Genomic DNA, 101807 nt, shown 5'->3' on the forward strand with positions numbered 1-101807 from the left:
AGCACCTTTCAGACTAAATGAAAGAAAGAAGGTGGAAGCAGGAGCTTGCCTAGACTTTGCTTCTTCAGATGCATTTAAGTCTACTTCCTCAGGTGCACTTCCTAGATTGCAGTCTACTTCCTCAGATGCATTTCCTAGATTTCATCTGAGGAAGTAGACTGAAATCTGGGAAAGCTCATGCTGCCAAATTCTTGTCTCCAAAAGGTGCAACAAGATCTCTCTACATACTGATTCTCTCCAGGAAGAATGCAAAAGGTCCTCCATTTGGAGCAGGACCGAGAAGCATGGATTTATATTTAAATATAAGCGGTTTGAGGGTTTCTTCTGGAACATCCTCCATTTTTTACACTTACATTCCTAGGAGTGTTTTCAGCTTTTATTTGGCCATGTCCTAGACTTTTGGTGCAGTGCCTTGTCCTCCTTTGCAGACTGACTGAGGGACAGCTTTTCCCTGCTCTCCCTCCCAGCTGCTTCCCATAGAAAGAGAACAAGGATGCCTCAAGAGCTCCCAATACAAAATCCAATGTGCATTAAAGAAAAATAAAAGGGTTGTTGTGTGCCTTGCATCGGCACTAGAGAGAGAATCTGGCTTGACACCACTTGAACTGCCATGGCTCAGTGCTATAGAATTCTGGGAATTGTAGTCTGTATTCTGGGGAACCGCTCTTGTTCCCCAACAAACTTCAATCCCCAGAACTCCGTAGCATTGAGCCATGGCAGTTCAAGTGGTGTCAAATCAGATTATTTCTCCAGCCAAAGTCATTTCTGAGTTTGGTGATGCTAAGGGGATCACGGGGGGGGGGGGGGGGTTATGGTGAGATTTGTTCAGAGAGGGTTTACCATTGCCATCCTCTGAGGCTGAGAGTGTGTGACTTGCCCAAGGTCACCCAGTGGGTTTCCATGTCTGAGCCTGGCTTCCAGAGTCATAATCCAACACTCAAACCAATACATCACACTGGCAAATTTGCCTGTTGTAAATTCAGACATGAAGCTGCACTTCATTATAGCCCTGTTTCCCCAAGAATGAAAATAATCATGACAATGATAATGAAAGAAGTTACATAGATCAACATCAACAAGCCAAGTTGTAGCATTTTAAAAAAAAATTAAATGGCACTAATATCAGGTCTTTTGTAAAATCAATTGATCTTGATTGCTCATTGAAAACCAAATGAGGCCCAATATTTTATGTTCCAACTGGGATAGCTCACCACAATATATTGTTAGTAGGTAAATCCATTCCCCTGCAGTGGGGAAAGGAGTGGCAGATGATGGCGTATTATTAGACAATCCCAACATATCACTTCTGTTAGTCCTAGCTACAGGACAGCACTGTTCATATACCAGTGATAGGGAAACCTCAGTCCCCTTTCACTTGCCATGATAAGTAGGGCTGCCTGGAAATGTAGATTAAAACAGCTGGAAGGCCACTCTTAATTTATAAGACCCTTCCTTTCTGCTGTAGCAATGAAGCCAGCATGTACAGAAGATTCTCTTAAGTCTCCATTTTAGTTCTACAAGGATGCTGAAACCCATTTGTGTGGCTTTACGCTATTTTCAAGATTAATGGCCTGTTACAGGAAATTCAAAACCAGAGAGATCACAATGAGGAGCAAGAGGAGGAAAAAGGCTTTTAAACCTGATCCACACACACACACACACACACACAGAAACATCAACATGCAGGCAGCTGCAAATGCAACCACATATAGCCTGCACCACAAGATAGGATCTGTTTGGACAAAGCGACAACACCAAACCTGGCTTTAGCCACTATGTACCATTGGTGGTTGTTGTGTACCTTCAAGTCATTTCCCTCCTCCTTGAACTATGGAGACACTAGAGTGAACCTATCATGGGGTTTTTCCGGGGCGCAGAGTGTATGACTTGCTCATGGTCACCCAGTGGGTTTGGCCTACTGTGAAATCACACTCTGATCTCTATAATTTTAGTCCAACATTCAAAACCACCACACCACACTGGCTGTTGTATACCATTTACTTATATGACTACTGTATGTGTTTGTGTTGATGAACAGTGAGACCTAAGTGGGGTGGTGCTTCCCAGGAGTGTTTTGCTTCTGAGACAGCTTCTGGCACAGGGTAGACAAACTGCAATCCTGGGGCCGTAACTGTGTGCTTTTATGGTATGTTTTTCTGATGGTTTTATGTGCTTCCAGGCTGCCCTATTTCTGGCTGAAAAGAGATAAACTGTCTCTTGCTTAAACCTCCAGGAGCAAGAATACAATTTTTCAAACTATCTTGCACAACCACCCCCATGCTGTTAACTTCTGTCAAGTTGACTTTGACTTATGGCAACCCTATGAAAAACATCCAGGTCATCCTCTCAATAGTCCTTGCTCAGTTCTTGCAGGCCTAGGGCTGTGGCTTCCTTGATTCCATCATTCTATAATGTGGTCTTCTTTTCCTATTGCCTTCCACCTTACCAAGAATTATTGTCTTTTTTTAGCGAGCCATGTCTTCTCACAATATGTCCCAAGTACAACAGTCTTCGTTTAGTCATTTTCATTTCTGGAGAGAACTGAGGCTCCATTATTTGTCTTTTTATCCACCACATTTCAAATGAATCGATTTTCTACCTCTCAGCTTTCTTCATTGTCCAGCTTTCAAAACTATACATAGAAACTGGAAATATGATAGCTAGCACAGACAATCCTAACATTAGTGTTTGGTCATGATTTTTGTTTTCTTAATGTTCAGCTGAAAACCTACCTATGGCTTTCTTCCTTGACTTTCTTCAGTCATTGTTCCAAGTCTTTGCTATTTTCTACTAGTGGTATGGTGTCATCTGCACCATTTAAATTGTTGGTGTTCTTTTGTTGATATCCAGTTTTCACACTTCCTTCCTACTAGTCTAATCCTTCTTTATGTATGATTTAAGCTGTTTAACATAACAAACACACACACCCTCCTCTCCAGCTCTTCCTAAATCTCAGATATTTTTGCATCCCCTACACCTGGCATTTGGTTTGTGTGTTGCTGTGTGCCTTCAAGTCACCCTAAGGCGACACTATCATGGGCTTTTGTCTTGGCACATTTCTTCAGACAGGTTTGCACTGCCATCCTCTGAGGATGAGAGTGTGTGACTTGCCCAAAGTTACCCAATGGGTTTACATGGCTGAGCCAGGATTCAAATCCAGTTCTCCAGTCATAGTCCAATGCTCACTACTATACCGTGGTGGCTCACAAACAACCTGCATTTGGAACATCATGCTACTCATCCCATTAAATTAAAACAGTATTGAATACAAGAATTGTATTCATGATGAATTTCCCTTTATATTGACTGCTGGCTTTATTGTCCATATTGCTAGCTGCGCCTTCCCCTTAATTATCATGATCATCTGTTTTGAAGGCTACATTTAGGTGGCACCTTCTCATGACTGATTTAGTAATGCAATGTTATCCAGACACAATGTAGAAGGGATGTAGGGGAAAAGAGGCAGGAGTTCTAACAGGTTCATGGGATATGTATCTCAGTTCCTACCTTGTTTAATTATGTCATGAGTCTGACCTGCAATAATAATCCTGCTAGCTCCCAATCTGCCATTTGGACTAGCGGCCAGTAATCTGCAAAGGGATCAGCTTTATCCCCATACTACTTGCTGGTGTCACATGTGCCAAAGAAATACGCCTGACACCTGAAACACCCTCTATGTGGCTGCACCCACATATCAGCTACTCCACTTCCTTTCTAGCTGGCTATCTGTGTTAGATCTCTTTCTTGTTTTTTTTTTTTTAATTTAGAGTTGATTTTAAATCTGTTAATGTTGATTTCCTAACAGCCTCTTGTTGAACTGAAGTGCTAGTCTGCTCTGGGTGGAGTGATATGCTGCTTCTGCATACAAAACATGGTAAATGTTAAACAGCTTGTTTATAATAATGTTGGGGCTGGGTCCTGGGATAGTGTAACATTAACACTAACATGACTTCCAAATCCAAGGGACAATGGGAAGGGGAGCCATGTAATTTTTCCCACAAATCAACTTCATGGGGTTACATCCTTCCCATTTCTCTCACCTCTGCCACAAACCCCACCACCACCATTATATGATTTGTTCCAAAAGAACAACTCCTGTCCCATTTTGCCTTCCAGCCAATAGGAAGTCTGTACTTCATAAAAGGCAAACATTTAAAGCAGAAGGCTGCCTATGGCCCTTGGGACCCCAAAGTGTGGCCTGTCAAGCCCTCCTTCCCCAAACCCTCTAAATCCCAATTTTTTAAAAATCATGCTAATGTTTAGGCAATTTCTTTGCACAAAAAAACAGCCAAATGTACCCCCGATCAGGTGCAAATATAGTGGTTTATTCCCCTAATCCCCCCCAACACCTCCCCCCAACAGTCAAATATTAGCCCAATGGCAACTGGAAATGATCACTTCTGGCATGCTGAAATGCAATGGTGTGGCCTGCCAAGGTGGGGGTGGGTGTGAAAAATGTCCCCTGCCCCCTTCACAGTTTCCAGCCCCTGATCTAAAATGCATTTTCAAAATGGTGACCATTCACATTTATTTTCTCAGGGCTTGTTCAAGAACTTCTGCTGTCTGAGGTAAAGGAGAAAAAAAATCAACAACAACAACAACCACCTTTTTATGTTGTTATCTTACTTTGATACTAATGGTGGAGTTGGTTATAATTTCCAAGTGCAATGGCTGGTAGTATGATAGTTTAGGAAAGTCAGCATGCTTGGCACACACAGTGCTGTCTTTCCACACATCATCAATCTACTGCAGCCAGAAAAAGCTAAGCTTCCTCTACTGCTCCCAAGTTATAGAATGGCCTGTTGGAGAAGACCTGCTATATTATTAATCCTGACAGCTTTAAAAAGGCGATCAAAACGAATCTCTTCCGACAGGCCTTCCCAGATTAGCATCTCAGTCGCCTCCCACTGACTACCCTGTCTTGTCCGTTTTAATAATTTTAACTGTATGTTTTATTGTTATTGTTTATTGCTGTGATTTATTGGTTATAGTGGATGGGTGGGTGGGTTTATGGGGCATTGTGTTTTATTGTGTTTTTAATGTTTTTAATATTGTTGTAAGCCACCTCAATCTCATTGGAGAGAGGGGGGGTATAAATAAATTTATTATTTATAATTATTCCCCTCACAACATCTGCTCCCTGGGGTAGCTGCTTCACTCTGCCTAATGGTAGGGCCTACCCAATACATGTCTGAGGCGGGTTACAAACCGCCATAAAAGTACGGCGCTCTGCGCGTACTAGGGTTAGGAAGGGCCGTATTAGGGTTAGGAAGGTTCTTACCTTCTGTTCCTCCCAGTACGTGCGGAGCGCGTACTTTTTCGCGGCGCCCATCCACATGGGCGCCGCCATTTTGACGTACTGGACGCTGTGCGTCCAGACGTGTCGCGGCGGAAGTGACGTTGCGAGGACGCACTCCACCCCTCGCGGCGCCACTTCCGCGTTCCAAAAAGGAGCGGCATTTCGCCGCTCCTTTTTTGCTGCGCGGGGAAGCCTCGCGGTCTGGCAGCTGGGGCTTCCCTACGCAGCAAATGGTGGCGGCGGGAAAACGGCCCCTTGAGGGCCGTTTGTAACCCGCCTGTGTCTTCAAATTGCCCGTCAATTTATGGCAATCCTATATGGTTTACTTAAGCAAGGGGTACTCAGAGGTGTGTTTTGCCAGTACTTTCCTCTGAAATATAGCCTACAGGACCTATTCCCATGCAAGTGCTAAACTAACCAGGGCTGACCCCACTTAGCTTCCAAGACCAGATAAGATCTCCTGCCTTTAGGGTATTTAGGACCTATCCCATACTGCCTTGGAAAAGGGCTTTCTTTTATTTGGCCCTATGAGACAGAAAGGAGGCTTTTCTCTTCCTCTTTTCATGTAGTTTAGTCCTAAGAATACTTGCTGAGTAGTCCTAAGAATGTTTGCTGAGTTCAGTGGAATTCACTAGTAGGTGCAAGTAGGAGTGTAGTTTTAGAGCCCTAAGTGGGCAGAGGGCAGCCTATGTTGGACTATAACTCCCATCAGTCCCAGCCAGTATGGTGAGGAATGCTGGGAGATGCCATCCAGCCACATTAAGAGCAAGGATAGGAATTATGCTTGTTGAACTGTATCTCCCAGCATTCTTCATCATTGGCTGTGCTGGCTAGAGATGATGGCACTTGTAGTCCAGCATCATCTGGAGGGTTACACAATTTCAATCCCTGATCTAGAAGGCTATACTTTTCCAATCCTTGCCTTAGAGAAGAAAGTAGTTGGTTCCCTGTATCTGCTTTTACTGCAGTGTCCTTCAGGGGCTCTGTGTGAGCATCAGTACCACCTACTGGTGAAGAAGAGTGTTGCAGAGCACATCATCCTATCTGCAACATGAGTATTATCAGTATTGTCCCCATTCCATGGATTGCTTTGAGATTTTGTAAAAGCCTCATAGGAACAATGTGCACAATCATATATTTCTACCATGCTGTTGCAATACAAATAAAATTAACATTGATAAAACCTGAGATCATCCTTTTTGACAAAGGACAGAATAACCACTAATAACTATATAATGATGAGATTCACCTTCAGACTGAGCAGCAGTTAAAATGAACTGATACAAAGGAAGTCTGAATAGACAAGCCAATGACTGCACTGCGGAGAAAGCCTTGAACATGCTAAATTTACCTACTGTACATGGAAATGGAATTGCTGCTGTTTTAACCTGAAAGGATATTTAACCTCAAAAGATTGGGGGGATAAACCAGCTCTTGGAAAAGTTACTTTTTTGGAATACAACACTTGAGGATTGTGGGAGCTGTAGTCCACATACATAACTAACCTTCTGATGCATTGGAAATAATGTAATTGTACTATTAGGTATAACCGTAACCATTATCCCAATTAGACATTTCTCAGGAGTTTATCAGACAAGGGAAATTGGAAGTATAATCCAATGGCAATCTGAATGCAATCATGGGGTTTAACGTTATTGCGTGATAGACCACCACACACAAATTCAGGCAATGGGAAGTCAGTCCGAATGCAATCATGGGGTTTCACGTTATTGCGTGATAGACTACCACACGCAAATTCAGGCAATGGCATGCTATTTTCGGGCAATGGGAAGCCAGTTCGAACGCAATTTGAATTCACGTAAATTCGCCCCCCCCTTTCTTTTCATTAGAAATTAAGAGAAATTATTAGAAATTCCTCAGGTGTGATAAAGTCCTCAGCAAGTGTACTCACTGGAGTTACAGTGGATCCATCAATTGAGTGACAGCTAATACCATCTTGGATTCAGATGTCCTTAGCTATCAACACGCTTCTCCAGCTCTTTTCATAGCAATCAATCATCAGCATCACATCCTAGGCAATACTTCCCTGGTTTCACACATGCTCGATAGCACCTTTTTTCTGTTCTTTTTATTATTGTTGTTGTTTCATGGTTGTCGTTCTTGTTCATATGTAAACTGTTTTATAATTTGGACAGTGCAGCATTCTGGCACGGTCCATCTGTTTTTCCTGTGCTTAAGAGTCAAAGGTTGTAAATGGGTATTGTTTCTGCAGCTCCAGGATCCGGATCAAAATGAGGCAAGCAATTCCTAGAAAAAACAGGCACAACAAAACCCAGTAGTAGGTGGGCATTGAGAACCAGGCTCTATAAAGTTCCATTTTAGATCCTTTGGACCTGCCAAGAATAAATAAATAAATTATTATCCAGTGTAATTAGATATCTATTAATCTGATGCCATTTCTCAGTATAGGAAAGCTCAACCCCATTAAACAAAGGTGCAGATATAGCCATTAAAAATTCCCAGTAGTTATAAATGTCAGTTTCCCAATTTTACAGGGCTTTGCAATTATGCTAAAAGGATGGTGAATCTTGTACCCCTGTTTCCAGCACTCCAGGAAGACTTGCTCTGTGCTGAACAAGAGTTCTACTAGTGCAGAACTAAGGCGCAGCACCAAAAGACCTGCCATTCATCTCATAGCAGTTACGGAGGTAGAGGTAGTAAAATCCAAAGAAGTGAATTGCTACCCCATGACAGTGGATCTACCTGCCACTCCTTTTTTGAGACTGTTCTTCTTACCAGTGGGTTGTAAGGTGCAAATGACCAGAGTTTGTGACATAATTTTAAAATTGCAAGAGATGGTGTTGTGGATGGCAAAATGGCATTCACTCACAGGAAAGCATCAGGATCCAGTTCCTCACACTCTTCAGTGACCTCCTCACCACCAAATACTTCACTGGGCTCTTCTGCTATTGTTTTGTTGATGCTGGTTCTGCTCCTAAATTCAGATTCTCTCCTGGAAGGAAAGAGAGTAGGGATCCCTTACGGCTCATTTCACATGCACCCCCAAAATTAAATATAGGTATTGATGGGAGTTTGTAGCTTGTAATGCCTTCTGAAGCAAAGGAAGGAAGTTTCTTTGGGAGCCTGATCTCTAACGCTTGGGTCCCATTTTGGTAACAAACCAGAGAGAGACAATGACTTGCTCCAGGGCTTCAGAAGCTTTCTTCTTTTTACATGGCAAACACATCAGTGTTTCCCAAACAAGAAATGCAGAGTGTCAGTGACTGAGTGGCATCCTCAAACACCTAAGAATGAATCAAACAGGAAGGTTGCCCTGCTAACCTTACCCAGCTATGCAGTGGCTTCTGTTTATATCACAAGCAGTAGTTTTGGGCCTCTGCAGGTTCTGCTGTGATATGTTGGAAGATTTTGCAGTATGCAGAACAAAGTAATTATCAGAGGAACCTTCTTGAGGACATTGAGATTGCCTGTTGGGGAAAAACAGGTAACCAGTTATGCCAGGGAACAAGGAAGAACATTTCCCACAAACCAATGAAGTTGTGATACGTTTATCAATGTATTCCTACCTTCTTGGGATTCCCTCCTCCACCACTTTTGGCTTAGCTGCTTCTCCCTCAGATCCTTGTCCATTTTCAGAGTTGTGAAACTGCTGCAAGAAAAATCAAGGACATCTGTTCGAAAGAAGAACGCTGACAAACAGGTCTGCTATGTTCTATGGCTCAGTAGTATTTCTGTATTTCTATTAACAATGTTCATAGAAGGGATGAGCAAACTGTGGCTCATGGGCCACACATCCAGCCTGCGGGTTTCCAAAAGTGTCAGTAACCACCATTACAGTGAGATCTTTGCTCCCAAACAGCCAATTGCACCCTCCAAACCTCTGAACCCTCAGGCCTCTATTGAAAAGAGGAAGCAACAAGAATTGAAATAAGATATCTTCCCAGTTTGAAAGAAGGCGTTACACAAGGTATAGGTAGGAACATTTGGAAATGTGGTAAAATGCCTAGTAGCATTCCCACAGAGGCTTGAGCGAGCTTGCTATTGGTCATATTTGCCTCATGTCACCCTCAGGCCCAATACTGGGAGCTGGAACACACTGAACATATAGATGGGCAAAAAATAAAAAAAAAACCATCACACTTTGCAGTGACATCTTAGAATGACAACGCCTACAATACTGATAATCCTTAATAAATATGGCTTAATAAACATTTACTTTTCTATCTTCAGGAACACAAAAGAGATGTCAACTTAGATTTGAATAAACTCCTAAATAGAATCAAAACTATGTCACTTGTATAGAAAAAGTGGAATACATGATGGGCACATGGATTATCATTGTATTTTGGGGTTATGAAAACAAGCAAGCTTTTTTTTTTATGGGGGGGCAAAAAAAGAGAAACAACAAAAAACACCTCACAGTAGAAAAAGAAATTCTTTACCATTAGCTGCCTGGGAATAACTGCAATGCTGACACGACGACGAGCTGATCCCTGGAAAGGAGAGGAAGAATTCTGGTTAACCGGCCTATAGCTGCGATGGTGGAGGAGGGTGAAATTGGGAAGCCATGTGGCCGTTTTGGAGATGGTCAGGCCCTTTTCTTAATTATTATTATTTCATTAAAAGAGATCTGTATCCTATTTGCATATGCACCTATAAAGATATGTGTGCAAGAAATGTTCTGGTCAAGCAGACAAAAAACTCTGAAGATGCCAGCCACAGATGCTGGTGAAATGTCAGGAAGAAACTCTTCTAGAACATGGCCACATAGTCTGAAAAAGCCACAAAAAACCATGGATGCTAGCCATGAAAGCCTTCGACTTCACAGAAGAAAAACTATTCTTACTTTCCATTGTTTACGAATCAGTGCAAAGGACATCTAGGTATTGTCAGTTAGATCTTATTTGGTTAATATTAAATCCAACTAATATATTGGACTATCTGCACTGAGATTCTTATGACTTTAGAATTCATTTTAAGCTCCTTCCTGACACAAATTCTGATACTCTGCTGATATAATTGCTCAGCAGCTCAATCCCAACCTCACCTGATTTTGGTAGTTAAGCAGGGTCAGTCTTAGTTGGTACATGGATGGGGAACCAATAGGTAATACCAGGAATCTCCAAGGAGGACTAAAAAAAATCCTGTCTGAAACCCTGGAGAGCTGATGCAAGTCTGATGTTGAGGATACTGAGGTTGATGGACCAAAGGCCTGACTCATCTGTATAAGGCAGCTTCCTTTATTCCTATGTCATAGGGCCAGCATTTTGAACAGGGCAAGAGTTGAAGCTCTCTACCTGCACAAGCCCAGCTGCAGGCAAAGGGCTCTCCTTCCTAAAATCAAGTTCCTGAGCATGCTCTTGGTCAACCACTCTGAGGCTTGACTTAAAGAAAATACTAGGCATCTAAAACAATCAAAACCTTTCCCTATGCAAGACTCCATGTGGCTGATATCACTGGTCCCAGATGTACAATATCAGTTCCTGGGACGGGGGGGGAGGTATGCTACTGAACTAATTCTGCACATGCAGACACTGGAGGAAATCTGTACAGGCAAGGAGTGTGTCAGGGGGCTGTTTGTGTGTTTTATGTTTGTAGTGCTTCATGCAAGGCAGGAAGAGGGACACAAGTTGTCTAGTTAATTATTTAACCTCTTCCTAACTTGGATGAAGCACAGCAGGTTGTATTCTGTTGTGTTTTTTTAAATAAATGCAGCTCACATGTTTACTTTTATTAGATATGTTCTATCATCAAAAACCAAGGCACAGATACATAATTGGGAAATAGTTGTTGTGGTTCAACCTGGGGAGGTTGGTCCCAAATATCTATATGGGAGAATATAGCCAGGCTGCATGATAAGATGAATTACTGGAGTTGTGTTGGGGTTGAGATGAGATGTCCCAGCAGTTCTGATCAGTTTCTTGGCCATCATTTATATTTTGCTAATGGAATTTACATAACAGTTTCTAGCATCACCTTACAACAATTGTGAACTAGTAGCTTCTTTGGTTTAAGAATCAGACACTGAAGACAACACAGGACTTGTTCCTGCTTATGAAATTATTTCACTTTATGCCAAATAAATACCAACAGCCTATAAGGTAATGGTAAAGAATTTCATTTTCTACTATGAGGTGATTTCCCCTTCCAAGGGATGGTGAAGTCAGATGACTGGTTCATATGCTTTCTACTACTGTGTCATAGCTTCAAGACTGCCTCTGTGTTCCATGAAATAGTTAAAAAGCTGGCCATAATCCTTGAACTTCATCTCCTTACCTGCTGAAACATTCGCATTGGAAGATGCTTTGGTCTTTGCTCACCATCATCTATGAAAACAAAGACAGATCCTTAGGAGAAGGCAATAGCCCAAATGTTAAAAGCATGTGCTTTGCATACAACAGGTCATGGGTTCTATCCATGGCATGTCTAAGTATGTTCCTTAAGGCAGTATTTAAATCATATAAGACTATTTTATACACTGGTATGGTTAAGTCAAGGATTTTCAACCACTAGTACAGTATATGGAAAAGAGTAATAATCTACATGTGACATAGGGTTTACACAAGAATTTTCAACTATTAATATTATTAGTATTAAGATGCAATAGCTTAGTGGTTAAGATGCCACTTCTGATGATTGGAAAATCGGAATGTTGGCAGTTCGAGGCCTGGGCTCTGCGTGATGGAGTGACCTCCTATCACTACTCCCAGGTTCTGCCAGCCTAGCAGTTTGAAAGCATACAAATGCAAATAGATAGGTAGTGGGAAGGTAACAGCGTTCAGGGCAGTCATGCTGGCCACATGACTACCAGAGTAGTCCTCGGACAATGCTGGCTCTTCAGCTTAGAAACAGAGATAAGCACCGCTCTCTACAGTCAGTTACAACTAGACATTCATGTCAAGGGACTACCTTTACCTTTACCTTTATTAGTATTATTATATCTATTTATTTATTTTTACTCCCAGCAATATTACTGCAATTTTCATGTCCTTGAAATGTACTGTAAATAAGAATGGCTGATAATGAATATAATTATAAATATTCTTCTTGAGAAATGTGGGGGTTTGTTTCCATCATGAGAGGTTCCTTCATAGAGCTGTTGGTGGGACATAAGGTGTGAAAGGTTAACAACTACTGATCCACATGTTGGGTTGCATATTGGTTTCTTGAATGGAAGGGATGCCCATAATTCTCATTACACTGCCTACAAGTTCAGAAAGCTGCCCCATTGTTAAGATCACTGCTGCAGGCCTAATTCCTGGCCTGCTGTTATGATTTGTAAGGTTTGTGGCATCTCAGATAGATCTTTTTTACTGGTGACTCTTGCCCTGTGGAACTACTTCACAAAACATAAACATCTCTTGTCATGTTTAAGCAGGCTTTTAAAGCTTATTTATTTTGGGTTTTTTTTAAATTGAAACACTGCTATTATATATCCTTTTATACATTTCTTGGGGCACTGGTTCACTTTAGAATAATTTAACATGATGTTACAACAGCCTTAAGATTGTGGCTTGTTCTAAAACTGTTCACCATAGTTTCTCTGCTTTTCAAAGCAGCACAGAACATCTACTTGCCCAACTGCAGATAAAGAGGGCCTTCTGCAACCCACATAAAATGGGGAATGAGAGGCAGAGGTTTATTCACATCTTTAGTTATCAAGAGGACAAAAGGTAATAAATGCTACCACTATTTTGTTTTGCTCTGTTCTAGTTTTTCATTGCCACCTCATAGATTTTCAAAGAAGGATCCTGCCTAAACTACAAGCCATTCAACTCAATTTGTTACTAACAGCGGGTTCTCAAATTGGACTATAGTCATGTTAGCCAACATGTGGCCAATAATGGAAATATTAATCCAATTTGTAAACCACCAAAACATGCAGTGGAAAAACTGGAAACTTATTAAGAAAATATAACTAAATCACATCTTTCTGGCTCATGCCTGCCATACATGCCTAAATGTTTGGAGATATTTGGGACAATGTATGCCCAAGTGGCACATTAAATAATAATAAATAATAAAACTTTTATTTATATACCGCCTTTCCTTCCGACCAAAGCGGTTTACATCGTTAAAACTCTATGATCCAAGTCATAGTACAATATATCAAACAATCCATACAATTCCAAAAATACAATCAGAAATTTTTAAAAAACATATATAACAACAGTCGGGCATTGGATAAAAAACTTCATCCATTAGGGACCAAGTTCTACAAATCAGGAGGGTATGCTTTCCGGAAGAGATAAGTTTTTAGTGCCTTCTTGAAGGTTTCCAATGTCAAGCTCAGACGAATCTCTTCTGGAAGCGCGTTCCAATGAGTTGGAGCCATTGCAGAATAAGCTCTTTGGTGTGTCGCTGCCAATCTTACTTTTGGCCATTCAAGGACATATTTCCTTGTTGTTCTGATGGTGTGGGGCAGATTATATAGGGAGAGACGCTCCCTCAAGTAACTCGGGCCTAAGCCATGTAGGGCTTTATAGGTAACGACCAACACTTTGTATTGTGCCCGGAAGCTAATTGGCAGCCAGTGTAAAGATTTTAGTACAGGTGTTATATGGTTGGTTCTAGAAGTTCCTGCGACCAATCTGGCTGCAGCATTTTGAACCAGTTGAAGCTTCCGAACTTGGTACAAAGGTAGCCCCATGTAGAGTGCATTACAGAAGTCCAAGCAAGACATTATTTATGTATAGAAAGCATGTAAGTTGTATCTGTGGAAGGAGCATGGAAAATATACATCCATCTCTTGCCTCTCCATCCATACTCTTTATGCACTGAGCACAAAGGTCTGAAGAGAGATTGTAACCGTATTCAGCAGATCACAGTTACAGTCTGAATGAGGTCAGACTGTCCCTTTACATCTCCCTGCTCAGTATAAGGCTTAGGTGAACAGCTTAGGTGAATAGAACAGCTGCATTAAAGTGTGAATCATGCCTCACGGAGAGCAGTGATGTAAAACCAGACTGACTAGTTTGTGTAATTGTTGCCTCTGAGTTTTAAGAAGAGTCATAAGAAGTCTTATTTCTGATCTGTTCCTAACCAGCTGTGATGACCTGGTTAATGGGGTGGAAGTGGCAGGATCCTTATGTGAGAGTGATTATGTTGTCCTGGAGTTTGTTATACAGCGAAAAGGGGAAGCCAAACATAGTCAGACACTCATTCTAAACTTTAAGAAAATTGATTTCAATAAACATGCAGGGGTAGCTGTGTTGACCATTTAACAAATACAAACAAAAATCCATCAGTGATACCTTTGTTGGTTATTTCAGTCGGCTTTTTGGATTTTTGATTTCAATAAACCTAGGGAAATGCTTGGTGTGATGCAGTGGTCAAGAATACTAAAGGAGGAAGGAGTTCATGAGGGATGGGAGTTACTTGAAAGAGAGATATGAAAGGCACAATTTGAAACTGATCCAATGAGGAGGAAAAATGGGGTGTGTCTAAAGAAAACTAATGGATGTCTAAAGTATTTTTAACTTAGATAATATATAAAGGGAACATGTACAAGAAATGGAAAAGGGAGGAAATCACCAAAGAGAAATTCAAACAACTAGCCAGCCCATGTAGGGAGATAGCGAGTAAAGCTAAAATGCCGAACAAACTCAGGCTGGCTAGAGAAGTTAAAAGCAATAAAAGGGGGTTATGTCTGTAGGATAAGGAAGAACAATGAAATGGTAGGTCCACTACTTGGAGAAGATGGGGAAATGCAGAGAACAGAAAAGGCAGAACTACTCAACATTTTTTTTGCCTCAGTCTTTTCCCAAAAGGAGAACAGTGCTCAAACTGGAGAAAATGGAGCATATTATGCAGTACAAAATAACTAAAGTGGCAGTACAAGAATACCTGGCTACTCTAAATGAATTTAAGTCTCCAGGGTCAGATGAAATTCATCCAAAGCTATTAAAAGAACTGGAAAAAGTAATCTCAGAACCACTCAATAATCTTTTAAAAGTCTTGGTGAACAGGAGAAGTCTCTCTCTCTCTCTCTCTCTCTCTCTCTCATTGACAGAGTTAACAAGCTTGAGAGATGAAGGGAATGCTGTGAATGTAGCATATTTTGATTTCAGTAAGGCCTCTGACAAGGTCCCCCATGATATTCTTGCAAAAAAAGTATGTAAAATGTAGCCCAGACAGTGCAATTTTTAGGTGGATTTGTTGACCAATGGCTCTTCTTCATCCTGCAAGGAAGTGACTAGCAGAGTGTCACAGGGTTCTGTCTTGGGTCCAGTGCTATTTATCATTTTTATCAACGACTTGGATCATGGAATAGAGAGCATGCGTATGAAAATTGCAGATGACACCAAATTAGGAAGGGGAGCTAATGCCCCAGAGGACAAGATCAGAATTTAACAGATTAGAGAACTGGCCGAAAACCAACAAAATGGTAAAATGTAAGGTACTACATTCAGGAAGAAAAATAAAATGCACAGATGTGGGATGGGTGATATCTGGCTTGTGAAAAGGGATCTAGGAGTATTAATAGGCCACAAGTTTAACATGAGTCACCAGTGTGATGAAATAGCTAAAAAAAAGCAATTCTACATTTCATCAATAGGAATATAGTGTTTAGATAAAGGGCAGGAGGTTGGCCTAGAATTGCTGGATTCCCCATGCACTCTCTTCCAGCTCTATGAAAAGGTCTTTCTTTCTTGGCACTGCTTGACACCCAAAAAAATGATCTGAAATCTCAATTGATGAGGTTGATCAAATTATGAGGAAAAGACTAATTAGAGGACACACCAGTCAGAGTCAGATACTCATTGTCTTTTCTACTCATCACAGTGAAACAGTACAATAACAAAGCAATTTTTACGTCTGACAAAACTATATACAGTATTAAGTTCAATGCAATGTCTTTGAACTCAATAGGCAGGGGTTTGGGGGGGTGGAAAGGAAGGAGTAGCTTGGAAGATAGGGGATGGACTGAGGACAGATCAAGGAGGATAGTGAAGGGATCAGAGAAGGCAGTGGAAAGGGATGTAATCTTTTATTCTTCTGCTGACAAATTGAAAAAAATTACTTCTTGACGATTTTCCTCAAGAGACAGAGGAAAACTCATTAACCTGTTCTCATTATGGCCTGTCCTTATTAATTAACAGCTTTCTTAAGTTTTGCAATTTGCATCTTTAAAGACTTGCAGGATCAGGCTAGTGGCCTCTGATAGTGATCCAAGATCTCAAAATTGGCAGGTCATCTTATTATCCTGTGATAGGCTATAGATGATTTTCAAGTCTTAAGTACCAGTAATCCCAGAACCAAGGCACTTGTAACTATTAAGTAAATGACTAATTGTTACAAGCTTCAGCTGTCAGAGGTCACTTTATTAATCCTCTAAATTAGAGGTGCTAATCAGAGTTTAGAAACCTTGTTTTTGGACTATAACTCCCAGAATTCCCCAGCCAATTTGCCAAATAATTAAGGAATTTGTAGTTCAAATTATTATTGTCAAGGCCTGCCTTTAGTAATCTTTAAGTACTGTATGTGCTTGTTCAGAAGGCCCAATTTAAATAGGGAGAAGAAGCATAAGATGAAAAGAAAGCTTCACAATCAGTTTTTCTTACAGGGCAGGCCATCATGACAAATGAACGTTCCAGTCAGTTAAAAACAAAATTTTACTGGGAAAAGTACAGTAATGCCAATGATTTCAAGGATGCTATTGTGGATTATAAAGCAGCAGAAGGGAAGAGGTGGCTTTGTGCCACTGGAAATATAAAGAACCCTTACTTCTGGGAACACATTTACAATTGAGCTGAATTGATGGACAGCAAACATCCCTGGTGTTGTTTCCAGAGACAATATCATCCAAAACATTTCAAGTATATTTACAGCCTATTGGGATGTGCACAGGTCTTTGTGATGTGTGGCATCAAGTAAACAAAAACAAGGTCCACTGAAACTGTCCACTCCGGCAGTAGGTTTCTTTTTCATTCCCAAGAGCCTCCCTGCCTGTACATCAGTCATTTTATTTTATTTTGTTATACTAGTCTCCCCTCCCAGAAGCAAGTACAACCTTCTGCAAAGGCTGGGCCCACCTCACCCCTGTTTTCTGCCAGTTGTCGGTTGCGGGAGTTCTGTTGGATCAATCTCTTCATCTCCTCCAGCTCTGTGTGCTCCCTCAGGTGGTGCCTTTTCAGGTTCTCTACATGTTGCACCATCACCTCCGTGGCTCTGCTCATACGGGCTTCCTGTGGGATTGACAGGAAAGGATGATTAATACAAAGTAGTGGAGGCACAATAAGGCAGTTCTAGAAAAAATAGTGCATCCTGGAGCTTCTAAAACAGTTCGCCATGCATCCTACCCCCAGACTTTATAATAGAGCTCATGTGTTATTTTCCTAGTTACTGAAATTGGAATTGATTAATGGACACTGCACTGGTATTCCAAGTACTACTTTGCAGTTTGTATCATTTCTAGTGTTTGAAGTACATCTACAGGTTGAGTACTTCTTATCCAAAAATGCACAATCTGAAATGCTAAAAAAATAATCCAAAGCTTTTTGAGCACCAACATGACACCTTGAGGTGATGGTTGTGGCACTCCTGCTTATTCATTCACAATCTAAAAGCAAGTGGCTGGCAGGCTCCCCAGAGATCAGTACTGCATTTTGTTTCCACTGATGCTGGAAAGAGACATGGCTGGAGAAAGACATGAAGGTCTGTGAAATAGCAGGAAGCATGGATTCCCTCCAAGCACTATGCTTAGATGCCTGCCATTTCACAGATCCTTGCATCTCTCTCCAACCTTGCGTTTCTCTGCAGCCTCGCATGGTCTCGTTTCTCTTTCATCTTTCAAATACAGTATGGACTATGCTACTTACATTCCAAAACCCAAAATATTCCAAAATCTAAAAAAATTCAAACCCTGGAACAATTCTGGCCCCGAGCATTTTGGATAAGGAATATTCAGTCTATATTATTATTATTCCATATTACAGACTGGGGACAGGGGAATAAAGCTGAATTGTTTAAGAACATAACAGACATGCTGGATTAGACCAAAGTTTGTTCTAGTCCAACATTCTGTTGGATATGATAGATGCCTATGGGAGGCCTGTAAGCAGGACATGAACATAATATAACCCTACCACAGTGTTCAGACCACTGACACTACCTTTCGGTGGTGGTGGGATTGCATGCTACTGTACAGTTGTACTGATGACAGCAGTGTTGCTGGTAGACAGGCTTTTGCTGACAAGCCAGAATAAATGTGCCGAACAGCTAGTGGGCAACATCAACAGTGAAGGGGTAACACTGGTAGAAAATCTCTCAGAGACAATTGCAGAGGCACCATAGCTAATGCTTGTTAGTACTACACAGAGGGAGTCACAGTAAACACCCTTTTCAAGGTCTTTTACCATGAAACCCCTATAATGCAATAATCTAAAATGAAACAAGAGATAGTGGCAAAAGATGAGACCCCCCCTCCCCCGGTCTGATGGCAATCAATGAGTGACTAGGGTAGAGCAGAGGACGAGTAGCTCTGTGGCTAATGATGGAAATGGACTTCAGATGAAAAGATATTCAGCTGTTGATGTGCTCAGAAGAGGTGAAAAAAGAATCTGAAACTGCACAACACATATTATAGGAACATGTCATGTGAAAACCATGAACAGGGGAAACTAGACATAGTAAAATAAGAAATGAAATGTATAAACATTGCAATACTTGGGTTCAGCTAAAGTGAACAGGAATGTTACATTTTGTGTCAGATAATTACACAGTGTTTTACTCAGTAAATGAAATCTAAGAAGAAATGGGGTGACATTTATAGTGAGGAGAGATGTAGCAAAGCCATCAAGGAAAACCTATCAATATAACCTTAATCCAAGTTTATGCTCCAACTACAGAGACAATAGAAGAAGAAATTGCAAGATTCTATATTGGAGCCCAGGAAGACACTGAAGTAGACAAGATCCTGAAGTATAAAGATATATAATTGAACACTAACATTAGGATTGTCCATACCATCATATTTCCCATTTCTATGCATGATTGTGAAAGCTGGACAGGTGAAAAAAGCTGTTAAGAAGAAAATCAACTCATTTGAAATGTGGTGCTGGACAAAAGTGCTACTGATACTGTGGACTACTAAAAACGCAAATACAGTTGCCCCTCCGTTTTCATAATAAAATAATAATAATAAAATTTATTTGTATCCCGCCCCTCTGAGAGCAATCGGGGTGGCTAACAAGTTAAAAATACAAAACATATCAAATCTCTAGTACCCTCCCCCCCTTAAAAAGGTATTAAATCTAATAGAGAATTAAAACCATACAAGTTAAAATTGACCCAAAGGTCAAACAACATAACAATAATCAATATAACAATAATTGATGGGAGCAGCGGTATCTGAGGCCGGGCTCTCTCTTCTGGAAAGGCCTGCCGGAAGAGATCCATCTTAACAGCCTTTTTAAAGCTGTCTAAGGATGTAAGCAGATGGATCTCATCCGGCAGGCCGTTCCACAGTCTGGGGGCGACGATGGAAAATGCCCTCTGGGAGGTAGCCGAAAGCCTAGATGTTTGTGGCTGAAGTAGGCCTCTCCCAGAGGACCGGAGTGCGCAGGGAGGATTGTAGGGGAGAAGGCAGTCCCGAAGATAGTTTGGACCCAAGCCATTTAGGGCTTTAAAGGTAATAACCAACACCTGGAACTGGGCCCAGAAACTAATAGGCAGCCAGTGGAGGGACTTTAGAACCAGAGTAATATGATCTCTCCTAGATGTTCCGGAAATTACTCTGGCTTCCATATTCTGTACTAGTTGCAGTTTCCGGATCAAGTACGAGGGTAGCCCCATGTAGAGCGCATTACAGAAATCCAGACGTGAGGTTACCAGCACGTGGACAACAGTCTCAAGATCCCTTACTTCCCAGGAAAGGTCACAGCTGGCGTATCAGCCCAAGCTGATAACAAGCACTCTTGACTGTCGCATTTACCTGATTCGACATCAGGAGCGACGAATGAAGGAGCACCCCCAAACTGCGAACGCAGTCCTTGACGGAGAGTGTGACCCCATCCAGCACCGGAGGTTGCAACCTGAATCCTGGTTTCGGGGCCACTACCATGAGCACCTCTGTTTTGTCTGGATTCAGTCTCAATCTGTTTTTCCTCATCCAGCCCATTACTGCCTGAAGACATTCATTGAGAGAGAAGATGCTATGAGAATTTGAGGCCAACAAACGAGGCATGGAGAAATAGATTTGGGTGTCGTCAGCATACTGATAACACCCAGCTCCATGACTCCAAATGATCTCACCCAGCGGCTTCATATAGATGTTGAACAACACCGGGGACAGGATAGCACCCTGTGGAACTCCAAGGTGAGCTCCCTTTTACTGGAGCAACTGTTCCCAAGCATCACCCTCTGGGATCTGCCCGAGAGGAAAGAATGGAACCACTGCAATGCAATGCTTCCAGTTCCCAATCCCCTCAGGCGATCCAAGAGGATGCCATGATCTATTGTGTCAAAAGCCGCTGAGAGGTCTAAAAGCACCAACAGGGTGCTCAGACACAGATCGTCAGTCAAGGCAACCATGGCAGTCTCAACCCCAAAGCCTGTCCTAAAGTCCACAGTCTCAATTACTCACGGAGGAGCGAGCCCCATTGGTTAGAATGGCGCATGTGCCTGTAGTGCACACGGCCATTCAAGCCAATGGATCTTGAATATATGTGTTTCCATTTTTGCGGGGGGGGGGGGGCTCCTCCAGAATGCATCACCCATGAAAACAGAGGGGCGACTATAAATGGGTTCTAGAGCAAATCAAGCCTGAGCTCTTCTTCGAAGCCAAGATGACTAAGCAGAGATGTTATACTTTGGTCACATCATGAAAAGACATGACTCACTAGAAAATACAATAATGATTGGGAAGATAGAAAAGAGGAAGACTGCATTCTAGATGTCAAGTCTGAAAGACCCAAGCAGGGCTATTATTGATTGGGTGACCCATCACTGCTTCTTATGGTAACAAATTTCATAGTATGACCATGCATTATGTGAACAATTAGCAGGGTGAGAACTGAACTGGAAATTTCCTAATCTCCAGTTCATTCTCTTAGTTGCTGCACTACATTACTCTAATGACAAACATTCAGGATTTCTTTTTATGTTGCTTCAAAACCTCAGCAAAGACCTGATTCTTCTTTCTCTTCTACCGAGAGGCTTAGCTATATTCTCCTGATTGAAAAGACCACTTTCTAAGATCAACTGGTTCTATATACCTTACACCTTTCAGCTAGGATTAGGAGTTCCTACAGAATATGTCAGCATAAACTAGGTGATCTGATTTGTTAACAAGTGCTATACACAAGAGTGGATTAGGATGAAACATACAGTATTTTGGGTAGAAAACTGGCTCTAACAGCTGGCTCTGGAGCTTGATTCTGATTCAGAATAAACCCAAGGAAGGCTGAGCAGCAGCTCTCTCCCTGCATTAGTTTGTAAACAAGATCTTTAAAAGGCAATGCTAAACCAAGTACAGTACTCAAACCTCAATGTACAAAAATAAAACAAAATACATTTTCGCAGTTCACTTGTGCCACAGAAACACTAACATTTCAAAGTATAGCTCATTGAGCCAATGAATAATGCATGTATTCTTATTGTTATGCAAAACCAAATGTAGGTTGAGGCAAAAAGCTGGGCTGTTTTTATCTACCCTAAGTAGATATATGTCCCAGAGATGAGTCTAGTTTGCAGGGAATCTTGAGCACACCACATAACATTGCCTCTTACTATGGTGCTAAGTATACCTGGTGATGGGAGCAATGCCTGTCTAAATTTTCAACATTTCCCAGGAACAATACACGAGAGAAAACTAAAATGGTCATTTGGAGACTTTAGTAGAATCCAATTGGTACATTACACTAGCAGTTCCATCTTATAAAGTTTGAACATAGTCTGGACCAAGTTGTAGTTCAGACTACTTCTTGCCTGACATCCATGAAATTGAGGCATTTCCCTCAGTGTCGACCTTATAAGAATCAAGACAGCTTTTTCACATTTGAAGATGGTTTTAGAGAGGCTGGAAGAGGTGGTAAGAAAGATTTAAGACCACTGAAGGGCATGCTGGACATGATACATAAACCATTCTTCACCCTTTGTGGGACACAGTATTTGTAGATGGGGCTAGATTAGACCAGCTGCAGTCTAGAAGTTGTCCCTGGAAATACTATCAAGAGAAGTCCAGTTTCAAGGTCAGAAACGCACTTCTTACCACTATCCTTTTCAATAATTGGAATTAGTCAGAATTAGCAACAGTGGTGAGAATGCATAGGTATGAAATACCTGAAAAACATTTTACCTCCACTGTTTTCTGATCTTACAATACTGGTACTTACAGTAATATTAAGCAAGTTCCAGAGAAAAACCATATCAGAAGGGCCTGTCAAGTTTCATAATACCCAAGCATAGGCCATGAGATATCAGCCTCAATGGCATATTCTGTGTCATCTTAATAATAATAATAAATAAAAATTTTGATGGAGTAGCTACCATTCAGTTCATGGGAAGGGAACGTCCAGCCCACTGAGATGCCCCAGGGGAAGGAACATCTAGACCACAGATGCAGATGCCCTGCCTGGCCTGCTTGCCTTTATCTCCAATGAGGCTGGGGATATTGCATACTGGAAGGACTTTGCACTGAACAGGAACAGCAGCTCTAGTTTGCAGAATGTCTGAAAGTTGGGCAAATTTATAAGATTTATGCATGACCTTGTCCACTTTGCTGTGGACTCTCTCTATGTACTTAGCCCTGCCTGTTGCTGGAATCCTCCCCATCTGAACTTTAGCCCCAAGTTCACAAAAATGATTTCCCATGCCACTTTACTTCGTTCCCAGACTCTTAAGAGAATTTTTACACAAAAACTCAAGTTTGCTTTACTTTATATCAGTATTCGGTGTTAATGCAAGACCTAGACTGGCAAAACATTTGATTTCTCTTTTATGTTCTTTCCTGCAACAGCATTGAGGCACGACACAAACAACACAAGACCCCAGAACTATTTTTAATTGCCTCTGACAAAACATGAGCCTATCAAAAGAAACTAACTTGATGGACAGCTCCTAATTTCTCTGCTGCAACAGTTGCTCTCTCAATTGCACCTGCCAGGACTGTTAGACTGCTCTTCAGGTGTTCTACCATTTCCTTTGTCCTGCTGTCCAGGCAGGCCTGGTCCAGCTTCTGTGGGGGGAATTAGAACAGAAGCAATCCATTAATTCACATGTGAGTGCATCCTTGCACACACAAACTTATATACTATGATTCTATGACCCATATATGTATTAAAAAAAAAACAATGAAAGGGAAAAAGAAAAAGAAAAGAAAAAGAGAGGGGGAAAAGAGAGAGCACACAGAAAACAAGGATGGGGTAGGCATATATGCTAATAGAAGTTGACTATGAAAGGTGTGTCCTTTCTGGACGCCCCTAACCCTAGTATGCGCTCGGTGCGTACAAAATGGCAGTGTCCGTTCTACACGGGTGCCGCCATCTTGACGTTGCAGACACATAGCATCTGCACATCCCGCAGCAGTAGTGACATTGTGAGTGCGCCATTGGCCACTTGTGGCGCCAATTCCAGGGCGCAAAAAGAAGTAACTTTTTGCGGCTTCTTTTTGTTGCATCCGGGAACCATGTGGTTTGACTGCTGCGGTTCCCGGATGCAGCAACCGGCGGCGCCAGCAGAGCTCCCTTCTTGGGCGCTCTGTAACACGCCTATATTTCCAGAAGCTCATTTTCTTAAAGTTGGTGTTATAAAATACTGTACACATTCATGAGTAGTTAAATCAATGAGATCCTCTGACCATTGAAAAACAAAGGGAGAGTGACTATCTTTCCAGCCCTGGAGTTAAGTCTTTTAGCAACAGTAAGAATACGCAGGGCCTGACTGTGTTGACCATTACTAAAATTCCATGTCTCAAAGAGATAATTTAAAAGAACGCATGTCTCTGCAAATATTATAAATTTTTTCAGTACAAAATGGATATGTTACAGCACATGCAACCAAAAAAAGTGTAACCACTGAATATGTCAAGATTATTTGACAAAAGAAAGCCATTATTGGGTTAATCCCTAGTTGGGTTTCGTCTCCAGGATTAGGTGAACAAATTCCCAGGACTGGATCTACACATTAACCAAACCACACAGCACACCTAGGTGACTGTAGAAACACCTCAGCCTAACTTATTCAATGGCATTTGGGTTGAGTACAAATGTTAATTGAACAAAGGCTCAATTGAAATGAATGGAATAAGATGTGATTTAAGCTCCATTTATTTCAGTAGGAAATAAGTATAACTAGACAGCCAGCATGGTGTAGTGATTTGATTGTGGAACTATGACTCTGGAGATCAGGGTTGAGATTCAACGCTTTGCCATGTAAACCCACTGGGTGACCTTGGGCAAGTCACACACTCTCAGCCCCAGAAAGCCTAAGGTTCTCCTTAGGGTTGCCATAAGTCAGAAATGACTCGATGGCACAAAAAAGAGAGTAAGTATAAATAACAGTCTGGAACCAACCCATTCCCTGCCGCTCCTGAGCCATTTTTAGGTTTTTGCAAATATGCAATGCTAGTTGTGAGCTCTAATTTCCAACCCAGGAATACAACAAAAAATACACATGATGGTCAAAAGAGTCCAGAAATGGTTTCACTGACCTGCAGTGTTGCCTGGCATTCTGCCAACTCCATCTGAATATTCTCCTCAGCTGTGTTCCTTGCCCGCTCTTCTACCTGTACCCGCCGCTTCAGCGTAAACATGTCGCAACGGAAGGCCAGAGCCAAGTGTGCAAAAGCTGCCTGCCAAAGAAAGCAGTGGGTCAAACAAACCATACTGCTGTGGAATCTCATACAGCATTCAGGCACAGCCTTCACCAGCATTATTTAAATATCAGAATAGTGGAGAGGAGTGTTCATGAATTGGGCTATGAGAGATGAAGGGCCATCTGGGGATACACTACTATGTTTTGCTGAGAGGTCTTAGATTTTTGAAGGAAAGGGGGAGTACAAGAGCAGTGTTTTTGTTTTCTCTTACTCTCTTTTTGCAAACTGACTTAATATGTTTCCAGGTTTTGTGAGCCAGCATGGTGTAGTGGCTTGGGCACTACTAGATTATGACTCTGGAGACCAGGGTTTGAATGAAAACTCACTGGATGGCCTTTAGAAAGTCACACACTCTCAACCTTAGGGGAAGGCATTGGCAAAAACTCCTCTGAACAAATCTTGCCAAGAAAACCGTGCGATAGGTTTGCCTTAGGGTCTCCATAAGTCAGAAACAACTTGAAGGCACACAACAAGACCAAAGTCAGGCTGAGAATTTCCATTAGGGTTACAAAAAGGCCTGACTGACTGGCTAAATGAAAGTCAGAAAGGCAGTCTCCTTCAAGCCAGCTGTGAGATTACAGACATTTCTTACAATCGTTGCTGTTGAGCTAATCACAAAAAAAATTATAAGCTTTAGAATGTTTTGTAGAGCAACTCAAAGGGGTGCATCTAACAGGTTATCTCCAACCAAATGAAGAGAGTGGTACTCACCTCCACATCTTGCTCAGTCAAAGCCACCCTGCCAAAGAAGAACATTAAAAAACATGAAGGATAAGACCTTAGAGACTTGGCAAGGTTAAGCAGAAAGGAGGGCCTATGATTTTCAGTTTAAGTAATCTCCTTATTGATTTATGAGAAGTTTAAAAAAATCATACCCTTCAAACATAGTTTTAAGGTGGCTTACAAAAAGAAAAGAAAAGAGGAAAACAATGAAAATGTCAGTGTAATATAATAAGCTATAAGCCATTAAATAATGAAACAGAATGAAACAGCAGAATTAAAACTGCATCTATAAAGCTTGGGGAAAATAATAATCTAGTTGACCGGCATAGAAAGGACAATAAGAAGTCAGCAGCACTGCATAAGTGGCATTGGGACAGAGGCCATCCCCCCTCCCCTTTTCCATAGAATCATAGAATCATAGAATCATAGAGTTGGAAGAGACCACTAGGGCCGTCCAGTCCAACCCCCTGCCATGCAGGAAATCCAAATCAAAGCATCCCTGACAGATGGCCATCCAGCCTCTGTTTAAAGACCTCCAAGGAAGGAGACTCTATCACCCTCCGAGGGAGTGCATTCCACTGTCGAACAGCCCTAACTGTCAGGAAGTTCCTCCTAATGTTCAGGTGGAATCTCTTTTCCTGCAGCTTTCATCCATTGTTCCAGGTCCTGTTCTCTGGAGCAGCAGAAAACAAGCTTACTCCCTCTTCAATATGACATCCCTTCAAATATTTAAACAGGGCGATCATATCACCTCTTAACCTTCTTTTCTCCAGGCTAAACATCCCCAGCTCCCTAAGTCATTCCTCATAGGGCATGGTTTCCAGACCTTTCACCATTTTTGTCGCCCTCCTTTGGACACGCTCCAGTTTCTCAATGTCCTTTCTGAATTGTGGCGCCCAGAACTGGACACAATATTCTAGGTGGGGCCTGACCAGAGCAGAATACAGTGGCACTATTACTTCTCTTGATCTAGACACTATACTTCTATTGATGCAGCCTAAAATAGCATTGGCCTTTTTAGCTGCCGCATCACACTGTTCACTCATGTTCAACTTGTGGTCTACTTGGACTCCTAGATCCCTTTCACACGTAGTTTCATTCAGCCAGGTGTCACCCATCCTATATCTGTGCATTTTATTTTTCCGCCCTAAGTGCAATACCTTACATTTCTCCGTGTTGAATTTCATTTTGTTAGCTTTGGCCCAGCTTTCTAGTCTATTCAGGTCATTTTGAATCTTGATCCTGTCCTCTGGGGTATTAGCTATTCCCCCTAATTTGGTATCATCTGCAAATTTGATAAGTATGCTTCCAATTCTGTCATCCAGGTCATTGATAAAGATGTTGAATAGCACTGGGCCCAGGACAGAGCCCTGTGGGACCCCACTGGTCACTTCTCTCCAGGATGAAAAGGAGCCATTGTTGAGCACCCTTTGGGTTCGGCCGGTCAACCAATTACAGATCCATTTAACAGTTTCTTTGTCTAGCCCACATTTTACAAGCTTGTTTGCAAGAATGTCATGGGGAACTTTGTCAAAGGCCTTACTGAAATCAAGATATACTATATCCACAGCATTCCCTTCATCTACCAAGCTGGTAATTTCATCAAAGAAAGAGATTAGGTTTGTCTGGCATCTTTTGGTTGTGCAGACAATGAGTTATAGCTATGGTGCCAAATAAACTTATTTGCACAAATCAGTCTGGTTTTTTTTCTTTCTGCAGAGGTCATTTCGGTGAAAAAATCAAATGAATAGAAATAGGGACCCAGACTCTTGATGCTCATGGCTGTCTGTCTGCCTGTAGAGAAGGTCCATTGTTAGGGGCATCTTGTTGCATGACTGACCCTTCTGCTGGCAGAAGTTCTAAGTAACGTGATTCAGACAGGGACAGTTCCAAAGTATTTTAGTGACATTATTAGCCCCATGTATACAAGGGGATAGTTCTGCCACTGATTTTGGCAAGATCCCACATACTCCTATAATATTCTTTACATCTCTTGTGAGAGTTGATATAATCTCAGACCTATTTTGTATGTTTTTATTAGCAATTCAACTATTGTATTTTAACTTTGTTTACATATGATATTGGCTTTTTTATGGTTATATGACTAATGCAACTTAATCCCAAGCCTGCTATCATCTCAGTTGTGGCTATTCACTTTCATTTGAACTTTAACACTACTTTATTAAAGTGTTACTAGCAATGGACAGACACACAGATGGTTCATACCTATGTAGGCCCAGCCTTTGCAGAACAGAAAGCTCCATCAGTGCAGAACTCAGTGAGTCCTCAGAGTGATTTGTGTCTAGACAAAGAAAGACAAAATCATCATCACCACCACCATCACTATCAGGAGATAGACCAACATGCCAGAGTCAGACAAGGAAACATAAAAAAAAAAAAAAACCTCTGTTGCTCCTCAAGATTATCCTATTTGGCATGAAAATGAAAAGTTAAAATAGGGCAGTAGTAACCAGATAATGATCCTTTTTTCCTTACTAAAGTAAGTCACAGTCTATGCCATTCCTATTTTGCATTTATTTACTATAAGTATTACATGGTAAAAATTTTTTCACAGTAAATCTAAATATTTATAGATTAAAATTCAACCCTAAAGTCAATGAATAAAAGAAACACAAGCATATGTATTTGTATTAAACTCAACACAAAAGCAATGCTAAATATAAACAGAATTAGCCAACCGAAATATACTTGTTGCAAGCTTTCAAAGCTCCACTGGTTTCTTCATTAAAATGTTACATACCAAACAGGAGAAAAATTGGAGATGTTAGTAAGATGCCTGCATTTTGTTCTTTCTGTCCTTAGTTAAGATGGTATGGGGGAGGGTATCTTTCTTACTTGATGAACAAGCCAGTGGAGCTTCAAAAGCTTGCAACAAGTATATTGTGCATTCTGATTGGCCAATAAAAGTAACAGTATAGTTTTTTGTGGGTTTTTCGGTCAATGTGGCCATGTTCTAGAAGAGTTTATTCCTGATGCTTCACCTGCATCTGTGGCTGGTATCTTCAGAGAATGATGGCATGGAAGAGAGTTGTGTGTGTGTGTGTACACACACACACACACACACAGACAGACACACACAGTGGAGGAGTGATTTCCATGTTAATCTGTGTATTGTTCTGTTGATAGCAAGGCCTATACAAAGAGGATTAGTGTTTGCTTAATTAGTGACCATTGTCTGCTGGAAAAACCTCTGACCCTGGGTGGTTTTCTATTTGCATTTGCTGAGTCCTGATTTTGCTTTTTTTCAGGAATGGTAACCAAATTTTGTTCATTTTAAGGGTTTCTTCTTTCCTGTTGAAATTGTCCAGGTGTTTGTAGATTTCAATGGCTTCCTTGTGCTTTCTGACCTGATAGTTGTTGGCATGGTCCATGGCATGGCAGGTTTATACCACCCTGGGCATAAAATGCTGTTTGAAAACACTGAAATTGTGGACCATGCCAACACTTTTGCTAGCCCTGGTGAGGAGGAGGACACTAAAAAACAATAATCAACCAAGGGAAATCTTATTCAGGACCAAACTACAGGTTTCAGAAATTTCAGAAGACATTGCTCATACACATACTGTATTTCACAAGCTGCAGGATTAGAAAATTACTCATAAAAATATTAAAAACAAGCATCTCTGGAACATGACTTCTTCACCCATTATGTGCACCCAATATCTATGTAGATATTCTGTATTCTTATGGAACAACACTCATCCATACTAATTTGCAGGGGCTTCATTCCGGATCCTGCACAAATCGGAAATATTGTGGATATTCAAGCTCCATTGGTTATAATGGTGGCGCAAGCACCATTTTGTCCCTCCTCACTTGCTGTCCATGAAGGACCAAAAATGCAGACTCCAAGGGAAGGGAGGTACAAGTGTACTCTACATACACATTCCTCATTATGTCTCTCTATAATACAATAGGTAACCAGAGCTGGGTTTTCCTTTTCTATACTAGTTTAGTCATGTTAAATAACCTAAGGCCATGTCTGCTCTGCACATAGAAAAATGAGCATTTCATTGTACATTCAACAGTGCACATTCAATTTGCCACACCCAATCTCTAATGCACATCAGAATGTTTTCGTCTGAACTACGCTGTGTAGAAACTGATGATAACATAGTACTGGGAGGGTGTGTTGTCTTGCTATGTTGTACATCTTTGAAAAGATTGTCCTAGCAAGTACTAAGTATGTAGAGAGATTCTTTCTTCTTTATTTCAGTTAGTATCAAATGTGCTACAAAATCTCTCTTCATACTGTTTCTACAGACTAACATGGCTATATCTTTATATTATTATTATTATTATTATTATTATTATTATTATTATTATTATTAACCTTTATTTATGAAGCGCTGTAAATTTACACAGCGCTGTACATACAATCTTTTTAGTTAGACGGTTCCCTGCCCTCGGGCTTACAATCTAAAAAGACATGACACAGAAGGAGAAGGGAGTGGTGGAGGGAAAGAGTAAGAGGTCCAACAGTTCCTCTCTACCACTAACATGGCTATATCTTTAAATTCTTACTAAGTTGTTGTTAAGTAGTAGTACAATTGCAAAATACAGATTGTTATAGCCCATTTAAAAATAGACTAACATTAAAGAAGGAATAAAGAAAAGTGTTACAATGGTGAGAAACACAGGAAACTAATGGTGTGCCTGCAGCATTATAGTACAGGTTGAGTCTCACTTATTCAAAAGGCTTGGGACCGAAAGCGCTTTGGATTTTGGAGGTTTTCAGATTTTGGAATATTTGCATATACATAATGAGATATCTTGGAGATGGGATTCAGGTCTATACATGAAATTCATTTATGTTTCATATTCACCTTATACACGTAACCTGAAGTTAATTTTATACACAGCACTTTAAATAATTTTGTGCATGAAACAAAAGCAAAGGTGTGTCTCTATCTCAGCCACCAATGTGGACAGTTTTGTATTTTGGCTCTCAAGATAAGGAATACCCAACCTGTAGTCGGATATTACTTTAACTGTCATGATTACATCTGACAGAACAGGCTTGGATCCCTTTCTGGGAGAAAGGTGGCATATAAAAGAAATATATTAAAAACTAGGATTCGCAGTCTCTGTTTTGATCTATTGAGAATTCTGAGGATCCCACTGAACTGCAATTATGTCAGGATTTTGTTGGATGCAGTTTTAATAGAGTGATATGAAACACAAACAACTGTATAGTGCAGATACATAGCAGCCACACATCATGACAACCCAACTCCGTGAGGAAATGGGGTTTACAGTTGGTTGTTTGAGGCCTGTAGCTTTTATCTGGAAATAGCAAACAATGAAGCCCAAGAAATCAGAACTAAAAGGAAAGCAACAAAGATGAAGAAGAGACATGGATGGGAAAACAGATTTATCAAGGTAGGTGGTTGCTGAGGAAGGGTAAAATAAGAACTTTGCAGATCCCATCAAGGATTATGCCCAGTGACCTGCATAGGAGTAAGCCTTGGGGCTAGGAACATGCAAATCCTCTACAGGTGGAGAGAGTGTGAAAGGGAAGTTCAAAGTGGGGAATCAGAAAAGAAAGAAATGAAAAAGAATTAAAATATAAGGAAATGGGTGGGAGAAATTCTGGAAAAAGTAAAAAATTAAAACAAACAAGTTTAAAAAGGGACTAATGAAGAAAATTACTTCTAGGAAAAGAGAGCAAATCATAAAAGCAATGGCAAAGACTCACCAACCTTCATCGCTTTCACCACTGTCTTCAAAATGCACGGTAAGTTCTCTGCTCCCAGTCCTGATCCTCTTTGCTTGCTCTTGGGGACTCCCAGCAGAAGGCTGCAAAAAAAGAACATGATCTTTATAGAACATGAATGAACGTAAATGTGTCTTGTTGCCGGGAAGAGGGTGACATAGGCAGAGGTGTGAGCTGTAGGTAGCTGAATAAGCAGGAAGGAATAACATCCTCCCAGATGGACTGTAGGTTAGCCACATCTCCATTGCTGTTGGAGGGTCGATAATGGGCTGCATTATCGATTTTCAAGAAAAAGAACAGGGGCCTGATCTAGACGGGCCTGAAGTGCACCCTTGTCACGTGCTAGGGGTTGGCCGAGGACGCACCACCCATACATGCCTCACCCCTAGCACGTGACGAGGGTGTCAAAATGGTGGTGCCCTGTACACACAGGTACCGCCATTTTGATGTGACGGACGACTAGCGTCCGCACGTCCCAATGTCATTGTGATGCCGCGAGTGCGGCATTGGCACAGTGTGGCATCACAATGGCACCGCAGAAAGAACCTGCTTTTTGCAGGTTCTTTTTGCTGTGCGAGGGAGCCACGCGCAGCAAAACAAGGGACGGATAGATCGCCCTTTTTGGGTGGTCTGTATCCCGCTTATAAGTTCTTTTCCATAAGTCTTAAGATACTGTAGGATAGAGCCATGGCAATTCATCTCCTTTAATTCTTCAGCGTGGCTATACCCCTAGCCCACCTTACCTTTTCGGTGCCACAAGAACTCCCCCTGCTCTCATCCACCATCCTTTCTAAGTTGTCTTCTGAACTGGCCATTAAGCCTATGAATCAAGTGTAAGGAAAAGAGGAAAATGTTTTACTCAGCTTACATTTCCACCACCCCACATCTTTAACCTCCAACCAGAACAACACAAACCACCACATTACATGTGAAAATGACTTCCCACTTCCTATCTTTTGGCCTATTTCATCAATTTGTTACATTTCCACTTAATTTAAATATTCAAATTACAATACACCTCTACTCCTACATGTAGATTCTTTATAGTTCAAAACCTATTGATATTGTCATTCTTTCTTTTTCTGTTATATATTTAAAAATGCATTCCACTCTTTCACAAACCTGTTTGTTGTTTTTTCTTTAAATAACTAAGGGCCCAAAGCTGTGCTCCAGGCCTTAAGACTGGAGTGTGGCTTTGGCACAGCTTCTGGCCTCTTTAAGATGCGTGTGTCATTTAAACAGCATACCTCCAATGTGACCAGAAGCAGCTGTATTTTGGCCTGTCTGTTAGGGCCCTAATTTAGCCATCTCTGCGAATTCTAATATTTTCACAGTCCAGTTCTGAATTGATGGAGTTTCTGTATTCTTCCATATTCATGCATATAATATTCTCGCTGCCATAATCAAATATTGTAACAATTTGCCATGTAATTTCAATGTATCATCTACTAAGCCTAACAGAAACAGTTCTGGTTTAAAATGCACTTTTATCCTGAGTATCCTTTGTTCTTACAATGAATCTACTTTTAATATATTTTCTTTGCCTTGTTACAAATTCACCTTGCATGATCGTATGTCCCTACTTGTTCTTTATACTTCCAGCATTTATTTTTGGCTTCTTTATGCATCTTTAATAACTTATCTGGCATTAAATGTCATCTAAACATCATTTTATAAACATTTTATTTCAAATTATATGATAGCATAATTTTCAGGCCCTTTGTCCACATTGTTTCCCAACTTTCTACTTGAATATTATGATCAAGATTTTGCACTCATTTAATCATACACTCCTTTATCCCCTCCTCTTCTAATTCTAATTCCAACAACAAATTGTGCATTTTCTGGATCATTGTTCATCATTGTTCATCACTGGTGCATAACTGAGCTTCAAATTCTTCTTTCTAAGTTCAAAGTCATACATTTTATTATCAGTTTTGTATCTTTCAAGCAATTGTCTATATCAGTACCAGTACATGTTTGCTCCCTATGCTATCAGTTCCTCAATAATTTTAAATCTATGTTCGCCATTTTCATAAGTCAGAAGAACTTTATATAACAACCACTTGTCATTCTCCCCTTTGCCAGTGTTATCTGATTTAAATATGGCTTTGTGCATGGATACCCATAATAGCATTTTGGGGCACAACCTGGGTCTGTACTTGTTCCATGTTGTTAAGATAGATCTCCTAATGCAGTCATTATTAAAAACTAAATTTTCTTTTACTTTGTTGTGTCAAAGATAATTGTGCTATCCAGACCTCAAGTTGTGCCTTTCCAAATTCAAAAGTTTATTCTTATCCGGTGTTAGCCAGCCCATTAACCACACCACTGTACATGCTGTAAATTAATTTTTTTAAATCTGGTATGTTGCTACTTTTGAGTTCTCAATCTCCAAAATGGACCAGACTTCTCTCCTTGAAATCAGAAGCCAGTACGAGAATTGGTGCCATCAATGGACTTCAACCAAACATAGTAGAATTAGTTGACAAGCAGGTCTTGATGGTCATTTGTGTTAACTGAACCTCTTCCAGTAACACAAAGAAAAAGAGGTAAATTACAGCAGAAAGAGCAGTGGTGAATTATTGTAGTAGACAAATTACATTGGCCATTGTACAGAGAATTTAGAGTAGCACTGCTTCCTACTTGATGGTGAGCTTGTCATGTGAATACAAGCCAGGGCAGGCAACTCATAGTCCTCCTGCAATCCCTGTTATTTCTCACTTATCTATGCTGGCTTGAGCTGTTGGCAATTGTGGACTTACAACATATGGTGGCCTGCAACTTATTCATCTCTGCTACAGACAAAGCAACTGGGTGGTCTTAAGTCAGTGAAGGCCTCTCTTGCATGTAAGAAGTTAATGTTTGAGATTTGCTAAATTTGAGAAGGTGGCATAGCATCATTGGCCAAGATCAAACCAGAGTGACCAGAGAAATTAGAGTAGGCCCAGTCCACAAATTACTGTCAGGAGGTGGCACCATAAAGTAACAGGAGATATAATAGTAGTAGAGGTTTCCCTGTGAATCTTTCATCTAGTGCAGAGGCTTTTCAAGAGAGCACTGGCTGACAGCAGAAATCTACTGATGTGAAAACCTTCTATGCCCATCAGAAAAATAAAATGGAGAGTAGTGCTGAATGTTCTGGTGGAAACAAAAGTAAATAACCATGCAGAAGGTGTTGCAATTAGGCAATGTATGCAAGATACACAGATCAGACCAGCACATTGGCTTGAGTGTGGTTGTGAAGTGCTATGATGGTAGGCATAGAGGGAATGAGAAACAAAATGAGAAAGATGAAAAAACAGAAAGGGATTGGATAGGTAAGAATGAGTTTGTGTTGTATTTTGCCTGAACAAATAAGATCCTGTGAAGGTCATAGTGATCTGAGAGGTGCTTTTCACAGTTAGTAATTAAGCCATGGAAGAAGAATGCATCCCACTTGGATAACAGGCACAAAGGTCCCCTCCCAGAGGACTGCCTTTCAGAAGTGCAGCTGACACCATCCTGTTGGGTTAAGGATGCAAAACCTTAACAACACCAGACAATTGATAAGCAGTGAAGATCCAGCCAAATCCTAACAGCAGTAGGCTTCTGCCAATCCAAACAAATCACATCAGGCAGCTGCCTCATCAAGATGAGGAATAACCCCTTCCTAGCCTCCAGCTACCATCCCCATGCTGCTCTTGACCTTACCTCTGTCCAGTGAGAGCACAAGTCCATCCAGCTCCCCTGGCTGCTGCATCAGCCTCTCTTTTCTAAAAGGATAAACAACAGGCTAGATTAATGATCACAGAGCTCCAACTACCACAGAGAAGAGCATTATACACAGGCAGAGTTGCACAAATTTCCTCTATCCAACCACCCTCTCACAGTGTTATCATCCCTGCAAAGAGACCCTTGGAACATCTTTCACAAGGATGTGTCTTTAAACAGAAGTTGTTTCATTCTGGACCACCTTCTGCAGCATGATCCATCTCCGTAGGGTGCTGTAGGCATCACTTTCCAGTCACCCTCTTCTCTCCCTCCCTCCCAAGCATCACTTACTCCACAGATGCTGCTGGCATGGATTCAGCAGCCTTACCTCTGCAGCACCACTCCATTCTCCATGCCAGCCCAGGCTGCTGGCAGCCAATGCTGCAGAGTCCTTGCCACAACCTTTCCTTCCCTGGTAAACTGGACAGGGAGAGGCTCCTTGTAAAGGCATTTCCCCCAAAAACTGAGTCACAAACCCACAGCAAGGTCTGCACCCATCACATTTCCACTGCCCTGACAAATGGGCCCTGCAGTCTCCTAGGTAGCTAGCTGTTAAGTAAGTATTTACTAATCCAGGGGAGAAGAAAATAAATTAGAGAAAGAGGGCCATCTGCTGATAATGTGTGGTATTTCAACCTCTTTGGAGTCAGAATAGCAGGAATCAATTGGCAAATGCCTCTGAGTAATATACCTTGTTTATAAAAACTCTATGAAATTAATGTGGTGGCGTAAGTTAACAGGCAATCTGAAGGAACATATACATGCAGGGGCAAAAATGTGGTTGATAGAAAAGAATGGGAGCCATAGAGGAGGATGAGGGCATTGATTCCCCAACTAAGAATTCTATCCCCTCCATTAAATTTTCCTTCATTTCCCAAATTCCTAACATTGCAGAGAGTGGGATAGTGAAAATTGTTCACACCTAGAATTCTTACATTAGCTGTGTTTGTGTTCCTGTGGTAACTGTATCTGTTTCTTTTCTTTGGATATCTGAACTGTATTTCTAAATGCTTAACTGAAAGATTAAGTTATTTCTCTGGAACTCAGAAGCATTTTAGTATCTTTCCGAGTCTGCAAGTTAACTGCCTGAAAATTGTCATCATAATTGTTATCTGAGAACTTTTGTCGTAGCTCTTAAACCCCACTTTTGCTCACTGAGAAAATTAATCTTCAGATTAGCACTCCCTTGGTTCTCTGATATAGTATGTTGCTTTTGTATGCTTGGTTTCAGTTACAGAATGAGGAGGAGGGGAAAAGAAGTTATTTTTTTTTCTCAACAAAGACCAAGAAGTGAGAGTAATTTGTGCATCAATATTATTTTGCTTTTAAAAAAACCCCAGTAGTCCCAGTCCAGTGATGGCAAACCTTTTCTGGTCTGCTTGCCGGGGTTGGGGGCAGGACTTGGGGGTGGGGTGGGATCCTGGAACCAAACCCCTGCAGATACCAAGGGCCCACTGTACTGCTCATGCTTTCTTAACACATATGTTTGGGAGTTGTCCCATAGTAGCTACATTTTGGGAGGGAGTGATTACATGAGTAAAATTGGTAAATTATGTAGAAATATACTTTCCAAGTCAATGAAACTAATAGTCCCATTATGTTCTGTGCTGCTCAGGTCTCCTTTGGAGTGCTGCATTCAATTTTGGGTGCTTCGCTTTAGGAAGGATGTATTTGGAGCAGGTTCAGAGAAAGACAATGAAGATGATAAAAGCCATACAGACAAAAACATATGAGGAAAGGTTGAGGTTGCTGGGAATGTTCATCTTGGTGAAGAGAAAACTGATGGGTGACATGACTGCACTCTTTAAACACCTTAAGGACTGTCATCACAGAAAGGAAAGGGCAGGACCAAGTGTAATTGTTTTAAGTTCAGTAGGCTAGATTTTTACCGAACATTAGAAGGAACTTCCTGACAGTAAGAGTGGTTTTACAATATAACCAATTGGCTATAGAAGTGGAGGCCTCTCCTTGGAGTCTTTTCCAACTCTATGATTCAATGAGTTTGTGTAGCGGTAAAGTGTATAAGTGATGCACTGTGCTGTATTTCTTATCCATTATTATTAATTATGGTTTGAATGTGTTTTTAACTGTTTTAACCATTTTTAAATGATACTATTATTTATTTATTAAAAAAACTAATATAAGATTTTAACTTAATCTTGTTTTAAATTACTGGAAGATATCATAGGTCCCACCCCAGGAGAAAGGTGGGGTATACATTGAATTAATAATAATAACTAGCCCAAAATAACCAGACAAAATGTTCAGGCCTGTGCAGAAAACTGTAATCACATGTAATCTTATTTTGAACTGCTCACCATGATGCCAAATTAGCTGTATGTGTGAAGTTATTCTGTGCAAAAGTTGGCCATATGAATCAGACTGTTACACACAGAGAGAAACACACTCTTTGAGAGGTTTGCAAATACTGCTACTCACCAAGGCTGTGAAATGTCAAACTTAGGTGACAAATATACCAAATGATAAATGCAAATGACAAATAAAAGAATAGCTAGATTATAGACTGAGATGCACTATAAGAACAAATTAATGGAAGTTTTTATACACACAGTGAGAGACATACAGAGATAAACAAAGTATCTGCTGTAGCGTGGTTCAGTATTTTGAGTACTGGACCAGTTTAAATGCCTTACTCAGCCAAGAAAACCCCACTGAGTGACTCTGGCCAGGTCACAATCTATCATCCTCAAAGGAAAGCAAAGGCAAACCCTCTCAGAACAAATTTTACCAAGAAAAACCCATGATAGGTTCATCCTAAGGTTATCATAAGTCAGAAACAACTTGAAGGCACACAACAACAAACAATATCTGAAACTCAGCAAGGCTAGCATATGAGGGAAGATTTAATTTAATATATAATTTTTTTCTTTCATGAAAGAGAGTATTTTCATTTTGCTCTTCCCATATGGTGCATAGTTTAATAATTCATAAAATACAAGGCATAAGAGAGACAAATAGCATATTAATTTTCTTCTTGACCAATGAAGAACAGTGATAATGAAGCAAATTTACTTCCAGATTTGTTATATGTACTCAGCAAGGGGTGCATTCAAATTATACATTCCTTAAGATGTACTGATATGTCCTGAAAAACCCAGCGCCTGTGCTCACAGTGGGGGAGTTGAACACAGTCTTCTCTCAGCCTTGTATTCACAGAAGGAGCAGCCATATAAGAGCAATTACGCACTGCAAATAACCCGTTGTATAAACACACTCATGAAATACATACCTCTGTGTTTCATGAAATATTTCCACTTGTTCGGTTAAAGCAAGCCTCCAGAGTCACTGCAAATACGATTTTCTCTTTGGGTGACTCCATGATACTGCAAACAATCTTATCCACCCAGAGAAGGGAAAGAGCCCACTAGCCACCATGGCTAGTTTACCACTGCCTCATTTCACCTTCAGGCTAATCTTCCTTTCCAGGGTCCCAAGATAGCTTTAAAGAAATAGCAGGTGGAATAGGGAGACTATGGAGAGTTCAGAGCTGCTCCACCACCACCACCAAAACCGTGGGACATTCTTCTCCTCTGAGAGCACCTGTTTATGATGGATCTCTTCTCAGAGCCTGTTCATCATCACTGTAATGCCCAGGAAGCTATTGGGAGCTCTCCATGTGCCTAAGCCTATCCCACAGAAAAAGCACTGATAATCCAGGCCAAGGGCAAAGGACTGAGACAGAGCAGCAACAAGCAGGAAGGGATTGGTTGATTTTAAAAGTCTTTAGCCCTTCTTGACTGAAAGGATCCTGAGCCACATCAGGAACGTACACTTCAAGACCCTTACAAGGCCAGGTGAGAGCAGAATAAGGAAGATGTCAGAAATGTGTTTTTTTCCTCCAGCAGGTGGTTCTTTCCATTCATCTTACAGTACCTTGCTATCTATATCTGAATGGATCTGATCAACATGAGTTCAGAAGAGATAGACCTTTCTTCCTTTTAGGCTACTGAATATGCACTGTATTCATGTTCATATTTTCCACATGTCAGCTGAAACAATGTATTTTCTTCAAAAGATGATCCAGACTTTGTAAGGCACATGCTGAGAGCTTAGGAAGTTAGAAATGGTGATTTATTGTTTATAATAGGGGTGGAAAAAGTGCATACCCTCTAAGCATCCTGATTTGGCAGAGACAGTCCTAATTAATCCTCTATTGTCCCATTTTTTTCAGCTGCTTTTAAAATGTCCCAGTTTTTTTCTCCTCCAGCTTTTCTCAGCTGCTGCAAATTGAGTCCAAAGCGTAAACGTAGTTTGCACTTAATTAATTTAGCAGAAAAAGAGGAGAGGAGGGGCCAGAATCTTGCTCTTCACAATAGACTGAGGCAAAAGCAAACTGCTGCAGCATCTCATAGCTTGTATGTTCTTCCTCATTAATAACCTTTGCCATCTTGACCATACTCGGATATTGTTTGGCCACTCGTATCCCAGTTTTCATCTGTGAAATGTTGCAAGGTATGATGGTGTAATCCTGAGGCCACATGTAGCCTATGAGTCTGTTTTTGCAAGCCTCACCCACTCCAGACTCCTCCTTGCACTGCTCTTTTTCTGCTCCCCAGGTAAATTTCCTCTTCTAGAACTTTTGAAGACCAATAAGTCAACACAGACCGCAGCCTCCACTGCATTGTTTTAACATTTGTAATAATCTGTTTTACAAAACCAGAAATTGATTTTCAGCCATCGCCAGATTTGTTTTGGACAGTTCTTGTGACCTCCACAGGGTCCCAGAGGCAGAAAGCCTCTTGATCAGTGATCCCCAAAGTGGGCAGTATGCCCCCCTAGGGGCAATGAGATGATCTGTGGGGGGCAGCAGTGAGGTGGTGAGGGGAAAAAGGGGCAGCACGAGAGCCTTCAGTCAAAGTATTTTGTGTTTAAAAAACATAAGGGTAACCAGCAGCCTTTAGGACCATGGTGGGGATGATGTTGCATGAAACCTTTTTTCAGGGTTCCTTAAAGCCACCATGAAGCAGGGACGTAGCCAGGATTTTAGGAAGGGGGGGGGGTCCAGACTAAGTGCCACCATTATAATGGGGCTTGGGTGTGGCAGGGCAGCAGCACACATCATTAATTTTTCTAATGGAAGGGGGGTCCAGTATGTCCCTGAACAATGTAATGCTTATGTCAGAGTTATTATTATACAGCGCGCCTGCGCATACGCGGGCGCGCCATACGCAGCCTTGAGTATATGCGCTCAAGTCGCAGGGCATGCACGGGGCGGAAGGGGCGGCGCGTCCCATTCAATTGAATGGGCGTGCACGCCTGTTGCGCCCCGCGCGCTCCCATGCCGCCGCGCATGAGCCCCATTCGTAAGGCAAGGACGGACTGTATATTAAAACGTAAAACTAACTTAGCCTCTCATTGACCAGTTGACAAACCAGTATATTTTATTACACTATAGATTTACACTTTTATTGTAATTGTGAGTACAGTAATAAAAGACTTCAAAAGATTAAAATATAATTCTTCCACTACAAATAATTTTATTTCTATATGCCAATTTGACAACTTTCACTTCTTTTCCTATAATGAAGTTGTGATACATTTAATGTGTTTACCTCTTTTAGTTTGCTGTCAGAACTTATTTTCTTTCTGATCACAAACACATCCATCTTGAACACTCAATATAAAAACTGTTAAACTATTTTAATATCACATCGCTCAGAAAAAACATACGATGTGGTTATGCAACAAACATGGCAGGTCAGCAATAATGCACTGGATATCATTAAAACATAAACAAGACAGTCCAACAGGCCAACAGGCCAAGGGACGAAGAGGGGAAAGATGTATGTCCACAAGTGGAATTCCTGGCTGCAGTGTGTGTTTGTACCATACAGTTCCCAGAATTCCCTAGCACTGAGCCAGCCAGGGCAGTCTCAAAGCAGTCTCAAAGTAGATTATTGCTGCAGGTTGGCTTAATAAAGTTACTGCAAATGTATGGGTTTTGGTATTTGTCATGTAAGACCCACAAGGTAAAATTTGTTGTAGTGGTTTGAGTGTTGGACTATGACTCTGAAGTCTGGAGACCAGGGTTTGATTTCCACCTCAGCCATGAAACCCAGTGTATGACCTTGGGGAGTAAGTCACACTCTCTCAGCTTCAGAGGAAGGCAATGGCACAGCTCTTCTGAACAAATCTTGCCAAGAAAACCCCAGGATAGGTTCATTTTAGGGTTGCCATAAGTTGGAAAGGGCTTGAAGGCACACAACAACAACAACAACCACCCAGATCACAATGCACTGTAATGGAACTATATTCTGTTTTAACTTTAGCAGTGGCAACACTGTGAGCTACTACATTGTAGAAATAATGCAGTTTGACACCACTTTTAACTTCCAGGGCTACTAAAAAAAACAACCCCAAACTCCTGGGATTTGTATTTTTACAAGCATTTTTTTCCTTTCTAAAAGAGTACTGGTGCCTCACAAAACTACAAATCCCAGGATTCCACAGAACTGAGCAACAACACTTAAAGTGGTGTCAAAGGGTATTATATCAACAGTGTAGATTCCCCCATGCTATAGAATTGTGGGCTTTGCAGTTTGGTGAGGGGCATTTGGAAAGCTCAGCCAGAGATAGAGAGATGGGGGAGGTCACTGAACTACAACACCCATAATCCCACAGCACGTTGCCATGGCAATCACTCTACAACAGCCTAGTTGGTTATTACCTATAAAGCCCTAAATGGCTTGGGCCCAGGATTCCTGAAGGACCGCCTCTCCCCGTACATTCCGCCTCGCACCCTCAGAACATCTGGGCAGCAACTCCTGAAGGTGCCTGGGGCTAGGTTGGCTGTCACTGCCAGAAGATCTTTTTCCACAGCTGCCCCAGCCCTTTGGAATACGCTGCCCACGGAGCTCCGCTCATCTTCCACCCTGGCCCAATTTAGGAAGGGTCTTAAAACCTTCCTATTTAATCAGGCATTCCCCGACTAAATATCCTGTGGGCCTCCCTCCTCTCTCGTGGCCGTGAGGACGGGCTAAGGGGCTTTTTATTGTTTTTATGGATTGTTGTTTTATTATGGTTGTTTTTAATCTTGTATATTGTCTGCACTTCGGTGCATTTTGTTAGCCGCCCTGATCGTTTGGAAGGGCGGGGTACAAATAAAAATTTTATTTATTATTTTATTTTAGTATGATAAAGTACTCAAGTTGCAGAGTTGGAGTGGAAGCCAGACTCCTATGGAAACGAAAGGGAAAGAGCTTGCTTTGTCTTTCCCCCCTTTCCCTCTCCGAGCTCCGTGGTTTTAATGGAGAGGAGGAGGGGGGGGAAGAAGGAGCTTGAATGCCCCCAGGCCTGAAGGGGGGGGGACCAGACCCCCCAAACCCCCCTCTAGCTACGTCCTTGCATGAAGTCTCATTGATTGCTTCACCTGCCCATGTGAGCTCATTCTCTCAGCCACATCTTTCGCTAGCAGTGGCAGGAAACTCTTGCAAGGCTTGGGCACAGGGCATCTTTTCCCTGGTTTGGTGCCATTTTGGAACAAACTGACTCACTGGAGCAAGGAGTTAGAGCATGTGACAATGCAGAAGTGGTGGCAAAAATGAGGTTCAAATTTGGGACCACGCTTAAGATTTGTGAGCTTTGTTGGGACTTGGCTGGCAGGTTGGAGCTGTGCTGCTGCTCCGGTTTTCATTCACTGGACAGGCCAAGAGAAGAGGTTGTAGAAGAAACAATATTTATGTGTGTTTGTGGTAAAAGACACATGAAGCTGTGTGGGAAAGACAAGTCTCTGGAGATGGAAGGGGAGTAGTATCTGGGGTTGATTCTTGGAAAGAGTCCTTCCCCTTGAAGCAGCTCCTATAGTTAAAATATCTCCCTTTCCCTGCCTACACCAGTCTCCAGTCCAGAGCATGTGGCCTCTGTTAACCATCGTATACACACTGGCCGTGCCCCTCTTCTCCCCAAGAAAGAAGGATTGAGAGTCTTTCCTCACCAAGTAGAAACTTCTCCCTTTGCACTTGGTCACTTTGTGAGCAGCAGCCATGCAGCTGGCTTAGCAGCAAGCAAGAAGCTTCTTGCCCGTACTGGCCAGCGTGGGTGAGAGGCTTCTGGGTCACTTCTCAGCCAGCTGCTCGGTTGCTGCTCTCAAGGTGACTAGATCCAAAGGGAGCAGTGACCAAGTTTGGTTGTTTTAAATTTGCAGTAGAACAGCAGACTTAATATAAAGAAATAGGTATTGGGGGGCACTAGAGGTGTTACCCAAGATGAAAGGGAGCAGCAGCCCAAAAAGCTTTGGGGACAACTGCTCTAGACACACCACAGTTGCCCATCCCAATCTGAAATAATTCTGTTGCATAATTTTCAAAGTCAGACTTATGTGAAACCATACCATATAAGGTAACAGCAATATCATTTTATCACAAAAAAGGAGGAAAATGAAAGATAAAAACAGTGTATCTTATTACTACCATCTGTTCTTTTGTTTTGAATAAAAGTTATCTTTGTTTCTCCTTTTGCCCTCAATTCTGAAGTATTGTTGTTCTTGGCTAGCAATTCCCCTCTCCCACATGTTGCTCAGCGGACCTCATAGATCAAATTCAGAGAAGCTAAGTATCTTCAAAGATATTTTCCTTTGATTCTATATTGTGCCTTTTGGAGACAAATATTTGATTTTCTTCTCCCTTGAATCTCATTTCAAAGCTCACATGATCTAATGTTAAGCAGAGAAATATGAGATGCTAACAGAGAGACAAAGAGAAAGGAAGAGCGAGAACTCATATAGCTCTTCCTCAGTATACCAGTGGTCACTGGCCTTTGCATTCAACTTTCCCCATCTGTGCATTAAATATAAGAATAAATGACCTACCTTGATAGGGATGTGAGCATTGTCACATGCTGAGAGACAAACGTCTAAGCAAAACCACCGAAGACATTCCCTTCCTTCAAGAGGGTTCTCTGTTCCTATATTAATGAAGGCAGCATTAACAGTCCAAATTGGACAAAGATAGGGACACCAATTTATGCTCTGCCCCAGAACAAAAGTACCATCTCATGAACACTAAGCTGCAACACTGCTCCTCATGCTGCCCCCTTGAAAGATTTTCCTCTTGCCAAACTTGCTGTCTTTGGAATGCACTTTCACTGCTGCTGGAGAAGCCCCTTGTTTATAAACCGGATGACTACCGTCTTGTAAACACTCTGTGCTTGTCTTTCTAGCTGTTAGTGAAGCTGAAATCTGGACAAAAAGTCTTTTCTTGGTTTTGTCATCTCATTTTGGAAAGCGAGTGCCATACTGCAGCTTAGGAAAATAACAGAATACTGTACATTGCAAAGGCTCCGAATACTGACCTAACTGGGTGGGCCCAGGAGGAAGTCAACTATGTGGCCTCCAGAAGATAGATCATTTCAGAAAATCACATCAGCATCAGCCAAGGCATTTAAACTGCAGCAGTCTCCACAGTAACCCCAATCAAGGCTTAAATTGAGTAAATGGTGAAGGCTCAACAGAAGATGGATTTGAATGTCATGGCTGAGCTCTAAAACATGTAAAGCAGGTGGGTGTACACATACATAAACAGACAGAATATCATATACACATACACCACTGGTCATGTGCTGTGGGTGCTTCAGTGTTTAATTGACGTATTCACTGAACAATATTTGATCAGCTAAGTTACTTACAATTAACTAAACAGCTTTGTTGAGAGGTTTCTTTTTTAATTGCAGAATTTATAACAAATGACTACGGAATGTCACTTTTGAAGAGGCACAATCTCTGCCTTCCCATACACTTTTCTCCTTTGCAGCCATACACAGGAAACCTTTTTTAAAATGGTGCCTGCTATCACAATACACACATACACCAGTGGCATCACTAGCAGTGTGGGGAGTGTGGCCTGTACTAGGTGACACCTCAAATGAGGGAAGACACCTGGTTTGGTTCTCCTCCCACTGCAGGGTGAATGCACCCCTCTCATCTTAGTGGTAGTGGCCTCCTCATAAAGAGGTCTCTGGCACTGGGGTAAAGGAGAGGGGCAAGTGCACTCTTTTGGCTACTGCTGTCACACACACACTGATAGCCCCTCCTGCAACAGGTGACACCAGGGTAGGGGTGCCACTGGTGTGCATAATTCTAAAACAGAAGTATGCCTCCCCACTTCAGAAGAATTGTTATTCTTATGCAAATTTATTATTTGCATTGTTATGCAGATAATATACATTTTCCCCAACTCATCACCCTTCAAATGCATTCAGATATAATGGCTTGAAATGACAGGAATTGTAGTTCTCCACATCTAAAGTGTGGTAAGCAGGTTCAGAATATAAATCAATGGAGCAAAGGCCTTCTGTTGTGAATTTGCTTAAAGTCATATCTCACTCAAATTACACTGCATGTAGGCTATCTTGTTCACTGGTATTTCTCTGTTGCCTCAGGCAAGAAAATAGCAAAGGCAGCTTTGATTCCTGACCTATTTTTTTCATCGCACTGAACTACAACCAATATATAGCTACTCTTTCCAAGAAACACTTCCCTTCTGCAGCAGAATCTTGAAAGAAGCTTTGTTGCTTTTGATCAGTCATAAGCTGCTGTGATGGCTGTCTGTGCAGAAGGAGAAGCGGTTGTAAATGGCTAGACAGACGTTTCTTCGTGGGCTCCTTCATCATCTCACATGCTCAAGACAAGTCACATCAAGATGGGAAGGTGGAGCTCTCCAAAACCCCTCCTTAGTCCTGCTTAAAAGGGTTCCCGGGTGAGCTCAGCAAATGGCACTTTGTCCTGGGATTATGTTTTTAGCATGCTAACACTGACCTTATTCACCCTGTTTAAAAGCAGGGCATTTAAGCCTGAAAGGGCCAGCATGGTGTAGTGGTTTGAGCATTGGATTATGACTCTGGAGATCAGGGTTTGAATCTCTATGGCTTGGCCATGGAAGCCCACTGGGTGATCTTGGGCAAGTCACACTCCCTCAGCTTCAGAGGAAGGCAAAGGCAAACCTCATCTGAATAAATCTTGCCAAGAAAATCTCACGATAGGTTTGCCTTTGGGTCACCACAAGTAGGAAACGACCTAAAAGCACACAACATTGAAAGCTGAAATTTTCCACATTGTGAATTAAGTTTAAAAGTGTCTTCCCCTAAATGTTGAAGCTGTTGTACAACGAAGAGCATCTTTTTGTATATGTGAGCTTATTGTCCTATGGTTCACAGCATTTGTTTAAAAGTACTGGAGCACATCTTAAGTGTTACAAAAAAAAAGCTCTGTGTGAAACTGTTACGTCTATCAGTTAATCTCTGGAGAACAGAATATTATCATTAGTTGCACAAAATGAGAGGATGGAAGTCATGGTATGCTTAGTACTGGTATTTGGGGGAGTCAAGTTTGGAATTTAATTCTGATGCAAAAAACCCCCCACTAATGCTTTATCAGTGTCTAATAGAGGTGAAAGCCGTGAGACAATCCTCCAATGCTGTTTTCCCTTTCTTTCTCCCTCCCTCTTAACAACAGTAAAATAAAGACAAGCCTGCCTTGCCATGAAATAGACTTTTGAGGTTTTCCTGCCCAATACTAAATGATATACTGTATAGGATTCTAAACAACCGTGTAATGTAACAGAATTTCTCATTGCTGTAGTCAGAGACTCATGGTAGACATACTAGATTATTATTCTTATTGTTATTTATGTGTTTAATAATACTGAGTTGTTTGCTTTTGCACTATTGTAAAACTAAATACAAATACACTTTGAGTGGTATTATTGTTTGGTGGATTTTTGTTTGATCATACACCTGGGTTAAAGGAATACTTAACTTTCTAATAGAACCTTACAATTACCACTGAGTATATTCTTTGAATGTTTAAGTATACAGTGTAAAAACATCATTTCAAAACAGCCCTAGATGTGAGAATAACAAAAACTGAGGTATTAGCACTGGGTGCTTTTAACCCACAGTGCATGCTTTCAATAATATTTCCTGGTTTAACTGTCCACTATTATGCCTGCAAACACATGTGAAACAGAAAGCTTGGCTTTGCTCCAATAAGGATGGTGAGTTGAAGCCAGACATCTTACTTAGAACGTGCCCATTAATGTTAATGAGACACAACTTAGTCATGACTCAGTCTGGATCCAACACCAAGAGGACATAATAATAATAATAATAATAGTAATAATAATAATAATAATAATAATAATAATAATAATAATAATAATTTCTCATTTCAGCACTAATAGAAAAATTCCTCAAATATATTTTAAAGCACTGTACAGATTAATAGTGAGAAATATTTAGGAGCAACCAAATTCTCAGGAGGATCTCACCTTCTCCGCTGGGAAACAGCATTGCTCCAAAATACAGAACACACACTTTTGTGGTTTTTTAATGCGATAAAAATGCCCTACTGGTCACTGCCTAATTTTGTTTTCCAACAAAAATTAGACCAAAATGTTAATGTCTTTCAACAGTTCAAGAATCTATTGCACATGCTCTGTTTTAGAGCAAGAAAGACTTTGGCGGGATACAGACTGCCCAAAAAGGGTGGCCTCCCGCCGCCCTGGTTTGCTTCGCAAGGAAGCTGCAGCGGACAAACCACGCGGCTCCATTGCAGAACAAAAAGAACCCACTTTTTGCAGGTTCTTTCTGTGGCGTGGTTGTGATGCCTCAAGGCACCAATGGCGCACTTGTGGCGTCACAAAGGCACCAGGACATGTGGACGCTAGGCGTCCATCACATCAAAATGGCGACACACGTATGTACAGGGCGCCGCCATTTTGACGCCGTCATGTGCGAGGGGCGAGTTGCGCCTGGAAGCGCCACCCCTCGCATATGACGGTGCCCTATAGGGCCCGTCTGTACAGCGGCATAAGCTTTCCTGCTACAAGGTGACCATGCAGTTTTGATACTTGCATTGTACCATACAGCAATCCTAACAGATGACAAATTGCAGTGCATTTTCTTCTGTCTGTTCTTGAAATCTAATTTACCAACAGACCTTTTGTCTCTACTAAACTTATTTACTAAGAAGCTGTATCAGTGATTTAACCCAACTGTTCTCTGATGTCAATTATCAAATGCAGCCACATTAGATCACATTTTCCAAGATGGATAGTTTGGGCAATTTCCTTTTAGAATATAGGTGGTTAAAAGATACATTTAAGCCCATTTTTATCTGTAGTCAGTTCTAAAAATACGAGCCGTCATGGAACAGTTAATACCTTCAAATTTCTACACCATGTAGGATATTTTATGTGTGTACATGATAGAACTGCTGAAATGCCTATTGAAGTTTGCTTCATTTTGCATACTGAGTAGTTTTTAAAGGCTCCAAATAGTTGTACTGGTACAACCACATTGTTTTGTAATATGGGAATGTGGACACATGTATACATTTTGATAAAGAAAATGAAAACTGATGTTGAAAACTAGTAGCGTTAACAGATATGTACACCTGAGTGGAGTATCTTGGCCATATGAACCAGGCTCCAGCACAGAAGCCTTATCTTCCCCAAACAAGGGGACATATGATCTTTGATCACCACTCAATTTTGTCCAATACATTCCACCATACACATCCTTTCACTGCAATTTACTGTTAATAGTATCCCTTTAAGATACTTATTAACCCTGGTCGTCATAGTCCTATACTCAAACTTACTACCCCACACTGGCTCCAATGTAGTGTCTAGATCAAGGGAAGTAATAGGGCCACTGATGTTCTGCTTTGGTCAGGCCCCACCTGGAATACCTTGTCCAGTTCTGGGCACAATTCAAAAAGGATGTGGAGAAACAGTAAGGGCTGTTCGACAGTGGAACAAACTCTCTCAGAATGTAGTGGTCTCCTTCCTTGGAGGTCTTTAAGCAGAGGCTGGATGGCCATCTGTCGGGGATGCTTTGATTGAGAGTTCCTGCATGGCAGAATGACTTTAGACTGGATGGCCCTTATGGTCTCTTCCAACTCTTTGATTCTACTGTACGTACAGGCAGGTGACAATGGCGAGAAGATAGTTGGGAGCACCTTGGTAGCACAGAAAGATGCACAAGTAGGTGTCATTCACAGTGGTTGCCTAAGTACAATCCTTAATTAAGCAGCAGCCAATCTTTTCTCAAGTTTAAACAAAATCTCTTGGACTTGGAGGAAAGCTAATCAAATGTTGTAAAATGTGTTCCCAGGGTCATAGCATCTATAGTACAACTATCAGATCCAATATAGTTAACTAATATGCTGTATATTTATGCTAAAAATGTACAGCTGGAGTGGGTATTTTTGGACTGCAACTCCCAGCAGCCCACAGAATTGGGAGTCCATGCTCTAAAGGTTCATACCAGACCCTGGCAGAACTGGGCTGGCTTGACTACAGCAAGCCAGCCAATCACACCTCAGGGAATGCTGTGAAGGTTGGCCTAAAGGTAGAAAATTCAAAACTGAGCATTGTCTCTGACAGAAGGCAGGCAGGGGAAAATGGCATAGATAGGGAAAAGCTGCAACAGGACAGTGCACACCATGGGAAGAACTGAATTGGGTTTTGGGGAGCTGCGAGCAATTAGTTCAGGGGTTAATGAATGTGTGATCCAACTGCGTATTAATAAACTTTCACTTATTCTTTTATAGCTGTGGATGAGTCTGGTCATGCTTACAACAGTGAATCCACTGAACAATACATCAATGGTCTGTAATATCAGTCACTTTGAAGTCCAAATACTTGATCCAGGGAGGGATCTTGAGGGGAAAATGGATAATTCTGTCCAAAGCCCTGGGGAACTACTCCAAGTCACCATAAAAAATACTGAGATATGATAGTCAAACCAATGGTGATCTATTTGCACCCAAAACAAAAAGCTACAAGTATTAACAGTTGTTTGATGGAATCAATGAACTCGAAGTAAATCCTGGATTCAATTAAAGTCCAATACCTTGCTCTTGTTAATGAACTGTATTATGCTGAACAGGCTACTTCCAGATCTGATTAAAGCCCTACCTATGTGCTTTTTCTAGCCCTGGTGACCAACGTCTGTATATCCTTCAGCATTATTATTTCTATTGCTATGTGACAAAGTGTTCCTTGGCAATCCTGGATTATAATTGCATCTGAATGCTGGTACTGGTGATGGGCAAAGGGATCTCACTTTACTGAAATTCCAAGTACTAGAGCTTTATAAATCCAACAGCCACACATTAAGTTAGTCAAAAACAACTGTATTGTTATTAGTACAGGCGCTGGGGTTTCCCCATGGTACTCTTGATGTACAAGGCTCGCACATTTTGCCAGTTTTTCTTCAACAGAGATACCAGGAAATTGATGGCCAGATGGATATTGTAGACCAATTCATCCTCTGTCATCTTCACATGGCCAACTGCTACAGCCAGACACAGCACCTGGAAGAATTGATTAAATTACAACATTCAATTATTCATCTCTCTCAAAGTAATAAAGTTAAGGAAAAGGGGGTGGGGTGCACATCTAAAGCAAACAAGAAAGGCTATTTGATATGCTATATGTCAGACTGAACTGACAATTACATTTTAGGCATGAAGGTGAAGAGGACTGCAGTTTGGTGGAAAAGGATACAAATGGTTTTGTGGTAATCAGAACAAAAAATTCTTTAACACTGAACTGAGCACATTAAGCAGTTTGTCACAGAAATACAGTCAACTTGTACAACATTAAAGACAAGATTAATGGATCTTGAGACAGATTTTTTTTTATCCTCTGCCTTCAGCTTTCCTTCAACCAAGATATCCTTTTTTAATAGGAGAAAGCCATTCTGGTTCTCTATTCCAAAGGATTCAACTCATTTCACACAACTGTATCTTACTCCTCCTCCATAATCCAGATTTGCTATTTGTAGATAGGGTTTAAGAATAAACAATACAAACTATGCAAAAAATAGCATCAACATATGTAGTATTTTTAAAACTACCTTTTTCATTTGAAACTTGATTGTGGATTTGACTTCATCAATCTTTGATACCATGTTCTCATTGTGAGTCAGGAGAGAAGGAAATTTGCCAGCCTTGTTCAGTCCTGGGCCTAAGATTCGAGGAATCTGCTTGATTAGGGACTCGGAGGCCAGGAAAGCATCATATTTTTTGGCTGTTTTAAAGAAAACTCCAAAGATTAATACATAGCACTAAGACCATTAGACTCTCCTTAAAAGCTTACACAACCGAGTACAGGTATTTTCAAATAGCACCTATGAAGACTTTCTAAACACCCAGCCCTACCTCCATCCTCTTTTTTTGTGGAGACTAAAATCCAGTACCAAAACATGCACTCAAGAGCTGGGAGTTGATCTATCCATAGGTGAAAGTACCATGTCTTGGACTGGATTCTGTTCTATAGTTTGTTAAGCCATTCCTGCAAGTTGAAGCAGTAAGCCAGGATGCATCAGTAAACTGTCTTGTCCTCAACAAGCTGGAATTCTTTTGGATTCCAGCATGTCATAACATCTGCATTCAAGCACCATGCTTTTTCTCCTCTGCTTACAAAATAAATTCAAAACAATTCATTAAGGTCAGGTTGAATCTCTCTTATCCAAAATGCTTGGGACAAGAAGTGTTTTGGATTTCAAGATTTTGTGGGTTCTGGAATACTTGCATTTGAATATACATACATAATGAGATCAGAGCCAAGTCTAAACACAAAACTGATTTGTTTCATATATGTTATACACATAGGCTGAACCAAATTTTATATTCTACTCTACTCTCTCTATATATATGGTATGAAAGGTTTGTGTTTACTGAATCATCAGAAAGTAAAGGTGTCACTATCTCAACTATCCATGGAAACTGTTTTGTTTTTGGAGTATTTTGGATTTAAGAATTCCAGATAAGGGAGACCCAACCTGTACGCTAATCAATAAGGTTTTGCCTAGATGAGAGAAAGTACAATCAGTGATTGAGAAATTTTGCTCACCAAGTTTCTTCACCAGCTTCTTGTTCTTATTAAGTTTTTTCAGAGCTTCTATGTCCATATGAGGGATGTCAACTGCTTTGGCTTCATCACAATGCTGCTGATCCCCCAGCACACAGATTGAAAACTTTGGCCGTGGAGCAGACTTGAGCCTGGGAGAGGAAAGAGGACAGTACCAATAAACATTTCACACATCTGACAGAACAACATAAAATGTAAAAGGTATGTTCAGATTCATGGCTGGAAAGCCTTACCACAGCCAGCTGGCAAGTCTTCACCCACCAGCGTTTAAGTCTGGCTTCTTAAAGTGATCGGTGGGATTAGCAGGACTGCCTACCACACCTTCCCTCATGTTTTAAGACCCAGGGTAGGGGTCCGTCCAGTCACACCCACTTTACAGTGGGAGGATCTGAACTACCCGGGCAATTCAGCATTACACCCAGCTGCTATGCAGGTTAGCAACCAACATGCTACCACTTTGTAAAAGATAGGCTGAACTTAAGATCTCTGTAATAAGGAGCAGGGTGCAAGCTGAAGGCTGGGTGGAACAGGAACAAATCCAAACCTGACAGTGCCAGAAAAACGCTTGTCCTTTTGTGGGTCATAGTTTTTCAGACTGATCTGCAACTCCACAGTCTCCAAGAATCTAAAGAAACAGAAAGTTACACAAATTTGGCTTTAAAACAATTTAGTAACACACAAAATATACCTAAGTGCATTTGGGACAAATTAAACAATGTAATCAACACTGCAGGAATAGGTGAGAAGCCTAAATGCCCCTCACATATACAGTTCAAGAATCAAATGATGAATAACCAAGAATCCCAGTTGTCACTGACACCCTGGCAAGACTATGTACCTAAAATGCATTAAAATAAGTAAGAGAGGGATGGGAACAACGTGGGAGCTCAATCCCATATTAGTTAATGGGTGGAGATGTGTGTGCATCTCTGCACCATGGGGAGAGATAAACAGGAATACCTTGGCCACTGTACTTATGCACAATAAAACAGAACTGTACTGACAACTAAAGGGATCTCTTTGATTAATCACAGATTTAATTCCTTGAGGAATTAAATTCCTCACCACTATATTAAGATTTCTCTATTCCCTCCCCATCAAGAGAGAATAGGGCTAGGCTGCTGGAGTATTTCACTAAAGGACTAAAACTTGCTGATTCGAACTTTCTATTCGCATGCTTACAAGCTACCCAATTACTTAACGGTCTGCTCTGCAGACACCACCCCACAAAATGCAGAGGAAAAAGGGAGGCCTCCGACATTCAGGATCTGCTTGTTTATCCTACACTACCAGATTAAGACAAGATGGTGCTGGGAGGCATCTTCTAGCTTTATAACTAACAAAGAACCAGCAGAGCATTGCTACAAAACTACTATCCACTGCCTTAGTAGCAATCTGCATGCATCACTGCCTTGTTTTTTCTCATACTTTGAAGAGGGGTAGGGTAGGGTAGGAATAGTTCCAAGTACTGCATTCCACTCTCTGTCACAGGGACAACACACAATCTGCCATGCTTCCTTACAAGTGATGAGGTAGTACTCTGGCTGTCACCACTAAACTCCACATTCTCCTTAATGGGAAGAAGCAGAACATGCGGCAGCCAACTGTCTAGCCTTAGAGCTCCACTTTTAGGACAAGAAGGGAAACGAACCCTTAGTAGTGCTTTTATTTAATACTTTGCATAGAACTAAGCTGCTACTCTGCATTGATCTCATGAATCAAAGTACTGCTCATTAAGTTCATAGAATTAGGAAGTATGAACTAGAATTAAGGTGATACACTTCTTACTTGCGTGTCTTTGCTTGACTCCCCTGAAGGACTTCCTTCACCGCTTCATACAGCGTGTCACGGGAGACCTTACTGTTATGGGAAAACATAGTATATACATGAGGTATGTTTGTATAGATGTTGTAAGAGGACATGAATATATGCAACACCAAAAAGAAGAGGACACCCTCCCCCCCCCCCCCCCGAAAAATAGTTATCCAGTTTTACTTGCAGCATGGCAAATTTTCTCTGCTGCCAAGGAAGCAATGAGTCAAAGGGAAGAAGGTGCTTGAAAGAAATAGGTTTTCTTTACTACTAGGTTCAATGAGGGCTGCTGTAAGGACAAAGTTTTCAACTCAGGGTTGAAACGGACCCGCATAAAAAGCTGGATTCCAGCAGGCTTGGGGTCATGGCGTACAGATGGCCCACACCCCAAGACACCCAGAAGTTGGCTTCAAGTCGCCCGGCTGCCCATGGGTCAGGTTCTGGGTGCTTTGGCAGCACAACGTTTACACACCGCAGGAGCATCTTAAAACCACCCATGGGCCATGGCAGGCATGAAAAACTGTCCTTTTGGTGGCTCTTTGCTTCTCCTTTTTTTTTTTTGGCCGGCTTCAATACAGATTGGGGCTGCCTAAGGGGTGGCCTGTTTCACCTCTCAGTTTACACTGTCCCAAGAGAAAATAAGATGCCCTGTCCATTTTGATGTGGCAACCCTTACTTATCACTCATTTCTAACTTCTTACCATGGGCTGTGAGAGGAACCCAGCCTCACCAAGTACATGCTTTAAAGGTTTAAAGAACACTAGTCTTGCATACTAAAAAAGCTTCCAGTAAGTTTGAGAATGTTAATGTTAAGCTTTGCTTCAGAACAGCCAGCTTCAAGTTTAATGGGGGTTTATCTGGGTCTGGTTTACAGGTGGTTTGGCCAGGAGTTCTATATGTGCAACTCATATAGAGCAGGCATGTCCTGCAGTATTCAGTAATGTCTGGGTGGATTAGGACTTTATTACCCAGCCTCTACTGTCTTCTTCAAAACCCTAATAGACACACACATTTTGTGCTTTTCAGCAAAGCGCGTGTGTGATAAAACTGGCTATTAAGTAAGGAAAGAGGCTGGCAAGAATAACCATGTTTTCCAAGACAAGCTGTGCAAATTCTACACAGGACTATGCGGTGTGCCTTCAAGTTCATTTGCAACCTATGATGACCCTATTACAAAGTATTTTCTTGGGCTGAGAATGTGTGGATCGCCCAAGTTCACCCAGTAGGTTTCATGATCGAGTGGGGAATCAAACCCTGGTCTCAAGAGCCACAGTCCAAAACTCAAACCACTATGCCACACTGGCTCAGTCTAACCAACCCCTAAAATCAGTGATCCTCAAACTTTGTTCCTGCATGTTTCTGAACTTCATAGAATCATATGAATTGGAAGAGACCCCAAGGGCCATCCAGTCCAACCCCATTCTGCCATGCAGGAAATCCAAATCAAAGCATCTCTGACAGATGGCCATCCAGCCTCTGCTTAAAGGCCTCTAAGGAAGGAGACTCTACTACACTCTGACGGTTGAACAAACTACTGTCAGGAAGTTCCTCCTAATGTTGAGGTGGAATCTCTTTTCCTGGAGCTTGCATCCATTGTTCCGGGTCCTGTTCTCTGGAGCAGCAGAAAACAAGCTTGCTCCCTCCTCAATATGACATCCTTTCAAATATTTAAACAGGGCTATCATAGCATCTCTTAACCTTCTCTTCTCCAGGCTAAACATCCCCAGCTCCCTAAGTCCTTCCTCATAGGGCATGGTTTCCAGGCCCTTCACCATTCTAGTCGCTCTCCTTCCTCCACATCCTTTTAAAATTGTGGTGCCCAGAACTGGACAAGTATTCCTGGTGTGGCCCGACCAGAGCAGAATAGAACGGCACTATTACTCCCTTGACGTAGACACTATATTGGAGCCAGAGTGGGGTACTAAGTTTGAGTGTAGGACGATGACTCTGGAGACCAGGGTTCGAATCCCAGCTCTGCTATGAAGCCCACTGCACTGGGGGACCTTGGGCAACTCGCACTCTCTCAGCCTCAGGGGAAGGCTATGGCATGGCCCCTCTGAGCCAACCTTGCCCAGAAAACCCCATGGTAGGCTGGCCTTAGGGTCGCCATAAGCGGGGAAGGACTCGAAGGCGCACAGTTCTCTCCCAGGGGGCCCACCCTTCCCAATATCCTCCCCGAGAGTCGCCCGCATCCTCCCCGCAGGGACAGGAGCGCTCAGCCAAGGCCAAGCGAGCCTCTGGGCCGAGGATGGCTCTGGATTGCCAGCCCCGGTCGGACACCCACCTCATCTTGCCGCCTCGCCTGAGCGGAAAAAGAAAGGCCTGCTCCCGCTCTCGTCACAAGTAGGCGACCAAGTCTCGCGAGATAGAACGTTCAGTCGCGTCAGAAAGCCGCACCGCCAGGGGGCGGGGCTTAGAGAGAGAGAGAGAGAGAGAGAGAGAGAGAGAGGGGTGCAGTGCAGCGCACTCTGGGTAAATGAGTGCGGAAGTGCTGCTCTGGTCAATGCTTTCTTATTGTTATGTGCCTACAAGTCATTTCAGACTGATGGCGACCCTATAATGGGGTTTTCTTGGCAAGATTTGTTGAGAGAGGGTTTGCCATTGCCTTCCCCTGAGGCTGAGAGAGTGTGAATTGCCCAGGGTCACCCAGTGGGCTTCATAGCAGAGCTGGGAATTGAACCCTGGCCTCCAGAGTCCTAGTCCCAGCATTCAAACCACTGTGCCACACTGGTTCCCAATATGTGTAAAAATGGCCAAGCTGATTTCCTCTTGAGGCTGAGAGAGTGTGACTTGCCCAAAGTGGCTCTACATGGCTGAGCTCGGATTCGAACCTTGGTCTTCACAGTTAGTGATCCAGTACTCAAACCACTAGGCCACGCTGGCACCAATACAAATAATTACGGTGGCCAGATGTCCTCCTCGCCACAAAGGAGGACAAGGCACCATAAAATGTAGGGCATTCAAAAAGTGGAGGACATGACCAAATAAAAGCTGAAAACACTCATGTAAATGTCGATTCTTGCTTCATTGGTCCAAAACATACTGCAGAAATAATCCAGTTTGAGACTGCTTTAACTGCCCTGACTCAGTGCAACAAGGCACCAGAGCTCCCTTATAGTTACAGAGAAGCCTAAATATCTCACAAAACTACAATTCCCAGAATCCCCTAGCATGGAGCCAGTGCAGTTAAAGGGGTCTCAAACTGGGTTATTCCTGCACTGTACTTTGGACCATATAGCAAAGCCTTAGACTGTAGGCAACTCAGTACGCTCTTCACACACACACACACACACACACACACACACACACACACACACAGAGTAGTCAGCATCACCTAACACTTTAAATATGTCCTTTTGATACATTTACTCTGTAGTGAAGAATGTGCAAAAAGGCTAAAGATTCTGGAGGAATGGCATTAAGACTCTGAATTGGAGGATGAATGAGATAAATGCTTGCTGTGCATTCCATATACAAATGGGCTTTTATTTTTCATTTCAATTTTCCATAGCATGATGATCATGATCATTTTATTTTCATTAATAGTCTTTGTATATAGTTGAAGCAAAGTCCCCATTCTGGAGTTGTGCCTGTTTTGTGCAAATGAGATTCCCATCCTTTATTGATCTGTGACCATCTCCACACATATGATATTAGTTGCATCAGTGATTTTCATGCCTTTTGCACTTGTGACCCTCATGTGGATGTTGAGCCCCCCCCCATTCGATGTAGTATATGAATAAAAATACTTTGTTTAGTATGCATTATTTCATTCACACATTCATGTATATTCATGAATACAGAGGAGTACATCAGTGTAGCAGCATTTTGTCTTGAGACTTTATCACACAGCTTTAACAAGTGACTGATCGCTCCAGAACTGTATTCTAATTCAGGCTGCATTTGGATCCTATCACATGTATTTTTGCTGCCGCTGCCATCACTGGACAGGTACAGCCATGTAACTTCTGGATAGAATCTGAGTTCAGCTTTGCAAATCAGCCGACACAGCTCAGATTCTGTCTGGACGTTATATGGGCTGCACCCGCCTGGCAGCATCAGCAGCAAAAATCCAAGTGATGGGATTCAGATGCAGCCCAAATTAGAATTTTGGAGCAGTCAGTCACTTTTTAAAGCTGTGCGATTTCTTGGCACAAACAGAGCTACAATGCTAATCAGTACGTTGGAATCCAACCAGAATGTCTACTTCATCCATTATGTATGTCACCAAAGAATGCTGAAGGAAAACATAGCACATGTCATGTCATCAAATAGACAATAATCTTCTACTAAAGAAGGAGTGTGCTTTGATTATGAGTTCCTGCATGGCAGGTGGTTGGACTGTCTGGCCCTTGTGGTCTCTTGCAACACTATGATATTATGGTTCTATGAAAAAAACCTAATATGATCTAAGTTCTCCATAGACAACAATCTCCTAGTAAAGAAACCTTATCTAATCTGAACCTTCCATAGACAGATGTAGAAATGCCTGTTTCTCACAGGACCAGAATAATGTAATTTTTTTATTGGCATCTACTTCCTTTTAGTTTAATAATAGCATTTTTTCTCTGCTAGTCTAATCTAAAAAGGCTTCTTTGAGAGTTAGCAATTTAATATTAAAGAATAATTTTCTAATGTAATTCTAGCGCTGTCACCATGAATGTGGTATACTGAAGATGATTAAGTCCCTTATCCTTAACCACTACCTCCAGATAGAAGGAACCCTGTTAAAAATATGAACAGCCAGTAACAAATACAGTACTTACATGGCGAAGCAAGGAACAAGAGGTAGTATGCAGACTCTCTCCATGATGCCTGGATAAAAGCCCATATAAATACATGCTGAAATATAAAATGTGAATATGACTGTGCAGTTTCCTCTCTCCACGCACCCCAAATAACAATCTACAGAAGAATACAGTAGGCCCTTGGTATCCACTGGGGTTTGGTTCCAGGATCTTCGGTGGTTATCAAAATCAATGGATGTTCATGTCTCATTATGTACAATTATATAAAATGGCAAAATCAAGGTTTGCTTTGTGGAATTTATAATTTTTAAAAACATTTTTGTGCCGTGGATGTTGAATTTGTGGATAAAGACTCAGTGGATACAGAGGACCAATTGTATTTACTATGGTCAAGCTGACAACACTTTAAAAAATGAACAGTGGCAGAGCAATAGATGCACATTGCAGTTACGTACTTAATGAAAATCCATCTTCTGAATGCAGATTACAGTAAACAAAGGAGGTAAGGAAGACAACACATTTCCTGGACAGGAATGGCCTAGTGAGAAATGTGGATTGATTTTGCATTGCAGGCATCAGAAAGCTTGTCATAGGGTTGCCTGCTCAGCACTATCCAAAGCCCTGAAATTTCAGAACCAAAACCTGAGAGCTAGGGATGAGCCATTGGCCCAGGTGATGTTACAAAAGTCAGGTCCCTGGTGATGTCATTCAACCACAGTTGCACAGAGCATGCTACTTCAAAAAGACCAAGTCTAACAAATGAGGAAAATATATTAAAAAACATTTTTCAAGACAGCATTTTCACCCTAAGCTTCCTCTTCCTCACTTTGAAGAGTGGAGAAGATGGTTCAGGTCCTGAGAATCAGGGCTAGGCTCTGAGATCTGGCAGCAACATACCCACAGAATCCCCCTGCAATGACATGGCCATGGCCATGTTTTGCGCTAATACTGAGCTGTGGATCATTGCAATTTTTTAAAAAAAGTATAGTAAATTTTCTCCAGTAGAAAACCTAGGAGTTGGTGAGGAGAAAGTGGAACAACTATGACAGGATAAGAACATTGGAGTTTATCAGACGCAAGTTTTTGGCAGTTTTACTGGTCCAATATCGTCAAGTTTGCACTGCCAACAATGCGCATTCACACAATAATGTGATGTTCTTTCAGATATCATTCATTTCTATGGGAGCCTGTACATATACATATATATACACATGTGTGTGTGTGTGTGTTTTGCCTTGATGTTAATATAAAGACATGTGTGTGTTATCAGTTACTGTGGATACTGTTATTATGCAGAGATATGTATATTTGTATGTGTATTGGAAATGTGTGTGTGTGTGTATATCTGTCTTGCCTGCCTGTATTTATAAAGAGGTGTGTGTGTGTGTGTGTGTGTGTGTGTGTGTATGTGGGGGGGTCTGTACCTATAGGTACATCTAATCTATGCAAGGGACCCCCAAGGGCTATCCAGTCCAGCCCGTTCTTCTGTCCCGGAGGAATACATAGGATGCTAGAGATGGAAGGGACTCCCAAGGGCCATCTAGTCCAGCCCCTTCTTCTGTCCTGAAGGAATACATAGGATCCTAGAAATGGAAGAGACCCCAAAGGGCCATTCACTCCGGCCCCTTCTTCTGCCCTGAAAGAATACATAGGATCATAGAGATGGAAGGGACCCTAAAGGGTAATCCAGCCCAGCCCCTTCTTCTGTCAAAGCATATATAGGATCCTAGAAATGGAAGGGACCCCAAAGGACCATCCACTCCAGCCCTTTCTTCTGCCCTGAGGGAATAAATAGGACCCTAGAAATGGAAGGGACTCCCGAGGGCCATCCAGTCCAGCACCTTCTTCTGCCCTAAAGGAATAAATAGGATTCCAGAGATGGGAGGGAACCCCAAAGGGCCATCCAGTCTAGCCCCTTCTTCTGTCCTGAAGAAATACATAGGATCCTAGAAATGGAAGGGATCCCAAAGGGCCATTCACTCCGGCCCCTTCTTCTGCCCTGAAGGAATAGATAGTATCCTAGAGATGGAAGGGATCCTAAAGGGTCATCCAGCTCAGCCCCTTCTTCTGTCCTGAAAGCATATGTAGGATCCTAGAAATGGAAGAGACCCCAAAGGGCCATCCACTCCAGCCCCTTCTTCTGCCCTGAAGGAATACATAGGATCCTAGAAATGGAAGGGATGCCAAAGGCCCATCCACTCCAGCCCTTTCTTCTGCCCTGAAGGAATACATAGAATCCTAGAGAGGGAAGGGACCCCAAGGGCCATCCAGTCCAACCCCTTCTTCTGTCCTGAAGGAATGCATAGTATCCTAGATATGGTGGGATTGAGGTCTGTCACAGCACATGTGTCTATATATGTGTTGCATGTACACACAAATACATGCGCTGTCATCTTCATGCGTGCCTTCTCGCATATATATGTATATGCTGTGCATGCATATATAGACCTGTGGGCCCTTTGAGGTACAGTATGTCACGGATACATGCGCTGCCTTAACCATGTACCCACCTATCCAAACATGCTCCAAATATTATAGATCACAAGGTAAGATTGAAGAAAATATTTTATTTACAAATGGGAATATATAAAAATTGGGGATAAAATAAATTACAACCAGCTGCTGTTACATCACAGCTGCTGTGGGGGGAGCACTGTCACACACTCACAGATCGCATCCACCTCCTCAGGAATCTGAGCATCCCCCTGCACCTTTCCTGCCTCTGATGCTGCAGCTGTTGGTACCTGGCAAGCAGCATGGTCATAATTGAAAGGATGAACTGCAGTCCACCCAGTAGCAGGGGGCATCACACAATTCCTGAATAAAGAAAGGGAATCCACGCGAAAGCTAGTACACAGGGAGCTGCAGCTAGCATGCACACTCGCATGCACACACTTAAGGCGAAAACAGGAAACTGGAAGGGGTTTCTCCCCTCGCTCCCCCCGGAAGCACAAAGGTCACAATACAACCAAAACCTCCAAAGAGCATGTGCAAAGATGTTGATGCAAAATGTTCAAACAAAAAGGAAGGCGCTGGTGTAGTAAACAGATCCGCTTTGAATGATTTTGCATCACACAAATCGCCTTGTTTTCGCTGTTATAATGCTCACACCACGCTTCGGGAGAATGACAAAAAAGCAGCCAATGTGATAAAACATCGCGTTATAATGTGAATTCACATTGCTTGCTTCACATCCTCAACGGAACTGAGGGTCCGAAAACTTGCATCTGACAAACTCCATTGATTGGTATGCCAAAACAAAACAAAACAAACAAACAAGCAAAAACATGCAAGATGTACAAAGACACCTATAAAGCTGTCTGGAACAGATGGTACCAGATAATGTTTTAAATTCTATAAATAATGTTTCTGGTTAACTGGAACTGTCATCCAAATTTTAAAGAAAGTGTTTCATTGCCTAGAACATGTTTTCTTAGCTAGCTCGGCTGTCTGGATTGGAGAGCGATATTCTCATACCAGTGGAGGGCTTCATGTGATAGTTTACCAAGCATGGAAATAGTTATGAATTAATTAAACTGTGAAATGTTTTCTACATTTTTCAAGTTACAAAACAAAATTAACAAAGACACTATGTTGTATGGAAATAGCTAAAAAAGCAACCCCAATTGGACATGCTTTCATATCTGTAACAAATAGTATGTGAAACTAGTCAAAGAACATAAACCAAACAAAGAAGATTTTTAAAATAGATAACGAAAAGTTCAGTCAACAGTGTTTTTTAATTAAAATTTTAATTAAACAGTGTTTTAAAAAATTAAATTTTAATTAGTTTTAATTAATATAATTTAATTAAAGTAAATATCTTTCTGTAATGTATCAAATAAATTTGCAGTCCTCCTTTCTGTTTAAAAGCAATTCAGTCAGACTTACAAAGCTTAAATTTGTGCAGCTGTTGGGTTGATGATTGATGATAACTCCAGGGGCTGCTTCTTGTACAATACCAATATGGTCTACCTCCTGAGATTTCACAAGGAGTCATTCTCAAGTGTTGGCCCTGGGTGGTTCTGACCTAGTAGCCCTAACAGACTCCCCCATAAACCACATTCCACTTGGAAACAAAATGAGCATCAGTCTTGGCTGGGGCGTAGTTGTGTTCAGGGTTATTTTTATCAATATTGTTGGCTCCTTCTGCCCCCATATATATCAACATACCTTGCTTGTTTATTTTTAGTACTGTATTGATAAATTGCTTTCCTGCTCAGAAAGGCCTCCAAAGCAATGTACAATCAAATTAATGTTAATATCCAACATAACTTTAAAGTAGATGATCAAAACATTGAAATAGTTTAACATTTTCTATGCCTTGGCTTAGTTATTAATGGAGACTGCAGTCAAAAAATCACAAGACAACTAGGAAGAGTAGCTATGAAAGAACTGAAGTGTGAAGACATATATTATTGAATACCAAAGTTAGGATTGTCCATGCCATTTTATTTCCCATTTCTATGCATGGCTGTGCAAGCTGGACAATGAAGAAAGCTGATAAGAAGACAATCAACTTATTTGAGATTTGGTACTGGAGAAGCGTTCTATGGATACTATGGAATATTAAAAAGATCAATAAGTGGGTCCTAGAGCAAACCAAAGCTGGACTCTCCATGGAAGTCATAATGACTAAACTGAGGTTGTCATACTTTGGCCATATCATGGGAAGACATGACTCCCTAGAAAAGATAATAATGTTTGGTAAGTTAGAAGGCAGTAGAAAAAGAGGAAGACCACATTCCAGACGGATAGATTCAAGCAACAAGGAAGCCATGACCCTGAGACTGCAGGGCTTGAGCAGGGCTGCTGAGGACAGGGTGACTTGGAGGTCTCTCATTTATAGGGTTGCCATAAATTAATCCAATTTGATGACAGTTAACAACAACAACCTACACAACAACAACAACAAAAACCATTATTTTAAACTAAAACCCCTTTTAAAAACCAAAGACCTGAGGGGATGATCAGTCTGGAGTCTCCTTTGAAAATTCAGTGGGGATACAGCCAGTTTGACTTGGGTTGGGGAGATTCCATAGTTAGGTTACTGCTGCAGAAAGAGCCTTAGCACTGAAAGGTTAGGCTGGTGGGGCTAGAGATGTCCCAGAAAAACAAAACAAAACAGAAATCCACCCCACCCTCAGGATTTTCTTTTATTTATTTTTCCTCCTGAAGCACCCCCCCCTTTTTTTTTTTACAAAAATACAAAAATTGAAAATTGAAAAAAGAAATGAAAACTGTACTGTATTATGGATTTTTTCCCTTCTTCTAGAGTGATGAATAAAATGTTTAGCACAAAGTTTATTCCTCCAAATGTATTTCTAAATATTATTTAATAGTAAGATCTTTATTTAAGATGAGATAGTATAGTATTTGATTGTTGCAGTTCATGGTCTTTGTATCCTTTTCTCAGTCCTTTCTATGGGACTGAATGCCATATGTCTATGGAAGACTAGAGGAGACAAGATTATTTTCTGTTTTAATAATCTTAATGGTTTCTGTTGTTTGTATTCTAGATCTGTTGTTGAAGAAGCAGGTTTCTTTAAAAAAAATGTTAAAGATCTGGCTGCCTGAGCATAGGAAGCTTATAATATAGTGAGGAGGAGGCAGCAGATAGACTGTTACACCCTTCAAATGTCCAGATCATGTAGAGATCCCATTGCAGTTCTGTTAGCACCATAAGATGGAAAGGCAATAGTTACTGTCTGGCAAGCAGCCTCAGTACTGAGCTAATTCACCAAGTTTTCTGATATAACTTAGCCCTGCCTTCTGTGTAAATCCATTGGACAACAGCTTCTGAGTTCCTTGTACAAATCTCTCTCCTCATTCAGTGCTGCTGAGCTGTTTCTAAGAAGAGATTGTGAGAAAATCCAATTTAGAAAAACACTCATGAAGAAGACCTGGGAAGAAAAAAGCAACGTGAAAAACCTGCAAAGAAAATTCAAATAGCAGACAAGCATTGGCTGCTTAATACAGTCCTTGCTGCAGAATGAAACTACCGGAAGATTTATTATTCTAAAAGCAGAGCCTTATTCCCATCCAAAAAGGAAAGGCATTGCTTTATGACTCTAGAACTAATTTGGTGGGACAAGAACATTATTTTTAGCCAGTGAAACTATCGTAGCTCTGAATCTCAAACATATGGAGCTTTAAAAAGTGCTTTTTTAAAAAGTGAAAATGTTAAGTTACTTGCATTTATTCCCATCTCCATTGCTGACATTTAAACAGAATGGAAACCTTACCAGGAAGAGACCGGAAACTCTGTAACCATTCTACTGAGGCTGGCTGAAGTAGATTTAAGGATGTCTGGTACTCCGTTTTCTCTTTCTTTTTCAGGTGGTGGTTTTCTTGCAATTTATGAAATAGGTGTAATCCAGGGTTTATTGGAACAAGCGCCTGAAATTCTGAGATCTGCACCAAAAGTATATGGAGCATCATCTGGATCAATCATGGCAGCAGCTGTGGTGTGTGGACTAAGTCTTGGTAAGCAATGCAGATTTGGATTATTTTCGATATATCTATTAATAGACATTTTAGAGTGAAATTTCATGGTTGTGTCTGTTGTAGTGTGGTTGCTTTCACAAATTCAGTTCTCAACATTCATTGTCCTGTCAGTTTAACATGGAGAGGTAATAGTGAGAGGTTACTGTTACATGAGATGGTAATAGTAGCTCAGTTTACAACTGTCATCAAAGATGTTATTAAAATGACAATTCATCACCATATAAATATGAAACATTTTTGGCAGTCCAGTGATGTTAGACAAAAATATATTTACATGTTTCAAAAACAATAGCTTCTATGAGGGAAGAAGAAACAAATTTTCTAGATTTCTACTCAAGAAAAGTCTTCTGATCACTAAGCGTCAAGATATTTTTCTAATAAATTGTTTGCTACTAATTTGACTCAATAAGACCCTTTCTTACTACTATTGTGGTCTTGGTCTCTTATATCAGAGTATTTGCATAGCCAAGTGTTATATGAGTGAGGCAGAATATGATTGTGTAAGTGCTGACTTTGGTGCACTTTAGATTAACCGCACTGATGACAGTGAAAATGACTTCATGCACTAATGATAAAACACTATCCAGCTACATAGTAATCCACACTATTAGTACTTATGTACTGATTTAAAACAAAGGTTGCATGGCAGGTCCCATATGACCTCTCTGCCCATTTTAGTGGTTCCTGCTATACGTCCTGGTCAAACAGAGGTAACACATAGCATAAATTTGTGTTTACTTTCATTGGGAACTGGGTTCCTTAGCACCATTCTTCTTTTTTTAAAAGGTACATGTTATTAATGCACTTTAATGTTTTTTAAATGTGTAAAGCGCAGAGAGTACCCCAGATGGACTTGTGGTTACTTCTACAAATTTCAGCAGTGCACAGCAGCTGTGATGTGTGTGAAATCTCCATTTTTGTCAGTTCTAGAGGGGAGAAATTGGCCCCTGGACCTACAATTTTATGACTCTTGAATTTAATGAAGCTCACACCTGTCCAACTGATCTGTATCAATGGGAAGAGCTGTTATTGTCCTTACAGTTTCTGCTGTTGGGGTTGTTTGGGAACGACCTAGTTTGCCCAGATCAGTAGACAGTGTGCACCCTACTGAGAAGCCTGTCCTCATGATCCCATTTAAATGAACAGCAAAATCCTTCATGGGTTTGAGTGGGAGCAGAATAAGCAAGCCTTTCCCTAAAGGGCTTATTAATAAACACCCATATAAAAATAGCATTAAGTTTTGTAATGAGAGAAAGAAAAAGGAAAATATTACAAGTCACTGAGGATTCATATCAGCAACTGGTGCTTTCAGACAAACAACCCTAGTGCTGTCAATGCTGTTATTTCATCTTTTCCCTTACTTTGAAAGATATTCTTGTGGAAAGAAGAAAGGCAACAAAATTATGCAATATGAATTAAAATGCTGTGCAAAGCAGGCTGTACAAAGAAAATTGTCTGGACTCACCACAGACCTTTTTCTTGCCCTAAACAACACAACTACATATTCATATTCTGTTGGCATTGATAACAGGAAAACAGAGATTGTTTTTATGAACTGTTTGCATATCATCCATCTGATTTCAGTGTCTCTTCAGTGGCATCCTAAATACATTTGCTTCCCCAAAATCCCTTTGAACTCATGGGATTCATCTTTGAATAAATATGCTTGGACTCTTCATGTCAGCATGGGTGGGCTTATAAATGGAAGCTATCTCAACATTATGTACCAGAGTCAACTATCCCATTTGAAAGATCTTCTGTTATGATTTAGGAGTTCAAGGACCTCTTGCTAATTTGGGCTCCAGGCCACAAGAAGTTCAGTGTCTCCTTCGTCTACTGTTTTTAAGATCAATCAGCCAGAATTTCCCTTTCTGGACATGTTTCAGTAATTCATGTTTTGCCAAACTATGACCTTACTTGAACTTGTTGTGCATCCTCCCTTACTTCTACTCAAACATTTATATCAGCCCTAATTCCCAGAGATCCAGTATCTTCAGGACACAATGATATTTCTGACCCATCTAATCTGTCTGTCTGCCTACTTGTCTGCCTGCCCCTTATATCTAGACTAGCCTTAAGGTTCATTGCATGATACTAGACAGAACATGCAAAATGAACTCATTTGGTTATCTTAGGCTTCACTCCAGCAAAGAAATACGTATGTTTATACATGGCAGCTCATTTGATTCAACAATATTAATTGCATGTGTAAACTTATGATACATTTAACTTTAGGTCTCCTTTCCCCACAACAGAGAAGGGAAAATAAGGTAAGATGTTAGACAAATGGTATGGTATTTTCCCCAGTGTAGAGATAGCTAATGGTAATATTTATGATTGTTGACCCATAAAAGGACTGTTGCCTGGGTCTAGTGCTGAAACTGGAACCATTTTTTTGGCCATTTATAGAACAGAAATTAGCTATGGTACCTTGTGAATGAACAATTATTATTTCTAGATACGTTTATCAAAATGGATGCAATACATCATTACTTGTTTTCCCAGAGTAAATTAAGTACTATAATACAATCTAAATAATGTGGATTTTCTTAGACAGCCTGCAGCCAACAATTTTTAATTGTGATTTATCTATTCAGATACTATATTAAATGCAACAGGGCAGTTTAAATGCAGAATTGGAAGCTAGACATGGCCTTTCTGATAAGACTTTTATCCTGCAATACACTCCACCCCACCCCACCCCACCTGCCTCATGAATGGATTTCTTGGCAGAATGGAGGTCAAGATATTGTTGTATTATAACCCTCCCATATTTCCCCAAACATTTTCCATTCTGAATTTTCCATTACAAATGGACACTAGTGATGATGATATTTTGGCTTATGTTGTTGTTGCTGTTGTTGCTGCTGCTGCTGCTGTTGCTGCTGCTGCTGTTGTTGTTGCTGTGAGCCTTCAAGTCATTTCTGACTTATGACGACCCTAAGGCAAACATATGTTAACAGGAGGTTTGCCATTCCCCTCCCCTGAATTTGAGAGCATATGACTTGCTCAGGGTCACCTAGTGGGTTTCATAGCCAATTGGGGAATTGAACCCTGGTCTCCAGAGTCATAAGAGTTTATCACATGGAGGCAAATTGCTTAAATCCTGTGCAGAAACTGGATTTAAAAGTGTGAAACCCCCCCCCCCCCACACAAAAGCGGGTTTTTCAGATGTGTTTGTGTAAAGGAGAAATAATGTGACAATAACCCAAACAGCAAGTCACCAAAACCCACTCCTTTTTACTTTCAAAAGTTCCCAAAAGTAAAAAGGAGCGGGTTTTGGTGACTTTCTGTTTGGGTTATTTTCATGTTATTTCTCTTTCACCCAAACATCATCTGAAAAACAACCCACATTTGCAGTTTTTTTCGACTTTCTGTTTGGATTAACCCTGAACATCATGTGAAAAACAACCAGCAAAAGCAGTTTGTTTTCACTTTAATTCTAGTTTCTGCCTCCATGTGATAAACTCCATAGTCAAACCATTATGCCACACTGGCTTTTATTAAAAGCTAATTCCTATGCCTGAACTGAGGCACCCAGATAATTTTGACATGCTCAGTTGGATCCAGGATGGGAGATGGGGATAATGAGTTATGGAAAGTCTGATGGTGGAAGCATAGATAAAAAAAAAAGATCACTCATCATAAACTGAGTGTAGTGAACTTTGTTCACTCTGTCATTGACAGACTAGCAAGAATTGCCAAGAAAAGGACTGAATGCTAGTTATCAAAGCTAAGCCAAATTAAGCTTTGATTGGGAAGTCATTCCTTTTCCTTGAATTAGCATCAGCCTGGATAACTGAGGTCAACAGGGAGTTATACAGTAGTGTGATGGGAACAAACCAGATAAAGAATCCAGGACCTTATTTGATGCCAAGTGACAAACAACATTCTTTGGATAAGTTAAGTGATTGTGTTTTGATTGACAAGGTTTTCAGTTTTCTGCTGGAATACTAGGGGTATCTATATGATCATTCTTTATTTGTATATTTTATTGGCTTTTACCAATCTGATGTGCTCCTAATATGTTGGACTACAATTTCCAGAATCCCATAGTTAGGGGATGCTGTAAATTGCAGTCTAACATATATGAAGGGCACCAGATCAAGCAAGACTATTCTCCATTCTTTTTTTACTTTACTGGCCAAATATGTATTCCACCCCAATTTGCTGAAGTATTGTTTTTGATTAGGCTCTTCTCCAATGGTTGATCACACTTTACTGAAGCAAAATTGACTAATATATTTTCCTAAGCACCAGTACATTATTACTGATGCATTTTGGTAAGTAAAATTCATGAGTGAGGGGGTTTGGATTAGTAATTTGGGGAGTGTCAGAAAATGTGAAGAACTTCCCTTAGAAATAGGCACATCACAAAATGCTCTGTAAAAAACATATTGGTTGCACTGTTACTGGTTTTATGACTAGTTTCCATTATTGTTAACCTTGATAACCTTGCCCTCTCCATATACCTTCAGGGTGATCTTGTGCCACCCTCTTCTTTTGTTCTTTTCTTGATAAATTAAATATTTTTATAAGCATATGAACCCGTAACTTCTTATTAGGTAGTTCTAACAGTCTTGACTGGCATGCCTTAATGGCTTTTTCTTTTCTTTTTGTTTCCCTATTTCTTGCCAGATGATGTTAAAAAGTGTTTATATGGAGCTGCCAGAGATGCCCGGAGAACCATTCTTGGTCCCCTTGCCCCTGGTTGCAGCGTTGTACGGATCCTGCAGAAGCGGCTGTCCCAAATTCTGCCAGAGAACGCCCACCGGATGGCCACAGGAAGGCTTTATATTTCTCTCACACGTTTAGTAGATGGGCAGAATGTTGTGGTTTCCGAGTATAATTCCAAGGAAGAGCTTATTCAGGTGACAAAGTTCCCCTCTCTTATGTGAAAACTAAATTAAAATACAATGTTAGTTTAATAATATAATTCCTTATGATATAATTTCACAAATAACCGTCAAGGAAGCAAACATCAGCATAGGAGTAAACATTAACTTAAAGGGTATGACAAATGTTAGAATAAAAGAATTCACAGACCTAACTACAGCTTTTGACTAATAGAATACTATGGTGGAGAAAATGAGTAGCCTTATGGATTGTACAGTACTGTATTTGGAAAATACAATGTCAGTAATGAAAAATGCCTTAACTGAAGGACCATTTGGTTTCACAATTTTCAAACAGCCTTTTTAATCAATAGTAAGGAATGATAATGATGACGCTGTACAGACCGCCAAAAAAGGCGGCCTCTCAGCGCCTTTTTTTCCGCTGGAGGGAAGCCGCAGCCGTCAAACCATACAGCTTCCCGCCGGCGGAAAAAGAACCCACAAAAAGTGGGTTCTTTTAGAGCCACAGCGGTGGCGTAATGAGTGCACCACTGGCGCTCTCATTATGTAAGCGTTGCACGGCGCTGTGTGGACACAGCACGGCGCTTATGTAACAATGGCGGCGCCCATGTATACAGGGCACCACCATTGTTATGCTCTCATCACATGCTAGGGTTGCCAGGTGTGTGAGCACTCCGCCCCCAGGCAACCCTAGCACATGACGAGGGCATCCCTAAAGGCCTGTTTGTACCAAGCCGATGATACTCAACATTTATAAGAAGTTAAGATGTTGATTGCAAGAGTGGCAGGTTGGCAGTTCGAGGCCCAAGTGTCACATGAAGGGGTGAGCTTCCATCACTAGTCCCAGCTTCTGCCAACATAGCAGTTCGAAAGCAAGCAAATGCAAGTAGATAAATAGGTACCACTTTGATGGGAAGGTAAACAGTGTCCTGTGCATGCTGGCCCCACGACCACAGAGTTGTCTTTGACAATGCTGACTCTTCAGCTTAGTAATGGAGATGAGTACCATCCCCTACAGTCAGACATGACTTGACAACCTTTAAGTTTATTGTGCAGGACTTGGAGAATGGGAACGGAGTGGAACAGAATGGGGAAAAACTCATATTATCGCATGGGAGAGTGCTGCCGATGCCGTTGGGAGTCCCCAATCCATTCCCCATCCATCCCACAGCAGCCAATTTTGAAGAACTGTTCAGAATCGTTCTTCAAAATTGGCTGCTGTGGGATGGATGGGGAATGAATTGGGGACTCCTGGCGGCATCAGAGACATTTTCCCATGCGATAATATGCATTTTCTCCCCATTCTGTTCCCTTCCCATTCCCTTCCATTCTACTTCCTTCTTGTTCTCCAAGCCCCGTGCAATAAACTTACTTGTCCAAGGGGAATACCTTTACCTTACCTTTTTGAATCTTTAGAATACTTTCCACACTTTATTCTCAACAATATGACAATAACCAAACATAAATATTATTATCTCCATATTACATTCGTAGGGTTAGGTTATAAAGCTAACTTTTGCATTCATAGTTGAGAGACAAGATTTGTATTGTGGGAAGCTCACGGCTAAATGATCCACACAAGGCTCTAGTTGTGGCTCGTGGAAGAGGTATGGAGAGGAACTGCACTCATATTGGGAGAGGAGAGAGCATATCTACTCCAGAGGCTCAGGCAGTTCCACCTGCCAAAACCTCCACAGATCACCTGCCTGTGGTATTGCTACTGTTGCTGTTGTGCGCCTTCAAGTCATTTCTGTGTTATGGCAACCCTAAGGTGAATAATGGGATTTTCTTGGCCCAATTTGTTCAGAGGGGGGGGGGGGGTTGATATTGCCATCCTCTGATGCTGAGAGCATGTGACTTACCCAAGGTCACCCAGTGAATTTTATGGCTAAACTGGGAATGGAACCCTGATCTCCAGAGTCATAGTCCAACACTCAAACCACTATGCTATGCTATGAATGTAAATTTCTCATTTCATCTTTGCACACAAGAATGAAAAATGTGGAAAAAGGTTGGAAACTGTGGGTGGGATACCATGTGGTTGGCCAATGATCTCCTCCCCATCTGCATAGGCCCATTCTTTTCTTAAAAAAAAATTCTGCTGTGAAGTGGCTAATTTTATCTTAGGGAAAAAGTCTCTATACCAACTTGCAGAAGATTTTAAAATTCAATATGTGCCTTAACTTTATCATGCCAAAAACTAACCGTGCCAATCAAATCTTAAATTATGGCCTTTCAGTGCCAAGAATCTCACATCTCTAAGCTATATCCATTCCTTCAGCCATACAAAATAATAGGCCTCGTAATGTAATTTCATATCAGGGATTACCTAGCTGCCACGTCCTTATCATCATACAATGTTTTAAATTTTGTTGTGGGTTTCTTTGCATGCCAGATAAATCTGGAAATTTTCTTCTGCCACTTCACATAAAATATTCCATTTTTTATAGTAGGGATCATTTGAAAAGGAAAGCCTTGGTAAAACATTTGCTTTTATTACTGCAATTTTACCCCAAAGGGATAATTTTAACTTATCCCATTTTTCTAAGTTTCTTTCAAACACTTTCCACACTTTTGCATAATTGCTATGAAATACTAAACTGTTATCCTTTGTGATTGTAACTCCCAAATATTTAATACCCCTTTTTCAACTTTAAAATTTGAAAGAGCAATTAATGCATTATTCTCTTCTGAAATCATATTTTTAGTCAGCAATTTTGTTTTGTTTTTTTAAAACCAGAGCATTTCCTAAATGACTAATTTTTTTCCAGAAGAGTCTTCACTGAGTCCAATGGGTTTTAGGTTATTATCACAAGATCATCCACATGAGCTCTCATCTTATAATGTTCTTTTTTTCTTTTACTTTCACCACATAAATCCAGTCATCTTATCTGATATCTTTCAGTAGGGTCTCCAACAGCAAAATAAATAGTAAATGTGAGAGGGGACAAACCTGTTTAGTCTCCTTTTGTATTTCAATCACCCTTGTTTCATCACAATTAAAAACAAACCAGGGCCTTTTGAACTGAATAAATTGTATTTATTGATTAAATAATGTTTTCACCAAATTTCATTCTCTCCAATATTTGAAATAAAAAATTCCAGGAAATATTATCAAGCACTTTCTCGGCATCAGAAAAATAATATCAAAACAGGTCTTTTGCGATTATGATGTTCCAAGAATTTAATAATGTTAATAACAGTTCTTACAGTCCTTAATTGTCTTTTAGAAAAACAATAACAACAACCATTCAGATTCTCATGGATATTCTGAGAAATATGTTTTCTTAATCTGCTTGCCAAGATAGTAGTAAATTTCAATTCAGGCTGCATCCTGATCTTATCAGAAGGTTTTTGATGTGAAATTTGATGTCCAAATATACCCCGTTTGCATCCCCGCTTCCAAGAGCGCTCTGGCAGCTGCGTAGAGCACTCCTGCAAGTGCAGATGCACCTGGACTGTATTCAGGCGGCAAATTCAGTGGCAAAAACCTTCTGATAAGATCAGGATGCAACTCGAATTGAAATTTAAACCCCGAGAGGTAAGCCAAATTAATAAGCCAAGCAATAAGCTCCTTAATATTTTGTTGAGTTGCTTTTATCAAAAATGTTTTTCTGCTTTTCTTCTAGACTCTGTATTCAAGTCAAGTCACCTTTTTTGATTTCTTTTCTTTTTCAACCGGAAACCGTATTTTATAAATTGTTATCTCATATAAGCTTTGATTTATATAAAAGACAACTCCATTTCTTTTGTTCTTGTTTGCTGACACAAACACTAGGCCCATGTTTCTTATAGCATAAGTTTCATCAGGTATATCTAATCTCATCAGTAGTGTTATCTTGAGTTCCAGTCCACATTGTATGACTGGGGATGAACGTATAGATGATAAAGTTTGAAATAAAGTTTGTATAGAAAGTACTGGCACTGACAATTACATTAGTAACACAAGCAATTCACATGACCATTACTGATAACAAGGACATCTTGTCACCAGGCAAATGAATTAACACAGTATGACCTAAATGTGTTAAATGATCTAATTTGTATTGTCAGTCTCAACTACAGTGGACCCATTGAAACAGTGATAACAGGGACGTAGCCAGGATTTTAGGAAGGGGGGTGGGTCCAGACTAAGTGCCACCGTTATATTGGGGCTTTGGTGCGGTGGCGCAGCAGCACGCACCATTCATTTTTCTAACGGAAGGGGGGTCTGGACCCCAAGAACCCCTCCCCCCCGGCTATGTCCCTGGTGATATTTACTTACGTTGAACAATTGATTCGATGGGTGTACGAAACCCTTTGATAGGGTCACTTTAGGGTTGCCATAAGTCAGAAATGACTTAAAGGCACACAACAACAACAATAACTGTATTAGAAACTAATCATCAGGATGTAGGCCCCATTGTATTAAGATTCCTTTATCTTGTTACAGATTGCAACTTCCTAATTAACTGGAACTTAGCAGTGTCTCTTGCTCTTATTCACCTATTAGGGAAATATAAATCATCCTTAGTCTTTCTGGTATATATTTTAGCTGGATATCTTGTATGCTCCACCATCTGCCAGACAGTCTTATATGGTCTTCCCCTTGCCCTTGCATTATATATGACTGTTTCTGTGTGTCTTGTAGGTATAATTGTAATATAATTCTAAAGGCAGGCCAGAAAGGACATGTGGGATGCTGAGATGAGGTGGTATCAGACCAATTTACCACTAGGATTACAACCCAGATGTAGTAACTTTGTTGACAAATGGACAACCTTAATAAGAATGTAGTTGTCTATTGAGTAGCTGACTGGTGGCACTATAATAAAGGAATTAATGATATTTGGGGAGAGGGAGGAGGAGGAGATATCATCAGGCACAAGAGGCAGTGAACTGAAAAGCAATAAAGGAAAAAGAGAGAGATAGGAAGGGAGACAAAGGCCTGTTACAGACTGCCAAAATAAAGCTGCTTCAGGCCTCTTTGGAGGCATGCTATTTAAATGATGCACGGGTCCTAAGAGTCTGGAGGTTGCACCAAAGCCACACTCCATTCCTAAGCACTGGAGTGCAGCTTTGGTGCAGCTTCCAGATTCTTAGGATGCATGAATCATTTAAACAGCATACGTTCAAAGAGACTCGAAGCAGCTTTATTTTGGCAGTCTGTAACAGGCCTATGGTTCTTTGAATTGTGTATGTGTGGAAGAAAATGACAAAAACTTATTTAGCAAGAGGTACACAGAAATCATGTTTCATATCACCTCTTGCACTGTATCTTACAAAGTAGGGAAAGAACTGCTGCTTGTTTTGGTTGAAAAGTTCAATTAGGTTCAGCAGGACTCCAATCCATAGCAAGGTTGTATTAGAAAGTTCTGTTCTAGATCAACATGTGTATGTGTACATCAAACATGGCCAGGAAAAAGATCTCAGTGGGAAGGAGGGAAGGGAAGAGGAAGATTATAAAGGCTAAATTAACTTAATAGCAAGGCAGAGATTGATGGAAGAGTTTTTGGTCTCATCTGGCTGGCTGGGGAAAAAATGTCCTGGGGAGGGGGCTGAAATGTCTTCTCTCTGGTTTTTGAATACAGCTATTTCTAATCTTCATTTTTATTCCCCCCCCCCCCCCCAGGAAATGGCCTATTTGCTCTTATGTATGTAGAATGGCTCGTGTTAATGTTGTTATTGTCACTGCCAGTGCTTTCTGTATGTTATTTCTCTCCAATCTCCCTTTCTGTATCATCCTCAACTCTGGGTAACATGTTATGCATTTGATGAAGTGGGCTACAATCTGAGAAAGCACTTGTTATTAATTTATCCATCTCACCAGTGCCACAAAACTCTTTGGTGATTTTTCTTCAACAGACTATCACGATAATCTATTTGGATACGTTACATTAAATCAATAATATGGTACAATACTTCTTCTGACCAAATGATGGACTTTATCACATGTGAGAAATTTCTCTTAATTTCGAATGAAAAGAAACTGGGGCCAGAACGCATTCATGTTAATTTGCTAGTTCCACGAATTTACATGAATGTGAATTGCATTTGAACTGGCTTCCCATTTCCTGAAAATAGCATGCCATTGCCCGAATTTACGTGTGGTAGTCTATCACGCAATAACGTTAAACCCCACGATTGCTCTCGGACTGACTTCCCATTGCCTGAAATTGCGTGTGGTAGTCTATCATGCAATAACGTTAAACCCCATGATTGCGTTCAGATTGCCATTGGATTATACTTCCAATTTCCCTTGTCTGATAAACTCCGATGTCTCAGTGCTTCTATGAAACACTCATGCCTCCTCTCTTTTCCTTATCTTTCCTCTTCCCACAGGCATTGATTTGCAGCTGCTTTGTCCCAATCTATGCTGGATTCATCCCTCCCTCCTTCCGAGGTGTGGTGAGTTTACATGAGCAAATAACGAAAAGGAGCTTGGTTTTTCTGTCTTTTCAAGCCAATCTCAGAATCTGCCTTAGTTGAGAACTGCACTTTATTTTCTTAGATTAAGGGACCAGCATAGGTAATCTCAGGTATACTGCAGTTGTTGTGTTTCTGTGCCTACCTATTCTCTCCTACGTGCAAGGATCTGTTCTTCTTTTCCGCAATAAAAGCATAAACAATTGGATCAGTAACATGAAAAATTCAGTATCAAATTTTTTTTTTACAGGCAATCTTGTAGAGACAGAAATGTGCATCTCTGACATATCTAAATCCTTGAGACTAGCTAACTGTAAAACAAAATACATGCCTAAAAGATAAATTTGGAAGAGGATGAAGTACTAGCAGTAATACTTATATTCAAAATGTGTGCCCTTTTAATAATTCTGTTTCATATATATTTCACTTAGTATTATGAAATATTATATTGAAATATTCTTATCACTTTTCTACAGCGGTATGTTGATGGTGGCTTCACTAACTTGCAACCTCGTTCTGACCTAGAGACTGCCATCACAGTGTCTCCATTTACAGGAGAGATTGACATATGTCCTCGAGACTGCCCAGCCATCTTCTACAGCTTGCATATTGTACATGGCAGCATTCAGATCTCCCTAGAGAACTTGTGCAGGATTGGCTATGCTCTGTTCCCACCCAGCTACCGGGTAAGTTGTCCCAGTCATCTGATTACTGTATTCATCAGTTTGCCCAAAAAGACTGGACCAGTAACTTTAGGCAAATTAACTTTCTGGTCTACAGTTCTCAGGATCCCCAAACAACATAGCTAATGGCCAGGTTGTTGCAATGAATAACTTTTCCAAGCACCAGGTGTTAGTCACTCCCCCTTTCCTTCCTTTATTTTAATAAATTCCAAAAAGTGAGTAAAATCAATGAAGGACTTGGAAACATGGCATCAAAGAGAGCATAAAAGAGTAAGATGAGGGCCAACGAGGGTTAGTGGATTAAAGTGTTTATTTTGTTGTTGCTGTGTGCCTTCAAATCATTTCTGATTTATGGTAACCCTAAGTCAAACCTATTATGGGGTATTTTTGGCAAGATTTATTCAGAGGGGTTTGCCTCTGAGGCTGAGAGAGTATGACTTGCACAAGACCACGCAATGGCTGAGTGGGAATTTGAACCCTGGTCTCCAGGATTGTAGCCCAACACTCAACCCACTACACCATGCTGCTTCCAGTATGTATAAAAATTGCCAGACTGATCTCCTTGCTAAGGCCACATATTTCAGATGTACCTTTGTAAGCTGTACTTTAACATTTAACATTCAGTGAGATGTTCATAACTATGGCCTGTTACAAACGGGCACCCTAGGACGGACTCAGTCCGTGCTAGGGTTAGAAAGGGGCGTCTCTTCCAGAAGCCCCTAACCCTAGCACGGACTGAGTCCGTAACAAATGGCAGCAGCCGTTCCACACAGCCGCCGCAATCTTGACGTAACGGACGCTCTGCGTCTGCACGTCGCGCCCCGTAAATGACGCTGCGAGTGCGTGACTAGCGCCTCGCGCCATCTCTTCCAGGGAGCAAGAAGGAGCACAATTTTGGTGCTCCTTCTTGGCAGCGTCTGGGAACCATGCTGTTTGGCTGCTGCGGTTCCTGGACGCTGTAACCGGCGGCAGCGTGAGACGGCCCCTTCTGGGCCATCTGTAACACGCCCATGTTTCTTTCTCAAGTGATTATAATTGTTTAGATCCAGCAGCCAGCTGGACTGGATCCGAATTCCTGGAACAGTATTGATAGCATGTTGGTCCACAATGGATTTCTTGAGAACCATCTTGGAGTTGGCATGAAAATGAATAAGTGATGTACTTAAAGCTGGCTGTTGCCTCCCATGAGAAGCTGAATTATTTGCAGTGGTTTATCCGTGCTAGGGTTAGAATTTTGTTCTCCTTAATCTTCTTACATCAAGAGTTCAAAGATATAGCCATGTTAGTCTGTCGAATCAGTATGCAGAGAGGTCTTATAGTACCTCCGAGACTAACTGAAAGAAAGAAGCTGGTAGCATGAGCTTTTGTAGACTATGGAGTTTATCACACTGGAGCTAACTTCAGCATTAAAGAGAGATTGAAGCACATTTAAAGCTTCCCGCAAATAAAGTGAAAATTGTGAGTAATTGTACTAAAGATTATCACACGCAATTGCACAAATAAGGTGATATCAGAAATGCATTGTCGCTAAAAAAATATACACTTTTTTAAGATAATGTAAAAAACTCAATAAATAGGATTTAAAAAAAATAAATGCATTGTCACTGAAATCCAGAAAGATGTGTGATAATGCTTCTTTGTGATCACTTTAATGGCAAGTTTTGTGCAATGTCGTGTGAAATTGTTTCGTGTAATTATGCGATTTTTCTGGGATATTCACGGGATAAACTCCCAGTCTCCTTTATATGATAAACTCCTCTGTCAAGTGACTGTTTTAATCTTCCCTTGCTGACAAACATCTGGTGTTATGATTGGCTAGCAAACAAAGAAAAGTGAAGGAATGTATGGGATTGACATGTAGGGCTTTCCGCAACCAGTTGCCCTCTAGGGCCCTATTCCCACCAGGCTATAAACTGAATCAAGGATCGGATTATAGGAACATCGTTCCCATTTGAACTCATGTTTGATCCTTGTTTAAAGAAAATCGTTCCCATTTGAATCCATGTTTGATCCTACTTTGATCGATTTCTCTAGCTAAACCCCGAATCAGCGGTGGATAACCTGGGTTATCCTGATTGCACTTTTCCAGAGGGGTTTTTTTTTTTGCAGCTGCCATGTTGGATCCGTGGCAAATTAATGGGAACCAGGGTGTCTGAATCAGGGGAGCAGCAATGTTCAAGGGGCTGTCCCCGGGGGTGTCACTAGCTTTGTTCTCTTTCCTGGCATTCCTGGCACCATTTCCCCCCATTCGAGTAGCCTTTCCCCAGTGGTGTGTAAAACTTTTTTTTTTTAAGAAAAAAGTTAAACTGGGTTTTTTGGAGAGGGAGGGAAAAAGGAAGGAAAGAGGAGAAGGGATATGAAGAAAGGGAGGTTGGCGAAAACTTTTTGTGAGAGGAAAGGAGAGAGAGAGAGAGAGAAAGAAACCCAAACCCTGAACGTGGCTCCTGCATCCAGCCTTGTTTCCTTTTTTGAGATAGAAAAGGGGTGGCTGGCTGCTGCATACTGGGGTAGGTTGAAGAAGAAGGGTCCTCTGCTCGGGAGGAGACCTATGGAGGCCAAGAGCCTCCTCATTCAGGCTCTCATCAGCTTTTTGGGGGCTTATTGGGAAGGAAATGCCTTCCCCCAAATCCTCCTGAGACAGGAATGCTGGACCTGAGGCTCTTGCTCACGAGGAGCGCCATTGGGTTGCAAGTGAGCACCTCTTTCTGCCTTGGAAAACCTCAAGGCTCCCAATTGTAATAAAAGGGCCTAAGCACCCCCCCAAAAAAATTAAAGGGAGGAATGCTAAGAAATACAACTCCCTCTCTCTTTATGTACCTATCCACCCCCTCAACTTTTCTCTCTCTTCAAATTCCCCACAGAGCCATCCTTCTCTCCCTCTCTTTGCAAATAATAATAATAATAATAATAATAATAATAATAATAATAATAAATATTTGAGTGTGTAAAACTATTTTTTTTTAAAAAAAGAAGAAAGTTAAACTAGGTTTTTGGAGAGGGAGGGGAAAAGAAAGGAAAGAAGAGAAGGGATATGGAGAAGGGGAGGCTGGCAAAAACTTTTTGTGAGAGGAAAAGAAAAAGAGAGAGAGGGGAAAAAAAAACCAAAACCCTGAATGTGGCTCCTGCATCCAGCCTTGTTTCCTTTTTTGAGACAGAAAATGGGTGTATGGCTGCTGAGTATTGGGGTGGTGTGAAGAAGAAGGGGGGATTAGACCTCACTGTGACGTCTAATCACCTAAGCGCTTGATTGACAGTTTTTAAAAAGACGGTTCCAGAAAGGCAATGGGAATGGGGAACAAAAAAACCCGTGTCAAAATACAATGGAGAAAGCTCAATGGGAACGAGAACATGGGTCAAGAAAAAAACGAGTCCGTTTGCTCCCTTTTGTAATGGGAACGATGGACCTGATTCGAATATGACTCAGAAACTTGATCTGATCCAGACTCGCAGCAATATACATCGCTTTGTATGCTCAGTAGGAATGGGGCCTAGATGTGTTGTACAACAACTCATAATTCCACAGCCAGCTGTGTTGACTGTATGATTATGAGAATTATAGTCAAAGATGTTTAGATGGCACCAGATTCAGGTAAACTGTCCCATAGCATATTTTAAAGCCACCATGACCAGTGGTAGAGATGGTCTTAATTTTTGGGCAGGCAAGTGCCCTCTCCTAAGTAGCAGGGGAATAAAGGGTATACATAGACCTCAAAAGGGAGTAGGCTAGGTAGGAAACTAATTGGCTTCACCTCTGGTTGCAGGAAATATTGTAACCTGTACTTTTTAACATTTCAAAACCCCATATTTCAAAACTAGAAGTGGACCTCCAGATTCTTCCAGGTTTCGTTTATATGTTTGTTTGTTTTCTTCAATATGGCAGTCTATGTGGCTCCCAGGGCAGTAAATTGGTCCCTAGACACATTGCAGTTCCCCCTATTGAAGCATACAAAGCTGCCTTATGGTGAAGAAGCATCTTACTCCATCTAGCTCAGTATTACCAGCTGCACTGATTAGTAATGGCTCTCTAGATTTTCAGGGTGGAGTCTTTCCCGCCCTTATCTAAAAATATAAAGAATGGAATGTTCTGTGTGCAAAGCTTTATCTCTGCCATTGAGTTATATCCCTCTTTGCTATCTTGCCTTCTACAGCTATAAATTAGCTATGCAATTAAGAGCAGCTTTGGGAAGAGGAATGACGTAGATCAGGCTAAGGGCACTGGTGGAAAGTATTAAGCATCTGTCTTAGAGCTCTGCTTTATAAGAACATAAGAAGAGCTATGCTGGGTCAGACCAAAGGCCTGTCCAGTGGTCAACCAGATGCTTATATGAAGCTACAAGGAGGACATATATGCCCAGGCATACACACATGACTGTATTCTCCAGCAATGTGACAGCTAGTAATGATCATGAGTGGTTCATGATCCAAGTAAGGTGGAAGGAAGCAATAGTAATAGTTTTTACATTTCTATTCCACTTCATACTGAACAAAGTAGTCTCTAAGGAGTTAACAATGTGTAAGCTAATTGCCCCCAACAAGCTGGGTACTCATTTTAGCAACCTACAGAAGGATGTAAGGCTGAGTCATCTCTGGATCCCTGGGATCGAACTCACAACCTTGTGGCTGCAGTACTGGCATTTAACTACTGTGCCATCAGGGCTCCCTGATGTGTCTGGTTCTGACGTTTTGTGGTGAAATGTCCATCTCCTGCTGAGACCCCAGGCTCCTCCATGTCATGATGACCACTTAGAGGCATATAAATTCATCATGATTAATAGTTAGTCAGGATATTTTTAAGAATAGATAGCTTGTTGCAAGTATACATTTCACCACCATGCCATGAGTTAATGCATTTTCACTCACCTTGGTATCCTTGTTTTCATACCCTCCAACTGTTCCCATCTGGCAGGAATAATCCTGATTAGTCTTCTGCCATCCCAGTTTCTCTGCCCTCCTCTTCTTTCCCCCCTAATCACTAACTTGCTTAATTTGCAGCAAACTGAATTCAAAGTGCATTGATTCAGCAGAAGGGAGAGGTGAGAAAGGAGTAGATTCTTGCCCTTCCCACTAGGCGCAGGCAAAAGCAACCTGCTGCAGTAACTCTGAGCTTGTGTGTTCTTCCTCATTAATAACTTTTGCTGTCTTCACCAAACTCTGATGTTGCTTGGTCACACATGTTCCAGTTTTCAGCTGTGAAATGTTGGAGGATATGAGTTTGATAATGGTAGGAAGGGCAGCCAGCAGAATACTAAAACACTACCTTCCAATTATTGGAAATCTTATCCAACTGCTTCACTAGGTTGTGAAATGCCTGTAGGCATTGTTCACCCAGGCATAGCAAACATGTTTTACAGTCATGGGGGCTAGAAACTAGGCTTTGTTAAACAACAACAACAGCAACAACGTTAAAAATAAGATTTGGAACTCTGCCCTAGTACTAATATTGCTCTTTTCAGTCCTGCTACAAAACTGGGCAAACCTGCAGTCCTTGCCAGGATCCATTGTTTCCTTCTGAGTTGAATTGTTCAGCCTTTGTGACACACACACATGCCCACATATGCTGTTTGCTTGTTATGATGACATATGGCATGTCTTTCCACAGATTATGAATGAATTTTATTCACAAGGCTATCGAGATGCCATTTTCTTCTTACATAGAAACAGTAAGTGTTACCTGAACCATAAAGGCCAAAGTGTTCTTTACATCAGCACTTCTTAAATTATCTGATGTGGGACACCTTAAATTTCTGCTCCCCCCCCCCCCCAATGTGCCTGTGACTGGTACCATTATGGCCATTGGCTGCAATTGTTTCCTGAAAATTGTTTAGGGACTAGCATCTGGTGGCTTCTGAACTGGCAGTGTTCCATGGACCACTTTCTTGAATTACATCATCAGTGTCTGTGTGGCTGGGGGATTTGTAGAGTTATTGTTCAAACAAATAACGTCTCCGAGCTCCAATTTCTCTTCATAAAAGATTTGTAAAGCTCTAAAATACACACATCTTACTAACACTGAGTTGGAAAGACCCAAATTCATTGTTTCTCACAGAACAGATGTATATTTTAGAAGTGGTTTCTTTATGAGCTACTACTGGAGTAGTTGGAGGTGTCATGTCTCTTAAGAAGCCATATATATGTCCTTCAAATGCCTCTTGTAAATTTCACATCAGTTACAGCACCTCTCTGATGAATTCTAATCCATTAAGTTATTGTGCTTCATTTTGAGTCAGATTCTTGTTTCAGAATGTGATTAGATTCCAGCTTCTATCATCCTCTCTTCCTTTGGTTTCTGAAAGGGTGGGTAGAAATTAATTCCGAATCTGCTGATACATTGGAAACAAGAGGTCGCTCTTTGGGTGATTTGCAGTAGGCACATGACCCTTGCTGGTGGTTTTAACAGTTCTTGTTAAAAACAAAGTTGTCCACTTGGCCAATGTTGGATTTTATCCATTGCTTTCACTTGACATATACAATTTGGCCTGTGGTATACAAAAGCTCATGGAATAGAAACTCACCCCGTGACTTATGACCTTATCGGTACCTAAAATATTTGTTTTAAGGCAATTGTTTATGAATTTGTTTAATTGTTTCTTTACAGACATTTTTGACATAGGTTATCTTGCCAAGACAGTGACTTTTGAATTTGTTGGTGTGTTCAGTAAAAAAGATTTGTTTCATGCTGGTAAAGAGCCTTCTTGTCAAAATCAAGGGACAAGAGTCATCAACACAACTAATGGGACAGATTCTAAAGACTTTTTATGGCATTCTGTGATTAGTGGACTACACAGAGTTGGCATCAGAGTATTGCAACACCTGCCACTGCATTGTCGAAAAGGTAAGGCGTTCAAGTGTTATGCTGTCCATTTGGAGCCTTATACATGAGAAAAGAAAGCCAAAATGGAGTGGGACAGTAGTGGCTTTCTCCATGCCTCTCTGCGTGCTGTTGTAGCACTTTCTTTCTCGTCCCAAGGGGGACAACTGTAAAAGTGTACCTTTTGTTGAATGGATTTTTCAAGCATGACAAAAGATAAGCTATTATTGCCATCTCCATCAGGAAGTTAATGGAAGTGCTGCTATGGCATGTGGAGAGGCATAGAGAAAGCTGCTACCCTCCCTCTACATTTTGACTTTTTTTTTTTCATGCGATAAGGCTCTTAGTTTTAATGAATCACCTGTGCAGGAAAGCTTGTGAGAGATTGTGTGATGCGGTGCTGGGGGTATCAGTAAAGAAACCTTCCAGAAAGACAACCATGGATACAGTGGGTTGGGAAAAATCTCATGTATGTAGATGAGAAAGCTCTGCTTGCAGAAGATACCTCTGCTTGGGTTTAGGGAATCACTGTTCCACATTCTTCATATCACAGATTACCAGTAGGGTCTGTAGGATTTTCAGAAGGCTTGAAGTAGAAGGGATTGGGAAAATTTCCTTCCACCACATTGCACATATCAAGACTTGGATCCAACCCAGTTAAAATAATATTCTATATAATTCATTGGAGAAGTTGGATCTGGAATGTTCACTGGCTGGTTCTGTTCTTTATGATAATCAGCCAAAGATGGAAGCTGCATCAGAACAATGCTAAAGTGGCAAGGGTTCTATATCATGAATCTGCTTTAAGTGGCCATGAAAGTTTAAGCCATATAAAATGTGCTACTCTTTAAGACACCAGAAGATTTTTGTTAGTTTTGCTGCAATGGACTAACAGACCTCTAGAAAACTGCAAAAGGGAGTAGTTTTAATTTATAAGATCTGCCTTACATTTTCAACTCATACCCTCACAGCCTTCCAGAAAGTCAATAGCAAACCTCCTCTGAATATCTTGCCAAGAAAACCTTAAGATAGGGTCACCAAGAATCAGAGTTGATGTGAAGGCACATGACCACAACAGCATCATACATTTCTGCTCACTTGTGCAAGGAAGCAGCAGAAAGAAAAGTCTGCAGGCAATACTATCTGTTTCTTGAATGGCTGAGTGGAGCCCTCAACAAGGGTCCACAGAGCTAAAACAGTGTGTGAGCGGATGGCTTGAACAATTGCTTGTGCCACAGGAAAGTTGATTTTTTTTCAAGCCACTTTCCACTGCCATCACTGTTGCCTATTTGATTATTTCTTCTCAACTACAATTTTCATGTTGCCGTTTTTGCCTTTGCCTTTTTATGGTGTTGCAGAACTCTGCATAAGGAGGTATTGAATACTTGTGTCTTCAGTGACCCAAAAGGGCACACTCAGGTTATATGATGCTTATGTCACCATAGGATTTGAGCCAATGAGGGAGAGTGAAGCTATTTTAATGGTGTAACAAAGAGTGGCATCTAGTTACTTTCAGAAATTTCCTTTAAGAGCATTTTAAAAAAAAATTGAGAAGAAAGGTTTTATGTGCTTTTCACACTCATAGGTCTCTCTCCCTTGGAAAAGGAACAGAAAATAATGCAGGGCAACAAATAATGCAATGAATTAACATTTGTCAAGGCTGTAACATGTTACAGGAGTGGATTACTTCTCAGACATTGTAACAAATAACAGATGCTGGTTACATTTAGACAGTAAGGACGTTATCACATAGGGTGTGCAGAATCGGGGGAAAGCAGGGGTTTAAACAAACATTATCCCCTGAAAATCTCATAATCACAGTGAAGATTTTCACATGCATCATGATTAAAGAGGACTCATCCTGGCAATAAAAAGGTAATAACCAGCAACAAATAATTCACTGGATTTCCTCATGAATGATTTGTTGCTGGTTATTACCTATTTATTGCCAGAATAAGTACTCTTTAATCGTGATGTCATGTGAAAATCTTCAGCGCGATTGCACGATTTTCACAGAATAATGTCCACTTTTCCCCATGTGATAAAGTCTCAAAAGTTTCTGTGCTCTGTGATTGACAAAGAAAGGGCTCAGAAAATGCGAATATGTCGTCTTACTGGTCAGTAAAACACATAGCTCTGTAATAGCAGCTTCATAAGCATTGCTTGTCTTTTGATGTATTCTGGACACATTTTTGGTCATGTGTAGGAACAGTGTTGAATTAAAGTGGGCCAAGAGCAAAACCTGGTGGATTGTCATGGGTGGAGTTAGCACAGAGTGTTTGGAGCTGTTGGTTTCTGGGAGACAGTAGTAAAATATGGCTGTAAGGTCAACTCTAAATAGACTTTTGCTGCTTTTAGAGTTAGCAAGCCCAAATGGGAATGAGAGGAGCTGGAATGTGGAATTCTTAGTCTTTTCCAAGACTGTAGCTGGAGAAAGATTTTGGTGGGGTTGAGATGTGAATCTGTTGCCTTCAAGAAATGATTAATTTTATTATTATTCCCCCCCCCCCCAACCCTGGATTTTGCTCATAGCTTCTGCTGTCATGAACAATCAGAAAAGGTCTGGATTGCTAAACTCAGTAGCAGGATTCATTCTGCATCATTTAACAAGTCCAACACGAGTGGCATGGTCTTTCTATAAAAGGTAAAAGCATCCTTTTGGAAATTTTTCAGCATCTCATGGCTTCAGCAAGGAGTTAACAACAGCATGGTATTTTGTATTGATGAGGAATGTTACTAGTGCCTGGTTGTTCTTGTGTGCCTTCAAGTAATTTCTGACTTAAGGGAACCCTGAGGCAAACCTCTCTTGGGTTTTCTTGGAAGAATTTGTTCAAAGGGAATTTGTGCTTGCCTTTCTCTGAGGCTGAGAGAGTGTCACTTTCCCAAGATTATCCAGTAGATTTCTGTGGCTTAGCAGGGATTCGAACCCTGGTCTCCTAGTGTCCTAGTCTAAGACTCAGATCACTACACTATGGCCTGGTGCAGAAATAAAATACCTGTAGCCTCACCCTTTAGAAAAATGCCATAGATCAATGGGGAAGCATCCTTAAACTGAATTAGATCCTTGAAACAGTATACTAAAAATCTAACTTTAGACATTAGATATTAAATAAGGCAGTCAGAAATTTTTTAAAGTACGAAGGTTGGAATATTTTGTTTAACCTGCATTTTTAAAGCTGATTGAGTTAACCTGTGCTTTCTTAGTATCCATATGGATATCAATTTTCTTATTCTTTGGATTGCACACTTCTCTAACATAATTCTGTGTTTTAAAAAAAACCTACAAAAATGCATATATTAGGAATTGTTGTATACAATTGTTTTGTGTACAAACTGTATATGTCAGGGGAAACTGCATGCAGAAATGAACAGACTGAACAGACTGATGCAGAAATTAAATGGGATGGACTTTTGGCAAAACATGAGCAAAATATGGACTGGCATAAACTAATTTGTCCATCCCAAGCTACAGAACTGCTTCCTACACTTAGGGATGGACAAATTACCAACTGTCCTATGTGATACCAGTGCTCTATTTGTCTATTTAGCCTGGTATTGTTTATTATGTCCTGCAGCAGCTCTCAAGGCTGTCTTGGCTTTCATATTATCTGTTTTCCCATCTTTTTTTCTTTATCTTTTAAATAGGCAATTTTCAGTTGGTGTAGGATCTGTATCTTCGTCCAGTCTCAGAAGATTGCAATATATTACAATATATTTCTCAGTTTACCCTTGCCTATAAAGTGTGTGATTTTTCTTGTATTTTTTTTTCTTCTAAAGGCTATTGCGGCTGTGGAAGAGGTCATCTGGTCTGGAAAACAATTCTGAAGGTCTCAAAAGTGATTCTTTGTCAAATACAGCCAGGGCAAACTGATAAGAAATCAATATTGTTTCAATCTAAAAACTTTAAAAATATTCAAGAACTGAAGGAACTGAAACTTCTGCAAAGAGCATTCAGCCTTTCTGTCTTCATGAATAAAAGCTGCACTGCTTGCCAAAATTCTATTGGATGATTTCCCATTTCCCCTCCCCGAAGTATTACAAAGCCCATGAATAGTATCTGACATTACAACTGTTTGGCCATGAAAGGGCTCAGAGTCAAGAGTGTGACAACCAATTTTTTACCTTTACATCTGGCTTTAAATCATTCATACTTGAATGGTAGGTATGAAGAAAAAATAGAAATATATGTCTGTTTCTATAGGCAATGGCTATGAACCTATACACTGGAATATAATGTCTAGTGATTTGCTTTACAGATCAAACACCAAAGTAATTGTTGTCATAGCTGGACAATTTATTTTCAAGGTACAGATCACTGAACTCCTGTTTCTCAGATGAGGTTTTGGACCATCAATCAGTTCGACTAGTCCACCGCTGTTGGCAACTCCTAGGAGAAGACAGGTAGCCCCTGGGTAGCTGCCAGCTGCCCTTTTGCAGCTGGAAGAAGACATCATACTCCTAGATGTTCAGTATACTAGTATGTTTTCACTGGAGTCAGATGCTATATGGCTGCCCTAGTTCTCCTGATCACTAATTGGCTTTAGTGATGTGCTCCAGAGTTGAAAATCTTGGTTGCATGGTGGAGGGCTCATTGCACAAGGCAGTACTGATTACTTCTTTGTTCAACAAAGATAAAAACATATACAGGGAGGTAACACCTGTATATGACAACAATAGGATTCCAGAATATGAAGTCACAGAATTATTGTTTTATTACCATTCTGTATAAAAGAGAAACAATTCAGTCTTTCTGAATTCCATGCGTATTTTGAAACATGAAATAGCTCAAAGGTTTAACTTGGATGTCTCCTATAGTAAGGAAAACACAACATTCCTTCCTCAGCAAATTATAGTAGCTCTCTTGCCAGGATGCTTCACTAACAATGCTTTCCATGATAGCTACTATACTAACAGATATTTTGGAAGCTGTTATGCAACTATCTTATAAGCTATACCTTATAACATATATCCACATATTACATTTATCCATATAATATACTGTATAGTCATAGGGTTGCCATGAATCGAGATCACGGATCCTATTGCATGGGGTTAAAACCCTGGCTTACCTTTCCTGAATTCAGTCCTAATTCGGGAGGCAGCCAGATGTTATTGCAAAGAAATCATTGCTGAATCGCTGCTCGGGTCCATCCTTGATGCAGCTTGGGTGTGTAAGTCGCTTCAGTGGCCATTGTTAGCTTCCAACTCTAAAAATGGCCACCAAAGCAGCTTAGAGGACTCGGGCTGCATCCAGGATGGACCTGGGTAGCAATTTGGTGGTGATTTCTTTGTGATAACATCCAGCTGCCTCACGAATTGGAACTGAATTCGAGAAAGGCAAACTGGGGTTTGAACCCCATGCGATAGGGTCCCAACTCAAGGGTAGTTAACAACAACAACAAATAACATATATGCATTTTATAGATGCCTTAGTGTTTTAAAGTTTATAACTAATCTAAGGCTGTAATGCTGTGTAATTTACTTGGAAACAAATAAATTTGGGATTAAGTTTAGCTAATCTGTGGAGTGAAACAGACAGGCAAAATGAAGTGGCTTCCAGCTGTTTTGAAGGTGGGGTGTTTATATGACACATGCCTCCAAAGCAGGTATAAAGCAAAATGAAGCTGCGCTCTGGGGCTAAAAGCCAGAGCAGAATGAAGCCAGTAGTTTCCGGCTTAGCTCAGAAAATGCACATTTTCTCACCTGCATACAAAGAGGTTGACGCCAATGTGAGCTGCAACAAAGCAAAACAATGAAAGTGTGACAACTGGAGTTGTCATTACAACTTACACAAACCAGACAGTCTGACAGGGAGGCATGGGGTGAAGGGGGCATGTATGGGGGGCCTCCATGATTGTGATTTGCCAATGTATCACTTGCACACTGATGCCCTGATGCCCTGTATCAGTGGAGCATCCCACATGCGACTGTGTGGCCAATCAAAGGAGAGTTCATGCAATGGGATGGTACCTGGGCAGACGTGGGGGATACTTGGAGGTCATAGGCAGTGTGTTTGTGTGATGGTATGCATGCATGGTGGGGACACAACAACAACAAAAAAATTACCCAGCAGTGCAGCTTGAGGTCTATCCATGAAGAGTCCTGAGGTCTATCCATGTGTATTCAGCTCACCTTGGGAATGGGCCATGTAGACAGCAGGGGTTCAACCCACTTTTGTAAAAAGCAGAATCAAGCCACTGTTCCCTACCCATCTGCTCTGGCCCTAAGGCTATAATCCTGTGTAACTGACTTGGAAGCAAGCTACAATGAATTTAGTAGGACTAGCTTTCAAGTAAACATTCATAGGATTATGCTGTCAAAGTTGAGGCTTAAGGTCACAACAAATTCAAAGAAATCACATTGATGGTGCAGTCCTATGTCTGTTTATTCATAAAAATTAGTCTCGCTGTGTTCAGTGGAATTTCCTCCCAGGTAAGCATGCATAGCATTGCAGCTTTAGTCTAGCAGATTCATATCTAGTTTTTATAATTAATAAAGTATTACAACCTTGTATTGGTACATATCAATATTTGATAGCAAATGCTGCAGAAAACATGTTAAACTATATCCATATACCCCCAAACTCCCCTTTTGTTTTCTTTTGTTGTCCTTCAAAACAACTCCAGCTATAATATACTTTGTTGTCAGAAGGACTGCTGGTATGTGTGTGTGACTGAGCAAGACAGAGACAGAGACAGAGATTGAGAAAGAGAGATCAAACAACAACCTGTATAGAATATATACAGGTTCTTTGTACTGGTCACTTCACGTTTAAACATTTTCAGCAAGGCATGTAATAAACTTTAGAAAGTCACAGAGTCATAAGAGAGAACTATTTATATGACCAATAATCATACATTACTGCAGGTATTTTGAAGGTTTCCATTAAAAGCAGTGCTTTGCAGTATACAAATAAGGAATTATCGCAAAATATCAATGGTGAATGTATTAATTGATCACAATAATTATTTAGTTACAAATCGTTACAATGTGATACATTGTAAAAATCAGAGTATAAAGGATATAATTAGAGTAAAACTCAGATCTGGAACAGAAAAAGTTTCTCACCTTCTTTGATTTCTAACTTTTGATACCGCAAACCGTTAAGGTTAGAAATCTACATTTGAATTCACTGAGGTAAACATATATGTGTGTGTGTGTGTGTGTGTGTGTGTGTGTGTAAAATTCACAAGAATGGTCACATGTTTGAGTACACCACAGCATCTTTCAAACAGATCAAAATGATAAATCATATGAGAAATATGGAAAACTGAGAACTTGTTTGAATGCAAACATTCAGAGCAAATTTTCATCCCAAAACTTGGTTACAGGACAGATTATTTTCTAAACCAGCCTTCCTAAAACACCTTGGCCACCTAGGAGTCAGTTATTGGAGAAATAGGCTGCTCAGAGCCAGCTGGCAGTTTTCCTTTCCAAAAGGGGCAATGATGATTTTGCCTTCCTCAAGACTGCTACACCTATGGCCTTTTTCTTCCTATTGCCACTGGGGCATCACTGCCCTCAGCAGCACAGTTATGCTAGTAGAGTACACCTACAGGATTCCAGCCTTCCAGCCTTATACCAAAGCTCAAAGAATTTACACAGTCAAGATAAAATGATATTATGCTTTGCATTTTCTTTGTAGACTGATGTGCTCAGAACTGGTTGGGATATGGGGAGGTGTGATGATCTGACCTTCTTCTGGGACTATCATGGCATTGTGCCTCTTGTTACATTCTATTAAAACTGCCCAAGCAGTGTGCTTATGAATAAACATTATTTTGAGATGCTCCAAATCCCCATTGTTTATCATATTGAAACCAGGTCTGTGTGTGTAACCATAAACTTTTCACTATTTGTGGGGAGAGAGACACACTTTGACTAGAATCTTTTTGGCGACATACTTTGACATAACTCCTGGTTAAGCAACATACAGTATGTGCTTTTGGGGTGCTGGATCCTCCTTCCACAACTTCCTAACCCTGGGTATGCAACAGCAGCTAGGACATTCGCTGGTGCAGCTCTGTCCATCTCTTCCCCCCCTTGGCTGCATTTATGTGCCTGGATACCTTGAGCACTTGGGAGAAAGACCAAGGGGGCTTACATTGAGGGTGGAAACTGCTGTTTCCTTCCTGAGTGTGTAAGGGGCTGGAGCTATGAAGCTGTTCATAGGTTCAGGGAGGCACCTGATTGAAATTGCAAAGTCTAGGGACTATCGCACAGCTTCTGGTGCCTGATTTACCTCTTTTGAATTGGGCTCAAATTCAGAAGTTATGCTGATTTTATTGCATGGACATTTTCCTCAAAATTGCTTCTCATTCCCTCCAGTGTTGAATTCAGGCCCCATAAGTTGTTTTGGTGGCCATTTTTTCCAAATTGGAAACTTTGGATTTGGAAAAAATGGCCGCTGAAACATTCATTTCCTCTGAACTATACATGGAATTGGAGCAAATTTTCCACATTATTGGGAATATTGTACTTTTTCTGTACTGCAAATTAATGCCCTATTGGCTGGGGATTGTGAGAGCTGTAGTAAATACATCTGGAGAGCAAGAGTTTGGGGAAGGCTGTGCTAGAATCACTAATTATCAAGTTGTATTGTGATTATTTGTGCAAAACTCAATAAAGGGAGCCTTCTCAAACACCTGCTGGCACAGTCTTTTTACCTATCCCATATTTACCAGGTAGAAATAATGAATGATACATATGATTCCATTAAACTATGCTCATCACAATACTATGATAATGTTTATAAGAGCAGTTTGCTATGGAAACAGAAAGTAGCCTGTGACATTTTATAGATTTCCCATAAGGATAGTGTCTCAGCAGAAATATTTGAAGGGCTCCAGTTTAAATACTTCAGTATTCTTCCTGGCACAGGTAAAAAGATGGTTGTCATATCTAGCATCATTGCCCCTACATTTTAATTCACATCCCTATCCTAAGACAGATATATACACACTGTTTTTATAGAACAAATGAACCAGGATGAATGAATTGGTTGACATCAGATATATATTATACTTGCAGTGTAGGCTAGCTTTCAAATGAAGGATATCTCTGACTTCTATAGACAATAAAGAGTGACACACTAAAAAAAAAAGGAATTAAACCATGGGAAAGCCAAATTAAGACATACTGGGGGCTGTAGGTCTCTGTCATGTTTAAGAGGCCCCAAAGCATTACCAAAAATGTGAATTATGCTAACAGTTATTCAAACCTTGACATTTAGTAAATGGCATTTTGCATTTTTGTTATTTGAGGCCTATGAATGAGTTGTAGTTTACTTAACTGGTGTATAAATCTGGCACTGCAGTAGCTAATGTGTGGGCATGCTACCCATTCTCCTATCTTAAACCTCAGGCTTTCCTAGATATGGCACAGTAACAAGGCTTTCTTGGCTTTGATATTCATAAAGCCAAGACAGTGGGAATAAAACTATGGCATGACTTTGAAAGTGAAAAAAGCAAGATATAGTATCTTGCATTTCATTATGTATGTGTGGGAATTCCATGGAATGAGTATTACTAGCACTTGTCAGGGATTACTACACATGATGTTAATCACATGATTAGCCATCATATTGTGGGATTTTGCAAAATCAGATAGCAGGCATGTGCAGAGGGTGGACTGACTGCTAGCAGAACCACAGCATATGGAGTGGGGGGGATTAAGATCTTTCAATAAGATCTGGGATCTTATTGAAAAATACTGTGCCCACACATGCCAATTAGTGTCAGGGACGGGGTGGGGGGAATGCTCCCTTTGTGCCAGAGACTCCCTCCCAATGCTGATGGCCATATGGAAATATCATCAAGATTGTGGCTGTAGAGGGAGATTTTAAACCTCCCCTCTCCCCAAACACTGTTGTTCTGCTAATTATTATCACCCTGCCTGTCATTTCATTCTTTAAAACCCACTACATGAATTCTGCCCAACAATAGCACTATCTTTTTGCAGTGGTAGGCTTGCTTGCTCCAGTGAGACAAGAGGCTAGGGGCTGATGGCAGAAGTGCTGCTGGTAGGATCTCTCATATCAGAAAGGCATTTGCTGAAGAGTCAAACATAAATATGCCAAATAAGTACTATGCAGCAGCAGTAATTGTGTGTATGAGGGGGTGACATTGACAGAGCATCTCTCACAGACGTCAGTGGCACTATAGCTAATACTTGCTGGTACTGCACATAAGGAGGTCCAGTAAACCCCTTTTGAATGTCTTTTGCCATGAAAACCCTATGATGAGAGAATGCAAAAGATGGGGTAAAGCAGAGGACAACTATGAGTAGCACTGTTGCTAATGATGCAACTGGACTTAAACTGAATGGAGGCTAACATGCTTAGAAGTAAAAGGAAATGGCTGCACTGCAAACACTTTAATGATGGGACACCTCCATGATGATTCTAAGAAGACGATTTTAAGAATTCTAAGAAGATATGGGATGATATTAATAGTGAAAAGAGATGTAGCAAAACCAGTCAAAGGATATAATGCAAGGTCTGCTCATTAAGACTTCAGTGAAAAACCAATTTATACAGCGTGCCCACGTTTTATGTGGGCTCACCATACACAACTTTCGGCATATGCTGAAAGCCGCGCTGGCCCTGGAAGAACTAATGGGGTGTGTGCCCATGGCGGGCGGGCGCCCCTGCACCACTGTGCGCCATGAGCACAAGCCCTATTACTTCCTATGGGGCTTCAGCATACACTGATTTCCCCTTACGCAGACCTTTGAGCCCAGGAACATCACTCCAGCCCAGCTGTTTGAGAGCGAGGCATGCCTGTGAGAGAAGCACCTTTAAAAGCTGGCTCACAGATCTTTGAGCCCAGGATCATCATTCCAGCCCAGCTGTTTGAGGGGAGTTGTGCCTTGCCCCACCCAACATCACCCCAGAGCTTCAAAAGACACCAGAGGACTCAGGTGGAGGCTGATTGTTTTGAATGTTTGACTAATTGATTTTAATTATTTATTTTTTGTTTTGTCATTGTTATATTTGGAGTTTTTGATGTATATGTGAACGGGGAAGGGGAATTATGTGTATTGTGTTGTATTGGAGTTGTATTATATTGTATTGTATTGCATTTCATTAGAGTTGCATTTGCTATTATTATATAATGTTTGTGGAAGTAAAGGGACCATGTTCTCTTCTTGTTATTGTTTTATTGCTGTATAGCATTATTGTATTGTCTTTCTGTTATTTTGCTGCCAGGGGAATGTTGGGAATTGCCATCTAGATGTCATGACTTAATTATTACCATGTTGTGTATTTTAGATTTTGGATTTTGTATCTTTATTAGGCATTATGATATGTTATGTACTTTAGATGATGTTTGTTGTTTTCTTTAATATGTATTTCTGCTTTTTGTATAATTATTTTATTGTTATTATGTATGTTATGCTACAATTGGTGGGGAGGCTATAATTTTTGTATTCGATACCTTTCTTTTTTAATCTGCTTTGATTCCACGAGGAAAAAGCGGAATATAAATAAATATTTTATTATTTATTTATTATTATTAATTGACCAGAAGAACTCTGGTCTGAAACCAGAGACATTGTCAGGGAAGAATGCAAAAAGACATTATCTGCAGTCAAAAAGAAAGAGAAGTCCCAATGGATGACATTTGAAATACTTCGAACAGTTAAGGACAGACAAGAAACAAAAGTAAAAAGTGACAGAAATAGAATCAGAATCCAGAATCCACCTGTTCAATGACTTGTGTGCAGCAATAAGGAGAACAAATATAATAATCTTTGCAGAGAAATAGAAAACGACTACAAAAAAAGAACATGAGGCATTTTGTACAACATCTGAGAAATCAAAGGAAAATTTAAACTAAGCGTGGTGTAGCAATGAATCTCTTTAGGGGAATTTTTAATTAGCTCTGTTAATTACTAGGCTGTGCTACAAGCAACCTTTTGTGGAATCGTTTCTCACTTGTATACCAAGCGAAAAGAGATCAAAGGAATTTCACAGAAGAAGAATTCTCTAAATGAAGTGTTTCTTTTATTAAGGGGAAAATCACACAACAGTCCATGTTCACTCACACATACATACAAGGACTAAAGAAGTCAGGAGTTAACTTTGGAATAGTTGAAGGCTGAACTAACGAAGATACTTACACAAGATGAGGCTTGACTTTGGGTCCAATTATGATGGGGATGGCATGGGACATGGCCGTTCTGGTGAGCGGAAGGAGAACAGATGTATCAGGACCGGTCAGAGTTTATAGTGACAGAGTGTCCCCATGCCTTACAACTAGCCCACTAACAAAGGATTTTGGAGATTTTTTTATAGGCCAAAACTAGCCTGAAGGCAAAGGTGTTTGTTGTACACCTAAGGAAATCAAATCTACATTGTAAAGGATCACTTGGTCTAGCAATGTCTAGGTTGAGAATGAAGTTGTAAATCAGCCTTATCAGGCTTGTCTGGCAGAACATCCTGCCTAAATCACCTATCTTCTTGACTTCGGAGGTGTTAAAGTTTCTCATTTGCAACTCTCAAACCCTTCTGTTTGATGTGCTTATGGGATAGTGTGGATGTGACCACTTGCCACAGAGATCATGGCTGCCCACAGTGCAGAATCCATTTGGGGCTGTAGGGAGAATGTACACACACCAAAGTTCAGAAGATTTCAGCTCTGGGTAACAGTGGGGATACTGTATGACCAGCAGGGAAACACATTACATGACCAAGTGGAAATAAAAAGTGGATGGAAACAATACACTGAAGAACTATATAAAAGAGATTAAAAGATGGCAGTTTAATTCAAGGAAGAACAATTTTAAGATGAACTTCCTATTTTAGAAATAAGAGTCAATGCAGATGACACTGTACTACTAGCAAAAAATAGCAGACTTGGAATAATTACTGGAGAAAATCAAAGAATAAAGTGCAAAAGCAGGTTTGTAAAAATGGTAGTGAAAGCTGAAATGTGAAAAAAACTGATATGAAGAAAATCAACTCAGTGGTGTTGGAGAAGAGTTCAATGGGTACCATGGACTGCTAAAAAGACAGATAAATAGGTCCTAGAGCAAATCAAATTTGAATTCTTTCTAGAAGCCAAGATGACTAAAGTGAGACTTTTGTACATTGGACATATCATAAGAAGCCATGGCGCGTTACAGACTGCCCAAAGGGGCGGCTTATATCCAGACCTCTCCCTGCTGGATCGGGGCCTCAGCTGCCACAGTGGCAGCCTCTGAGGCCCTGATCTGCCACTTTCCAGGCTGCGGGGAAGCGGCAAAAGGCCGCTTCCCCGCAGCCTGGAAAGGGGTGTCCTTGGGGCTTCATGCTCCAAGGACACCCAACGGCGGCGGGGAGGAGGAGAAAGGGGCTGCTTGGCCCCTTTCTGCCCTGCATCACTGGCGCAGCTGTCTAAAGGCTGCGCCAGCGACGCAAATCCTGGAGGGAGCTCCAAAATGGAGCTCTTTCCTGTGCCGCGAAAAGGGCGCCCCAGGCACCCTTGAGTGGTGCAAGGACATCACTTCCGCGCCACCCTGTTTGGAGGCGGCGTGGTGGTAACGTCCTCATGACAGCGTTTCCTAGTGAGTCAGAGGCCCGTTACAGATGGGCGTAAAGTACGTCCCCAGGATGTACTAGGGTTAGGGCGTCCAGAATGGACACCCTTTCCTAACCCTAGTACATCCTGGGGACGTACTTTACGCCCATCTGTAACGGGCCCCTGACTCACTAGGAAAGACAAGAATGTTTGACAAGGTGGAAGGCAATAAGAAAAGAAGATGACTGCATTACAAATGGACAAAAAGGAGGAAGGAAGAGTTAGGGAAAGAAGAATAAATGTGGCAGCCCATTAATGACTTTAACTGCATGTGCTTACATCCTAAAAACCATTGCAATAAGTAAGAGGCATAAAACCCAAATATGTCATGAGTTTGACATAATAAAAATGTAAACCATAGGCGCGTTACAGACCGCCGCTTTGGGGCGGCCTGTAGGCGCTCCTTTCCCCGCTGGATTGGGGCCTCAGCTGCCAGAACGGCAGCCTCTGGAGCCCCAATCCGCTGCTTTCCAGGCCGCAGGGAAGCAGCAAAAGGCCAATTCCCCGCGGCCTGGAAAGGGGTGTCCTTGGGGCTTCATGCCCCAAGGACACCCGGTGTTGGCGGGGAGGAGAAAGGGGACGCTTGGCCCCTTTCTCCCTTACGTCGCTGGCGCAGCCGTCTAAAGACTGTGCCAGTGATGCAAATCGCAGAAGGAGCTCTGTTTTGGAGCTCCTTCGTGCACCACGAAAAGGGCACTCTAGGTGCCCTCGCGTGGCGCAAAGACATCACGTCCGCCCCGCCCCATTTGGAGGTGGTGCAATCATGATGTCATAATGGCAGCCCCCGTGTGGAACGGGCACTACCATTTTGGACACGCCGAGCACATATTAGGGTTGGGGGCATCCGGAAAGGACGCCCCTTTCTAACCCTAGTACGCGCTCCTCGCTTACTAGAATGCCCGTCTGTAACGGGCCTTATTATAATAAAAACATAGCAGAGACATAAAAAGCAGCACATAGTAATTACATTTAAAGTTGTTTGATTACCTTTATTTGTTTTATTTGTTGATTGCCTTAAGTCTCACTTTTGAAGGGAAAATTGCGATACAAATATAACATTGAAGAGAAATGCCATATACAGAAGGACTTCAATTTGGTTCTTACATAGAGAGCTTTCCCCAGCAATGGACTCCAAACAAATACTTCCTTGATTATTATTATTATTATTAAACTTTATTTCTATAGCGGTGTAATTATACACAGCGCTGTACAAAGTCAGTAAAATTAGGAGGAAATAAAAGCCTGCCCAAGGCGTACATTCTAAGATAATAACAATTAAAAGAGGAATAGATAAAATTACCATATAGAAAGGGAAAAAAAACAGATTAAAAACATCAAATATCAAACAAATCACATCACATCAAATATTGTCAGACAGCCAGATAACAATCACAAATTCCCTGAGAACGCTTCCCTAAACAATATGGTTTTCAGCTCAGCTTTAAAGCTGGTTAGGGAAGTGATGAGCCGTGCATGCAGAGGAAGAAGGTTCCAGGAATGAGGGGCAGCTCGACTATCTTGACACATGCATCCTGGGTATGTGGTAAGACATTCCTTCTGGTATTTGTGTCCCAAAGAGAGACTTTAGGGCTTTAAAGGTAAAGACCAGAACACTGAACCTAATCCTCAGAGAATCAATCAAGGGTGCAGTGGATCTACTCTGGGTTTTATTCCAAACTGCAAAGGAGTTATACAAGAGGTTGATGATATTTTATGAGCAAGGTTCAGTATCTTGGATAGCTCTTTTAGTCTGGAATACAACCCAGAGCAGATGCATCATATCCATGAATGGCTTCTGGCCACCACTGGAATAACTGTAATATGGTCCCATTAACTTAGACATGACCAGTGGCTAACCATCTTAGCTGTGTTGAGGCCCTGTACTGGGAGGAAGGTGGGATATCAATAAACAGTATAACAGCAACAACAACAACTGATATTAACACCAGGCCTTAGCAAGCCTTGGGCTGCACTGAGTTGTTTTTCATAGCTTCTAGTCATTTAGTCTAATTGCTTATTGCTAGAGGTCCTCTCATAGCTTTGGTTTTCAAGTGACATTTTCTACACTGTGTAATATTCCTGGGGAAAAGCAATGGAGGGAAGTAATCACAATATCTAGAGGAAGAACAAGGAGGATCTGCAATAAAAACAATGCAGGTTATCTGCATGTTCCAACAGCAATGTTCCTGTTTAAGAGATCATGCTTCCCTGGTCAGCTGCCTTGGATACCACTTTGGAAGAAAGGCCAACAGTTCCCACCTTCTTTGTATTGTTGTTGTTGCTGCTGCAGTGTGCCTTCAAGTTGTTTCCAGTTTATGGCGACCCAAAGGCAAATCTATCATGGGATTTTCTTGGCAAGATTTTGTTCAGAAGAGGTTTGCCATTGCCTCCCCTGTGGGTTTCATGACCAAGCTGGGAATTGAACCCTGGTCTCCAGAGCTGTAGTCCAACACTCAAACCACTACACCACACTGGCTCTTTTCTTTGTAAGGTGACCACAAATCCAAATTTGCTTGATCTGGTGACTCACCAATTGTTTTATAATATGTAAAAAGTTATTCACTGTTTTGTCTTTGTGAAAGTGAAATACGAACAATCTGATGTGAAGAGCAGATGAGTTGCTTCAAGATCAGATCAGCTGCTTCATTAGTGTATAAATATTAAAAATATACAGTTTTTTATTTTAAAAACATACAGGTATAAAAGTGCCATAGCATATTAATGTTTTAAATTGTTTTGGTGTCTATAAAGTCCATTTTGGCAAGGATCACTGTGATAGCTGAGCTTGCAATTTGCTGACAAGTAGGTCGATGCAGGGTTTTGTGGTTGTCAGACATAATCTCAGGGCATTACTGGTTAGCATTAGCCAGCCGCAGTATTTCATTCTTGTAGCAGCCATAGCTGAGAAAGGTGTTTCACAAAGAGACATAGCAGAAAATGGCTGCAGCACAGAAATTGCCTTATTATAAGCTCAGGATACTCAGCGGCCAGAAAGACAAAATTCAAATCATTAAAAAAAATATTTTGAGGCATTAGTCACATGACAGTTCAAAAATTATTGTTCATTTTGTACAAAGAAAACTTTGTGTCATCAGTTGCAAATGGATTTTACCTCCATGCACATTTTCAATTTCTTCCTCACAAAAGTTGTGAACAAATTTCCCACATAGTAAATTCAAATGGTCAATGATTGTTTGCTTAATGCTTGTTTTAATCTCATCTGCTTTGTCTTCAAAGGAAATGAGAAATTCTGTCAAGCATGAAAAAATATTCACTATTTCCTACCAAACCTGAACTGTCCAGAACTTCAATTCTTTATTGAAAGCCAATGACTAAGTTGTATTCAGGTGTTACTTGATGAAGCACTTTGCCTAACTGTTTGACTGTCAATGCTTCACAGTGTGTGATACAATGAGATGCAGCACTGAGAGCTGCATTTTGTTTCTGATTTACTAATCCCTAATGTCAACCAGACACTGCAGCTGGTCCATTTGTGGTCACACTAATACAGTTAAGCCATTCTAAGCCACTTTCCATCACAAGCCTAGCCAACACTCAGAATATTTCACTCTTCTTTGAGCAGACTACTTTTCACTCAGTAGACTCCACCTCAATAAATGTTAAAAGGATCAACAAAATGTAGATAAACCTCAAATACTGAGCAATGTGCAATGCCATTTGAACTGTACTGCAAGATTTTAACTAGTTTTAAAAACATATGTTAACTCTTCATTCAAATTATCTGATACTAATAAAATCAAAATCCACCAAAAAGGGATACCTTGATTGGCCAACCAAAATGCACAATATACATGTTACAACCCATGTTGTCTCCCTCATAATGTCTATTTTAACATACCCTCTTAAGTTTCACAGATGAAAACTGGGACGCATGTGGCCAAGCAACATTAGAGTGTCGTCAAGATGGCAACATTATGAATTAAGAAGAACAAACAAGTTTGGAGAGGCTGTAGAAGTTTGCTTTTGCCTGAGCCTCTTGGGAAGGACAAGATTCTATCCATCATGTCCTCATCTCTCTGCTGAGTTAACTGAGTGCAGACTACTTTTGCACTTTGAACGCAGGGCTCATTCATACTCACATTTTTGGACTGGAGATATTCAAATCGTGTCATCGATGCAACACCAAATAGAAGTTCCAACTACATTTGCCACGATCAAAGCTGTCTGTGGCAATTTAAATGAATTCTTCATCTCAGATGT

The 101807-nt window shown here is 41.0% G+C and overlaps 3 protein-coding genes across 7 annotated transcripts; 1 reads left to right on the top strand and 2 right to left on the bottom strand.

The window, feature by feature from the left end:
* Positions 1-7141: 7141 nt before the first annotated feature.
* LOC121929474 (inositol 1,4,5-triphosphate receptor associated 2-like) lies at positions 7142-35837 on the bottom strand. 4 transcript variants are annotated; one of them, XM_042465074.1, is made up of 15 exons: positions 35639-35837; positions 35251-35312; positions 32301-32377; positions 31544-31640; positions 28047-28122; positions 25809-25836; positions 24933-25073; positions 23328-23459; positions 17322-17469; positions 11558-11607; positions 9724-9774; positions 8848-8927; positions 8608-8748; positions 8151-8273; positions 7142-7653 (listed from the first exon to the last, which is right to left on the bottom strand). In XM_042465074.1, exons 1-15 carry the CDS (start codon positions 35662-35664, stop codon positions 7494-7496), a joined length of 1392 nt encoding a protein of 463 aa, XP_042321008.1. In that variant the 5' UTR covers positions 35665-35837; the 3' UTR covers positions 7142-7493. The 4 variants fall into 4 exon arrangements, with proteins under 4 accessions (XP_042321008.1, XP_042321010.1, XP_042321007.1 ...); XM_042465076.1 differs by having other exon boundaries at positions 7142-7567; positions 8848-8930; XM_042465073.1 differs by having other exon boundaries at positions 8848-8930.
* Positions 35838-50448: 14611 nt separating this feature from the next.
* RPL10A (ribosomal protein L10a) lies at positions 50449-56388 on the bottom strand. The gene is made up of 6 exons (XM_042465034.1): positions 56302-56388; positions 53994-54065; positions 52750-52830; positions 52188-52336; positions 51190-51362; positions 50449-50644 (listed from the first exon to the last, which is right to left on the bottom strand). The coding sequence occupies exons 1-6, from the start codon at positions 56304-56306 to the stop codon at positions 50474-50476; spliced, it is 651 nt and encodes a 216-aa protein (XP_042320968.1). The 5' UTR covers positions 56307-56388; the 3' UTR covers positions 50449-50473.
* Positions 56389-58749: 2361 nt separating this feature from the next.
* LOC121929456 (omega-hydroxyceramide transacylase-like) lies at positions 58750-88591 on the top strand. Of its 2 annotated transcripts, XM_042465033.1 has the most exons (9): positions 58750-58805; positions 65105-65251; positions 69911-70143; positions 76450-76515; positions 77010-77219; positions 82816-82876; positions 83812-84048; positions 86557-86668; positions 87802-88591. In XM_042465033.1, the coding sequence occupies exons 1-9, from the start codon at positions 58784-58786 to the stop codon at positions 87893-87895; spliced, it is 1182 nt and encodes a 393-aa protein (XP_042320967.1). In that variant the 5' UTR covers positions 58750-58783; the 3' UTR covers positions 87896-88591. The 2 variants fall into 2 exon arrangements, with proteins under 2 accessions (XP_042320967.1, XP_042320966.1); XM_042465032.1 differs by lacking the exon at positions 58750-58805 and having other exon boundaries at positions 64565-65251.
* The last annotated feature ends 13216 nt before the right edge of the window (positions 88592-101807 follow it).

Source organism: Sceloporus undulatus, chromosome 4 (genome assembly GCF_019175285.1).
Source record: "Sceloporus undulatus isolate JIND9_A2432 ecotype Alabama chromosome 4, SceUnd_v1.1, whole genome shotgun sequence".
NCBI classification, from domain to species: Eukaryota; Metazoa; Chordata; class Lepidosauria; order Squamata; family Phrynosomatidae; genus Sceloporus; species Sceloporus undulatus.

Bases quoted from the DNA above. Each gene is read 5' to 3' on its own strand.
- LOC121929474 (XM_042465073.1), bottom strand. From the start codon at position 35,664: ATGGAGAATGGAGTGGTGCTGCAGAG. The intron at 17,470-23,327 runs GTTAGTTTCTTT...TCAATCCCACAG, and splicing joins AATTAGGAGCTGTCCATCAA to GAAGCCCGTATGAGCAGAGC. The intron at 9,775-11,557 runs GTAAGGAGATGA...TCTCCTTTCCAG, and splicing joins CAATGCGAATGTTTCAGCAG to GGATCAGCTCGTCGTCGTGT.
- RPL10A (XM_042465034.1), bottom strand. The intron at 52,337-52,749 runs GTTTGGATTTGT...TTCCTCTCCCAG, and splicing joins CGTTTTTCTGGCACTGTCAG to GCTCAAGTCTGCTCCACGGC. The intron at 51,363-52,187 runs GTGAGCAAAATT...TCTTTAAAACAG, and splicing joins GAAGCTGGTGAAGAAACTTG to CCAAAAAATATGATGCTTTC.
- LOC121929456 (XM_042465032.1), top strand. From the start codon at position 65,071: ATGTCTGGTACTCCGTTTTCTCTTTCTTTTTCAGGTGGTGGTTTTCTT. The intron at 65,252-69,910 runs GTAAGCAATGCA...ATTTCTTGCCAG, and splicing joins GGTGTGTGGACTAAGTCTTG to ATGATGTTAAAAAGTGTTTA. The intron at 84,049-86,556 runs GTAAGGCGTTCA...TTTTGCTCATAG, and splicing joins GCCACTGCATTGTCGAAAAG to CTTCTGCTGTCATGAACAAT.